This window comes from Primulina eburnea, chromosome 16 (assembly GCF_022965805.1).
Source record: "Primulina eburnea isolate SZY01 chromosome 16, ASM2296580v1, whole genome shotgun sequence".
Classification (NCBI taxonomy): Eukaryota; Viridiplantae; Streptophyta; class Magnoliopsida; order Lamiales; family Gesneriaceae; genus Primulina; species Primulina eburnea.
The window spans coordinates 1,119,462-1,258,922 of NC_133116.1; the positions used below are offsets into that span (position 1 = coordinate 1,119,462).

Genomic DNA, 139,461 nt, shown 5'->3' on the forward strand with positions numbered 1-139,461 from the left:
TGTGGTAGGGCAGGAATATTATTAGGGCAGCGGCAGCGATATATCTTATTATTTTTATTTTATTTTTATGTAAGGAAAAGAGAAGCTGCAGAGGCTCTCGAACGTATATACGTCGTAGGCTCATGATTGAAATTCTGACAAGCGCCATTAATATATTTATGGGAAACACATAAGGTTTTTTAGCCTCTGTCTGTCCCATTTATATTTTCGCTTCGAATAAAAAATTTACTTACAGTAAAATAGTATCTCAAGTGGTTTGTTGGTAATAATTAAATAAAGGTATCCATCCATCTTTCATTGTACTGTCCAGTTGGCCAACAACCTTTCCCATGTATTCGTTTGTTTCAATCCACTCTCCGTTTACAAGAATGGGGGATTGTGTACAAAAAAATTAACAGGGTGTTTTCAAAATTTTTTTGGTTCTGAAATATTATTTCAGCGTCTACGAAAGCATGGATTATTATTATTATAATTGTTGTATTTTTATGGTTGAAATATTTCATTATTTTATAAATAAAAAACAAAATTCCATTTTTATGGTTGAAATATTTCATTATTTTATAAATAAAAAACAAAATTCCATTATGTTTATAAATTAAATAGATGTTATAATATAAAAATATCTTGAATAGGTTTGCAGCAGGTGATTATTTATTAGCCAGCATATTTTAATATATCTGTTTGTAATTGATAGAAGCTTTGAAATGTTTGAGCAGAGATTTGGAACGTTCAATCTGCGCATCATTAGCTCCTAGAAGTTAGCAGAGTACCCACCGTTTAAATCATGAGTCGTTTTATCCTACGAGAAAAAAGTTTCACACATTAATTATGTTTACACACGCGCTTTTTCATTAATTATGTTTACACACGCTTTTTCAAACCTTATAATTCCACTCTTAACTCAACAGCATATTAAAATCTCCCATATTGGTTTGCACAACCCACATCACGCCAGGAAAAAAAAATTACATGCATATTCAAAAATATTTATTTGGAGATATGATTATATTTTCTTGCATGATATACCGTCCCGTCATCATGCAGGTGCTAAAATAATATTTTTCATTGGTCGAGCAAGATGTTATTATATGAATTTTGTGTAACAAGTTTTAGTGGTAAATAATTTTTGTATGTGTTTGATGTTTATAGATTATATTTAAAGAAATTTTTAAAAATATTTATTCTATAATCGTTTATATGTTATTAGGAATAAGATCATTTAAAAGTTAAATTTTTTTTTTTTGTAATCTTATACAAATATTTTTTATTATAAAAAATATACCATGGTCCAAAAACAGATACTTTCCTTGTATATTATAATATAGAAGAGAATATTTGAATTGATATCTTGATTTGTTAATTAATAGCGATATCGGTTGACTATCGTCCTATGGAAGATACGCCATGTCCACCCACTAATGGCGTATACATTGATAATTTTTACCTTTTTTTCCTGAAGTCTTGTTTAGTATTTTTATTTATGTTGGGAACAGAAAAATAAAAATTGTCTGACAAATTAAATAATTTTTAACATAGACATAATAACCCTAACTTCAACCAAAAAAATGATATACATACATAATTTTGGAAATCACATTTTCAAATAAATTAATCACGAGGGGCCAGAAAAATCATTTTATTTTGATGCGCAAGAGTATCATGAAAAATACATACTTGAAGATTTGCGAATAAAATTAACCTATTGTCAATTTTTTTTTCTCAATTTCAAAATAATATGCTTGTTTTGATAGTGAGTTCTCTCTTTTATATATAATTGAAAATTATTGTAAAATTATAAGTTATTCAGCATTATTAAATTATCAATTTTACTCTAAGTTCAAACCCCACTTGAGTCTTCATATGAACATCCTCCTATTTGTACTATGTATACAGGAATAAAAAAACTTGCAAGACTCAACGTAAGTCAAACATTGAGCTTGTATTGAACAAGCTTCTGGACATGATTTGCACTCGAGTTCACATTCAAAACCCAAAAATTCGACTCTGGGTGTGGGGATAGAATCATCCAAATGAGTTGTGCACATTCGATCTCAACAAATAGACTGGTTGGATCAACAATTTTCTAACATGTCCAAATGACGGATCGACCGTCCTACCAAATAAACAAGTTGAATTGATAATTTTTCAACCTGTCCACGGGCCGACCCCTCTGCTGGATGTTTCAAGATTAATCTTTTTAATGAATATTAATGCAACTAAACAATTTTGCAAGTGCAAATATCGATAATAAGCAAAGTCTCTTTACATATAATATGCTTAGATTTCCAAAATTAACAGTAAGATGCCTCCAAACAAGTCAAAATTTAATAGTACTTTAGTGTGCCATAAGATTCTAAAATGGCACACCAAATTATTGCATCTACATAGTTATGAACTCTGTTAGAGCTACTTCTACAGTTTCTGCACAACACAAGGTCGTGATCTCTCAATGTCTCATCCCACGTAGAATCCAGGACTTTGAACTCGACCACCAGGAATTCAATGTTTTCTGATTAAAATATCAACCTCCAAAAGCATAGTTTGTAATTCTAGATCGATTTAATCTAGAAACCAGGTTGGCTTCCTGCATGTCGTGATCTCCTGGGCCTTTGAGAAGCTAACATTGAGAAACGACATGGAGATCCCGTCTGTGATGATGAACTAGAGCTTTGATCAATGAATGGCATTGGAGAAATTTGGTTGTGTTGAACACGAGAACCGGTTATTTTCCTCTGGTTGTGCAATAATATTGATTCCGCCATCACACGTTGTTTTGTGGCATCATCTACGTATAGAAGATCATCAATTTTTCCCATTAAGTTGAAGGCTAAGCTCTCCATTACCCTAGAATAGCTTTCAAGGATTGACTGTCCGACATCCTGGATTGAAAAGAAACCGAGCATTTGGTCATAGGGTTGCAGGTAGCTATTGCAAACCCCACTTAGCACCAGTATGAACAATTTGTGATCTTAACTTTAAATTCGTAACCATCATGAATTTACAATATTATAGTGGGAATATACAAACCGTACGTACCTTGTTATACTGAATCTTGTTCATGTCCAAAACAGTTTGAGGAAGGCCAGGAAAGTGTGACTTTAAGTTCTTGAGAAGAGCATCTGCTCGATGTGCATAGGTTATACTCTTTTCTGTACCATCAACAAGTCCCTTTACAGTGCTACCCCATAACAAGCCCGTTTTTGAACGATTCGGTTTTTTCTTCTGACGTTTCGATCTCCAAAAGTGTATAGCACTCTCAATCCTGTTCATTATTTCCAGAGTACTGTATTCGGATGAAAGGTCCAGGTAATCAAGAAGACAGTCAGGAGAGAACTGATCGGCGGTTATAAAGCGGTAGAGAATCTCTCCTAAACAAGCCTTCTCACTCTGAAATAACGGAAATATTATGTTATACACAAGAAACAGCATCAATGGACTGGATGAAAGAATGAACACAACCTGTTTTTTGAATCAAGAGGTAAGAACTTTCACACACATAAAAAGGCTGTTCTCTAGTATGGCCGATGATGCCCAACAGTATAAAAGAAAAGGAAGGTTTATTTTCTATGCTCCATTTCCTTGCCTCCTCATTTTCTTTGGAGAAACATTCCCAGATAAATGAAATATTACAAACACATACATAATTCTACAGGAAGAACTAGCAACTATATTTCAAAGGAAAATGTTTGTCACATTTTTACAACCAGCAATCACTAAGGCTAGCATGTTAACCCAGGTGTCTATTCGGAAATGTTGAAGGAACTTATTTTAGCTTCTTTTCTCTAATAATTTTTTTTGTGGCGCCAAAGCAACAGAAAATAACAATCATATAAATGGGAAGTTCTTCAGCTAACATGGTAATGCAATGGATCTCAGTATAAGAAAGACAAGAATGAAAAACTCTAAAAGTCCATGAAAGAATTATTCATTTTCCATATTAGAAATTTAATTATCGAATAAAACTCACCTTAGGCAAGCACTCCAAGTAAGCTTGAGGCACTTCCATATCTGAAAGCACGCTACTATTAATTCCCAGAGCAGCTTTAAAAATTTGCTGTGTGCATTCCTTACGGTGTTGGAGCAGCCTTCTTGACCCCTCCGACAACCCTTTAGCTGGAACCTTCGGGAATGGCAACCACCACTTTTCTTCAAGGGCAATAGAAGGTCTCTGTGAAGATGCTGGACTTGGATATGCTTCAGCATGTTCCCCATCAGCGACAACTATCCCTCGATCAACATAGTAAAATTCGTTGTCATGAAACCCATCCAAAATGTCGATAAGCATTACATCTAGCTTCTTTAGCGCTGGAAGATTCACATACAAGTCTGATCGTTGTTGAGTCACCATAACCTCAAAGCTCCCAGCGCCAGGAAATTCTTGAACTGATGGGATGAGCTCTACAATAGAATAACTCACATGTAAAAGCCACTCCATTTCACGTCGCCACATTGATTTTTTCTGCGGCGATAACGGCTCCAACTTCCAGAGCTCTCCGAAAACACTAGCTGTTAATCTTTAGTGTGAGTTATTTGACCTCATAAACAAGGACCCAAACAAAATTAAAAGAGCCTGCGAAGAACACAAACCAGCAAGATTAGTTATTGCGTTGGAGATTGCCAGAGCACTGCTAACACCCTTCCCTCCACCTGACATATCCTCTCCTAGCAACAGCTTAGCAAATCTTTCCTTCATTAATTCAGCCTCTGTCATCATAAGCAACGTCCAAAATAAATGCATGCACCATAAAATTGTATAAAAAACTAAAGGAAAAATAAATCATTGCTCCGTGCTAATTCCGCATATTGGCAAATGCAAGACCTCCAAGTTTGACTGATCCCTTAGCTGAATGACTAACCCATTTGACTTTCCTTTCCAATGGCAAAATGAACTCGTGGCTAATAATTTTACCAAAGAACAAAAAACTACAAACGCCGTAGCACCAAGATAGTTCTACAGCATTCCCTCAAAAAAAGCAGAAGAAAATAATTTTACGCCAATGAGTTGCAAATGCAAGCAAAATTGAAATTATTGTCTTGCCTTGCCATTTTTGGAGGTGGATTATACAATATGCCATATATACGTGGTCCTTTCACCTTCCTCTATCAAAGAAATATAACCCTATGTAAAGTAAGGAAATTCGGTGTGTATAAATCCGTTTATGAATGTCATGCTTAGTTCTTTTAAATTGAACAATATTTACTTAAGAAAGGTCGTAGCTATTTGAATCAGAACGAACTTTACAACATGCACAGAAAGTAGAAACACATCCATCAAGATTGAATTTGCCGGGGATTTCGTTAACTTCACCGTCGAAGAAGACAACATAAACTAGATTTAATCAAAGTCTAACAAGTAACAATCGATATATAATCTGCATGACTCAGAAAAGTCCTCGTTTATGAATGACAAACCAAATTTTGATCAAAATTTACTTTTCAACTTCCCCGGATATATATATATATATATATATATATATATATATATATATATATATATATATATATATATATATATATATAAACTCACCCGACAAATCAGGCTGCTCGATTTTACTCCTCTCAGGTTTCTCCGGCGAGATGATGACGTGTCTGCCTCCAACAACGGGTAACATGATCGGAGGCGGCGGCAAACAATTCGAATTCGGAGCCAGATACAGAGGAGACGACGTCGTTGAGATGGAAGCCAACTGATTACGCGAAGAAAACGTACACGCGCTCGAGGTCGAACTCTCCGACTCGCTGACGTCAGCGCTCAAGCTATAACTGCCTTCGAACCGGCGAGATTGCAAATCCTCGAACTCATCCTCCGACTGCGAAGCTTCATTCTTCTCCATCCCTTTTGCCAAAATCACTGCTTCAACGCACAATCGAAACTTAACAAAGTGGCATGACGGAAACTGGGAAGCAACAGTATGTGCTATGATTGAAAGTGAAGTCTTGAGGAAAAGTGAGAAAATAAAGAGAAAGCAGCATGACAATAAAGGTGTGGTCTGTGGAGTGTCTTATGGCTCATTGAAAGACGTGTTTGTGTGTTCGTTCGGCTGCTATAATTTGATGGGCGGAGACCCCACCGTCACATGGTGGTGCCCGCCTTTGTTCTGCGCAGCGCCGACACCTTTCTTGCATGCTGGAAACCTGGGTATTTTTTTATATTAATTTAAAATTATATATAATTTCAAAATTAATCTTACTATATCCTGCCAGATTACTCTAAATTTTAATGCAATATAAAATTAATTAGTATAATGATACAAATGATATTTTTCAATATGGTATAATTTTTTTGAACTTTTAAAAATTATATCAATCATCTATTCATGTACAATAATAAATTTTATTTGTTGATATACAAAAGTATTATATTTGACTTTATAAAATAAAATCTATTTTTATATAATTAGAAAATATATAAATCTTAATTAATAAGTTTTAGTGCAATATATATAATTTAAATAATATAATCATATAAATGATATTTTTTATTAGGATATAAATTTTAGTACAATATATAATTTAACTGCAAAACACCACCAGAAAAATTAATTTTGATATTATATATATATTTTAAATTAATAAAAAAAACCTTGGAAACCTGAGGAAAATTATTATTAATAAATTATTTACGTATGATGAAAGGTTAATTATAGCGATGTCCATCCCTCTATAAATTAATTAATATGATGAAAATAAAATAATATTTGCATGCTTAATGCGTAGAATGAATCATGTTGTCTGTTGTACACAGTATTTAATTAAACAATTTCTTTATAAATTCAACCATTAAATTTTTTTCAATAAGTTGGGTCTCAATTAATGTGGATTGCCTCCCATTTATGATTGCTTGCTATTTATTTAATATAACTTATTAAAAATATCCATACTTTGTTATAACTTACCGCGATTAGTCAAACCCAAATATTATATTTTTTAATAAATTGAAGACTTATATTATAAAATTGATCAATAAAACGATCTCATTTGAATTTTAATATTTGATAAATACATTTATTTTTTATTTTGGTTTTGATGAGAAAATGGTCTTTATTCAATCATTTGTGAGGCTTTTTTTTAAGTTTTAGTTTTTTTCGGTCATAGTGTTGACATAACATCATATTTAAGTAATATTTAACTTTTTGTCAACAACGTCTTAACATTTGTGCGAAAAAGGAATGTTGGTGAAAACAAAACTAGTTGAATAAATACTAAATTTTGATCAATAACTAGATGATCAAAACTAAAATAATCCAATTTACCTAACAATGTAATTAAAATGGCACTTTGGAGGATTATTGAATGGTATCAAATTTCAAAAAAAAATTAAAAAATATATATTTAGTTTTTTCTTGAAATCAAATTTAAGATTTGTTCTACATATTGAATTAGAGTGGGTCTAATGTGAGACCGTCTCACGGATCCTAATCTGTGAGACCGGTCAACCCTACCGATATTAACAATAAAAAGTAATACTTTTTCACGGATGACCCAAATAAAGATCTGTCTCACAAAATACGACCTGTGAGACCGTCTCACACAAGTTTTTGTCATTGAATTATTGATTAAAAAAAGAATTTGTACGACAATTAAGTCATTCATCCTCGTCTAAATTGCCGAGTCCCAAGAGGAAAGACGTTGGGTGCAAAGTAAATGAGGGCTGACCATTTAAATAAATTGGTTCATGAATTTTGATCCCTCGCTTTCAGATTTTTTTTTACTGCAAATGCTACAAATTATTGTAGTTGTTACGTTGGTGAATTGCTATCAATAATGATGTAAAGATTACTGGAACACCAATATTTATATATGACGACAATAATACATTCTATTATTTGACTGCTACATATCTTTATGATTCTAATATAATGTCTGCCCCAGAAATAAACTAGCCTCTCTCTTTGTAGGGGACAAAAATGAGGGGTTTTTTTTCTTCCATGATCATAATAATAATCTGATGATTATGATAGTCAGTACTCTAGCTTTTATATTTCAAATGATAAATTATAAATAAATTGAAACTATAATTTCAAAATAATAATGCTAAAAGTACATTAATGTATCGTTATATTGATATTTACGATTATTATATCGTAATATTTTTATTCAATATATTGTGAATTTTTTTTAAAAAATTCTTTTTCTTTCTTTTTACTAAATTCGAATTAAAAAAAATTCTTTTTAAAAGAAAAATTAAATTCCATAAATATTAGTTTTGTAATGATAATGAGTTATCTTCAATTTTGGGATCATGTCCTCATGAGCTTTCTCATGCATCATTACTCATAACTCAATTGCTACTCACATTCTAAGAATTTATGTACTTAAGTCAGGAGGTCTGAGTTTGAGTATTGAGAAGGAGAAATAAACTTTTAATTTATTGTAACGACCATGAGTTATCCTTAATATGAGGTCTCATGTTCTTTCGTCTTTCCACAATACTTGAACTTATAAGGTACTTAAGTCTGGAGGTCATGTGTTAGATTATCGAAGAAGAAAGAAAGAAATCACTTCTAGGAGTGTGATAAAGCTATGAGTAATGACACTTGAGAAAAACTACGAGGATATGAGGCCCCAGATTGAGAATAATTCATGGTCAGTGTGTTATACTCCCAAAATAGAAGGTGGCATAAATTGACGTAATTTGATATTTCATTATACATTATTTCATTTTTTAAAATAATCTTTATCTCAATTATATTTTTATATTTCACTTGAAATATGAAAGAACATTTTTTTTTCCTAAAACTTAGATGAATTGGTCGTGATGTGAAAAAATGCCTATGAATGAATAATGAGATTTGTAAGAATTCTATAACATGTTGAATATTTTTAATTGTTGAACTTGAAATTACAGATCTGATATTTTATTAATATATATGTATATGTGTGTGTTTGTTTTTTCCCCCTACACAATGACATCAAATCTTCTTGACAAACATAACCTAAGATCATTTTGATTTCGAGCTTTTAAGCATCAAGCATCTAGCATCTAGCTCCCTGAAATAAAACCTTCTTGTTTTAGAAAAATTGATAATATAGCTACGGAGGGAACTTTAGAGAGAAGATTTCACATGGAAAAAATAATTTCCCATACTGACGGATCTGGTTCATAACAGGAGATCTTATAGCACTTATCAACGAGGCTCTATCAATTGGTATCATACAGAAAAAATCAATTCTAAATACTAATATTACTAGATTTGATCTTCATAAACAAACTAATTGGGATTTGCGATCTCTCGTAAGATTAGTTAAGGATCATGTGGTATTATATCTTTTTTTATCTATCATATAGGAATAATGTCAGATCATGGTCTTCGGTCTGACTTTACTCCAAAAACTAACTAATGGGAGGATATTTCAAGTTCGTATATAACTTTTATTAACTTAATCAAGCCGATATGAGATATCTAACACGCTCATCTCGCCCATGAATGAACAATTGGACCATGCATTTTATAAGCCATTAAAAGATGACCCATAAGAACAAACCAATACATAATAGTGGGTTTGCTCTCTAATATCATGTTAAAATCACGAACTTGAGTAACTTTACATCAAAAGTTAGCTCAAGAGGAAGTATCGTTCAAGAATTTATTGGAGCCAACATGAGACATCTAACACACTTCTCACATCCATAAATAAAAAATTAGAGCGTGGAGTAGTTTATAACACATTAGTATATGGCCCATAAGGGTAATCCAACAAGTGTTAGATGTCTCACATCGGATGCATTAAGTTATCGAGAGTTGTATATATGTAATTGAATAATCATCACATTTGGGCTAGCTTTTGGGGTGAAAATTTGATATTAGATTAAGACCGAGAACTTGAGACTAAATCAACATCCAAAAACTAGTTCAATAGAAGAAGATTGTTCAAGTTCATATATACAACTCTCAAAACTTTAATTAAGTCAATATGAGACATCTAATATAATAAAAAGATTTAACACAATTAAAAAATTTGATTTTGCTTATAATCTTGCATGTTAACCCGAACATATATAGAATGACTTACACTACGTACACTACATCTAAAATCCTATTCCGAGTGCGACATAGCTCTTGGATTCTCTTGTTGGAAGTGAGCTCCACATGATACAATTAGGACCAGGGACGGAGCCACTTCAAAGGCTGGGGTGGGCTCTAGCCCAGGCTAGATTTTTGGGCCTAATAAAAAATATGCATGGATTAGCGACGGTTTTACTAAATCCGTCGCTAAATTTTTTGAATTTATTAAAAATTTTAGCCCATAGCCCACACTAAAAAAACGGATGAATTAGCGACGGTTTTAATAAATCCGTCGCGAAAATTACGACGGTTTAGTTCTAACCGTCGCTATAGAGTACAAACCGTCGCCGAGCTCGGCGACGGTTTAATCAAAAACGTCGCCGATTTAGATCGGCGACGATGTTTGGAAGAGTCGTCGCTATTCAGCCCAGTCTGAACTTATTTCCTGGCTACGTCCCTGATTAGGACTACGATGCAACTGGAGTTAGTGTAATTAGCCACATATGTGAGATATTTACTCGGTGGATTGGACCGAGGAGAGGTCACAACAGGTGGATTTCTAGCTGCACAACATTCATTTTTTAAAGGTGCCGACGCATGAACTACAAGATTAATGCTCCAATTATTATGTAAAAAAACGTAGCTTTCTAATTCGTTAATGGGTTTGCATGCTCGTATTCTTCACCTAAAATCATTATTATTGCTTGTATATATATTATAAAAATAAATAAAATTTTTACGGCCGGGGTTCATAATTAATATGCAATTCCTATACATTACATGAGTTAAATGATGAGATTAACCACTTTGGTTAGTTTTAAGACAACTAAAACATTTGTTGATTTGATCAAAAATCATTTTTTTTAAATATTAATCTTCAAGACATGAATCAACTTCATTTTCAAGCTTTCAGTGTATGAAGATGTTGTATTGGCGAAATTGAAAAAACAGTAGACTTTAAAGAAGAGCAGTCCGTTGCATGCCTCCTCTTTCCCCTTATCATCAGCACTCTTGGCAATGTATCCAGGGATTTTCTCTTTAATCTTAATCAAGAACCCTTTCTTCTCCTTGCCCTCAACAGTGGCGCACCCAACAACCTCCAGTTTTGGTGGTGGCGCCGTCGCTTCCTCGGTCTTCTTGCCGCCGGGAAGCTTCTCCTTTATCTTGTCCAAGAAGCTCTTCTTCTGCTCCGGTTCAGAAGCGGGGATATGATCATCATACTTCTCAATATGTACATTAGTTGGTCCCTCACCTTCTGCATTGTTCTCTCCAGATAATTTTTCTTTAATCTTTTCCTTTAAACCCTTCTTCTTTTTCTTCTTTTCTCCTCCTTCCACCGCTTCTTCCTCGGAACTTGACTGCATATTATGAGTGATCAAGAATATACAAATACTTCATAAATATACCATTATTAATGAAGAATTGACGTACGAATGAAATGAAAACCAGTATATATATAAACACTAGTATAGGAGGCACAATCAGAAATTTATAACTTACGGAACTGCTAGAGCTGCTGGTTCGGTGGAGCTTCTCAAATAGCCCAGCATACTTTGTTTCCTCCTCCTTTGGCTCTTCCTTTTTCTCCTCGCAAACCTGAACTTTTTCTTCGAAATGAGAGGCTATCACCTCCTCTTCACCCTGCTTCTCCTCCTTTTTCTTACCCAGAAAATCAAACAACCCACGATCGCCGACCTCCACGGCTGCACTCTCCCCTACATTCACTGCGGCGGGAGTGGCGGGTATATCACTTGGCTCATCGTTCTTCCTCTCGAGGTGGTGGTAATCGGCCATTTTTTCAATATCAATTTTCACTCAAGTGGAAAATAATCGTTGGGACTTAAACAAGATGCAAAAGAAGATTTAGTTCAGTGATTTTGAATGTGAAACACGGTGGGATTTATAGAGGATTTACGACGCGGAATTGACGCGATTAAGATTAATTCGTAACGTTTGTACGACGTGTCAGCTTCTTGCTTTGATCCGAGTTGATTTTTTTTGGAAAATGTTATTTATTACAAATAAATGCATTATCTTTCTTACTGTTTTATAAAATGTGGAATATTTTCATTAATGATATATACATCATGCATATCTGCAATTTTTATGATACGATACACCTCTAGATTGTATTCTTGCAAATTATATTTCGAATTTAATTTGATAAAATTCAAAAATAATATTTATTTCATGTTAAATTCATTATTTTCCATTTTATATTATTGTCATACACGATTAATACAAATATCCAATATGTGACGTCATAGAGCATATAAATTGGAAGATCCGTCTGGAACAACAGAATCTCATGTTCATTTATCCATCCAAATCACACATCTGAGGCTCTTCCCTTCTATAAGTAGATCAAAAGCTTTGTTGATGTCTTCAAAACTAACCTCATGAGTCACGAACTTGTCGAGTTCCAATTCCTATATGCAGGTAAAACACGACTCAAAAATCATCCGAATATATTATTATATCATATCGCGTTGCAAAAAGTCGAGACAACAACGTGTGCACATGATGATAATAACTACCTTGTCCATGTAACGTTTGATGAGAATTGGGATGTCGGATTTCGGTTTGACGCCTCCAAATAAGGATCCCTGTACTGTTTTTCCAAGAACGACGACTTCATTTGAGCTGAACGAGATTCGTGCACCTGGCTTGTCGACTCCGACAACAATTGTCTTCCCCCATCCCTGAAATTAAAATTTGAGGGTCAGTTAGATGCAGTACAATATGATGTTGGACAGAATTTATAAACACAGCATAAATAATAGCATAATCAACGCACATATACATTCATACATATATGCAAGTGTGTAAATGTATACAAAGCTACACATATTTATGACTGTATAGCAGTTGCACCCTCCCCTTTCGTATTTCTTATCCAAGTTGAGTGGTGTCAGTAAATCATATGTATGATGCAGGAGAGTGATCGAATGAGTAAGAAAATCAGTATAAACTAGCATCTGTAACGACGATTGGATCGAGTCATTAAAAAGGAAATAGAAGTTGTTTTAGGTAAAAGAAAACCATTCGGCAACAAGCAAAGGCTTCCTCAACCAAGGATGCCTTCCCAACACATTCGAAGCAGTAGTCCGCTCCTCCACCGGTCATCTCGTTAACTATCTGAAAAAATACAAAAAAAAAAAAAAAAGAACTCAATACTTGCAGATATTGTAGCTCATCCTCACTTGACAAAGCAAAAGCAACAATTTGTTTTAGAATTTTTAACGAGTGGTTTTGTACCATTTCTATCTTAAGAAAGAAATGTACAAGACTAAGGAAGCATGCAATGCAAAAAAACATCAAGGTTGTTTCTTTCCTCGAAATAGATCCTATCAGAGTCTCTGAACACAAGAATATACACTCGAGTTAAGTAAACTACCTGGCTTACAGGCTTGTCACCGCCACTACTTGAGTCGACAAAATCAGTCACACCAAATGATTTAGCTGTATGGTTGGTTTGGTTTGTTAGAATTTACGCACGACTCATAGTTTAGAAGTATATTGAAGATAATGAACTCACCTATTTCAAATTTTTGGGGGTTCACATCTATGCCTATTATTCTCCCCGCGCCACATAATCTTGATCCCTCAGCAACCTTAGGAATAACTCAAAGTCTCAAAATATCCCGACTCGATCAAAAAGCAACAGAAAAGAACCAAGGGCAGGAAACTCTCTTACGGCTAATCCTATTGATCCCAGTCCAAAGATGGCAACTGTTGATCCTGCTTCAACATTTGCTGATCTCCAGGCAGCTCCTACACCTTTAAAATACATAAAAAAATAAAATTTTAAACTTCTTGACCAAAGATATGCTATTTACAACCACCTTAGAGTATGACATCTGCTTTGTACTACATGTTAATATATTATAGATGGTGATAGGAACACAAACTCAAACCTGCCTAGGCGCAATCATGGCGACATATCGACTACCACACATATGTTAGTAGGGGCTGTTTTTACCTGATTTTCCTCATCTCATAGTCAATGTGTTTGGCTAAGTCGAAATTCAACATACCTGTTGACACGCCACAACTAAGAAGGCAAGCCCGGTCTGGAGGAACTGTCGGATCGACTTTAGTGATATTAGCAACATGCACAACTGTGTACTCGATAAAACTAGACACAAATAAGAAATGATATAATGTTTCTCCATTAAGATTAGTAAATCTGCTAGAACCGTCGTGCATCCATGGAGAGATCTTGAAAGGATACGTAGAGCAAAGATTACTTTTATTTGATTTGCAATCCGCACATTCAGCACATTCTGATATAAATATCGGGATGACCATATCACCTTCAACAAAGCCATTCACTCTCTCGCCCACACTCTCAACTACACTGTCAATGCATAGAAGTCAAACACTCATGTTAAAAACATTTACAAACAGCTTAATTTCTTTTTCTTTTTTTTTTTTTGAAAAAACAATTCATCTCCAGCTGCATCGATCTACCCCATTTTCAGGAGTAACAAACAAAATTTATGATCTCTAGACAAGTATTATCTTCATTCAGACCTCATATGACATATAGTTGGATTTATCTGCTCATCCATTCTTACGATTGCTCTGAAAATGCATTAAATTAGTTCATAAATTTATGTTTGCCTCCCGGAAGAACATTAAACGAACCCCAGCAAAAAAATATTTTCATTCCGTTTAAAATGTCCACATTATGAAATGAAATAAAATATAAGAGGGAGACTGATGAAAATTACCCAATAGCTTCATGTCCCAGTATTCTTGGATAACAAGCAGGATGATCCTTCACAACGGTAAACGAATAATGACCAAAAAAACCACAAGATTCAATTCAACAACTATCGAAGACACAAACTTAACAACGATTTCTTTCATATTGAACATAAACTAAGTTCCATGATCCGAAAACAAGTCGTACACTTACTTCCAATTTCCAGAAAGTGACGTCGCTGAAACAGAGAGAAGTGCAGATGATTTTAATTCGAACTTCTCCAAATTTTGGAGGTAGCCACGACCACTTCCTCTATCACCAGAGGCTCCCCTGGCTTCCTGGCCAGCGCCCCTGCACCCACAAGTTTTACACACTCTAAAACACATCTTGTGTGCGTGCGAGTATAAATAAATCCCATAAATGATAAGCGAAAAATAAAATGGCTAATAAATCTTTGTGACAGAATGCGCATGGCATACCTCTGCATCTGATGGGTTTCCCGGCATTTTCACCCAACCGAGCATTGGTGATGCTTTCCATTTCTTGATGATGCTCCAGTTTCTGCAGCAGTCGTTATATTTATTTATCATATATTAGGATTGGGTGATCTTCATCTTTTTGTGGTTGGATTGGGCAGGCAATACACATCCCAAGGGGGGTCCTGAATCATATAATTTATTTTTTCATTTATGAGACAAGTACCTCGTATCAAATCATCCAGCAACGATATATTTGGAATGTGAATTTTTTATTTTAACAAAGTGAAAATGCAGTCGATATTTATCGTTACAGAATAAATTTTCAGGATAATTTGATATTTTACGAATCATGTTAATCAGAAAAATTACATTTTTTAGAACACTTAAAAAATATTGATAAAAAATCGAACTGTGATCATTTATTAAATATTTACATGTTACACTAACTCGTACATATGCGGAAGAAGATTGTAAAGTTTTTGATCATATCAGTCGAATTCGAATTTGTTGAATAGTAATTTCTTCAAATTATAAATTGAAACCATACTATTCAGCAACAAAAAGTATTTATATAAAACCAAAAAACAAAATTTGTACAAGAACGTGCAAATGGTTGAGTATCTAAGTGGCATGGTGAACCAAAAAATAGCTCTGAAATAATGAGTGACCAATTAAGTTTGAACGTTGACAGCCGGAAAGCGTTCATGTTACTTATGGGATAATATACACACACACTATATATATATATACACACACACTTATTTCCTCGGGTTCTCTATGATACTTGTTGTTGGTAAATGAGATTCTACCTACGTGAACACTATCCTCACTTCATTTTAACGGTTAAGATCTTGCCACACATACAATTTCAAAAAAAAATGGGTCTTATATATGAATGAGCAAATCTTGATCATACATCCTATCATGATGACAATGCTCACAATATTGGTAAGATAAAATAAATCCTTGTTGAGATAGTTAACAAATCATCATTTATTGCCCGAAGGTTTACTATTTTTTTTAATCTTATTATAGAGGGTGGAAGGACTCGTCGTTACGATGAAAAAACAAGATGAAATCATTAAGATGAAATCATTAGAGTTAAAGTTCGATCTCAAAAGCTTACTATTTCAACCAATTCGTTGGTTCATTAGAGTTAAAGCTCGATCTCAAAAGCTTACTATTTCAACCAATTCGTTGGTAGGCCGATTTCCTATCGTCCCCGGGTAATCTATAAGTTTATAACTATTTATCAATAAAATCAACAATAAAAAATATAGTTATAGATTTGTAGGAGTCAACCACCCACTTTTTAATTCCGCGAGTAATGTCCCGAAACAAGTCAAGGCCCGGGTCTATCTGAAGTGATTAAATGAAGTATGAGTCTAGAGAGCCTTGATGGGGACCCTACAAGGCTTCGTACAGCTTCTTAAATTAATATAGTTTTTTTTTAAAAAAAAATAGAGTTGGATAATATAATTTTGTATTGGACTGACATTATATTTCTTATTAATTTAGTGGTGCAAAATGTTCACTGTGTGCCGGTGCAAAATCTATCTAATTTCTATATTTCGAAACTACTAATATTTTCTTTATCAACAAAAGTCTAATTGTTTCTTATTTTTGTAGAATATTGAAAATCAGATTCAGCTTTAAAATGTTAGCACCCATGATCAATTTTCATTTTGGAGGTTGTCAAGATAATGAACATATTCTCAAAGTCCATATATACAATTTTCGAAAACTACGTCCAGTGTATATGAGATATCTAACACATGAGCGTAAGTTTTATTTGACGTAAGTGGGTGGCTTATAAGACATGACTCTGATACAATGTTAAGGTTTTAGACTCCAGCTTAACTTCATCTCAAAAAAGAGCTCAAAAGAAAGCATTGTCCAAGTCTATATACAATTCATAAGAACTTAATATAGTCGATGTGAGAAATCTAACACATCAATCAATAAACAACTGGAGTTATAAGATTTTTTTATTGTAATGACCATATGCTTTTTCCGGTCTTGAGCTCTCTCTGGAGCACTCTCTCTTACGAACTTTCTTAAAGAATATCTCCATCCATGAAAAATGTGTTACTTTCTTCTTTTCAGAACTCAACCTAAGACGTTCATGATAAGTATTTAGATTCATGGAATTTGATCTAACTCAACCAAAATGTTAACTTAATAAGAAATGATTATTTTGTTCATATATACAACTTTCAAAATTTTAATTGAGAGAAAATATCTAACAAAAACGATTAATTAGACGTGCAATTTTGTTAAAATATTTTTAAAAAAAAAATCATGTGAAACAAAAATTATCTTATATCATTGCATACTATAAAATCAAATTATCTTAATATTTAGTTTGATTTTTATTTAATTACTTACATTTGATATCATAGATACTAACGTTGTAAAACTGCAGAATATTCAACGTCAAATAATTAATTTCTCTGAAACTTTTGGTGCCTAATACCAAACCACAATAAATGAGACGACATTAGGTTTGGGTCTAACGTGTTTATATGATGTGGATATGTGAATCAAACACGGGTCTCGAGGTCGGGTAAGTGTCAATTTTGGGTCCAAATACCTCTATATGTATCCGACCCGTTAAGGTTTTAATAGTACTATATATAATAGTAAAGAATTTGTGTGTCTTTATATTTGTAAAACGAGAAATGATACAAAGGAGAAATATATTTTTAATCATGCTTTATGAATTAATATAGCAAACTATATTACTTAACAAATTTATCTCATTTTTTATCCTTACTTTTAGATAAAGATTAAAACTTTTAAAATATGTTGACATATCCTACAATGTTCGGCTGTTCGCTGGGAAAATTATAAGGTCAATGTACTTCGTATAACTTTAGATAATATATTTGTATATGAATAATACATTATAGTATTTCAATAGAACACAGAACTTTATTTTATTTTTTAAAATAAGCTCTGTGATTGTTTGTTTAAACGTTATAAATTTTTTTTTTTATCATATTCAATATTAAACATGGTTTTTTTTAAAAAATATTAATTTATTTTACACCTTGTACAAAAAATACATAATAGTTTGTAATTTTTTCGTAAAACTTTACAAAAAAAAATTATTACTATGATAATTTCTTAAATTAAATTGTTGTAACGAATTAAATTATTATTTGTTGCATAATAACAACAAATATACGACTAGTTAGTGTTATTTGTAAAACAGAAGAATTATATATAAAAAACAATGTCAAAATATAATATTGATACCATCTAACATGTAATTTTTTAATAATACTATTTCTATTTAAAAAATGATACACTTGTTTTTGATTTTTGTATTTTTTTATAAATAATATTGTTCTTACTATTATTATTTTTTCTCAAAAAAGAAGGGCTGTTTTTTTTTTAAAATATATTTTAGGAACCGGGGTTAAAAATCCCGGTCACTGTTATTTTCGGAGAAAGGCCGGGACTAGCAACCCGGGCTCTTTAAATAAACCGCAACTACCATAATTATATTTTCTTGCCCATTTTTAATTTTCACGATCGTCGGTTCAGGGACGCCGCCGCGATACTCAGCTTCATCGCCGATTAGGTTCTTTTTCTTGAAATGAAAATATGGAATCAACTGTGAAGAATTTATGATTGATTTGGTGTAGAGAGGAGCTGAAGTGTTCAAGCCGAGGTCTTCGGTTTGTGGCAAGTGGATAGAGGATGATAACACGATCGAATTTGGTGGAGCAGTTGAGAGAGTATCAGATTCGATCAAAACATGATTGGGCTTCAGCTTCTTTTTTCTCATCTACCTCCAATCTCGGATCTTCGAGGTTTTCCATTACCCTTTTTATTGGTTTGTTTGAAGTTTATGATTGATTCAATTGGGTAATACTGCTTTACTTGATTCGAGAATTCGGAAATCATGTTAGAGATTGGTTGATTCGTGAAATGCTGAGAAAAAAAGCTTGCGTTTTTAAATCGTTTTTCATGGTTTTTAGTTTATTCTTATAGACGGATTATCAAACATGCTGATTAAGTAATCCATTAATGAGCTGGTACGTTTTTCGGGCCAAAATGTTATTATCTTGTTAAGAAGAGCACTGAAGAAGAACTTTAATCATGTATTCTTGACTTCCCACGAAAATACTTCGTATTGGAAGTGTACAGCATAGGAAAATGGGGAAACAACTGGCAACTGGGTATTGTTTGTTGAATTCATTCACATGTCAAATGATGTTAAAGTTGACACGTGAACCTATGCTCTCCTAGGAACACAATCAGAGCCTAATAATAATCTAAATCTCCTCAATTACAGTACATTTCTTTGTAGGCACTTTTTTCTCAAATTACTCAGTGATTCAGTATTAGAGTTGCATGAGAGAACTGTTGCCTTATGTTACCATTGGCTATGAGTCTAAAGCACAGGGATTATCTCAAAATGAAATTTAATTTGCAAATGTGTAAATACAATAAAATTTAGTTAATGGCTGTAAGTCTTTTCACATTCATGAACTTGCCGGCTACAGAGTCTGTAATTAAATTTGAAAGCAACATGTATTCTCAGATCTCAAGTAATGTGTGTATTACTTTCAGTTTATATCATGTAGTTTCTTGGGAAAAAAGTGACATTCGGTGTGTGGAAGTAGAATTTTATTTTCTATTTCAGATATGTGAAAATGGCTTTGCTTGTCTCGTGATGAAATATGATTGTGTTCATTCTATTGGTTTGTGCATTTGATTTGAGTTGTTCGCCCGAGTTTTTGTCGGTTTCTTTTCTACGTATTCTTTAGCTCCCTTATATCTCTTTTCTGCTCAGTCATTAATCAATTTATTTACTTTTTGATCCAAATAAGCTATTTGCTTTCATTATGGCTTTTGATGTGATATTTTTACATTTTTTGTATTACAGGGTTGATGTAGCATCCTTTGTCATATGGGAACTTGTGATTCTAGCATTCCTTGTTTTCTCCGCAGTTGCATTATATTTTATGCACTTGATGCGGGCCATTATTTTGTTATGTATCACCCTGCTCTTGCTTCTATGCATGAAAATTACAAAGCAAGTGAGACTGGCTCGAAAGAAGAGGCGAAGGATGCTTCTTCCATTATCTATGTAGTAAGTTGTGAGAATTCTTGAACCATTTATTTACTTTTCCTCAATTTCCTACGTATATTCAATTAAATCTTACTGATTAGCGAACGTAGTTGGTGTGTAAATTCAATTCAAGTATCTGGTTTCCTCAATTATTCCATGTTTTTGATCTACTGTTAGTTCTCTTATGCACGCTTTTGCTCTTCTATTATATAAAAGTGCACCTTGGTAGGGACTGTTATCTGGTAATTCAGCAGACTCATAATTTTCTTCACCCCTATTCGAAAAACGTTGGAGATCTTGGATTTTCATCACATTCGTCTCCATTTCTCAAGATCCGTTTTCTAGCCGAATATGCATCCTTCAGGCTTCAGGCAAGAATCTTATCACTCAAGAAGTTCTATCACTTAAATGACCAACTCCAATATTATTGCAGATTTTTTTACTGTGGTTTAAAGAAATGGACTTCAATTCCTTGTGTTGCTATAGTCCATATCGCTCCAAAGACTAGCAAAACACTCAACAACATTCCAAGAGATCCAAGCGACCAGTTTAGGCACCACATTCCAGTATACTTTTGAGGTTTCTTTATCCTGATCCACATCAAGCAGGGGTATGCTAGAGTGAGTGGTAGCGCAATGCCTCCCAGTAAACCAGCCAGATCTTTCAGGAACGGTAGCGCGACTGAGATGAAAAAAGCAAGGCAGCCAAAGAAAATACGCAGCCCGGTTCTAAGCCACCACGGGCATGGTCCATTCTTGTTGCTGGTGTATCTAAACTCAAGATTGTCAAAAACTGGCATTGCGTATATCTGAAATGAAGTCAGGCTGTTGATTACCACGAACAGACTTGTTAATCCCAGTATTGCCCTGGATATATCATTTCTATGGTATTTGTCTAATGCACTCAACATGCCTCCATTTGCCGGTATCTGGGAAAAGACAATACAGTCAAAACGACAAAGGGTAAAAGACGGATTACTGAGAAAGTAAGAATTAGCCCCAATTTTTATAGATATTTTTTATTCGCTTGGTTCTCCTTTTTTTTTTCCCCTTTTTTTTGGCTTACCAAATTTCCATACGCCCAATAACCCCCTATTGCCATTGGAAACAAGCAGCATGCAATGATCAAGTATGAAAACTTCACCCCTTTCCACATTGGCACTTGCGACGGGCTCTTTAGATTCGAAGGCATTGTACCCTGAATACATGACACAACTGAATGAATTACATTTCAAAATGACACTGATTTTCAGGTTTTAGAGCAGTTCCTTCATGGACGTCTCCATCGGATCGTCTTGGGTCATATTGTGTATGATATTCGCTACTAACTCAACGGTGCAACCAACCAAATAATCCCATGGTAGCTACACCGAGTGCATGATTTTGAAAACGGTAAATTTAGTAGTTCGAAGTCAACATAAAAGTGAAATAATAAAGTATAAAATATCACCACCAGAAATATGCCAAACTACTAATTTCTTAAATGATGAACTTGTTTCTGGCTGACCACAAAACAAATTAGCCAGTGTGATCAGTGACGGAATTAGAATCGGTACCTGAATTTCTAAGACAAGATTATGTCCCCTGAAAGCAAAGGCGATGATCCCAAGTGCATTCAAAACGCTGCAAATTTTCGACATTTCCGATTGCATCTCCATGGGTTCATACGATACTCCCAAGGGCTTTGTTTTCGAGATAGACATAGTCCATGTCAAAGTGCAATACGTTACAGCAGTGATCGCACCAATCAGAGAAACCCCAGCGATGGAGTTCAGATTTGGAAGCTGCGCTAAAATCACGGCTATGCACACAAAAATAAGGTACCACTCGAACGTTGAGAGTGAATTGGCGTTGCAAGTTGTACCGCATACAGTGTGGAAAAAGATTTTCAGTGTGTCACCTCCGATCATTATTAGGCTAACACAGGTGCCACCAGCTAGGTACAGAGTTGGGAATAGGGCTAGAAATTTTCCCAGCTTTTCCCCTGGAAATTTCAAGAGGAATCTGTTACTTCATACTGCTAAAAAAATTTGGACTGCACACGATCAAAAGTAAAACAAAGACATAGGGAAGACATGATGCGTGGGGGGAGGGGTGCAAACGAGTTGAGCTGTTTGTAACATGGTCACAGTTCGATATGAACTTGGTTTTGATCAAGGTCATATCTAGTTTGAGTATCTTTTTGGTCGAATTCACGAGTTACTGTCTCAGCGTCTGTATATATAAATTTTAAAAATTAATTTATAAAATCAAAGACTCCCACTCTAAAATTACTAGACTTCAAGCTTTTCAACATTTCCACTCGATATGGAATGGTAAGATTTTGATTCCACAACGAGGACTATTTAAGTTTCGAAATTTCTAATAAATATAAGCTTTGATTTTTTTAATAAACTAAGAGGATTTATCGAGCTGTTTTATATACAGGGAACATAGTTAAGATGAATCTATCCATTTTTTTACGACAAATACATTCAAAAAACTCTGACGATGGGATTCGAAGTGAAGCTTCACCTGGATGAAACATATTAAAGTTAAATGCAGTACATATAAATGTATACATACATATACACTTACCAAAAGCCGCCATTGATAACCCGAGGTATCGGCTGTAGCGCGTCCCAGGAACTGATTCATGTAGTTGAATCAGCAACCATAACGTGTACAATTGCCAGATAAAACACAAACACAGGCTCACAATTCCCCACACCCTGAAAACAATTAAAAACCAAACTCCTAATCAGATGAAACCATCCCAAATACATTACATGCATGGTTCCTACAAAACTAAACGAAGGACTTACATACCAACCAAGAGCAGTAAAGGCAAGAGGCAATACAAGGGACTGGAATCCGATTCCGGAGCTAAGCGTATGAAATGCCGCGTAACAGGCGTTCCCATTTCGGGATTCAGTGATTGGAAGCCATGAATCCTGGGGATCAAGCTTGGTGATATGCCCCACTTCCGCTAAGCATGTTTGCATGCCGGATATAGCCTTTTTCACCGGGCTGGCTAAAGGAGTCATCATTCGGGCCACGGCAACAAACGGGCTTTCAGGTGTCTCGGGATTGGAATGAAGACTTTGTGATGGAGCATTTGGGAAAATTATTGGCGACGTGCTGGATTGTGATCGCGAGTTCTTGTTTTCCACGAGCTGGCTCATTATATTGTAAGTTGGAACAAGATTAATTTGGGAAAATGGAACTAATTTGTTGAAGTTTATATAGGAGAAACATATCACATCCACTTTATATATATATATATATATATATATATATATATATATATATTTTGTAACAAATTCGTTTTTGATATTTAATTGAAAATTGGAAGTGATATGAAATTAATCATTGTCCGGTGCATGTCTTGGTTAAATTAAAGTATAAATTGATCGGTACTCTTTGACTAACCCCACTTTGGCTGCTGTGTTTTTTTTAACGATAAAGCTTGAAAAGTAAAATTAAAGAGTAATTAGGCATCTACGTCGTTTTATTTATTTATTTTTTCCAATAGTTGTGAGATTTCATCAATTTTCGAAACAATCTACTTCAATATTAGGGTTTATCCACTCATTAAATTGAAACTTCTAGTATTATCACAAATGGTTGAAACACACATCTAACAACCAATACAACACTGGTGAAGTAAGGTAATTGAATCCAAAACTCTTCAAACGATATTGACAAGAAACGGTCGAGTGATTTGATAGAATCCCTTGATAATATTTGAAGATATGATGATTGTTATTTGAGGAGTAGACCATTGAGCGGTATATATTTGGCGAAGATTAAAAGTACTTAGAAAGATTTTCAGAGAATGATCATGTAAAATTTTATAGTTTTTCTCTTTCTCTCATCTTGCCATTCTCTATATATAGTGCTTCTTGCATCTTTTCATTCAACATATAGCTTAATAACTGAGCATTAATGCAATAGTGTTATCGTCGTCTTCTTTTTCTCTTCTTTTTCTGATTTATTGTACACTTTAATTAATAAACAGATACTGACAGCAAAAAATAACTAGCTCTGCGTGTAGACTTTTAAAAAAACTATCTGATATACTGATATTCTATTTTGTCGTGCATGATCATTCTACTAACTTTTCTGATAAAGTAGGTGAGATTCTTGTAAGTTGTGCGACTTGTATTTGAAGATAATTTTACTCGATCGTTTATTAATGTTTTTGTTAAGATTTGAACTTGGACCTAACTCAACTCCAAAAGCTAGCTCAAGGGAGGAGGATTGTTCAAGCCCATATATACAATTCTCAGGTTATTGAACCAACCGATGTGGGACAATTAACACACCGCTCTCACGCCCAGGAATGAACATCTGGAGCGTGGAGTTTACAAATGACCTAATTTTGGGCAGACAAATGACCCAATTTTGGGCAGGGTGGCCTAATTATAGACAGTCCAACACATAACGGTGGAACCCGGGCTCTGATACCATGTTAAGATTGAAACTTAGACCTAACTTAATCCCAAAAGCTAGCTCAAGGGAGGAGGATTGTCCAAGCCCATATATACAACTCCTAAGTTATTAACCAACCGATGTAAGACAATTAACAGTTCTCATATAAAAGAAGCAGTAGTTCATATGCCACAAACTAGTGCACAAGAGTAGTAGAATATGTAAATATGTTGCTGAATGAAGCGGTGGAATAATTTAACATTACATAACCGGTTAAATTGATTCTTATAAAGTAGTCTAATACTTATAATACACAGTAGTCAGTAAACAACAATTAGATCTAATATAATAAGTTATCATTTGTTATGAGAAAAAATCTCAAGTAAATAATATACATTATACTAAGTCCAAACAAATTTCCTTGTAATTAGAATGCTTCTTCACTTTTGTTTCCTCGTACGTAGATCAAAATTAAGATCTCCAAATATTAACAGTGCACTGTGTATAAATTAAATACGTACACTTAACGAATTGGTACAAACTTCTTTTCACGATGAAAATAAAAACGAGCTAGGAGATGTCGACTTATGTTTGCTTTGCTTCGAAATTAAATTGCAAGGAAATTTCTAGGATTTTTTCCACGACGACTTTAGAAGAAAAGTGAAGTCTAGGGAAAATTTCAATTTTATAAAGTTATATATTTTTTTTTCTATTTTTCTTCTCAATGCTGTAAAAATTGAGTTTTAGTTATGTATATTTCAATATTTGACAATTTTATATTTTTTGATTTTGATCTTTAGATATGTATTTTTTAATATTTGACCATTTTAGCTTTTTTTTTTTTAATCAGAAGTACCAGTATTTTTTTACAAAAAACTAATATTTTTTCATGGATCAGATCCGGTTAGAGATTTGTCTTACATAATCGACTCGTGAGATAATCTCATACGAATTTTTGTGTAGTAAAATCTGAAATAACTATATATATTATTCAAGGGCATTGAGGCCATAAGGTGAAAGAAGAATCATATTATTATATATTATTGGAGGGTCGTTAAAACAAGAAACGACCGTAATTTTTTATTTTTCTTTGAAACTACAAATTTCAAAATTTTAAAATATATTAAATTATCCATATATTAATTTCTTTTGGTACTATATAAGATTTGGATCATCTACTCTGGCTGAAAACATAATATTTGGTATTGTACACTTTTTACATGAGATGAGCATTTGATCATCGACAAAAACTTGTGTGAGACGGTCTCACGGGTCGTATTTGTGAGATAGATCTTTTATTTTGGTCACCCATTAAATATTACTTTCTATTAAAAAGTATTATTTTTTATGCTAAAATATTACTTTTTATTGTGAATATGAATAGGGTTGACCTGTCTCACAGATTATGATCCATGAGACGGTCTCACATGAGACTCACTCGTTGATCATCTGATTGATCTCACACAGTATCAGATAAATTTGAAAAAATATCATATGAAACGAGATGATTAGCAAATCATCTCGTGTAAAAAGTGCACAACACTATATCATGTGTTTTCAGCCGCAGATGATCCAAATCCCACTATATACGTTCAACATTTGGGTTTGCAATCCTGAGACCATGCATGTGTTTTCAAAATAACAAGGTTGATGCAAGAACTACAATGAAATTTCTCGTGTCAACTTTTTATGATACACATCTATTAAAGGTAAAGTGGAAACTCCGATACTTTTGAAAAAGGCATGAGACAGACCACGACCGAGTAAACAAAGGTATCTATTTTCTTGTTTTGTGTTTGAAAGGATGAATTTGATTTAAATAAATTGTTTGATTTTTTTTAATGTAATATTTCAAATATATCGTAACTATTGCGTTTCTCTGAATCATAAAGTTGAAGAGTATGTCTTTTGTGAGACGGTCTCACGAATCTTTATATGTAAGACGTGTCAATCCTACCGATATTTACAATAAAAAGCACTACTCTTAGCATAAAAAGTAATAATTTTTTTATATATGACTCAAATAAGAAATCTGTTTCACAAAATACGATCCGTAAAACCGCCTCACACAAGTTTTTGCTAAAATTGAATATGAAACTCACCCTAAATAAGTTCATTCAAACATTTAAAATAAATATAAAATTATGATTTCAAATAATTTAACCCAAATGTAGAATTAGAGCAGTTGATTAATACATTTATTTCAAAATGAACTTTAGAATGTGAGATGTATATATTATGTTTCAAGTTTGAATGGATCTTAAAATTCTATGGATTAATATAATTTGGAAGCAAAAAAAAAAGCTTGTGTTCTTTTATTTGTAAAAATGCATGTACATATATATTTATTTCTTTGTTATTATTAAAAATCTTACTTTTCATTTGAAGATCGGGGTGGATAAAAATTTGTAGATGTTATGAAAATATTAATTAACTAATATATTATTAGGTCTAGATCTTCTATTTCTAATAAATTAATAATTTTATGTTGAGCTCCATTTAATTCGAAATGGAATCCATTTTTGGCGAAAGCTCTCCCACTTACATTTTTTTTAATGAACGTAACAATTTTTGGGTATGCAGCAGGTAAACTAATTAATCGGCTAATATAATAGCTTGTAAACCACAATAGTCATATTATACTGGACAATACATGTATAACAAGTTCGTAAGAAAGAGTGTTGGCTGAGAGAATCAAACTTCTGACAATTAATCAAACACATACATACTCTATCAACTCGGACAATTTTCATGACTCCCACTTATATGATATGCATGCCTATAAGCTATAGATCTATCTGGAAAAAAAAAGACTATTATATTATCATTTTGGTAAAATTTGTTTGTTTGTATAAAGCACTCTTTGGTGGCGTAGCTTTTTCTTTGCTTTAGTGAATCATTTGAATGGTAGTTGAAAACATATAAGATGGCTTAATAAGAAAGAAAATTAGACTATCTTCGTACAAGTATTTTAAAAATATTTTTAATGTTTTATAAATAAAAAACTTAAAATATGTGTTTGAATAAGATTTTTATAATTTTTTTATGAAAATATTTCTCTAATAATAATTTGTTAAGAATATATAACATAGAGATATTTATGTTTTTAAAATAAAAACGTGGATCAAACAGATAATAAATCGCAAAAAATAAAAAATGAGCAAAAAAGAAAATTACAATTAAAAGTTTTTATATAATAATTGTCCAATCACTTTTGTTGAGCGCAATAATTGTCTTTACTGGGTAAAACGATTGAACTATGACGCTTGTGTTGTTTAAAAGATTTAAGTTGCACATTTACCACTAACTATAGTTTTTGATATAGTGGCAAGTTCTCGGTCCTACAACTTTCTTAATTATTTTCAACTATAGAAACATTTTTAATAATTGACCAAACATGTATTTATTCTTTAAAAAACTTTTAAAACCTTTTATAAATTTCTTTTTGTAAAAAACATTTTACAAATACTTGTCCAAATAGAACCTAGATTGTTTTGAAGCCATCTTGTTCATACCATTTTTTTCCTCCAAAATATCCCTTCCCAATAGAGCCATTACTCGTGAAATAAAACAAAGTATAATAAATTATAACTTCAAATATTAAATTAAATAAGAAATACACTAATATCATTATATTCATATAATTTTTTTATATATTAATCTAAAACTATATTTTAGATGAAATTTAATTCATGTGCACCTGTCATGTGCGAATGTGGACTAATGCTAAAAATAACTCTGAAATTGCCATAGGCACCTCGGCCATTTTGGAATCCATGTCACCCACCCACACATTTGAATTTTTATTATCACTACTTAAAAATTGAAGGCAAATTAATAATCAAGTATTAATTTAATTTTTAATATATATTATACAACCGATGTCTTTCATAGTACATATAATTGAATTCATTAATGCTAACAATACTAGTAAGATGAAAATATTTCTATTGATACGAGACTTTTTGCGTAAAATTCAAAGTAAATATACGAATGTTTAATCGAAAAATAAACAAAATCGTATAATCCTAGTGGTATAAATTTAATTACAAAACAATGGGAGAAAATGAAATAACATATAAGTATGACGAAAACTTATGTGAGACGATCTCACGGATCGTATTTGTGAGACAGACCTCTTATTTAGATCACCTATGAAAAATTATTACTTATTATGCTAAGAGTATTACTTTTTATTGTGAATATGAGTAGGGTTGACCCGTCTCACAAATTATGATCCGTGAAACGGTCTCTCACATGAGACACACTCAATAACATACAAGTATTGGTGCGTGGGACCATTCAGCTTCCCTCAAGAGAATAGAGTAGGTCTCATGGGAGACCGTCTCACGGATCATAATCTGTGAGACGGGTCAACCCTACCCATATTCACAATAAAAAGTAATACTTTTAGCATAAAAAGTAATACTTATGCATGGGTGACCCAAATAGGAGATCCGTCTCACAGATACGACCCGTGAGACCGTCTCACACAAGTTTTTGTCAAGAGAATATACGTAAACACGGATTTATCATATTCTCTTCTACCGTTGAAGTGCATAGGATATATCCAACTCTGCCCTAAACCCAAACAATTATTGGAGAAAATGTAGACTTTTGTTTGTATATCAATCAATCTTATACACACACATATATGGGATAATTAAACTTTATTATAAATATCAGTTAGTTTTCATCCATAAATTCATTATCCAAAATAAGACGTGCCAGAAAGAAAACAAAAAAAAAAACCTTGACTCCTCGACCTAGCCTACATGCTTTAAAAATAAGGAAAGTTGATGAAAAATCCTCAATCAAAATATTTTTTTGGGTTCACTCCCTACCTATAAAATTGTGGTACTATGTCATACAAAATGTGGTACACTTCATGTGGAAATGTGATACTAAAAAAGTACCCAAGGATTGAACACAAAAAAAATTGACGACTTAGGACTGAAAGCTAATTTTTCCTTGAAAATACCGAACTAGTTTTTTTAGAATTATCACTGTATGGAGGCTGCCAGGATACTTATTTATTTATTTTTAAATAAATTTTTTTATTTTTATTTAAAATTGTTAAGTTATCAATTCCACGTCAATCGAAAATTATTTCAAGTATTATATTAAGTGAAAAAACAATTTATTTTTGTGATACGTGATGTATATTATATATAAATTATCAGAAACCAAGAAATCAATTTTTTTTATCAGTTATGAAAAAAAATTAAAAAAATTGAATAAATAAATAATAATATATAGGTTGTAAAATGAATTTATTATATAATGTTAGATATATTTTGAAACGGGTTTTTTCTTTGGATTTTTACGTATGGCATACGATACAAGATGCCAACCCACTTCACACGTTAATAATAATGAGGAGGGCAACAGGGACGGTTGGCCGGCCAATAATAATTTCCATTCCAACACTGTTACTACTTCACAGTTCGAGCTCCCTCTCGAATGGCGACTAAGGGGAAGGTGGCTCAACTGCTAGCTTTGTCCATGTGCATAACTCTCCTGTGCGTCCATGCCGGGCAGCGAGAGCTCAGATTTGACGGTGAAAGGGGAGAGTTCAGGATTCTGCAGGTGGCGGACATGCACTACGCCGACGGGAAGATCACTCCTTGCGAGGATGTGTTTCCATCGCAGATGCCTTCCTGCTCGGATCTCAACACTACTTATTTCATCCGCCGTTTGATTTTAGCAGAGAAGCCTCACCTCATTGTTTTCACAGGTTCGAATGACTCTTATCATTCCTTCTCATTCAGGAACGGGACGGAGCCATAAAAACAAAATCGGGTACGAGAAAAATATATTAAAAATTTCAGGGGGTTAGAACAAATTTGAGAACCTAATAACTAGTCGATCTCTTCACCGAAATTATGGAGCATGGTTGATTAATTGATTTCTTTGTTGTAAATACTTGTGTTGGAGTACTGTCGTCAAAATTCCGTATGGTTAAATCAGAAAACTTGCGGTATGATCAATAATACGAGCAAATAGTTGTGGTGAGAAAATCGGATAACTATCTTCGTAGACGTATAGGGTTTGGGATGAAGTCTCACAAGTCTTGTTTAGCTCGTTTACTTGTTTACCTGCCTAAATATAAACTGTACATGCATGTGCATTTATTTATATACGTTTTTACGCCCGCAAGGGTTAAGAATTGCCGCTGTGAAGTCACTCCTGACGGCGAAATTCTCATCAATGCATTATTATTTCCTTGTTCATCGCATCTTTTGTGATGACTTATGGGATGTTGATACAGGAGATAATATTTTTGGGTTCGATGCTACGGATGCAGCATCGTCCATGGATGCAGCCTTTGCTCCAGCCATATCGTCCAACATACCATGGGCCGCTGTTCTTGGAAATCATGACCAAGAATCTACATTATCAAGGGAGGGTGTGATGAAATATATCACAGGCTTGAAAAACACTTTGTCTCAGTTTAATCCTTCTGAAGTTGATGTAATTGATGGATATGGGAATTATAATTTGGAGGTTCATGGAGTTGAAGGTTCTAGTTTAGCGAATAAATCAGTTCTTAATCTATACTTCTTGGATAGTGGAGATTACTCGAATGTTCCGTCCATTCCTGGCTACGATTGGATCAAGCCTTCTCAGCAGCTTTGGTTTGAGCGTACTTCACTTAAACTTCAGGTACTGGAGAAGAGCTGATTCAGCTATAGGTACTCTGCTACAATTGTTGTCAATGTTTGTAATGCACTCAGAATATTCAACAAGTGTATGAAAACCATTCCGAGTACGGCGTGGGCAATGTGTCTAGTCCTATTGGGTCTTTGTTAATCTTCATGTTTAATGAGTGCGTGAAAGCCATTCTGGGCATGGCGTGGGCAATGTGTAGAGTCCTATTGGGTCTTTGTTAGTCTTCATAATATAATCTCAATTCCTTGCTTGAAACTTTCACGATTTTGCTGCTATTCTTTTATCTGACATCAAACAACCGGCTTTGTTATTGCAGAGGAGTTACATGAAAAAGCCAGAGCCTCAAAAGGGTCCTGCTCCAGGGCTTGTGTACTTTCACATCCCGCTGCCCGAATATGCAAGCTTTGATTCATCTAACTATACTGGGGTGAAACAAGAAGGAATTAGTTCTGCTTCTATGAACTCTGGCTTTTTCACAACCATGGCGTCAGCAGGGGATGTGAAGGCCGTTTTCACAGGTCACGATCATCTTAATGATTTTTGTGGTGAGTTGGCTGGCATACATTTATGCTATGCTGGAGGATTCGGCTATCATGCTTATGGGAAGGCTGGATGGTCTAGGAGAGCAAGAATAGTGGTTTCTTCTTTAGAGAAAACAGAGAATGGATCATGGGGAGGAGTCAAGTCTATTAAAACATGGAAGCTTTTAGATGATGAGATTCTTACTGCTATCGATGGTCAGGTGATATGGAGCAAGAGCTCCAATGGTAAGCCTATGATGCATTGACTGTTATTTCTTCAAAGAATGATCATACAATGATCAATGGGCGGGGAGAATGTTATAGATCAGCCTGTTTATATTACTCGGAAAAGCTAGGTGTAGATGTTAAAACGATTCAAAGAGCTGTGTAAGAATTGTTGCTGTTTGATCATATCGAATATGAAGAGGCAGACACTCGTGATTGTATCATTAACGTGGAAATCTATTATGTAGGATCTTGTATCGAATATATTTTTACTGGAGACCAAGATTTTGGTTTGATCCCTTAGAATGAGAGATTGAAGAGTAAGTTTCATGACTCATTTTACTTCTTTTTTTCGCTTTTCCTAGTAAATGACTGATAAACAAGTCCAGAATCTTGGATTTAAATTGTAAAAATGTGTCTTTTTTTAATTGATTTTACCTGGCATCTTTGTAGCTACAAAAAGTAAGAGTCAGTTTTTTATTATCAAATACAGATTCCCCGTATTCCTTCTGCGACATAGTGATTCAAGTTCGTGTTGTTAAAAGATTCGAGTGAAAATGTTAAAATGGACATTTTTAATTGATTAGATATTCCATATCTTCTTTAAGTATGCACTTTCGACAATGCCTGATTATAATTTTGGCTAACAAAAATGCACTAAGTTTTGAATCTTTTATATTGTGAATAATTTATATATATATATATATATATATATATATGGTCCTAAAGAATAATTTTCGTTTCTTTCGTCTTATTTTTGAAATTATTTAAACAATTTCTTTTCCTTTTTCAAAGGTGATCATCGGTCAAATTTTATTTTTGTCTTTTTCTTTATTTTTTTATAATCTTTTTCATATCGAAAGGGCATAGTAACTATTTGTGTGTGTATATATATGTATCTATATATTTGTATATATGTATGTATTGAAAAAATATTTAATATTAACTTAAATACATTTAAATTATTTAAACAAAGAGATACCAAATGAAATGAGAGAAGGGGTTTTGGATTTTTATAAATGGGGGTAATTAAGTAATTTGTAGTATATTTTATCATTAGATTAAAACTATCACACCTTTTACTAAGGATGTTTTATCCTTCTAAAAATGTATTTATCAAGGGCTCATGATATTATCATGGGCTTTTTAAAAACGTACCAAACGTGGGATAAAGCGGATTATTTATCAATATTACAGTATAATCTGTATCAATATAGACACAACCATATAGATTATAGAGTATGTATAACTGACTGAAATTTGAGGCAAAATGGGACTACTAGTTGTTGAGGATGTTAAGAAGTGAAAATCTAGTTCCGACCACACTTCTAAATAAATCTTGTCATCCCACTTCGATTTCCTGTATTATCAGTTCCGATTACTTCAACTGATTCAGGACATTCTGCCCAGCAGTAATGCCCATACTTTTCCCTGATTTGTTGATGTCAACATTACACAAGCCCTCATCCTCTTTTTGTGGCTTAGTTTGAGAATGTAAGCGGTTTGTCTGATTGAACTTTGGAAGAAACGACCAGTTTCTCTTCTTGTAGCTACCCTTTTCCCCTGACACAAGTATCAGTACGGATCTTAGGACCAAGAAACCGAATGCTTCCGTTACTTTAAGGTTTGTGGCGATAGCTTTAAAATCATCGCCTTTATCTAGAAGTGCTGCCGAATTCTGCTTGAAGCTCTTCAAATTCTTGATGTAGTTATAGACCATTTTGTTAATCTTATTTCTTGAAACCATGTAAGGATTGATTCCCTCTGTTGTTGCAGTTTCTCTTCTATTTCTCCTGATCCACGATTCAAGTTCTTGAACAGATTCTATCACACTTCTTCTCTCGCAAATCCACAAAGATCGACGAGTGCAAGATACTCATCAAGCAATTCAATGGCCCACTTTCCACATTTTTCATAGGAAAGACCTTGCTGGATTGAAGGAAGCTTCATCATATTATTGATGGCTTCATTCAAATCTCTGAGGCTTGCCAAGTTTGCACAAACGGAAGGGGATAATACTGATGTAGCTTCCTAACCCTTTAACCCTGTGAAAACAATCTTTGACATCGATTATAGTGGGATGGAATTTAGATGGAAAACTGTTGGATCTAACGTGCGTATTCACCATCTCTATGTGAAGCTTTTTGGTCGAGCCTAAAAATTTTAGTCTCTGAACAACATGCCGAGGATCGAAGCGATCTATTTGGCACCTCAGATATATATAGCAAGACATACCTCTGGGAATCGAAACAAAAAAGGTATATGTTGAAAGATGAATCTCGATAATAGGGAACTCTGCTACATTAACATGTGCTGTTATTGAAGCACAAGGAATCTTGACAGCTAATAGGTTGATATAATATTGATGTTAGTGTTGGTAATGATCTCCAGGAAACATAGGGAATATTGCATGGAGTGTACACGAGGAAAAAAACAAGCATTTTAGGTTCTGTATTAAAGCAAGATGCACGGTGGCTTATTTAAAAAAGAACATGCGTTGCTTCCTTTAATCATAGATGTATTATAAGGAAAAAGAAATTACAATTCTCAATTTTGATCATTATAAAACTGGTAAGTTGCCATCTATGATATATTAAACACTTGTTAAGAACAAGGGGAATCTTGACAACCTCACCCAGCATGGAAATGATCACACTCTTCATCGGCATGCTGTTGCACGTTTCAGGACTTCGTAGACCTATCAACAGGATAAATTTGATGAGATGCAACTATTTTATATTTCGGCGATGAATTTTATAAGTACTTTTAACGCATTTCGTTTATTTTTAAATTGTCAGTAATATTTCGATACATGCGATTCTTGTGCACATTGTTAAGGGAAAAATACGAGAGGAGAAGAGACGAGGAATATAATTTAGAAAATTTCAACAGCGTCAATATTTAAGCCTGTATTTTCAAGTAAAAGTAAAATTATATGTAATTCAATTTTTTCCCCTCAAAATTTATTCCAGTATGTTTAATGTACGTTTGGAATCTTTTTGACTTTTGTGGCACAAACTCCTTGCAGGGAAAGGATAAGTAACTTAGAGAACAGAGCTGAGGTTTAAAATTTCATCAACTGAATTCTATTGGTGAGAGAGCATTGAGTTTTCAGATTTATTATTTACAAAAGTATACAGATTTATCTTGCGGTCAAAAACCGGCTAATGGCTCAGAGCATTAAGAAGAGAAACTCTGGTTTTCACTAAACTCCTAAAGAAAGATTCTAATCCCTCTTCAAGATCCTGTATTGTCACTTCTGATGATTTCAGTTTCGTCAACAGATTTTGCTTTGTAATTTTGTCCATCCCTTTTTGCAGCATGCTGACATTCAATGCATACAACATATCTCCACCATCCATTTCTTGCTCCATCTCATCACGTACACGGTTAGTTTGGGCGAGCTTCGAAAGCAATAACCAACTTCTTTGCTTTGATCTTCTCTTTGCCCCGGACATGAGTATCAGCGACAGATTTCAAAACAGACGAAGAAATAGCCTCCGTTTCTTTTAACACTGTCACGATGGCTTTAAGATCTTCTGCATTTTCTAGGAGTGGTGTTAAGTTCTTGTTGAAGCACTTCATGTTCTTGATGTTGTTATTGATCATTTGGTTAATCTTCTTTCTTGAGGCCACGTAAGAATTGACGTCCATTGCTACGGCTGTTTCACCTCTGTTTCTTCTGATGGAGGATTCGAGATCTTGAACGGATTCCTTGGTTAAGGAGACAACATCTCTCGAAAATCCACAAAGATCCACGAGCCCAAGTGATCCTTCAAGAATCTCTTCAATCCAAGTCCCACATTGGTCATGGGAGATGGCTTGTTGTATTGAAGGAACCTGAATCAGATTCTTGATTCCTTCGTGCAAATTAATGAGGCAAGCTAAGTTCGAACAAATGGATTTTGCCGAGGTGATTTCTGAGCCCCTTAACCAGTATAAATGATCTTGAATCTCATCCATTACTGGATGAGATTTAGATGGTAAACTGTTTGATCTAGAATGGAAATTAGACATCTTTTTGCTGAAACTGAAAATTGATATGTGAGGATGTACTTTTCGTTTTGGCTCTTTGCTAGAAATTCAGAATAGAGATGGAATGGTTGAATCTCTCTCTTAGGCACCAGCTATATATAAGGACTAAAGGAAAGAAAACAAAAGGAATCTGTTCCACCAACAATGTCTCAAAACTTCTGGAATTTGAATTAAACTTTATGTTGTTCGAGTTCCGTGTTCCCGTGTATTAAACACTCGAAGATGCAGAAAATCAATTGTACATATCTTGTGTATATTATATACATTGATCTTGCGTTAAAAATGTTATTTTAGTCATCATCGGGGAGCAGAATCATCAGGTATGCAATAAAAAATTTGTACACTTGCACAACAAGTATAGAGCATATTAAACAAACAATAATTCAGAGATCAGATCTTAAAATTGTCCCTTTTATTGATTGATCTATGATCAAGAACAATAGGAATCTTGACAGCCTTGTTCATGAAATGATGAATTTAAATTGTCTTTTATAAGAGAATTCATACTCTTTTGAGAGTAATTATGGTCAGCTGAGATTAGATTTTGCATTTTAAGAGTTCCATGATTTGAACAAAATGCAGGAAACTGTAACACAAGGAACCAAGTAGTGAATCTTGCAAATATGGAGATTTGCTAATTCTCTTAAGTCTGAAACCTCATGCCACCATACGCTTGTTTGAGGAAATAATGCATAATGATTCTATAAGAATTTTTTACTTTGTCTTGATCAACTGAAGATAAATACTTGTACATTTTATCACAAAAACTGCCCTTTGTAGGGTCTGTGTGATCCAACAAAAATAGCCTCCATTTCTTTCAACACTGTCATGATGGCTTTAAAATCTTTGGCTTTTTTCTAGGAGTGGTGTCAAGTTCTGGTTGCAGCTCTTCATATTCTTGATGTTCATATAGATCATTTGGTTAATCTTCTTTCTTGAGGCCACGTAAGAATTGATGTCCTTTACTGTGGATGTTTCACCTTTGTTTCTTCTGATGGAGGATTCGATATGTTGAGATATTCCTTGGTTAAGCAGACATCATCTCGCGAAAATTTACAAAGATCCACGAGCCTAAGTGATCCTTCAAGAATTAGGACTAAAAAATTTGTACACATGCACAAGTAGCATAATAATAATATAATAAATTATTAGTAATTCAGGGAGCATATCTTAAAAATGACCCATTGGCATTTCCTGATTGATCTATGATTAAGAACAATAGGAATCTCGACAGCCTAGTTCTTGAATGATCATGCTGTTGCATTAATAAATTGTGGCATTAAAAAATTCAAAATACACTACCAAATTGTGAAGGAATACGTGGATTTTTCATAATTTTGGAATTAAAAAATTATTAGCTTATTAAAATTTGCATTTTAGAGTTCAATAATATGAACACATTGCTGGAATCTGAAATATTCAGAACCAAAAATGAACTTAACTTTTTCTAAACTGAATATTTTTTGATTTCTAATCTGCCAAAACTCCTAATCTCATGGCTTCATAAGCTTATGTAAGTAATTTTGGGTTCATAATCTCTAAAAATTTTACACTGTCTTGATCAACTGAATACCAATCAATAGCACTTCTACATTTTACGTCATGAACTTCCTTTTGTTGGGTTAGTGACGAGTAAAAAGGTTTTGCTTGTGGTCTAAACATGCCAATTGTTGAGTTGAAGTATTGCTCATAAAGATTTAATATCATTGAATATAGAGATTTTTTATTGATAATAAATTTAGCACACATTTATGCTTTATCATTAACTTAAAAAGTCACTGAAAGAATTGAAAGTTCTCCTATTCTTGATACGGGACAAGAAAGATGAAACATCCATGACGCATGTTATATGATAAAATATGTAGACCCTTTTTCCTGTAATTTACATACAAAGGGATTAAATTTTTGTTATTTCAATATTTCTTCACAGAAATTATTCAAGTTTTTCAATTGATTCAATTAAAGATCTCAGTCGTACAATATCTAATTGGTCATTTTCTTGGGGTAAAATCAACGTCAACTGGTTAAATTTCGCATTCTATGGTTTCAGTGATACGATTAAAAATGAAAAAAAAGAGTTGCCTTGTTGGACTGCCAAAGGGAAGTTGAAGCAGGAACAGAAACAAGATACTTTGACTAAATTGATGAGTAAACTGTGGATTTATCTGTAATAATCTTTAATTCATTTACATGTGTAATCAAAACCTCAAAATTTAGGGCAAGTTCAAGTGATTAATGATCACTGAGAACATTAAGCAGAGAAACTCTTGTTTTCACTAAACTCCTATACAAAGCTTCCAGTCCCACTTCAAGTTCATGGATTGTCATTTCTGATCCTTTCAACTTCTTCATGATGTTTTGAAGCGTTGCATTATCAATGCCTTTGATGGGCTCGTAGAAGTGCTCGTTAAACAAGTCATTGTAACTACATTCTTGATCTGCTTCAGAATATATGCGGCTTGTTTGAGTGAACTTTGAAAGCAAGGACCAATTTCTATGCTTTGATCTTGCTTTTGAACCAGAAAGGAGTGACAATACCGAATTTAGGACTGATGAAGAAATAGCCTCAATTTCTCTAAATATTATAACCATTGTTTTAAGACCAACGTTTTCTTGTACAAGTGTTGTTGAATTCTGCTTGCACCTTTTCGAGTTCATGATGCACTTCTTGTTGACCATTTTGTAAATCTTTTTTCTTGAGGCCACATAAGAATTGATGTCATCTGATGTGGCTGTTTGACCTCTATTTCTCCTAATGGAGGATTTTAGATCTTGAATGGATTCCTTGGATATAGAGGCAACATCTCTTGAAAATCCGCAAAGATCGACCAGAGCGAGCGATCCTTCAAGAATCTCATCAATCCAACTCCCACATTGGTCATGCCAGAGGGCTTGCTGGAATGAAGGCGTCTGGATCAGATTCTTGAGGGATTTGTGCAAACTAACGAGGCCAGCCAAGTTTGAACTCATAGATTTGCCTGTTGTTGATGTGGCTTCTGATCCCTTTAACTGGCATAACTGATCTTGAATCTCATTCATTACTGGAATGCATTCAGATGGTAAACTGTTTGATCTAGAATGGAAATTAGCCATCTTTTCTTGTAAAACAAATAGATCTTACTGTTTTATTCTTTACCAGAAAAGATATTTTGGGCTTCAATGCATCTTTCTTCCATACATAAGCTATATATAAGAAGATAACCAAACAAAAAACAAAAGGAATCAACTACACCTGCAATGACTCACCTGCTTAAATTTTAAAGTAAGGATAATAGTAGTCCACAAGCTCCATGTCCCCCGGATCTTGTACACCTTAATGGGAAAAAAACTCAAATCATATATCATTGCTGCATCAAAACTTTGACACCTAAGCAAGAGGAATCTTGACGAAAAGGAAGCTTGTTCAACAATACTGATTATGCATAGTGCTGGGGTGTTACTGATCTTCAGACAATGATAAATATAATAAGGCGCACACGAGTACTATCATATATGTTGGGCAGAGAAAATGTCCAAAAACAAAATCATATTTTGTTAAATTATTGCCACGCATTCAGGTTTCAGATCATGGAATCTTCACAGTTTAGAACTAAGAATGCTAGTTTAATATGCACACTGTTGTATTAATATATTATTTTGCATTATTGGTTGTTAATCCACGGGCATTGTCCAAGATATGAATCATTTCACGCTTACAAAATAGACATTGAGACATAACTATGATTGGACAAGAGGAGTCATATCCTAAAATATTTGGAAAATGAAACGTGAACGGCTTTTAACACGACATTAAGTGAGAAGTTCTTAAAATTTCGGATTTGCAAAACTCTAAGAGAGAGAGCTCAATAATGGCAAAACCATAATTTTACATAAAAGAATACTTTTTCACGGGTCGGATCGGATATTCGTCTCACAAAATAGACTCGTGAGACAATTTCATAAGAGTTTTGTGTTTTTATTTCGTAGTGGTTTCTTGATTAAATAAAATCGAAAAGAATTGAGTTGCAACCAACTGCATATATATTTCTTGTAGCCTCTCTTTTGGCTCAAGAAGCTTGTGGTATTGCAGAAATTACTTGGGCATTGATTTCAACCAACCTCAGTGACTCTCCTTTGGCCCAAGTGGTGTATGTATACCCCTTTATTTTTTATTTTTATTATATTAAATTATTCTTTTATTTGGATTTTTCATATGACCTAAAAAGATATTTTATTTTTAGGAATAAAGTTAAGCAACAATATTTTCTAGAAAATACAACCTACTAGACAGCATACAAATCAAACGAATAATGTGTGGATAATCATTCAAACACGTAGAACCAACCAAGCAACACTTCAATTCATGGCTTTCATTGAATCAAAAGTCCATTTGTGATTCTCCCATTCTCACTTCCTGGTGAAGTTTTCAAATTGCTTCCACTCTTAATAAATATCCTTTTCCCACTTCCCCTAACCCCTATAAACTTCGAAAAATTTGTAGGGAAAACGAACCATTTCACAAATTTTCCTCATGGCTTCAACCTCGGCGAATCCTTTACTTTCCTCTAATTTCTTTGGCACCAAAATCGTGGTTCCCCGCACTCCCAAAACAGTACCAAGAAAATTTGTAGTGCCGCAATCATTTTTTAGCAACAAGAATTCTGATAAATCGAATAATAGCATCCCAAATCATGCTACTTTAGCTGCGTTACTTTTTTCTTCAATTACTCCACAAGCGTTCGCATTAGACTAATGCTCCTCCTCCTGCCCCTGCAGGTGATTGAAATTGAGGCGCAAAATCCTGGCCCAACTTCACCCTTTGGTCAAAATCTAATCTTGAATGCTCCAAGTCCTCAGGCCAACCCTTCGTCTGACCTCCCCGAGGGTTCCCAATGGCGTTACAGCGAATTCTTGAATGCAGTGAAGAAGGGTAAGGTTGAGAGAGTAAGGTTTAGTAAAGACGGAAGTGCCCTTCAGCTGACGGCTGTCGATGGTCGTAGGGCAACTGTTATAGTACCAAATGACCCGGACTTGATTGACATTTTAGCTATGAATGGTGTTGATATTACTGTTTCCGAAGGTGACTCTGGGAATGGGCTGTTTAGTTTTATTGGGAATTTGTTGTTTCCAGTTCTTGCTTTTGCTGGTCTGTTCTTTTTGTTTAGGCGCGCCCAGGGCGGTCCTGGTGGACCTGGAGGGCTAGGCGGGCCTATGGATTTTGGGCGGTCTAAGTCCAAGTTCCAGGAGGTGCCTGAGACCGGGGTCGCATTTGCTGATGTTGCAGGGGCTGATCAAGCGAAATTGGAGTTGCAAGAAGTGGTTGATTTCCTGAAAAACCCTGATAAGTACACTGCATTGGGTGCTAAAATACCTAAAGGCTGCCTTTTGGTCGGTCCACCTGGTACAGGAAAAACACTTTTGGCCTAGAGCAGTGGCTGGTGAGGCCGGGGTTCCGTTCTTCTCTTGTGCTGCTTCAGAATTTGTGGAGCTGTTTGTGGGTGTTGGAGCTTCAAGAGTGAGGGATTTATTCGAGAAAGCAAAGTCGAAGGCACCTTGCATTGTTTTCATTGATGAGATTGATGCCGTTGGAAGGCAGAGAGGGGCAGGGCTTGGTGGTGGGAATGATGAGAGGGAGCAGACTATTAATCAGCTCTTGACTGAAATGGACGGATTCTCTGGTAATTCTGGTGTTATAGTGTTGGGAGCAACTAACAGACCGGATGTTCTTGATGCAGCATTGTTGAGGCCCGGTAGGTTTGATAGACAGGTCACAGTCGACAGGCCTGATGTTGCTGGTAGAGTCAAGATTCTTCAGGTAGGGAACTCGTCTACATTCTCTTTCCGTAGTTTCTCATTGAAGTTGACGGTCGTATGGATATAAAATGGCATCCATGAAGTTTAAAAAAGTAGTAAATAACTCCTTTATATATCTGACCCAAGAATGAAGGACTGTCGTTTTGTTTAGGCTTATACAGTAACTTACGGTTTATTCCAAGAGAGCACCGTTAGGTGTAATCACTCCTATCCAACCATGAATTTTCGGTGATATGCTAGAAACCATATTATGAATCGAAATAAACATATCCCCTGCTGTGCTGTTTAAAAAGGTTTTCTTTTGTACTGTTTTAACCAAAGTTCAACCGAGTTTCTCTCCATAGACCCATACTGCTCAAAATTGTTACTGGAACTTCTCAAGTTAAAAGATAATTAGCTATGCAATAAAGATTTTATGTGAGGTATGAGTATAGTACATTTCTGTTCCATAACTGACATATGGAATGTCTTTCGTATCAGGTGCATTCCAGAGGAAAGGCTCTTGCAAAGGATGTTGATTTTGACAAGGTTGCCCGGAGAACACCAGGTTTCACCGGTGCAGATTTGCAAAACTTGATGAATGAAGCAGCCATCCTCGCAGCAAGGCGTGACCTTAAGGAAATAAGTAAAGATGAGATATCTGATGCTCTGGAGAGGATAATTGCTGGGCCAGAGAAGAAAAATGCAGTTGTTTCTGAAGAAAAGAAGAGGCTTGTTGCTTATCACGGTGCTGAACCATTTCAAACCATCAAACAGTTTATTTTTTATTATTTTAACTTTGTACTTTTGCCTAAATTCGATATTAAATTTTGTTGTAGAGGCTGGTCATGCTTTAGTTGGTGCCCTGATGCCCGAGTATGACCCTGTTGCCAAAATTTCCATTATTCCTCGTGGCCAAGCTGGTGGACTTACCTTCTTTGCTCCAAGTGAAGAGAGGCTCGAGTCTGGATTATACAGTCGAAGCTACCTAGAAAATCAGATGGCTGTTGCTCTCGGCGGAAGGTTGGTTTAACAATTTTAGAATCTTGGAATCCATGATTATATAAATGAGTAAATAAAACATGATTTATTTATTTTTTGAGGAAAATATATTATATATATGATACATTAAAAGATCATCTACCGTTAGTAGTACCTTTTTTCCGGCTTATTTGGACAAATTTGTCAAAAATTAGGCACTAGGGACCCATAAATAACCACCAAGTCCACCTTAATTAGAAGGGGATCGAGCATTGGAGATTTCGAACTTGTGACCTCTTAACTTTGGTAACATTTGAGAAATTCATGCTTCCCGAGAAGCTGAGCTCATATGAGGTGTCAAATAAGTGTGCTACATTTAACACTTCCAATAAGTAATGACATACTGAAAACGCAAGGACATCATGCTTATGCTTACTTTGTTCATGCAGAGTAGCTGAGGAGGTTATTTTCGGAGAGGATAATGTAACCACTGGCGCATCCAATGACTTCATGCAAGTTTCACGGGTTGCAAGGCAGATGGTCGAGAGATTCGGGTTCAGTAAAAAGATTGGACAAGTGGCCATAGGTGGTGGTGGTGGAAACCCCTTTCTTGGCCAACAGGTACTGACGTTCTTGCAATTTGTACAGCCATGGTCGATCTTTTTACTAGTAGAATTTTTCCTTTACATATATGCTACATATACGTGCAGATGTCGACACAGAAAGACTACTCCATGGCTACTGCTGACGTGGTTGATGCAGAAGTGAGAGAGCTGGTGGAGAAAGCATATTCAAGGGCCAAGCAGATTATGACCAAACATGTAGACATTCTGCACAAGCTTGCTCAGCTGCTGATAGAGAAAGAAACCGTTGATGGAGAAGAGTTCATGAGCCTCTTCATTGACGGGAAAGCTGAACTGTACTTGGCGTGATCTGATTGTGTAAAGAATATTTATGGAAAAATTGATGTATATTCAGGTCTAAATACCAGTTGTACACACACATGCTGAACGTATTAGAGTGAATAGTTAACACTGAAATCTCGACATTATTCAATTTTGAACAAAGATACCCCCCAACTTCATCATCTTTCTCCATTAGTTACTTCAATATATTATACGTATTTACAATTCTTTTACTCGCCTTCCTAATTTGATCGTTGTGTGCGTTTTATCTGGACGACTCCTGGTTATTTTCTAATGTTCTTTCTCAGCACGATCCTTGTATCGTTGATATGTAAAAGGCTTGAAAATTTGAAGTTCAGACATTGAGAGTCGACGGTTTCTTCCCTAAATTAAGGGCAAAAACTACCCCGTTTAACTGCCGTATTGTCTATGCTTAATTTAGAATTTTACATCAATTTATTTACCTCTTATCGAATTGTTTTCCCAGGACCATTCCACTCAGAGAATAAAGCTTTATGTTTTGGAGCCAAAAACAGGCTGACCAATGGACCACGTTCACTACCTAGTTATTTGTGTGTTGCTAAATTTTAAGTTCTATTGATATATATTGCATGTTAGTTTTAAAATATAATTATTATCATGATTGTTTTGCATGGAGGATCAACAATTTGGGCAACAGTTAATGATTTTATGTATGTGATCAATTCACATACAAGCGGTGAGATATGAATTTTTTTTATTAGTAACTTTTTTTTTCCCAAATATATTTACATAATGTCGACATGAAAGAGCAGAAGTATGTGAGAGAGACCCTGTTTCACCTGTCAGTGTGCATCTTCCTTAATTTTTTGTGAAAAGACAACCTTTTTCCTCTGGAACTGACTTGATTATGGTGTTATTTTGTTTAAAACAAGTAGTAGTAGAGTCCCATTTCGCTGTTTCTGAGTGTGTGTCGCTGAAAACAGACATGGAAATGGTGCGCAGAGGATGTATCCTTGGAAACAACACCACTTGTTCGATTATGTGGAGTGCTTATTTATGTATTAGCAGATATTGTCCCCTATTATTGTTAGCGCAGCACTCGAGGATGCTGCTCGTCTCAATGAATATCAGGTTCAAACTCGAGCATCTCCTTCTTCTTCTTGTTTTTCCTTTTTGAACTCGAACATTAGTTAGAAAATTTTCTCTTTTTTGCTCTTAAATATAAAATATTTTGCCTATGCTTTAGATGCTGCTTGAGCTTTATATCTTTGAGTCGGGCAGAGTGAGGCAGCATTTACCATTAATTGACAACATAATGGAAACATCCGCGAGCTAAAAAAATTTACCAAAGCCAAATACAAAAGAGTAAAAGAAGTTTTATATACATTTTTTCAAGCATCAACCACAAATAAAACTTTGCAAAGCACGTAACATTACCGCAAAGAGATGCACAATTTGATTTAGTTATTTGGTGCTATTGTGTGAGAACATTGAGTAATGAAACCCTAGAATTGATCAAACTTCTGAAAACCCTCTCGCCTGACCCTTCAATATCTACTATACAATCTTCCATTTCATGCATTTTCTTGCTCACATTCTTCATATCTTCCTCTTTTTTCTTCCTTAAGCCCGACAAATCATCCAAATTTATTTCTTCCAGTTCTCTGATGCCCTCTTCACTCTTCCCTTTCTTCTTGAAGCTGAGCCCAATGGAAGATGGTTTTCGGAATGTGGAAGAGTTCGAAATCCCGCCAAAAACCGTGGCTGAAATTACTATGGTGGCTTTGATTACATCGTTTATGACTTCGATTAGCTCCGCTTCTTCATCATGCGATGACCCCACCGGCATTATCGGTTTTCTTATCGAATGAAAATTACAAACAAGATTGCTGATTTCTTTACCGATTCTGTTTAGATTTTTGGAATGCACGACGATTTTGCTGTCGTCTCTTCTTCTCACCGCGATTTGAGCTGCGGAATACTCCTCTTTTAACCTCAGGACCAGCGTCTGGAACATGCTGTAGACTTCGACGAATCGGAGCAAGTGTTCCAGCAGCTTCTCCATCAAGTCGGGGTAGTGCCCACCGCCGCGGAGGGATTCTCGAGTCTGTGGTAGCTGTAAAAGATCGTCCATCGAATCGTGGACCATTTTCATCCGGATCAAGCCGTCGCAGAGCCAAGCAGAGGTTCTTAGTCCGGATTCTGAAGTAGCCCAGTCGTTCAAGTCATCGATTTTGTCTCGGAGCTGGAAAATTATCGGGTGTGATGGGCATGGGAGACTGGCGGATCTGGCATGAAGTGTTTTCTTGGGTTTTGACGAATTGTGCGAGGTGTGGTTCTGAAACGAGAGGGATCTGCGGAAATTAGTCACCATTTTTGGTGCCATGAAGGTGTTAGTGTAATTGATGATGTATTGCGAGGTTGATGAATGAAGTATGAAAGTGTGCAGAGTATATAAATGCAGGAGCGGGGAGCTGGCGACCGCGTATAATGACGAGTGAGGTAAAGGAGAAGACGAGCGCACGAGGGGGTGGGATCCGCGCATGGCTGTCGGCCGGGTGGCATTGCATGTCGTCCATAAAAGTCAGGTAAGTTTAACTGTCGCTTTCATAATGATCTGAATGTGGTCTTAAGAGAATTGAGAAGATCATTTTTTTATTAAATATATAAATTTATTATGGAATCATTTTTTTTAAGAAGATGGAGTAATTATATTAATTTTAAAACAACATCATGTATATGCGGTGTAATAAATAATATTTGCTACACGACAAGAAATGCATTTTTATTAATAGAATATCGATTTATTAATTTTATGTGGGAATGCAACTTCGTGTTTGAATTGTCACTGAACGAGTGGTCCATTATTGGTACGTACGTGTATGAAATTGGATATTGATTGAATCCAATAATTGGCTGAGCACGATATTGATAAGTGCAGCTGGCTTCACACCGCATTCTTTCCTCACAAATAGAATATATTTATCATTATTGCTAAAGATTTTGTGAGGTGGATTATCTTTGTATTAGATCAAGTTGTGTCTTCGTAGTCTTTAGTGGCATCTTAATTATTTAAAAATATCTTGATGATAGATAGTGTGTGCTTTGTAACGGTGTAGAGGAATCGGTTCATCACCTATATTTCATCTGCCCTATAGCACGATCGATCTGGAATGGTCTACGTGACTGTTCTTAATGCGTTTCGAGGCGTCTACTGTGGCAACTCGACGCTGAATAGGATGAGATGTGCAGTTCTCACAGCAACTGTGTATCACGTGTGGAACATCAGAAATGAAGTTATGTAATTCGACAATGCAAAGTCCAACATTGAAGATATAATCAAGGCGATCAAGATACATGTCTTCCGTTGCATCCTGAGATCTATCGATTTTTTACAGCCCTTGACTCGTAGTGGTCTTTTATGATGTAAATTAAGTTCGGGTAATCATGGTGATTGGCTTTTGTTTTAGGCTTTTAGGCATGTGTTAGGTATGCATGACTAAGATTGTGATAGGCTCATTCAGCCCGTACCTGGCCTGCACTGTGTGTATTATTATCTTTTTTTGGGTTATTATATAATCTTTTGGGGGAGAATGGATGATGTTTAATTAATTTAAATTTTCTTTTGATATCTTAAAGTTTAAAATAATTATAAATTCAACAAATTTAATAATATTTAAATATAATTTTTACTTTGACTTGATATTATAAATAGTTTAATTATTATCGATCATATTTTAATTATTATTATATTAATTTTAACCGTAATATTATAATTGTTATTGATCATTATTTAATATTCAAATTTGTATTACTATTTTAATTATCACAATAAATGTATATTTATGTTATTATGAAATTTTAATTATTTTCTATAATATTAATCGATTTTTAATTGTTTTCGGAAATTGAAATTAATGAAAATTTAATAATTAATATAATATTTTAATTTATTTATAATTTTTGAAATAAATTAATTCTAGAATTTATTTATTCAATTATTTTAAAATATATTGTTAATTAATATATGATGAGAGGATTTTAGTAATCATAATATAATTAACAAAAATAATCAATAAGTTAAAATCATGTCAAACATTATATAATTTATCATATTGTATTATTTATTCTTATTTTTATTATTATAATCACTCTTATTATATATCATTTACTTATCTTATCACACGAATCAAACGGTGTCTTAGAGTACGGGAAGACTGATTATTGTATTGTTTAGTCGAGTACTACTTTTTTGGTGTTGTTAGTCACATTATGTTGTTATTCACACTCTCTTTTTTTTGTTATTTATACTTTATTTGTTAATAAATTTTACTTGCTAAATAAAGTGGAGACTACATAAATTAAATGAAATGCAAATAAGGGTTGTTGCCTTATTTTATAAATCATTTTTAGGGACTGGGGATCGTAACCTCGGCCCTTGCCCATCTTTAAATTTCTTAACCAACCGACATTCTTGACCTCGACTTTTAAGCGCTAGGTATTGGTAACTCTATTTCAGGAAAAAAATATAGTTTTGGTCCCGTAAAGTTGATATATTTTGGATTTTAATTATGTTGTTCAGAATTTGGTTTTCATTCACTATTATTGATTTTGTTTTTGTCCGAAACTACTAAATCTACATAATATTGTTTATTTGAAAACGATGATTTTTTATGAGACTCATTTGACAAAAAATAAAATATATATTAAACGCATTAAAATCTGCCTAAAAGAGAAAGGAATATATTTTTTCTCTCATTTCGGAGTATTAGGGATCGTTTTGTTTTGTTTCTTTCTTTTTTCCTTAGATTAAATTCAATGTGCATAATATAAACTTTTATTTTTCCCAGATCTATCATATAAGAGAACAACAATTTCAAATATGCTATGTTCATGGATGTACTGGTTTTGGGTTTTAAAAAAAAAAAGACCAAAACTTAAAACAAAATTCAAGTTAGTAGATGAACTAAAATATAATTAAAACCCAAAACATCTCAAGGTACAGAACTAAAATTATAATTTCTCTGTTATTTCATAATACTAGTAAGAAACATGTGCATTGTACATGAATAACATACTTGATATAATATAAAATTTTAAAATAACTCTAAAGTTACTTGCATTCATTGATAGGAAAAAAATAAGTAATGATAAAATTTCAAATGCTCTATTTTTTTTTTTTTAGTCCTAACAGTAGCTAGAGTTATTATGCTTATACAGTAAGTTTTCTTTCGATAAACTATTACGTTTTGAACTGTACTTTTTGTTTAAATAGTGTTCCAAAAACATGCAGTCTTAAGAAATTTAAAATTATAAGGTTGCGTTTGGTTCGGGTGATTAGCCTGTATTGATTATTTTATCCTACCTAGTCAGCTGTTTGGTTCGCGTGATTATTAAACCAACTCAATCCCTCCTATGAATGATTATGTTATATTAGGTAGGTTAAAATAATACCTCCTCACCCCCTAGGATTATTTATCCCACTCTTAATACCTCCTATTTTTCTAATTTTACCCTTCTCCTAAATTCAAACTCACCACCACTTCCCGCCACCGACCGCCACCTCCACGACCGCCGCCGGCCGACCACGGCCGAGCACGGCAGACCGGCGACGAACTGCCGATTGCCGGCAGAACACCGGCCGACAGCCGGTTAGCGACGGTTTGCAAAAAATCCGTCGCAAATAGCGACGGTTTTATTATAAACCGTCGCAAAATGTCAAATTTTTAGTAATTAAAATAATTCAAAACAAGATCGCCGACAGTTTCTCAGGAAAACCGTCGCTATTAGCGACGGTTTTTCAAAATCCGTCGGTAATTCTCGGCAGCCGTCTCCGGCCGACTCACCCACCGATCTTTTTCGGGGGAAGGACAATTTCGTCTGTTCATCAAAAAATTCAAAATTATCCTACACTTAAAAATCTTACCAAACATAATATTATTTTACACCATATATTACAATCCTACCACAATCATTTTCTTTATCATTTACGTACTAATCATTAGTTTATCCTATCCTTCAAACCAAACGCAGCCTAAGTCTATACATGACTGACTAACCTAAATTTTCTTTAAATAGCGTATCATATATTGCAAAATTATTACAAACATAAATAAAATATACTATAATAATGAAATTAGATCGAAAGACCAAAAATATACAAAAACACGTGAATTGATCATCCCAAAACGTGAAGGATCGAACGATCATAAAAGGTAACATTTATAAATTTAGGAAATGACTTGTAGAATATACTAAATTTATAATTTGACATTAAATATCTATTACATTGCAATCTCTACTTAAATATCCTAGAAATAAATAGTAACATCTGAGCGTGGAATAATAGTTGCTCGCCACGTTTTTCTTTCTTTCTTTTTTAATGAAAATTAAATTTCATTAAATGAAGTAAAAAAATAGTATTGGTACGCGTGTGGATGGCAACATAATAAAAAGTGGTTGCCGACTAACAAGCAATTCCAATAACGAACCAGCTTAGCAATGGAAAAAGAAAAAGAGAAAACGCAGCAAGAGAAGGATGAAGCGGAGGGTGGGAAGAGGCAGCACCAGCCACCTACTATTTCACCGTTGCAGCCACTCACTGAAAACGCATACGGCGGCGGATTGTATGGAACCGAGGAGGGTCAATCGAAAGATCCGACGAAGGCACCAGCCAGCGCCACACAGAGCGCGGATGGGCCGGATGGGGCCACCACTCAGCCCAAGCATAAGCCGCCTCCATCCACCGGTGATAAGGACCTCGATATAACCGGACAATCTTACATTCAGTGATTCAAATGTTCTTAGTATCATCGTATATTGATTTGTTTGCTATGATGATGTTGAAAATTACATATAATACGTGGAATTTAACATGCCAAGAAATCATGAATCCTGGAGCTATGGAGATAATGTAATAATATGTAGTTGGATCCTTGTATAAATTAAGATTTGATGAAGAATAATTAGAACTTTGATCTGGGAATCTGTTTATGTTGAGCTTCGTGCTTCTCAAATTCCTACATAGCATTAGGAAAATACCCTTTTTGACCGATCCAAAGATCCCAATGTATTTGGGGATATATCGGGATTGCGGGTCCATCTCTGACGGATTTATAATTTCTGTCGTTAAATGTTGAATTGGACAGCCCTCTGATCCCGGTTTTTATTAATTCCATTTTATCCAACACACATTCTAATTCAACAAATCCAATATAGTGTCAATTTTTCAACCAACAATATACATAATAAAATCACATCGAATTAAATTAAACACCTTCACTCCACATATTAACATTCAAAACATATTAATCCATCCATATCCAAAAATATCAATACATCCCCCTGCTTACTTACAAAATTAGTAGCCACATTTCCAAAAAGAGTAGCTACATTTCCAAATGTTCAATGACCAAAATATGGAGACACAATGGCTTCAATACTTACAAAAAAGCCTATTAACCATGACATATCTAAGGTGACTATGGTTGTGTGCTATCATCATCATAAGATGTGGCTTGGGGGTCAATAAGTGCATGCTCCATCAAGTAACGAACCTGCTGCCTCAAGCTAGTCAATTCCCTTGTAAGTTCCTCTACTTTAGAAGTCGCAGCGGCAGCTTCAGCTTTAGCGGCAGCCACATCCATAGAGTTAGCACGTGTGTGTGTTGCACGTCCCGACATAGCTTCAGGATACAACACCTCAGCCTGCGAGCCAACACCATACAGTGTGGAATTTGAAACCACTGACAAAATATCCACTATATGATTTAATTTTACGTAATGGACCGAATGCAATATTTTCTAGACATTTGTCTGGTAGATTTGTTCCCGGTTGTTGTACCTATGCATTTAAAAAGTTAGAAGCCAAAAATATTTTCAAATGGAACACTTAATATTTTACAATTGAAATGAAGAAATATATATGTATTACGTATTGTTCCAACCATAAGGCAAATTCCGTTTGTAGCCTTAAATCCAGCTCACGTGAGTTAATGGATTGATTATTCAACTGCAACTCAGACTCAAAAATACTGCAATTAATCAAACATTCGTCAACATATGTAATGGTTATAAACCTCAACAAAAAAATATCAATGAACTTAATTTTCACCTGACATATGGTTTCACCTCTTCACAATTGAGCAGTATGTATGTTCGTGCTGCATGGTACTCTGTGTCATCCAATCGTCTGAACCTAGAAGCACCCATTGGTCGACCATTGAAATTAAATATAGAAATATTGGAAACGTCTCCAGCTTGTGAATTATCCCCTTCATCATTACGTGATTGTTTCCTCAAACGGGTCTTCACACTTGCGCTAAAGTAATGAGTACAAAAATATGATGCCTCTTCAACTAAATATGCATTAGAAATTGATCCTTACACTCTTGCTTTGTTACGAACATTGTTTTTCAATCTTCGTAGAAATCGCTCAAAAGGATACATCCATCGATATTGAACAGGGCCAGCAATTCTAGCTTCATAAGCTAAGTGCACAGGAAGATGCTCCATACAATCGAAAAAACTTGGAGGGAATATTCTTTCTAGTTTGCAAAGTATCACAGGAATATCATTCTCCATACGAACCATGTCAGAATATCTTATGCTTCTTGCTGTAATGTTTTTGAAGAAAAAACTTAACTCTGTTAGAGCTTGCCAGACATTATTTGGAAGTAATTCCTTGAAAGCAATTGGGATTAATCTTTGCATGAACACATGACAATCGTGACTTTTCATTCCAAACATCTTCAATTTAGCCATATCAACACATCTTGACATCTTAGATGCATATCCATCCGAGAACTTTAAATTTCTCAACCAGTTACACAATACTACTTTGCTATGCTTATCCAATGTGTAGCAAGCTTTAGGATATATGTTAGATATGTCATCTCGATGTAATTCTGGCCTGTTCCAACCTACGGTACATCCAAGATCTTGTATCATTCATGGTTTAATTAAAATACCTAACACAATTGCAAGATAATTATTAACAATATTTACATAATATATACATTTGTAAAATAGTCAAATAATATTAAAAAAAAAGAGAGAGAAGATATTAAGTCAACAATTCTTTAGTAGTCAAAGATATTCCCTCATTTACTAGTCAACAAATAACCATTTTTAATATAATCATCCCTCCTAAAAATAAGAATTAAAAATGTATATTGTTAGTATAAATCGTCCCTTCTGCTTTGCTCTGCCAGCAGCATTAAACCACCAAATAACTAATTAAATTGAAATTAGAAACTTCCAGATAAGAAAATAAATAAGTTCCCGCGAGAAACATAAAACAAAATCCATATTCAAGTTTCTATCCCTCACCAGTATTTCATTTAATCCTACATTTTAGTTTACCACGAGTCCAGAATGCTTTATCAATTATTGACGTATCTTGTGCAAGAAAATTTTCTCAGTTAGTTATTTCCGACCGAAAAAATTGCCGATGGAACTCGGTGAACAAATTTGATTGGTCAAAATGAGTTTGAGAGACCTTTCGATCATTAAATTTTGAGATATGGTCTATTCCTGAATCACAAAAGAGAACATATTGAATCATAAGGAATAAAATGACCAAATTTATTTGGATGAACAAATAATATTATATACATTTGGAAATGTGAACAAAGGAGTTGATGCCAAGTAAATGTGGTGGCAAAATAGGCAAAGATGAAGAGGTATAAACAAGAAAAGGAGCTGACGTCCCAGACCAAATATTTTGGTTATAAGCAAAAAGTGACATTTATTATATTTTAGCATGAATGATCAGGTGAGGAAGAATGAACCTAAATCCAAATAAAGCTCACAAATTCATCCCTGGGCTGATCCAAACAGCTAAAACTAAATGAGTTTACCTAGATATATTAACAAACATCATCACTGCATATATATATATACATACATGTACCCTAAGGAAAGTTCAAATACTTGTTTTTTTACTTCAATTGAGACATTTTTACTAAGTTCTTTCCTGCGTACCCAAAGTAGGGTGAATTTCACCGAATGTGACATGGTCATATATATGGAAGCTATCGGTAATCGGATTCTTAAAACATAGAGTCAGTCTCTCGTAAAACATGATTGATTCTGATAATAACAAGGAGTTTACCGGAACTTCAAACCACAAGTAGTTTACCGGATTTCGTCGGAGTTCACCGGAACTTGCCGAAAGACTTTAAATCTCGACCGAAACTAAGCTGGAAATACAAGGGAACTGAAATGGCTTCAAATACTACCTCAAAAAACAGCAAAACTACTCAGTTACAAGCACAAGCTCACCTAATGCGACCCAAGAAGCACAAGAACAGGAAGCTCACGCACGGCTCGCTAACAGGGCTCGATCTGCTCTTTTCTTTCCGTTCCAGCCTCTACAACCGTTTTCCAGAACTCAGCTACCTTCTACTGTGGTTGCTGCTCCGATTCCGGTAACTACACGATCCGTTTCTGTGAGGAAAGAAGGGCGACGGGTTTGGGGAAAGAAAGGGGTTACGGCTGTTTAGGGGAAGAAGGGCTACTGGTGAAATTTGTTTTATGTCCTTAATAAATGATATATATAAATTTTTAACTTTAATTAACGACAACTTAAAACTTTCTGTCGTTAATTAACGACTAAACAATTATTTGTCGGTAACTTAACGACAATTTTTAAAAATCCGTAGTTAGTTGTGACAGAAAAATAAATTATGTCGTTATATTTAATTTATGACAGATTTTTTATTTGCGTCGTTAATTAATGACAACATATTTAATTTTCGTCGTTAAACACAATTTTTCTTGTGGTGAATTCGGCTATTTGGATCAACATATGGCAATTCCCTTTAATGGATTAATTGATGTCCATCAATTCCATGCATCCACCTGTAACGCATGCAGCAGTTCGTGTTTCCTAAATGTTTTTAAAAGCGCGAAACATGTCGTGGGATCCCTTTTTGAGGGCTTGAAGTATTGTTTGAAAGCGTGAAACATGTATTTGTGCCCATCATTTTTATCGCCATATGTTTGAAAGCGTGAAAAATGTATTTAAAATCATCAAAATGCACCTTTATGTAAGTATTTGTGTTGAGCCCATATTCTGCACAAACCCAAATCATTTGAAGTCCGCTAGTAATGAAAGCCTTGAAAAACATGAAAAGCTCAATAGACAAGTTCATGAAAGGATATGTTGATATCAAGAACTTTATTACAATGTTTTTGGTACATGCCTTTTTCTGAATTTATATCCTTAAACGAAATTTATTCATTTTCTCACCCAAACACCTACAAAAACTACACAAATATGTGAAAGTAAATACCTTGATTAAATAAATCTTATAATTAGTTATTTGGTAACAGTGTTTTAAAAGCATTATAATATATTAAGATAGATTTTCAAAGATATGACTACAATAAAATTTTAAACAATAAATTACAACCAATTGATAATAATTAATCAATTGCAGAATAGAAAATTTATTGTTGAAGTTTCTCTGTATGAAATTTGAAAAAGCGGACGTAAGAAGATGAAACATCTAAAAATTTTCTTTTTCTAACTTGATATTAAAACAATTTATGTATTTTTAGAATAAATTAATTTCCGTATTTACACTTATAGACTATTCGTAATATGCTGGGTTTTTACTATATATTAGTGTTTTTTTTCATACATGTTGTGTGCATATTTTAACTATTTTTTTACCGATTATATTATTTTAAATTAATTTAATTATAAGAAATTAAAAAATAAAGAGTTTTTTAAGAATATAAATTAAATTGTTTAACCCTCCATCAAAATTAGTTAATCTAAAATCCCATCTTAATTAATAGCACACAAAAATATAAATAAATTTTGTGAAACAAATTTTTTATTTGAGTAATTCATAAAAAATAATATTTTTTATTTTAAAAAATTAAATTTTATTATAAATATATACCGAGTTCACCGGGAAATAAAGATACCAAGCGACACTCTTAATTGTAACAGTAATTTGTGTGTGTATTTATTTATTTATGTATAATATAATATATATATTGGCTTTATCCATTTGGTTATCAATAGAAATATATTTATTCCAGACGTTTCATTTCCATTGCTATCTCAATTTCACTCACATCTCTCTCACTGCAAAAATAATCAATTAAATAAGAAATCCTGTGCTTTTTGAATCTTAATTCCGTGATTTTCGACTATAATATTCACACAAAATTGCTTTGAACTTAATCCTTAAGATTTCTGGTGTGCTATCGGAGATGCAGTTTTCTACCTGCGGGATTGTCATTGGAGATAGCTCTCGGATCTGTATGTCTCTCGCTTCTGCACAATACTATCCACTTATGTGCTATAAACAGTATCTGCGGCGTTTTAGTGTGTGCGACTTGATTTTATTTAGTTGTTACCACTCTTTCGCGAGATCTTTGATCATATTGTTGGCTATTGTTGGGAAAATGTTGCTGATTTAGTGTATGCGTTTATTTAATTTTTTTTTTCTATCCAGTGATTGTGCTATTCGCTTGAAGGATTTTATATTATATATACGAATTCTAGCGAATATGATTAATTCGACTCTTTGTAGGTGAAATCATCTTGTTGGTTTTCACCTTTTCAATTCCTTTTACCAGTTTGACGTCTGTTGATCTTAACGTGGAATAACTTGTTAAAAATCATAAAAATATAACCTTGTAATGAATTAGTATTGTAGCATCAGTGATCTGTACGTATTTTGAAGTAATGTGGATTGCTGAGTAAGATTCGGTTCTTTCTTTACTTGGATAAGCGCCTTGTTTAGCGTGCTTAAAAATGGAAATCTCGTCGTGATTTATGTCTTTCCGTTATTTTTTGCCTCACAGAGCAACCAGTAGTAATTCCATCTTAATCAGGAAGTTGATGCTTTATAGAATTAGGTCTGAAGCTGGTGATGTTTTATCTATCTTCAGATTATCAGTCCTATATTGCTAAATATGTGAGTCTGTTGTGTGTCGCTCATAGCAGGTGAGTAATTGTGCTCGGACTCAGATAAAGCTTAAAGAAAGGAATTGGGTTGGTGCTTGGATGAGAAGAACTAATGTTATTTGCAGTAGAAGGAGGAGGATTTTTCTCTTCTTCAGCTTCTGGATACTGTAAGGGATTGACACTTCTATTATTGGGTCAAAAAAACGAAGCGAAACCCATGAGAGTAACTCCGTGGAATCAATACCAGTTGGTGGACCAAGAGACGGTTCCTGATCTCCAGCTGGCTTCTGGTAAGGATAGAATTGCACGTGGATGCGCCTCATTTGGATGTTTTGGTCGTGCTGCAACTGGACTTCAGAACTCATCTCCTCTGAAAGTTGGACCTAACCAAAACCAAGAAGTCTTGTCAGAACCTACAGTTTTTGTTGAGAGTAAAAATGAAAGGAACTTGGTTGATCTGATTGACGATAATCTTAGTGCTAGGAAAATATTTAGTTTAAAAAGCAGTTTGAAGAAATCGACAGATAGTTCTGTATCTCTAGTGGCTTCCGCTGGTGTAGGTTGCACCGATAGAAGTGAACCTGAAGCATCATCTGAAATGAATTATTCTGCTGCTAGTCAAATGGGGAGGAGGAAAGTGCAGTGGATGGATGCAACTGGGGGAGAGCTTGTTGAGGTTCGGGAATTTGAGATGAGGTACAAGAACTTCATATGCTAATTTTTCCATCAAAATACTGCTATGTTTCTTGAACCCGTTCATATGCTTTTATGATTTTTTGCTAGTATGTATTGGTGTCATAAACTGTATTTCCTTAGCTTTTGGTTTCGTTAAAGTAGGTGGAACTTACACCGTATGGCTGATAGCCTGAATGATTGGTTAAGATTTATAGTTTCCACCTTTTGGGAGAGATGAGAAGTGACTATGTCATCAATTTAAATGCGGAATTAAAACTTCTAAATTGATTTCTTAAATATCGAAAAGCGTATCTATAATTTGATTGGCCCTGTTTCCTGGTGCATATGGCACAAATATCCTCTGTTACACATCATGTTAAGTTTCAAGCCACACCTTTGAATTCTTGGCGACTGGGACGACTTTAAATAAGAACTTGAACTTTCTGGTCAGTCAGGTTTCTGAAGCCCAAAGTTTTCAGAATCTGATTCAAGGTCAGCAAGGATGAAAAATTTAGGGATTTAAGTCGCGGTATTAGTTGTCTGAGGAATGTGAATGTGCCATCATGCTGACGTCTTAGGTTTTTTGATAAATCAAATAAAGTAAACTGCATGTACCATGGCCCTTGGCATGGCACCATAGACTTGCCAATTTAGATAATCTAGTGAAGTTTACTCACATAAGAATGTTCATTGCACTTCTAATGCCCTTTTTGAGGAATTTTGTGTTGGTCCTTACTGATTAGGAAAAGGCGAATGTTATAAATCTGTACATGATGTGGAATCTCATGGACATACTAGCGTGGAACATAGAGATCTATAGGTCTGTCTAGATAAGAAATTTTACTAATTTGGTTTAGTTGGATTGTTTTGTTTAAGCCCCTGTGTTCGTCCGAGGGACTCGAGTTCTGTGTTGAGAGGGTTGTATGAGATATCTCCGCATCTTTCTTTTACGTGGTTTTGATTTTCCTGTTTTATACTTGAGGGTCCTTTTAGTTTGGTTGAAGAGATTAAACTGATAAATAATATCATGATTATTAAAATATTTGAGTATGATGTAAAATAGTATTAAGTAAATAATAATTGGTTTGTTTGATTAATAGGGATAAAATGATAAATTACATTTTTATCCATTTTAGCAATTGCATGAATAAAATTTTGTATAGTAATGCCTTTTCCAATTAATTATTGGTAAATTTTTTACTTTTATTTGCGTTTTAGCCTCACTTTGGAAAGACTATACTTGGGAGTTCCAAATTGTCTTTAAAAAAAATAATATCGATGGGGTTGGTAGATATTTGTTATATCGATATCGTGGATTCGGACCAACGGCTCGGTTTATGCCACTACACCATTGGTTCCAAATTCTTCTTATATGAACCATGATAAATAGAAAACAAGTTTGTGACATATATTTGAATACCAAAATCACACTTTAGTATCTATTCCTTAAGTGGAAATTGATTGATTTTGGTAAAACGCATTTAGAAGCCGGGATAAAGTATCTCTCCAAACATTTTGGGAGAGCACTGACTTCTCAACTGATAAGGTGTTTTGTGTTATTTCAGTGACGATGAATTGGATGAATTCAATGACGGAAATGAAAAGACTTGTTCGTGTACGATAATGTAGCTACTGATTTTTACCCGGGCCTTTCATCAACCTTGTTTCTATGAAGGAGGCAACCAGTGAGATGTTGCATTAAATCCCATGTACGAAAGACCAGTTCATCTTTGCTTAAATTATCTGAATTTTCGACGCATGTCAATATACCAGCCGAGGACGGACAGTAGATCTATCATTTTCATATTATTATTGCTTTGGTTCAAATTTTTTTGCGCCGGGTATATTTTTTCCATGCCGTGTTCATGTTTGTTGTAAAGCTGGTCTGTCTCTTCGTCTTATGGGGTGTTATTTTGATTTATTTCTCTGGTATTTCTTCGACTTGGGAAACGAATGAGAAACAATTTTTTTTGTTTTTTTTGTTGGTATCGTGTAGTGAAGATACAGTAGAATTTCATTGAAACCAGTATAAAAGTCATATTGATGTTGATGTGGAGGTGAGTTCTGGCATGGAGATCTACATATTTTCCAGGATCCTCTTGGACTGTAAATCCATTCCAAGAGGATCCTGGAAAATATGTAGATCTCCATGCCAGAACTCACTGTAAATCATGATAAGTGGACATTAATATATCGAGTTCATTGTTATAATTTTTAATTATTATTTAGATAAAGATAATGTAATTATCTTAACTATGTGATTTTTGGAGTAATATGTTAAAATTTGAATTTTTAAAGTGAATTAGATAGTGTAGATACGAGTACATTATAAGGAAAAAATTATTTATTTAAATTAACAGAGTATTTTAGTACAAATTAATTGTTGTCACAAAATCGGATCACTAAACACTTGAACATTTATATATAGGATAATATCGATTTGGGTTTTATTTTTCTATGTTTCGTGGAAATAATTTAAGAAATGATTTCAGAAGATGAAAAAGTGATGTTGGGCATTTCACATTATTTAGATTGAACAGTGCATATCAAAGTATATGATAATATTTTAAGGGAGTGTGGTTAACTCTCCAAAAATTACTAACGTTATACTTCACCTTTTTATTCCATAATTTAGAAAACGAAATTTTATACTTGATTTTTCCTTCTGTGTATATATATCTAATATATAATTTTATTCTTAACTTTCTCTTTAAAAAAATCTATTGCATTTTATTTATTAAAATATTTTTAATTTAATATGATATGATAAAAGTGTGCTTAAATTTTGACACGTTATGATTATAGGAAAAAAAATAGCTTCCTCATATTTATTTTTATAAATATCATAACTAAATACATAATATTTATGTATTATATTATGCACAATGTGTGTGTCAAGTGATTAGTATATATAAGAAAGTCTTTTGCCCGTAAAATCAATACTTTTGTCATAAAAATTAACATTTTTTCACGAGTCGAGTAGATCGATGATTTATTTCATCGACTCACAAAATTGACCTGTGAGATTATTTCATAAGATTTAGAACTTATGCCTAATTTTTTAAACTTATAAAACATTTAAAATGTGGGTCTTTTAAAAAATAAATTATAATTTTTTCCACACATATATTGTTTTATAATAAAATTGAAACTATCTTAATTTTATTCTTGTGACATGAGTTGCATAATATAGTATCAGTCAAATAAAAAAAATCCAGTTGAATAAGTGATGGTGGATAAAAAAATATTAAAACAAAAAAAAAAATTAAATTATTGAATAAAAACCGAACTTTTATAACTAAAATTACAATTTTCTACTCAATAAATAAACACTCCATCTAATAAAGTCGTCAATAATTTACGATAGAATCGCTGAATCGGCATCTTCTACTCAAGGGCGAGAAAATCATCGCACGAAACAAAAACAACTCTCCCACACTTTCGTCCCCATTCACCTGAGACTTCTTCTATGAAGCTGAAGGCCTCAGCTTTCAAACTTAAATACGGACAATGAAAGTCAACCATCGTACGAGCTGCAGAGACACCAAGCAGTGCTGAACCATCTCATCCCTGCAAATTAATTAATATACGTCCATTTCTTGTAAATCATCAGCAAATTTAATATATATATATATATATATATATATATATATATATATATATATATATATATATATATGTATATATGTATGTATGTATATAACCATTAAGAGCAAGTGTGAGTACGTTGATGAAACAGTCATGAAAATGGACAAGAAGATTCCCGGGAAGTAGGTGTTTCTTCATCGAGAATTTCTCCGCCAGCCGTTTTCTGATAATGGTTTCCACCCGAGGACATGCATGAAGATTTGTAGAAGTCCCTTGAGAGTCCCTCGACTACAGGTTGAGAGTACCCCTTTGGAGCTTCTGTGTAATGGAAATGTGTGCACAGAAGAAGGAAATTAGAGAAGAGAAGCCAACAAATGGGAGAAATTAACCATGTTCTGATTTTGTTGATTCGCAGACTAAGGTCTCAATGCAAAATTGTTAAATATACGTAAATAATTTGTTTTATTTTATCAACCACATCAAAAACCGAAGTTAAACCTTGTAATATTTAATTATTCAAGTAACTAATTACAAACTCATATGTGAAGTGAATCTTATTAAGATCAGCAAGTGAAAATGAACTGAAACTATTGAAAGGTATATTTTCCTGCGTAAATACGTTTCAGTACGTAGTAATCGTAAAATATGAAATCTGGCGTTAGAAATTAGGACTGAATATATTTACCATTAGTTTTCCACATGGTGTTTAATAGTTTTAATTATTATATACGCAAGAGTTTTCAAATCAGTCCTTTTTCTGTCATTAATTTGGAAGGTTAAGTGCCCTGTCATGAGCTGGTGAAAATTGTATTTTGTGTTTAATTCATTGGAGCCATTAGATTAGAAACAATTCTCAACTGTGACACCACTCACGGGGAAAATATCTCACAAATTCTAACACACATTAGATTCTGTCATGCATTGGGATTTTTTTTCAACCGGGCACCACTTCGCAGGGAAGAGAGTATTAATTCAACTTCAGTATTTTTTTAAATAAAATAAAGAACTTCATATAAATACCATTTATTTTTCACAAATTTTTTTAATCACAATAAATACTTAACATAATTTATAGATAACAAAACGATGACTAAACATCTTGATTTATTTGTGTTCATAAAATTAAAATGTGGTCGATATATATTTTTTAGGTCGTCTTTGAGCAAAGAAATGCTAATAAAAGTAATGCACTTTTGTTTAATATATTATTGTAGGATGAATGAGAATGATTATTTTCAAATCAAAGAAATAAATAGTTTAATATAGGCAACAATTTGTGTGAGACGGTTTCATTTGTGAGACAGATATATTATATAGGTCATCCATGAAAAAATATTATTTTTATGCTAAGAGTATTATTTTTTATTGTGAATATCGATAGGGTTGACCGATCTCACAGATAAAGATTCGTAAGACCGTCTCACAAGAGACCTACTCTTTAATATGTATAAATGCTACAAGATAAAATATTTAAATGTAATAAAAACATTTAGATTTAAACAAAGTATTGAATTAGTCGATCCTTAAAAAAGGAAATAAACAAAGTTCATAGCTAGTTTAAATAAAAATACGATAACCCAACTTTTTATTAGGAAAAGTGTGCGCGAACACACACGTAGGTACTTATTGGCATGGGGTCAAATAAAAAACTCATGCAAATCCTTAAAATGCCGAGAGCGAACTCTCCTTTGTCTCTTCCACAATAGAAGAGAGCCACAGATTGTTCGAATTGTTCGCCGAGCAATTCCCACGAATCTCCCCTTCTTTCCCTGTCAGTACGCTCAGCTGCGACATCTTTATCATCGCAATCACAAATTTCTCGAAAAACAATGTCTGATTCACCGCGAAGCTGGTGACAATCCCCCGAGTCCTGGAATCCGTGTACAAGTCCTGGTCTGAAGTGAACAGTCCCTGACGATTCATCAGATCGACGTAGTATTTGTTGTCAAATGTATCCGGCGATCGTATGTCCAGTACGGTTGTGTTGTCTGTGTTTGCGGCGGGGCAAGTTGTTTTGAGGTTTCGGGCGAATGTCTGGTCCATGGTAGGATCTTGGGAAGGATAGAGGCGGCTCGTGAAGGAGGTGCAGTGGCCGATTCCGATTGTGTGGCCGCCAGAGAGGGCGACCACGTCCGTGGCGGTGAAGTTCTTGGTGGCGAGAGAGGTGAGGAGGGCGGTGGTGTTGCTTGACGGCGGAGGAAGGTTGGCTAGGGTTGCGTTTATTGTTGCGAAGTTTAGGCCGTCGCGTCTGCCTAATGGAATGTCGTAATCAGGGCCACCAGCCTGTAAGTAGCATTTTAAACTAGTGTAATGAAAATTAATGAAAGCATTAACTACTCCATTAACTACCAGAAGAAAAATATATTATATGATATTGGACATTATGTTTTATTATTAATACTAAGTAATTTTTATATTAATATAGTAGTGTGCAAACCACGTTAATAGGGATAATCACAATAGGTAGACTGTGTAATTGACTCTTCTTAAAAATTATTAGTAAAGATAATTGAACTCATTACCTATATTGAACAAACACTCGTTTATTTTATCAACTTACTCTCTGATGATAACAATTTTGATTGAAAATACAACACGTTTAAAACTGTATAATAACATTTTAAAAGTCAAGAGCCGCGACACTAGCCCAAATCTCACTCTTGGTCCACTTCTTGATGTCGTGTTGAATGCTCTTGTTTATATGTTCGTTATTGTATATTAATTTTCCAAAATATATATTAGATGACAGAGAATAAAGCCTTCTAAAAAAATTAAAACCTTAGAATTCCACACAATGTATTATTGTGTCCATATAAATTATGATATTTGATATAGTCAACTTTGCTAAAATTTCTCAATTGTTTTTCCTTTTCACAATATATATATATATACTTTTTTATAATAAAAAATATATATTCTACCATGACTTTATTGCTGGTAACATGTCCATATATTTGCTTAAGGATGTTTTTTTTAAAAGATTAAAATAAAATCATAAAAAGAATTTGATGAATGTACATTTAAATCTAGTGAGTCTAATAAAGCTTACGAGCTCAATCAAAATAGCAAAATCTTCAAGAAATTAATAAGATTACTCCATATAATCCACCAACAAGCTAATGAAATTAAACTGAGTCATTTCTTGAACTACTTTTTTTTCTAGTTTTACATATCCTTTTTTTCCATTTGTCTATGGGAGCTAGCATGTATAATTTATGGTCGTATTCTTGCTATTAAATGAATGAAGAAAATATGGCAACATATACATGTAATATTCCTTCCGTGTTTCTAAGGTTTGTTATTACTCACAAGATAAACAGAATCCCGAGCTGCAAGAGCAACAATATCAGCACAAGAAACAATTCCACCGCACTCCTTCTGCACTCGTCGTCGGAGATCCTCGATTATCTTAAAGGCCTCAGCCCTCAAACTCAAGTTGGGAGGTGCAGACTGTTCGCTGGGGCCGCTGGCGGATCCATCTAGCAGCACTGAACCATCACATCCCTGCGCCAATATTCACTCCATATTTCAAATGCACATATAATCAACCCACACACAGATTCTTATAAATTTCAAAATTTTAATTTCCAACATCTTTATATGGATAAGCTTTAAGATACATATATATATATATAACCTGGACAAAGCAATCATGGAAATGGAGACGAAGCAATCCAGCGGCTTGGCCAACATCCTTCTTGAACACCTTCTTGAGCTGTTTTCTGACAATGGATTCCAAGGTTGGACATGAAGAATCGTAGAAATTCCATGAAAGTCCATCAACTATAGGTTGAGATCCTGATTGAGCACTGGTAGAACGAAAACTTGTGGACAGAAGAAGATAATTAGATAGCAAGAAAAGCAAAGAAGTCCAAGAAACCATGTTTTTATTAGTTGATTTAGTGTACGTGTTTCCGAAACTTAGGTTATTTGTAGCCATAATAAATCAATAAATAAATGACAACGAATGAGCTAGCCCGCCACCAATCACCAAATTGACCACGTTGCTCTCTCTTCCCTGTGCCGCGCTGAATTTGGTGACGAGCGAACATATAATTTAATCATATGATATATTAACACCCATAATGAATTAATTAACTTTTTTTTATGTCATATGATATATTATATAAATGAGGATTTGCAATATTTTCTTATAATTAATTAAACTGGCATCATTCAAAGTGTCACATATATATGAGAAATTGAGGTCAAATCGGACAACTCAAGCGATTTGGAGCTCACCACCCCGAATCAATTTACACGTATGACAGACACCAAGCATCATATTCCCCCATATATAGATAGTGCACTCAAAGAAATTTTGATAAAATGATCCGTCAAGTTGCCATGAAATTTTGGAATTTTTATTTGAGGATGACAACCACCCGTTGGTGAATATATTCCACTTATTTCTTTTAGAAAGCCACGATGGTGTTTGGTTTTTCTCCTTTGTTTTCAAACTCTCATTTTTTCCCCTTCCACGGAAAACTTTTTCTTGATAATTTGTTAGGCTATCATGATTAGGGGCGTTTCTTTTGAATTGATACAGATGGAACTAAAATCATTAATTACATATAAAAATATGCTTTTAGTTTTAACAATAAGTTTATAAATTTATGAAATTGATGTTTGATGTAATTTCCCATATTTTACATGTTCTCGGAAATTGATCCGAACAATGTTGGCCAGTTGTAATTTTGGCTAGAAGCTATTGTTTTATAATTTAATGAATTCATTATTGATAGCCGTTTCTTTAATTTATGCCTGAAGCTAAGATACGTCCACATGGAAGATTTTTTTTTCGTTTATTTATTCGTTTTTTTCTAAAACGAAAACTCCAGTTGTTTTACTATTCAATGTTATGAGAAAGATATCCGATATGAACTCATTCATGAAAGATATTATTTTCAATTATAAATATAAATTGATCGACCTGTTTCACTAATCTATATTTGTGATATCTTTTCACAAGAAACATACTCTATTTCTAAAACAAATAATATCTATTTAGAAGTTATAATAAAAATCATTAGGAAATAAAAACATATGTATATTTGAGGGTAAATGCCAAGAACACTTTTTGGTTTCGAAATTATATGACTAAAAACTAAAATGGATGTTAGTAGTCAATTTAAAGTACTATTTTCAAAGTTAAACGCGTAAATATTTTTATGTAAAATATTAAAATAAACTACATCGTTGAATTAATAATGCAATATGTATTTTAAAAGATATATGAAGAGAGAGCGTTGGGTGCAATAATTATCTTAGGTGAATAGAGCAATCGAATCGTGAATCTTGTGTTGTTGTACGGTTTAAAATATTTGAGTTTCACAGTTACCATTAGCTAGAACTTTTGATAAAGCGGTAAACGATTGGTCATACAATTGATATCATAATCAATGTCACGGGTTCGATTCTCATTTAATGTAAGGAGTACAATTATTAGGAGGGGGATTGTTGAGTGCAATAATTGTCTCAACTTAGTAGAACAATTGAAATATGACGCTTGTGTTGCTGTACAGTCTAAAAATTTTGAGTTGCACCGTTACTACCAGCTATAACATTTGATAAAACGAGAAGTGTTATGTCCAACTAGTATAATTTTAATCAAATACGAGGGTAGGGTAGAAGAGGTCATTTAGAAGCTAAATTCATAAATTAGGGGGCAAAAGTCCAATCAACAAGTTATTAAGTCGTGGTAATTTCCTAACTATGGCTCGTAGAGAACACGTATCTCCATAAATTGATTTTTAATTGGTTTCAAAGAAATAGACTTCTAGGCCTTGAAATTGATGGTAATTTAATTTTAATAAGATTGAGTAACTTTCGGTAGAATAATTTGACTGAGATTGAGTGACTTTCGGTAGAATGCATGGGAATAGACAGTGACCTAAAAATCAAGTATATAATATTAAGTTAAATATTTAAAGTTTTTGAGAAATAAAAATTACATGCCCTGCCTTCTCAATCTACCGAAGCTACGGGCTAAAACTCGCATGACACGATCGCTAGCATGCACGCACGCGCGCGTGCACACACACACACACACACACACAGATATATATATATATATATATATATATATATATATATATATATATATATATATATATATATATATATATATATATAATTTGATGTCAATCTCAAGATCAAAAGAGTGAAATCATCCGTTGATGTTCATACAGATGAAACAATTAACAGAGGATAGATATACAATCGAATGTCAAACGAACGAACTGGCTTCGATGCGGAGACGATTCTGGATTATTCAACAGGAACATTAATAAAAGAAAAATAAGCTGAATGGAGAACATGAGTTTGCAAATTCTTGCAAAACCCATAATCGGCTATGTTCCAACAAGAAATCTCCAAACATAATAAAAGAACCCAAGTAATCTGGATCAAGATCCTCTACTGTGGGGAACCCCACAGTAGATTATTTGAGCGTCCTTTTTTAGTTCTGTTGTCGTAATGATATATTGTCTCATCATCTTCGATTTCTTGTGGAGTTCATTTTCTTTATTGTTATAGAAGATACCCATTTTCCGCGCGAGAGAGGTGTATACTTTGCATGAGAGTTCTCTGTGTCTTGTTCTTGTACACTACCACTTGGGAGAAGCTTTCGTGTCCCTTTTCTGGTGCCACTGTTCCAATGTTTTACTAGTTTTTCAACAGCCTCCACAACCATTGTCGTCAAAATGTCATTGGCGTTGCACCACGTCCTTTTGCATAAAACCATGTGTCATATGCCTTGAAGGGTGTGTCCCATCACTTATCATAGAAAGGTATGTCCTCTAGATATATCCCTTGGCTTATGAGGCTCATTCTTTAAATAGTCAATGCATTCATTGGTCTTCTTCTTTTTCCTGCATTTGCATTCTTTTCTTTCAAACTCGAAAGCATCGGCATATCTTTGTTCGCTGACATCCAAAACTTGTAGTGCTGCAATTTCTGGTTTAGAGTTGTTGTATTTTGGGGACGATTGTCGTTTCGTATAGCACGTGAATACGGGCAAATTCGTCATGCGGAAAAAAGATTTTCCTTGCCTCCATTCGTATTGTTCTATGTTCCAAAATTAATCGGGAAACATATATATTACAACACCAAACGTGCAACATAAGGGAAACACCTAAAACGGCTACCAAATCGGAACCAAACCAGATTCAAAAAAAGGAAAGGCAGGAAAACAATCACATATAACCAGGTGAAAAGCTAAGCATATCCACAATTATTACAATATAACCATTAAATAACAATCAAATCCAAACCATAAACACCGCAATGATGCAAGCATTCTTGAATGCTGAAATGCACTGATTATCATCCATATTTCCATGGCAAACAACGCAAATTCCACATGCATGTGATTACTTTCTTGGGAAAAATAAACAAAGGGAAGAACAAAATATCAAAAGTCCACTTCCACGACTACAATGCTTTCGAATCCAAACACTTGTGAGCCCAAGAATGTAACCACATAACAAAGGTATAACCTGGAAAGAAAACCAGAAATAGCAGGCCTTTCATATTCACATAACAATCATCTTGCTGGAAAAAAGAACAAACATAAACACGCATGAAAATCAAATAAAGGACAATTTAGTAAACAACTAATAAAACTATTTTTCAAAATATTTGAACTTATTTATTGTCTATTTTTCTTTACACTCGATAGTTTCTGTCATGGCATTGTTGGAACTAATATATCATATTCACTACGCGGGGTGCTTCGATGCTACGAGTAATGCGGCCCCCCCTAATCCAAGAGACACAAAGGAATTACATATATTTTTCACATCAGCTTAGCATACATGGCATTGTGTGAAAATAAAATATGTGATTTTTGTGTAGTCTGTGGATTTATACTTAGAGCACTACTCGTATGACAGCATGAACAAAGTCTACTTCCATAAAACTATATCAGTGTATATGATATATATATATACACAAACGTTTACAAATTCAAACAGACATCTTGATGAAAAGATCTTAATTGTTTTCATGGATTTTTTTTCGTAATAACCCCGTCTACTTAAACCGAAGGTAGATTATTTAATGAATGTAATAAAGATTAATTTACTATACTATGTATATAACACCCGCATTAATTGAATTACAAGTGCCGCTATATATAACAATCGATTTCACCTCAAACAATAGCACCACCAAATTCTTGCAGGAAAACTAAAATGGTTTCCTCGACAAAGGTACTCATTTGCCTTGTTGTTCTTTCTTTCTCCACCTTTTCGCTTTCACAAACCAATGGCCAAAAAACGAAGCCGAACAAAGATTCCATACCTGCATCCACGCTTCCAAAATCGTTTATATTGAAGGACATTGATTTAGAGTTGGGCTTTGAATCAGAATCAGACTACGACCCAATTTTACCCTTGGATTCAAAATGGTCCATGGCACCTAGCTCTGGACCAGCCTCGGCTCCACATTCGCCCCCTCGTCCAAAAGCATCCATGTCTCCATCGCAAAGCTCTGAAACAGAACCACCAACAGAACCAGATGATGGTCTTACACCAAGTTCTAAACCAAAATCATCCATGTCACCATCACCGAGTTCTGAACCAGACTATGAAACAGAACCGCCTATAGAATCAGACGACGGTCCTGCACCAAGCTCAAAACCAAAACCATCCATGTCACCATCACCAAGCTTCGGACCAGATTCTGAAACAGAACCGCCCACAGAACCAGACTGATGGTCTTGCACCAAGCTCTAAACCAAAACCATCCATATCACCTATCACCCAACTCTGAACCAGACTCTGAAACAGAATCGCCCACAGAACCAGATGATGGTCTTGCGCCGAGCTCTAAACCAAAACCATCCATGTCACCATCACCAAGCTTTGCACCAAATTCTGAAACAGAATCAGACGACGGTTTTGCACCAAGCTCTGAATCAAAACCATCCATATCACCATCACCCAGCTCTGAACCAGACTCTGAAACAGAACAGTCCACAGAACCAGATGATGGTCCTGCACCAAGCTCTAAACCAAAACAATCCATGTCACCATCACCAAGCTCTGAACCAGAATCTGAAACAGAACCACCTACAGAACCAGATGATAGTCCTGCACCAAGCTCTGAACCAAAACCATCCATATCACCATCACCAAGCTTCTGAAACAGAACTGCCCACAGAACCAGACGATGGTCCTGCACCAAGCTCTAAAGCAAAACCAACCCCTGAACCAAGTTATGCACCGACTAAATCAGACGACGATCCAAATTCAACCACAAGACCAAGCCCTGAACCAAAACCCACCATAAAACCAGTCCCCAACCCAGAACAAGGCTCAGAATCACCCTCCATACCAACAACAAAACCCACATTTCCATACCAAACAGTCAACAATTTTTGTCTTTACAAACGACTGAGTGTGAATCGGATCTTCTGCCTCAAGGTGCTCAAGAACCCTAAAGCTGCCAATGCAACTGCAGATGACTACACTCCCCTATTGCAAGTAGCTACACAGGCAACAACGCGCCATGTTATCAAAACCTTAAAATACCTCAAAACACTGTATAAAGAAAAGACAATGGATCCGACTCTGAAACCATCCATAAGAGAATGTGTGATAGCTTATCAAGAAATAGCAGAATACATCAAACTTGTGTTAGCAGATGCCGGCCAAGAGTCGGCCATTGCAGGATTAGACGGTGAAGTGATCTTACAAGACATAAACCGTTGCACTAAGGCCATGCCAAAGGAAAAAACCTACTGAGGTTGGTGTAAGGAATCAGATTGCTAAGAATTATGCTCACCTCCTGATTGACATTGCTGATAATCCCTGAACATGGAATAGGTGACATGATAATGAGAATTCATGGTCAAGTTTATGGGCTTAGAGTAATATCCCATAGAATAACCGATGTTTATGATTTACATTAGTGAGATGCACGCTCACTTTAAGAGTTTATTCATTTTCTTTGTATGTGAATTGGTCTCCTTAATCGTCCTAAAGAACTCTAGTTGCAAACCACCACGGCCTTCTTGAATTGCGTTTATTTTAACCCCCATTTCCAGATTTTTCCAACAAAATTCAAAACTTAAATACAACACACACTCTCATAATCGTATGGGTAAATAACATGGATACTGAAGGAGGTTAAATTACACCTGCCTCCCAAGGTTTTCCGAATTGAAAAACTGAGGGAAAAAAAGATTTATCGGTGGAGTGACATATATAAGGTTACAATCCCTGCTACAACAGGTGTAGCCGCAATGACAATGGGATGTACGGTGAAAACATAAAAAGATCGAGAAGTTTCAGAGAGTCGTGGAAATATTTAATAGTAGGAGTCCACAAATGAACAAAACTAAAGAAGTAATTGGTGTAATTTACCCTTAACTGTTCTAAACTTGTCCTTCTATTGCTCAACAAAACCCCGCACAAAAGAATACAATGTCTGGGTAGTGAAAAAGCACTTCAGATGATGCACAGACCGTTGTGCAAAGAGGAATATCAATGTTCTTTTTTTGTATCCTTTTTTACCTTGAAAAGTAAAGAACATAATCAGACACCACCACATGCAAGAAAATTACTACATTGGAGATCCCTTAAATTAGTAGGGCCGCTGCCATAGATTTGATGAAATCGAGGCATTAGTTTGACTGCTTCACAAAGGTCATTTACACCCACTCCAGCCTGCCGTGGTGTTCCACGAGATGCTGAATCTTACCATTTGGTAAGAGTTCTTGTTTCTTAACTTTTGCATTCTTAGTGCTACACTTCACTGTAAATCTTGGCAATGGCCTACTTTGCTCTTCTGTGCTACTTGAAATATCTGGCGAGTTCTCAACAAGAAACTCATCAGCGACATCTCCATCTTCATCTATTCTTAGGCGCCTTGCATACCAATTCAAGCCCTGAGCAATTAGGATTACAAACCAACATAAGGCGCACATGTTAAACAAGTCACTAACCATATGCATAATCATTCCAAATGAAAAAATAAATAAATTAGACGCAACTAGACAAGGTAAATAATTTGTGTGTCCATATAAATAAGATTACATATAAATAAGAATATTTGGATACGAACTTTGGCCACACTCCTCTAAGCAGCAGTATATTCTATTAAAAGACTTGCTGTAGGATACAGGACAATATAGGTAGCTTTTCACATCAATGGAAATTTTATTCAGTAAAAAGTAAAAACAAAAGAACAATAAATATAAAATCTCGACTGACCAATATAACCATGTTACTGCTTTTGGGCACATTTTGAAGACCGCTATGCAGATTAAGTCATTTCTGACAGTGCATTCTGGTGGCACCCCAGATTTTCTAGCTAAAATGGTCGAAAGGCTTGCTATCATACATTTCTGAGGTATTCCAGGTGTGTGAAATACATATGAATAACTTACGTTTTAAGCAGAATGAGAAAGATGCACAAAGCAAGTCTTGATTCACCAGACTAGGCTGCTCAAGTGATGCCCATTTTGTGAAGCACCATAAAATACATAATATACAGCATTTCGGAGATTGCATTTCAAATTATTTCTTAACTAAGGATTTGAAACCCATTATGATAATTTGAATTCGTAGATAAAGGATTTCTAATATTAGAAGATTATTCATATAAGTAGTACATATTTCTACTACATATTTAATATATTTTACCCTGAAAATTTGTTCATCCAAATGCAGCCGTAGTCCCTTCCCACTCTTCATCCTTTGAGATATTACCCTTCCCTCCCATTCATACAAGCAAAGAACATCAACTTCACTAGAAACAAATCTTTGGGCACTATTATCTACCAAATATGGCCTTTTTTAAGATTCTGAGAATGGTAATTACCTTTGTTCCACGTATCTTATGTGACATTACAAATTAAAAATTAACATTAGCATGCAGCCTGTCATGTTTAATACTCACTGGTAGAGGAAAATTAACCTCTAGATAAATTCAATGATATAATACAAACAAGAGCAACTGAAACTACATGTTTGCTATTGCTACCGAGTAATCGAAGGTAACATACAAAAATGTATTACCGCGAAAATAATACAGCATGCTAGCTGTGAGCATATAGTAAGCATTGGCCTATGGGAAAGCATTCCTTTAAATCAACCCATTTTTCAAGCTGTCCTACATCATCACTTTAATCTTGATAGTTGAAAAAGAGATGTTATTTTTTAAGCAATACAAATCCACGTATTTCTAAAGTGACCATTACATATGAAAGTCAACATTTCAGAAACTAAACTGCAAAACAGATGCTACTGTTTAGCTTCTATCTGAACCGCACAACAAAACTAAGGATGGTAATTTCCTCCGAACCTGTTGGAAGATCCGATACCCGACCCGAATAGAAGAGGGTATGGAAGGATTTTTAGACCCGATTAAATAATTGGGTAATCGAGTATGGGGATTTTCGGGTTTGGGTATGGAGGTGGGTTTGATATAACCCGACCCATATCCGACCCGAATACCCATTTAAATTAATATATATAAATATATGTATATATAGTAATTATATTTATTTATATTAAAGATTCATCTTCTCAAATCCAAGTAAATCGGTACTTTTTCTTTTCTCCTTCCTTTTCACTTTCACTTTTACCTTTCAAGGTTTTACCACTCTTTTATTTTTCATTCAATTTCTCATCTTCTCCACTGGTAAGTTTATTCCATGTTTGACTTCAAAAATTGAAAAATATTATATTTCTTGATTATGGTTCATTGTATTCATTTTTTGTTTGCATATTTCCCAATTCATTTTAGGGTTTTTTTAACCAATTAATTTTGAGAGTTTGGAATGTACGTGACTTTGTTTTTTTTATTGGTTTTCGTTTTGTTTTTTTTTTTTAACTTGGGTTATTTTTAATCTTTTGTTATTTTTTCTATAAAGTTTATTTTGGAAATTTTTATCATTAATAATTTTTCTTATTGTCCATTTAAATAATTTTTTAAATATTCATAATTTCATTGAAACAATTTAAATTTGAAAAAATTCAACTGTATATGACAATAGGATATTTGGGTAAGGTATGAGTATCCGATAATCCGATTGGTATGGGGATGGAGATGAAATCAATACCCAATGGGTATGAGGATAAATTTAATAAATGAGTATGGGGATGGATGTATGAAATTCGACCAATACCCTACCCATTGACATCCCTAAACAAAACTTTCACACAACAAAGTGGTTCACAGAAGAATACATAGTGTTTCCTAGTAATTTCAATCCTACTCTTATTTGTTATTTAAAACTGAAAAATAAATCAAGATCTCCTTAAATGAGAACCTTTTTCCTTTGGCCTACACATGCAAAGAAAATAGTGGTTCGAGCCTTTGTCTTAAGATTCAAGAGAAAAATGATTTCCCATGTATATATGTGTGTGTGTGTGTGTGTGTGTGTGCGTGTGTGTGTCATATAAAGGACCTAAACCCTCTTTCCATAATTACCTACAATCTGCAACTGCCAATAATTTAAAGTCGTCAGCATTGCTGAAGATTAAGAAAATGACTCTATTTTGTGGAATTGTCAAATAAATGAGAAATAAACCAAAACATTTTTCAGAAATCAAAAGACAATTTAAGTCATATGTGTTATTTATTAACCAAAAAGACAAGCCTTGCTGGAACTGTACCAAGTAAAAAAGGAATAGATATCGGCAAGGTAAAACTTTTCAAATCAACCTACTCTGCAGGTGATCATGTATCTCTAGAACATCACATTTTGCAACATAAAACTAGCATAAGCCGATGGATTCTCAGCATCCTAAACAATTAGAGTCCAGAAACCATCATATGTCACGAATCAAATCAAACAATGTGCACATTGTCTTAAAAACTTAAGAATTAATACACAGGAAAATCAGACCTGTAAGAGCAGAATTATACTCAAATCTCAGATAATAAAAATACGGTATACAATCCCAGCAATTCAACTTGGACGAACTTTGAAAAAACACATTATCACAAAACAAAACAAAAAAGCATCATAAAATGTAATATGTCTTCTAACAATCAGACAAACCTGAAGTCCACCGTCTCCTTCGGGGCAGGGTACAAGAAGGGGAGGCAGCGGAGCCCGCTCCACCGGGACCTGAACTGCTACACTGAAGCCTTTACGGGGAAGACGATGAGCTGGAGCGGCAAATTCAGCATCCATCGGTGAAGATCCCGAAGCAATGCTTGCGCCGGCAACGGGCTCGTGATGTTGTTGTTCCTCGTCTTTCCCAAAACCAAGCATCCATGTTAATTTTCTGAAAACCTTCATCCTCCCGATTAGGTATAGAAAACACACATTTACAAACAACCCAGAAATTTGGCCGCTCAAATTGACTGAGAGATTAGGATTATAGAAATTGAGGAGAACAAAACCACAGCAGGTTTCGTGTGAGAATTGGGAACAAATACAATCACCAAAAAGTTTTTACATTATAATTTCGGATTATTTATTTATTACGACTAATCGTATATATATATTATGCTTTGGGTTATATTTAATTCTTTCCCTTTACCAGACTGGATAAACCTATACAATTAACTAAATATGAGGCCCAATATGAAACCCATCCCCTCCTAAAACTACTATCACGTGGGCTGGGCTTAAATGAAATAACAAAAAAACAATCGAAGTTAAAGCCCGATTACATATACACATTGCAACAGTGTCCCTGGGTAGGATAATTGTGGTTGGTCATTTGGAAGTGCTTTACAAGAAGTTAAAAGTAAAAGACTACTCCATCGTGACTTACTATCTTAAAATTTGGGTACACAAATTATATAGATCAATGCCAAAATGCTCTGAGTTCTAAAAAAGTTTAGAGGTGCAATATCGAAAGGGAATGAGTTCATGCAAGTGTTCGGAGTAGTTGCATTCAAGACCGTTTCTCGTCTTGAATCGACTATGTAAAGACCAATGTTCTTTACCCGGGTTACTCATAAATTTGCTGACCAATCTAACAGCATAAACCAAGTCTGGCCTTGTACAAATCATGGAATACATCAAGCTGCCTGCCTACATCACTAGCATAGGGGATGGAATCCATGTAAGCCTTTTCATCATCTGTTTGAGGTGACTGATTTTGAGGAGAGCTTAAAGCGGTAAGCTTTGTGGCCTTGAACTTGTTTACAGTTTTTCATATCAAACCTTTCGGTTACCTTCTGCAGATAACCCTTTTGGGATAAAAACAGTTGCCTTCGTTTTCTTTTCCTCTGTATCTCCATTCCCGAAATTTGTTGATCTGGACCAGGATCTTTCATTTCAAATATTTTTCCTAGTTCTTCCTTGAGTGAGTTTATTTTATATTTATCCCTGCATGTTAATAACATATCATTTTCATACAAGAGTAAGAATATCCTTGCACCTTGGCAGAATTCTTGTGTAAACGCACCAAACATACTCGCTTCTTTTGGATCCGTGTGTCAAACATAAAGTCATCAAATTTTTAGTACCATTACCTTGGTGCTTGTTTGAGTTGATACAAAGATTTATTCAATTTACACACTAATGGTAAATCAGATTCAACCTCAAGCTTTTCATGCTGGCTCAAATGGATTTCTTCTTCAAGATCTCCATGTAGATAGACTGTCTTCACATTTAATTGTTCCAGCTCAAGGTCTCCTCTTGCGACCACTGATAACACTGTACGTATGGAGCTTCATGTGTTTCACTACAGGTGAGTAGATTTCAAGAAAATCCATTACCTCTATCTGTGACAAGTCCTTAGCTACTAGCCTAGTTTTGAACCTTTGGCTTCTCTACACCAGGTATTCCTACTTTCTTCTTGAATATCCACTTAAATCCTCCTAGGGCTTTGGCAACCTTCTGTTGTACAAGGATGGCGGACATCCTCCGTCTCCGTATCGAGAAATCTCCCTTGCCGACAAACCTTTCAGCTTTGATCTTGGCTGCCATTATTCACCGGATTAACAAAGCAACCGAGGTTCTGATACCAATTGTAGTGAATAACAGCGTATTTGTTCAAGATTTATCGCAGACAATGACGACTCAATTTCGAGTTCAAGATATAACCAAGAAGATACACAGTAATTCAAGACTCGCAATTTACATGGTTCGGCTCAATGAAAGCCTATTATTGATCTCAAGAATGTAGAGTACAATTACACAACTCAGAACACATTTCCCTAGTTTGAATTCTCTCAAACAAACTCTACCAAATATGTGTGTGATCAGTGCACTCTATCTTGGCAGAAGACCAATTTCTCGAGTCTATAACTTCTCTCGACACTTGCTCTCAATTTTTGTTTTCTGCCTTTGCCCTTGTTTTTCAAGTATACAAGTTTCTCTATATACCCTATGGACAGCAACTGCCAACCAATTGAGTTTCTAGGTTAGTCCACTTGAGCATATCTCTTCTTGACCGTTAAGTCTGTTACAGACTTGAACTTCATGATCCGATGAAGTGTATGACATATCTTATCACACCATCAAAATCAATATATTACAAGGAATAAAACAATCTGCTCCACTTTGTACAATGTTTCTGTTAAGCAAATATGTAGGTTCTTTTTTAACAAAAAATGCAGAATTCAACGGTTTTGATTAAGGATAGTAATCTACATTTTTCTTATTTTATTTTGTATATGAAGAAAAAAAGTCAAACCAAGTGATATGTCACATAAATTCGATATCCAATCTAATTATAATTATTTCAATACCTTCATTCTATTTTGATCCATTTAGCATCCGCATTGACGGATATCTTAAATCATTTCAAAATTATAATAAATTAGTACCAAATGCAACAATATTTTAAAGATCGTCCCAAAATAGATAGCCACTATCTTATTTTGTGCATACAATTTGTTATTGTAATTTTTTTTTATTTTTGCTATATAATCTCATATTGTAGAGTCCAATCAAAATCATTTCAAAATTATAATAAATCTCATATTTTTGCTTAATATTGGCGATAAAGAAGCCGTGTCGATTTGATTCAAGGGAGAGAGACGGAAACTGATCAAAATTGTTCCATGTACATGGAAGAATATATAACTTAAAAAAATTATTAAACTACGGGGTTTTGATCGTCTTTTTGCCATTATTATTAATTCAAATGATTGACAAATAGTGATTATTAACAATATATTTAAAATCATAAATATTATATTTTTTAAAAAAACGATTATGTATGTATGAGATTGTGGTGTTAAACGTAAAGTTTACATCATCGTTACGATACAAATTAATTTTTTTTTAATAATAGTCTCATTTTATATTTATATTATATTATATTATATTATATTATATAGTGAAGTGTGGGGTGACAAAAGCAAAATCTACTTTGACACGTAAACCTCGAACTTAATTACTCGTGCATGCGCATTGTTGTCAAACGAACTTTGGTTTGGTATTTTACGTAATCTAAATTTGTATTTATAATTAAATCCAAGATTGCAAGATAAATCCAAGAAAACGAACACAAACCTAGAATAAACGAAATTCGGAAATTAATAATATAAATGTATGTACGTGTGTATACATAATGACGACAATCCAAGAATAAAATTAAGGTATGAAATCGGAGGCATAAACATTGCTCTTCCCTCAAAACTCATGTTTCAATATAATGGTGCTTCAATATGCACCTGCTACTAATAATCTGTACCAATAATCTGTACCCTACGTGTGTATATTATATATGTACACCAACTTACTGGTAAACTTATCATAAAATAACACAAACTTTTGTTAGAAGGTCAATGTGGTCAATTTTATGAGATGTATATCTTATTTGAGTCATCCATAAAAAAATTAATTTTTATGTCAAAAGTATTACTTATTATTATAAATATGATTATAGTTGACACGTCTTAATTAGATCGTCTTCCAAGAGACAGCTACTAATAAAATAATTAGAAAGTTGAGAACTCATTTCCTGAAACTCTGAACTTGAAATGAACTTGTTCATTTAGGAAGCCAATTCAATTAAAAATAGATGAAATATTTTAATTATAGACTTCATTATTATTATTTGGAATGGAAATAGACTTTATTATGTTAAATTTTAAAGAGAAATATATGTTTATTGTGAAGCCAAAACACGAAACTGGCCGATAATGGTTTATGAATGACTATTTATTATTATTGTTAATAATAAAATTTTCTAAATGTACTTTGTACCTAAAGGTTGTCAAAGCGTATATTACAAATTTAGAAACATGGCTTCCACCTAAAAAATAAAAATAAAGATAAAAATAAAATCTGCAGAATGAAAAAAATGAAAATACTTAATTCGATATGTCATGTGTGTATATCAACCAGTCGCTACGTACAACGTGGAAGAAAAACAAAATTATTGTGTGTGCATATAATCTCCAAATAAAAATAAAACAAATAAAATCAAGAAGATGGTGGAGGATACTGCCCGGAGGTCCACGGCGGCGCTGGAAAATTCGAGCTGGTCCCTTGGTTCTGCTGAGTATGTCCTTCATGAGGCTGGAAACTTATCGTTTCGCCACTAAAAAATTGCAGAGGATATGAAGAAGAAGTTGAAGAAGAAGATGCAATGGATGAGGATGAGGAAATAAATGGAGGCTGCGACGAAAATGTAAAAGTATCTGTTGGGATTATGTTCAATGAGTTCGACAAATACCAATCAGCAACGGTTGCATTATTCATCATGTGTCCAAACAAAGTTGTTGGTTGCTGTGGCTGAAAACCACTGCCGCTCTGAAGCAACTGCGAGTATTCCCAATATTCTCTATCGGTCGTTTGGAAAGATTCCGTCGGTGGTCGTGGGGGAGGAGCCGCAGCGGCGGATGGCTGAGTAGGGGCGGATATAGTCGTTTGTGTGAGTTGGGGTGGTGGCAAGATTCTGACGTTTTCTGGGAAGTTGAGTTTGGCTCGATTGCCTCTAAAGCGAAGCGCTGCCTCGTCGTAGGCTCTGGCGGCGGATTCCGCCGTGTCGAAGGTGCCGAGCCAGACTCTGGCGGCCTTGTGGGGGTCTCGTATTTCTGCTGCCCATTTGCCCCACGGTCTTTGCCGAACACCTCTGTATCTTCTTCTTCTTTCTCCTGTTTCTTCCTGTACTGGTTGTGTAGATGACTCTGGTCGCGAAGTTTGTTCACCGGCGGCAGCGGTGGATGTCGCGGCATTTGAGCTTGCTTCAGTTTCTGGTAAAACATTCATGATAAACAAATGGTATACTTCAATTAAAGTTTAGGGCCTTCTTAATTTATTAAAATAATAGAAGTTTTAAATAAAAGGTTTCAGATAAACTTTTAATTAATGCTATTTTTTATTATTATTATTAAAAGAAAACGAAAGATCGAGGAGCGATCTGATCTTTATCTTAAATTAATATATTATCCGGAATAAAATTTTAGGCATCTCTAGATGCAGACGGCCTCCTTAGATGCCAACCAAACATACGGAACAAGGTAAAATTAACTTAAAGTAGAGACAAGAGAATGATTCAAAACAACACTTGTCAAGAACATACTATGTCAAACATTAGAATAATCGAAGTTGATAAAAAAAAAACAACAAACAAACATGATCACGACATGAAATTATTGAAATAGTACTTATCTTTCCAAGGAAAATAAATATATTTTATTTTCGGACTTTAGGAACGTCAAATCGATTAGAACAAGATGAAATACACTAGAAAAGTGTTATATTAACAAAACAGAAAAATCACTAATTCATTTAAGACAAACAGAGCAGCTGAATGCTAGGTAAACTAACCAGGCTTAATGGAGGAAGACAAGTCCGTAAAGCCTGGATAAACCTCTGGTGCCGACATCTGCGTCTCGTTTTCTTCTTGATTACGCCTCCTTTTCTGCCCAGCCCACGACCCAGAGCTCGAAGAAGAGTAAACAGGGGAGGCAGTTCGGGTTCCCACGGCGGAGGGAGCAGCAAAAGACGACGTAATGGTGCTCGTCATTTGGTCTGGTCTAAAGAACCACTGGCCGCCTTGCCGCTGCCCTGACACCACGTGTGTTAGTGCACTTACCATCGCTGACATATCTCGCGACTCGTCGTACAATGAATGCAGCGGCGGCGGCGGCGGTGGCGCCACTATCGCTGGTAATAGATAATCTGGTTGTTCATGCTGTTGCATGGGAAAGTATGGCGCTGATGTGGCGGCGGTTGAGGTGGTTGAGGCGGTGGTATTTTGTGTATTGCTCGTTGCCTGAAATCGGGCATACTCGTTGCTATCTCGTCGGTTCGCCACCTTTAACAAGCACATGTACCCAAGTCTACTCCAAAAAAAAAACTAAAATCGAAAAAACAAAATCCAAATTTTTTCTGATGAAATTACAGAGAGACTCTTTCGGTATTTTCTCCAAGAAATTATTCACCAGTAGCCCACAAATTATCAATCCCAAATTCAACTTTGGGCTGCTAAGACCCTTTCTTCCTGAACATTTCGGAGTACAAATTTGACAACGACCAGCTACATATATAACAAGGAAAAAAAGAATAAATTCAAGCAGTCAGGTTTAGCCGCCAATGGAACAGTGAAGACATTAATCAAAACCTCTGCACAAACGTGCGTAAACACAAAACGAATGCATGCGTGGGGAAATCCGAACAATATGCTTTCATTCGAAGATAATAGAAGTTGCCGACTTGAAGAAAGCTCTATATGTTCACACTTGATTCTTGAATCATCTGACTGGATTCATTGATTTAAAATTAGTGGAACCTGGTTCAAGGTCGGTTTTTGACGTAAGTGTGTGAAAGTGAACAAGTGGAAACCATATTTGCATTGAGTTCTATGCGTCATCCATCCATGATATAACATTAATATGTTTTCTTCTTTGATTGGCTCTTTACGTAACCGACATAGTTTTTGTACATTTTGATAGTCTACAATTATACTATCCATTATTTCATGGATATATCTTTGACATGTACGGCACTTAGTTATTCCAGCTTGTCTAAAATGTTTTCCGTGGGTTATTTATTATACACTTGTATTAAAATATAAAATAGTAGTAAAAATAAATATTTTGAAATTTACATCAGCTGATCCACCCAAGGGCTAGTGGTGCAGTCAAATCAAATTTAAAAGGCTCAAAATTTGTTTTGGGGTTAGACGAAGAAAAAAACATATGAAAAAGTGGGGAAAGCTTGTATAAATAAATAAATAAAAGACCCTGCATGCACTTTTGTGCAACTTGGGAGTTGACATATTTAATTTGTGTAGTTGTGAGATGGACCATTCTCGAATCTGAAATATAAAATCGAGTAACTTCGGACAGTTAATTAATAAGGCATTTGTCGCTTTTTTTCTAATTAAATTTCTTATTTCTGGTATGAACTTAATATTAACGTGATGAGAGAGAACCAGTCAGCTTTGTACAACCAGCCCCAAGGAAATATAGAATGATTACTTTTTTTTTTTTTTATTTCTCTAATATAGTCTTGCATTGATAATTTCACATGTGGTTCAAAAGCTTTCTTTCCTTTATTTATTATTTTATACTATTATCATTTATTGTAGTAAGGCACGTAAATACAAACGGCCCTTTCCATTATATTATTATTATTATTATTATTATTATTATTATTATTATTATTATTATTATTATTATTATTATTATTTCACGCATGCAAATATATTATATATGATGTGGTCAAATCACGTCTCTTTTCTCACTATTTTGACTTTTCGGACCAACAAGAAAAGGTTCAAGTACTCAACAAACTAGTATAAAATAATCATGAAAAATCCTAAAATATCAAACTTTAAATAGTTGTGTTTATTTTGTGGGAATATAATTTCCAAATTATTTTTTAGAAAAAAAAAATAATCAGTTAATTGGGTAGAAGTTATCCATTACACGTAGTTGACTAATAACATGATTCGGTGGAATTTGTCGTGATTGTGTGTGTTTCGTATGGAAAACGATGAGGATCGATGAGATTTGTGGGGTTGGTTAAATGTCAGGTTAGGACCCTGCCTCTATTTGCTTTGAACCACACGTGGTGTGGTGGACTAGATATGTTACGTAAAGACTTGTTTTAATGGTGGAGTCACAAATTAATTAATTTCGAGATTATGAAATTAATATTTTAATGGAGAGTTTGATTCTTATATATTAACAAAAAATTATATATTTGTTAGACTTTGATTATAAAAATTTAATAAACTAAAAGGAGTGATTGAAGTAGGTATTACCTACCATTATTTATTTAGGCATGGTCAATAAATTAACTATAATCAAACTTTTTTGAGACCGAAAAGTTGGCTTCAATTGTATCGCACGATATTACAATTTCCCATATAATTTATAAATGAAAAAATTATAAATTAATTTTATGAAACACAATTACCTGAACTTCTAGGAAATAGAGCATGTGGACACACAGAAAATTCGATGATATGCAAAGAAAGATTCTCGGGAAAAAAGGAGAAAAAAAGGGTTAAGGTGTGACTCAGGCATGGGGATATATGAAGTGCTGCAAATTAAGCTATTTAGCATTTTCTTGACTTCAATTTATTTTATATATATATATATATATAGCTATTTAGCATTTTCTTGACTTCAATATATATAATATATATATATATATATATATATATATATATATATATATATATATATGTTTTATTTGGGAATATGCATAATTTTAAAATGCTTACATATAAAATATATCAATAATTAAAATGCTCAAAATCAAACGTGATATATATTAAAAAGAATGGAAATGTACAAATGATCACAATTTGTACATATTTTAATTTATTTAATTCTTCTATTTATTCCAAAACAATGTATGAATTCATGTCTAAAAGGAATCTTATGTGGCTTTAAACACACAGAGTGTCAGCCTCCAGTAGTTATTACACATTTAAGTATAATAATTACATACTAATCATATTTTGATTATAACAAATGACCATGTGATAATTAAGTATCCATAGTTGAAAAGTTTGATGGAAAGTCCTCAAATTCAGTGATTTTGACACCTATCCCCCCGACCTTTTGAGAAATAATTGGATTCGATGAATGAAAATCATGGGACCATAGAATTACTTACAGCTAAAAGACTACACTAATTAATCCTACGTACACTTGTCAACATAAGGCACACATTTAGCATGTGTATGTTGGTCTCGCTCAGTTCACTTTTTATTTTATCGGTGTTATCGTTTGCTTTGCAAGGATTCAGGTGTAAAAAAACAAACGATATCGAGCTAAGAGCATCTTTGTTTCTCGATAAATCAAAAATAAGATGGTGGATCTAAAAATTCACAACAGATCGTGTGGGGACTCGGGCTCTAACTCAATTCTTTTGGGATTTAATTGGATCTTTGTTCGAAAATGTGGGTCAAAAATTTGCTTTTAACATTAATTCTAATGTATAGATAAAGCATAACATATCGTTAACTGAAATAAATAACATAATGTACATACATATCTGTCTAGTACAATCATACACTAGTGTTCGAATCTCAAATACAAACATAAGTAGTACAAGTTTCATAAAGAAACACTAGTAATCTGCAATGCCCGAGATCTCCACGCTATCATCATCTCTCATCTAGCTCGTGACCCCGATCCTGCCCCACCTGTTGTCATGCACACATACAGACACGACAACAGCTGGATAACTCCGGTGAGAACATATCCCAGTATAAAACATGGATGCATGCAATGTCATAATCATGTACAATGCATAACATAAATCAAGTAACATGAATATACATCTAAACATGTAGTAGAATACAAATCTGTATTCTACAATTCACATCTTGACTCGACTCTTTTCTAATCTAGGGTCCCGGTGTGAATAAGACGGTCTGTCACCTACCCAACCACTCGGGGTAACGGTACGTCTTATTCCTAGACTTCGGTCAACTCTGTATCGAGGGTCTACACATAGAGCAAATCTACTACTATGCGACGATACACCGAAACGTCTAGTTTTGGCAAGTCTGCCAATCTCTCCTATCTCAGGACTCGAATATAAACCAATAAACAAGGCATTACATAATCAATGTAATAACAATCTAGTATGTGATTTAGGGAAACTCGTATCAAATCTGAATCGAGTTGTGCAATCCCATGACCACATGAATTATACCTTTCGTGTCGAATAGTCGGTGTCGTAGTCGAAGTCTCGAGTTCACAATAGCCAATACAAATCTGAAATGGCATAACCAATGTGCACTTCAGTCATATACATCTCAAGCAAATCAATATACAAAGCTGAACTCGGTTTCAATAAAATTCGACGGCGTAACGACGTAGTTCTTCGATACCGGTAACACCACCATAACATGCTCAATCATAATCAACTCATAAACTCATCAACCTCAATACATAAGCTGAAATCTGTACCATCTTAGCGTAATACATGCTGGAAACTAACAATCGTAGCAAATAACATCCGTTTCTTGATGCGGTTACGAATATACCATGCTCAATACCTCAAGAATACAATATAACTAACATATTACAATTTTTCCAACATCTATAATTCGAAACATGTTGGAATTGCATAAAACTTACTTCACCTTGTATCCGTCGATGTAAGGAGTACAAATCTTACCTCGGAACACAAATCGAATAGCTAAATCTCGCACAATCACCACTCCAAGATCAAAAGAAATGGAAGCTCTCTCCTTGAAGTTCCCTCGGCCTCAGCATTCTGAAATGGAGGAGGTGAAGACACATAATCATATATGCATGACAAGAAACAAGTGGTTTATTTTTCACTTGACACGCAAGACCGCGGGTGCGGTACACTAGCAGCGCGGGTGCGCTAAGCTCTCGGCAACCCTATCATTTTCGGAAATTCACGCACCGCGGGTGCGGCGCTTGCACCGCCGCGGGTGGGGTCTCAGCACCGCGGGTGCGGTCGTGCGCGCACCGCGGGTGCGGTGTTACTTCGAAAAATCTCCCAATTTTCTATCACCTACACCGCGGGGGCGGTAGTCTTAGCACTGCGGGTGCGGTGTGGCTTCGGCTCTGCTGCTCAAAATCTCATAATTGTGCATTCTTATCTCTATAATTCCAACATCAATAATATCGATAATTCTCGAGCCTTACATTTCTCCCCCTCTTAGACAAGAGTTCGTCCTCGAACTCATAAGCAAGTAATCATGCAATTATATACAAAACTGTAAAGTCACAATGGGAAGAAAGACTCACATCATAAGAATAACTCGGGATGTCTCTGTCTCATTTCAGACTCTGTCTCCCAAGTCGCTTCCTCGATGCCATGACGACTCCACTGCACTTTCACAAGTGGAATGGTCTTGGTTCTAAGCTTCTTTTCCTTCCGATCCAAAATCTGTATCGGTTGCTCGACGTAGCTCAAAGTCTGATCTAACTCGGCTTCGTCTGGTTGAATGACATGAGAATCATCCGGCATGTATCTGCGCAACATCGATACATGAAAAACATCATGTATACCGGACAGTGAAGGAGGAAGAGCAAGTCGGTAAGCTCGATCGCCAATCTTCTCAAGGATCTCATACGGACCGACGTATCTAGGAGACAACTTTCCTCGCTTGCCAAATCTGACAACGCCTCTGAAAGGTGAAATCTTCAAAAATACTTTGTCTCCCTGTTCGAATACTAACGGTCTACGTCTAATATTGGCGTATTTCGCTTGCCTATCCTGTGCCGTTTTCATTCGTTTCTGAATGATCTTCACTTTTTCTGTCATCTCACGAATCATATCAGGCCCCAATTCTGGTACCTCAGAAATATCATCCCAGTACAACGGAGATCTGCACTTCTTTCCGTATAAAGCTTCGAACGGTGCCATCTCAATGCTAGTCTGATAGCTGTTGTTGTATGAAAACTCACACAACGGCAATGAATCTTGCCAACTAGTACCAAAATCTAGTACTACAGCTCTCAGCATATCTTCTAAAGTCTGGATAGTCCGCTCTGACTGTCCGTCCGTCTGGGGATGATAAGCAGTGCTCAGGTGTAAAGTCGTACCCAAAGCCTGCTGCAAGCTGTGCCAAAAGTGAGAAGTGAATCGTGGATCACGATCTGATACGATCGACTTCGGCACACCATGCAATCTGACGACCTCTCTGACATACAACGCTGCCATCTGATCATGTCGATAAGTCATCCTGTACGGAATAAAGCACGCTGATTTGGTCAGTCTGTCTATCAAAACCCAAATCGCGTCACAGCCCCGCGAAGATCGAGGTAACTTCGTCACGAAATCCATGGAAATGTGGTCCCATTTCCATTCAGGAACAGACAAACTCTGAAGTAGACCTCCGGGCTTCTTTCTCTCTGCCTTCACCTGTTGGCAATTCAGACATCTAGACACAAATTCTGCAATGTCTGTCTTCATCTGTTTCCACCAGAATTGTGTCTTCAAGTCATTGTACATCTTCCTGCCTCCAGGATGAATGCTGAACCGACTACAATGTGCCTCCGACATGATCTGTCGTCTCAAATCTGAAACATCTGGCACCACTAGACGGTTATGCACATACAGAACAGAATCTCTAACCTGATATTCTGATATATGACCAGCTCTGACCATATCAATCGATCTCTGCACACTCGGATCAGTTCTTTGTGCTTCTTTGATCCTCGAAATCAAGTCTGGCTCAATCTGAATCGCAGCAAGTCGCAACGGTCTACTCTCTGTATTAAATGTCAATCCAGACAAGCAACAATCTTCTACTAAACTCGATACACCTATAGTCGACAAGGACAAAGAACATACCTTTCGACTCAAGGCGTCTGCCGCTGCATTCGACTTTCCTGGATGGTACTTGATCTCGCAATCAAAATCTTTCAGCAGATCAAGCCATCGTCGCTGCCTCATGTTCAACTCTGACTGAGAAAAGAGATACTTCAAGCTCTTATGATCGGAATAGATCTCAAATTTCTCGCCATATAGGTAATGACGCCAGATCTTAAGTGCAAACACAATCGCCGCCAATTCAAGGTCATGAATCGGATAACGGGTCTCGTGCGGCTTCAGCTGTCTAGAGGCGTATGCTATCACGTGCCCTCGCTGCATAAGAACACATCCAAGCCCTCTGTGAGATGCATCACAATATACAACGAACTCACATGTACCTGATGGAATTGTCAAGACAGGCGCACTAGTCAGCCTCTTCTTCAGCTCAACAAAACCGCTCTCACACTCTTCTGACCACACAAATGGCATGTTCTTCTGTGTCAACTGGGTAATCGGCTTCGCTATACTGGAGAAATCTCGGATAAAACGTCGATAATACCCGGCTAGACCCATGAAACTGCGTATCTCAGGCACAGAAGTCGGTCTCGGCCAACTGATCACAGCCTCAACTTTACTCGGATCTACCGCAATACCCTCTCCAGATATAATGTGCCCCAAGAAAACAACCTGTCGCAACCAGAATTCGCATTTGGACAGTTTGGCATACAACTGCTCCTGTCGCAAAGTCTTCAGCACGATTCTCAGATGATCTGCATGCTCAGTCAAACTCTTCGAATACACCAAAATGTCGTCAATAAACACAATCACAAAATCATCTAAATATCTCTGAAAAATGCGGTTCATCAAACTCATAAACACCGCAGGTGCATTCGTCAAACCGAAAGGCATAACAACAAACTCGTAATGTCCATACCTGGTTCGAAATGCCGTCTTCGGAATATCAACGTCTCTAACTCGGAGCTGATGATACCCTGATCTCAAATCGATTTTCGAATATACAGAAGATCCCTGTAACTGGTCAAATAAGTCGTCGATGCGAGGCAAAGGATACTTGTTCTTCACTGTTGCCTTATTCAGCTGCCTATAATCAATACACAGTCGCATCGAACCATCTTTCTTTCGAACGAAAAGCACCGGAGCACCCCAAGGAGATACACTAGGTCTGATATATCCCTTGTACAAAAGATCTTCCAACTGTGCTTTCAACTCTTTCAGTTCTATCGGTGCCATCCTATATGGAGCTCTCGAAATAGGAACAGAACCGGGCATAAGATCTATGCTGAAATCAACCTCTCGAACCGGAGGCAACCCTGGAATCTCATCAGGAAAAACATCTGCAAACTCGCAAACCACTGGCAGATCTGCCAATGCTGGGCTCGTCTTCAGTAGATCTACTGAATATACGAGAAAGCCCTCTGCTCCTCTCTGAAGCAATCTACTCATAGTCAGAGCAGATACTAAGGGAATCCGAGATCTGGAACCCTTGCCGTAGAATTTCCACTCGTCTGTCCTTTCGGGTCTGAATCTGACAATCTTGTGGAAACAATCTACCGTGGCCCTGTACTTGGTTAACATATCTATGCCAACTATACAGTCAAAATCAGCTAAACCAAGTACTACACAATCAAGATCAATCTCATGCCCCTCAAACTGAAGCATACAGTGTCTAACAGTAGTCACAGATATCAAACCACTTCCCAACGGAGAAGCTATAGACACTACTGTCGACAACGACTCAACAGGCAATGAATGTCTCAATGCAAAATGTTCAGAGATAAATGTATGCGATGCCCCTGTGTCTATCAACACATATGCAGGATAACCACAAAGGAAACAATTACCTGCAATGACGTCATCTGGCGCCTCCTGCGCCTGCTCCTCTGTCAAGGCAAAGACACGTGCCTGCTGTCGAGGAGGCTGACTCACCGTCTGACTACCTGTAGTAGCCCGAATTCCAAATTGGGTAATTAACGGAGTATTGGTGATTAAGAAGGTTTAATGTGTAATTTTGACCGAGTCATGATCGGACGGACCGAAGATGGTTCGGAAGCACCGAAGAGTTCGTAAGGTCCGAAGTGAGTTCGGTGGATCCGATCATTAGGTGTCAAGAGTTGATCGACACGTGGGAGTTCGGACGTTCCGAAGTGTAGGTTCGGTGGATCCGATCATGAGGTGTCAAGAGCAGCTGGACACGTGCATGTTCGGACGGTCCGAAGTGTATGATCGGAGGATCCGATCATGAGCTGTCAAGAGCCGATGGACACGTAAGAGTTCGGACGTTCCGAAGAGGGTTCGGACGATCCGAACATGGCCTATAAATAGTGGTCGGATTTCCTCATTTGGACTCGCCAATTCAGAGAGTTCCATAGCATTTCAGTCGTTTCTGACAGGTTCTAGTCGTGTTCCGAGATTTGGGCACTAGCGGGGAGCTGCTGGTCTTGTAGCAGAGCTGTGCTCTAGTTGGGAGCTAGCGGCATCAGCGGGCTAGCGACGGACGAAGGTTTGGAATTTTATCAGTATTTATCTCAGGATTATCTAGTTAAGTCTGGTAGATAAGTTTAGTGATGGTTTTCACTTGATGAATAGGCTTGGATTAGACCTGTTGTCTGGTGGTTCCAGTGGATTAGGATTGCTGTGATAGAGGTACGAAAGTACTATCCGAGATATCCTGGTTGAGTATACATTCATATATGTGTTGCATGAGTATGTGGTGCATTGTTATATGTCATATGATGCATGCTATTATGTCACGGTTATTACTGCACGTTGCATTTCATGTTGAGCCGTATTCTCCTTCGAGATAGCCTTTACTGTTGAGCTGTATCTCTTTCGAGATAAGCTATATCTTGGGACCGCTCAGCCCTGTCTTGTGGACGCATGGACACCGAGAGTACACAGTGGCCGACGGGTCGGGAGGGCTTCGGTGGTCCGGGACATTTTAGGTCCACGTCTGTCTTGTAGTGGATGCAGTGACCCAGAGGTTGGACCGCGCGGCACTATCCACTTGGCGCCTCTAGACTGAGCATTGTTGAGATCCTTTTGTGACTCCTGTTTCTTGACTACCCCGGTATCATGATCATAGCATGTGCATTTCATATAGGTCTGTATACTCATACTTTTGTACTGGGCGTTCTTATCGCTCACGTCCTCGGTTTTGTTTATTCTTGGACACCCCATTCCCACGGGGCAGGCCTCAGGTTGGACAGCTCAGGAGGAGCAGGAGGAGGACGTTGAGTAGCTGGTTGGTTTAGTTTATCGGTATTGTTTTGATTCGATATGGTTGTATTGGATATTTTATTTTGAGTTATTCTAGACTTCGATTGGGTTGTATAATTATAGTTGTCGACTTTTTCCGCTGTTATCTCTGATTATTGTTGATTAGGTTAATTGCATGCTTAGTTTTTGATTAGTAGGTGATTCTGGAACGGGTCACTACACTACCTCCTGGCCTCTGCTGTGTCTGTGTGGAGGGTGGCTGAAAGGAGTGTACAGAGGATGCCTGTCTCTCCATCTGTGGCGCTGGTGCTGATGATCCTGTGCTCTGGAATCGTTGTGCACCTCTCTGGGGACAAACTCTGGCGAAATGTCCCTGTTGCCTACAGATGTTACAGCGTCCCAGAACTCCTTGACACTGCTCCGTAGCATGTCGCCCTCCGCATGAACCACAGTATGCACCACTATACTCTGACCCCTGACCTCTCTGTCGAGATCCACTCGAACTCGATGAACTACTCCCAGATTTCTTAAACTGTTTGCCCTTAGCCTTCAGAAAATCCTTCTTACCACTACCACTAGCTCCGCTGTCAAAACGAGGAGGAGGTGATGGAAACTGTACGGTCATGGACTGTGGCGGTCTCTGCCCCTGAACACCGTAGGAAGCTCCTCGCTGCCTAATCAAGCCAGCCTCGGCTCCCTTCGCTCGGTTCAGTGCCTCTGAAAAAGTACTAGGCCGGCCCGTGTTCACCAAAGTAAAGACATCGGGATTCAGCCCGTTGATGAACTGATCGGCCACTGCCTCGTCGTTTCCGGCCACATGCGGTGCAAATCGTAGCAATGCAGAAAATTTAGCAACATACTCCTCGATGTTCCACTGTCCCTGCTTCAGATTCGCAAATTCAGCTCCCTTATCTTTCCGGTACGAAACGGGAAAGAAGCGCTGATAGAACTCATCTTTGAAGACTTTCCACGTGATATCAATGCCTCGGTGCTCCAAGGCTCTCTTCGTAGTCAACCACCAGCTCTTTGCAACCTCTTGCATCTGATGCCCTATCAGCTTCACACGTCGCTCGTCAGTATAGGCCAAAGACTCAAACAACATCTCGATATCATCGAGCCAGCTCTCGCACTCTACTGCACTCTCTGTGCCCTTCAGGGTAGGCGGATGAAAAGACTGGAATCTCTTCAATAAGGTCTCCATCGGCGTAGCGGTAACATCCATCTGTGCACCGGACGTGCTACCCTGCTCTGGCTGTGGTACTCGTCTAGGCGGCATTAATCTGATCATAAAACTGATTAGTACTCAACCAATATCATCTGTCTCAGCCCTCCTCTGATCATATACCTCTGATCGAGAATCGGTTCTGATTCAGGCTTGAAATGCTGTAAATCAATTCAGATAATACAACACATACAATAATAGGGAAAGCAATAAAGCATGCTAGCATCTCAAAAGCAAGGAAGATGACTCGATCTACCCCGCTCATTCTATTCTATCTCAGTCTACAGAATCTACTGCTCTGATACCACCTGTTGTGGGGACCCGGGCTCTAACTCAATTCTTTTGGGATTTAATTGGATCTTTGTTCGAAAATGTGGGTCAAAAATTTGCTTTTAACATTAATTCTAATGTATAGATAAAGCATAACATATCGTTAACTGAAATAAACAACATAATGTACATACATATCTGTCTAGTACAATCATACACTAGTGTTCGAATCTCAAATACAAACATAAGTAGTACAAGTTTCATAAAGAAACACTAGTAATCTGCAATGCCCGAGATCTCCACGCTATCATCATCTCTCATCTAGCTCGTGACCCCGATCCTGCCCCACCTGTTGCCATGCACACATACAGACACGACAACAGCCGGATAACTCCGGTGAGAACATATCCCAGTATAAAACATGGATGCATGCAATGTCATAATCATGTACAATGCATAACATAAATCAAGTAACATGAATATACATCTAAACATGTAGTAGAATACAAATCTGTATTCTACAATTCACATCTTGACTCGACTCTTTTCTAATCTAGGGATCCCGGTGTGAATAAGACGGTCTGTCACCTACCCAACCACTCGGGGTAACGGTACGTCTTATTCCTAGACTTCGGTCAACTCTGTATCGAGGGTCTACACATAGAGCAAATCTACTACTATGCGACGATACACCGAAACGTCTAGTTTTGGCAAGTCTGCCAATCTCTCCTATCTCAGGACTCGAATATAAACCAATAAACAAGGCATTACATAATCAATGTAATAACAATCTAGTATGTGATTTAGGGAAACTCGTATCAAATCTGAATCGAGTTGTGCAATCCCATGACCACATGAATTATACCTTTCGTGTCGAATAGTCGGTGTCGTAGTCGAAGTCTCGAGTTCACAATAGCCAATACAAATCTGAAATGGCATAACCAATGTGCACTTCAGTCATATACATCTCAAGCAAATCAATATACAAAGCTGAACTCGGTTTCAATAAAATTCGACGGCGTAACGACGTAGTTCTTCGATACCGGTAACACCACCATAACATGCTCAATCATAATCAACTCATAAACTCATCAACCTCAATACATAAGCTGAAATCTGTACCATCTTAGCGTAATACATGCTGGAAACTAACAATCGTAGCAAATAACATCCGTTTCTTGATGCGGTTACGAATATACCATGCTCAATACCTCAAGAATACAATATAACTAACATATTACAATTTTTCCAACATCTATAATTCGAAACATGTTGGAATTGCATAAAACTTACTTCACCTTGTATCCGTCGATGTAAGGAGTACAAATCTTACCTCGGAACACAAATCGAATAGCTAAATCTCGCACAATCACCACTCCAAGATCAAAAGAAATGGAAGCTCTCTCCTTGAAGTTCCCTCGGCCTCAGCATTCTGAAATGGAGGAGGTGAAGACACATAATCATATATGCATGACAAGAAACAAGTGGTTTATTTTTCACTTGACACGCAAGACCGCGGGTGCGGTACACTAGCAGCGCGGGTGCGCTAAGCTCTCGGCAACCTTATCATTTTCGGAAATTCACGCACCGCGGGTGCGGCGCTTGCACCGCCGCGGGTGGGGTCTCAGCACCGCGGGTGCGGTCGTGCGCGCACCGCGGGTGCGGTGTTACTTCGAAAAATCTCCCAATTTTCTATCACCTACACCGCGGGGGCGGTAGTCTTAGCACTGCGGGTGCGGTGTGGCTTCGGCCCTGCTGCTCAAAATCTCATAATTGTGCATTCTTATCTCTATAATTCCAACATCAATAATATCGATAATTCTCGAGCCTTACAGATCGTGTCCTTCAAGTCGAACGTTCCTCGATAATAGTAGATCAATCTCTACAAAGTTTTTCTGACTTCTATGAAAATGAAAAATGTTGCCATAGATCGTAAGACATAGAGGGGGACGTTTTACTTTATTGCGCAAAGATCCAGTTCCAGGAAACCATTGAAATGGAGTTTGAACCTAAATTGGAACCGTAAGACTAAGTAATGATTATGATATCCAGGCTAGTGGGGACAATTTTCATTCGAAATTAGGAGTGTCGAGGGTTATAAAATTCATCCGGGAAAAGCCATCTTGTTTTGTCAAGTAGAGCCACCTGTTTTCACGAAAAAATATGATTTCATTTGATTTTTCGTATTTACTATGAAAACTCTGGGTGTGCGAATCCGTCCCTATCGTGAAGTGCAAAGGATTTGCCTTGACCAACTCATGTTTCTTGAGCCGCTTAGGCTTGGCGGGAGTGAAAAATTGGTGTGTGGAAAGAAATATAACACATGCGTATCGGGAAACCAAGATATTTCCCAGGTTTACGGCCAGACACAATTCAATTTTTAAAAATCGAACTAATTTCTGTTTATTTGAAATGATCGAAATTTTCACCAAAAACAAATAGAAATAATTAGGATGACCGATTTAATTAAGAAATTGATCAACTACATTTGTATGAAACATGTTTTCAGATTATATTTAACTTCATACAAAATAAAATATTACACAACAACGAACACCAGAAATAAAGTTCCATAAAAATTGACAAAATCATCGAGTTCAGATATTGGATAAATCGATACCAAGAAAACAGAACACCGCAAAGACAAGAACGAAACAACAACAAAAAATACTATAATATAGAATATAACTTATTAACCAAACTTTATGTTCATTTGCAGCTACAGAGAACATAACACATCCAAAGAATTAAAGAAAAACATCGAAAAAAGAGTGGTCCGTAGCTTCTTTTTATCTACAATCCTGTCACCCCAGGGTATCATCAAACTCCCTTCTGTAACCAATGGTCATTAGCAACACATATGCTTACAGGGATATCAAGATCTTTTAACCTCATTTCCTTTGCAGGTCTTTCTACTTATAGACTTAAATCCAACTAATAAAATTTATTCTTTGTATCTAATCACAATTCAACCCACAAACCTCTAAAACGATTCCACCTCTAGACAAAAATGGGTTGATACGAACCCACAACAATGTCAAAATAGAAGCAAGAAGAATCGACCAAACCACGATTATAGTGGGAATTCTATCTTGTTTCCCCATGAAACCTTTGAGGAAGGGGTATAAATGGACGATCACCCACAATGCAAAGAAAAGTCTGCCAAATAGAGGTCCCCACGATTCATAGCCATTGTTGATGGCGTCTGAGATCCCAACTATGACCCCGATAATGTTTATGATCATCAGAGTCATTGGAGGGATTAGCAACGATGTCCACTTGAAGAGGTAAAGCTCCGAAAATGCTCCATCATCGGCTGCTTTGGATGTAACAGTGAAGTTCGTGCTTACACCAGCCAAAACCTTGAGCAGACCTTGTATTAGAGCGAAAAAGTGAGATGAAACACCACCAATCACCCAAAACTGCTCGTTTCTCCACAAGTCGTCGATTCCAACACCACCCCACTGCATCTCCAAGACACTCGTTGCAGCAATTGATATAAAAAGGCCCATGAAAATTATACTCGCATAGTTACTGATCTGTATATTATAACATAAAAGAAAAGAGTCAGCAAAACGATGATCAAACTAACTAAAAAGTAAATATTTTCCAGCAGAGATTCTTCACCTCTGGGACAATGAATTTTCCGGTAAGAAGGCAAACAGCTGGCAGGGTGCAATAAACGATCAACGGAAGTGATGTCAATGGATATACCACCGAGTTTATGTAAGAAAATCTTTCCAATGGCTTCAGACCACACCCATATCCATACCAAAGAGGGCAATGCCTGCTAAAGAAAATTTCAACAGATCCTAGAGCCCACCGAAGAACCTGGTGTAAACGATCCGATAGATTGATAGGGGCAGACCCTTTGAACGCAGGTCGATGTGGTATGCAGTACACAGATCTCCAGCCATGGCAATGCATCTTAAAACCAGTCAAGATGTCCTCAGTAACCGAACCATAAATCCATCCGACCTGATAGTGAAGAACATGAGTATTAAGGCCAAAAATCACTATAAGATCTTTGGGAAAAAAGAATCTACATGGACACAGCATACCTCTTTCCCCCAGTCTGTTTTATCCTCGTAGCCGCAACTAATAACATGAATAGCTTCTTTCAAGAGGGAAGCTGATGAGGTTCCAGGTGGAACACCACCTTCTTCTAGAAGTGTTGAAAAAATGAAAACCGGAGATTGTCCAAATTTTTTCTCGAATTTAATCTGGGGCATGAAGGTTGGTTTTTCGCTTTCAATTACTGCCACATGAGAGAAAGGTAAACTATTAATACCAATAGTTCAATACATAAAAACCAGGGAAATTCGTTTAATTCTTTTCTAAATGTAATGTCATCAGTAGTGTTCAAATTCTCTTAGAATATTTATAAAATTTATCGATTTGAAATTTACTCTTACCTTCTATTCCTTCCTCAATATTTTCAAGAGCATGAACCTGTGTTGAAGCTTCCCTGCTCTTAGTCTTTTTCTTATTATTCTTTGATTTCCCTTTCTTGCTCTTCTTTCTAGATCCACAGCAGAAGCAACACCATTTGGGCCAACAATTGCAAGTTTTCCCCGAAGGTTTTGCCTTCTTGGGAGCATCATATCCATAGAGGGCTTGCCTCCTAAATACACATCCAGTTCCGACGTAAATTGGACCTTGGATCCCATCCAGTCCTTTCATATTTATCTGTTAGTAATTGAGATAAAATAAGCCTTTTACAGGAGACAACATAGAACCACACATGCATAACACTCATAATTTGTAATAGAAAACCCTTAAAAACCATACATACATCAAAAAAGACAACATTGCGATTTGAATATCTATCGTGCCGATCAATTCCATCAAATCTTTGAGGAAATTGCACATAACATATCTTCTTTCCAGCTTGAGGATCCATCATGAAACACATAGCTTCCCTGAGAGCTTTGCTGTTATTTATGTAGTGGTCACAATCAACATTCAGTAGGTACGGAGCATTTGAGATGACAGCAGACACCCGTATCTGGAATTAAAAAAAACATAATAAGATAGCTGAAGATGCAAAAAATTACTCTGGAAAACATAAATAAATCCATAATGGCAGCAAGAGAGAAGAAGACAGTTACCAAAGCATTCATAGCACCGGCTTTTTTGTGATGCTCAAAACCAGGCCTCTTCTCACGTGAAACATATATGAGACGAGGCAATTCATTTCCTTCAATATCTTGAACACCATTTTGACCCAAGAACACCTGTTGAGATAAATCAAAATATAATGACAAATTCTTCTAGACAGTTACCATTCCCGTCAATTTAGGAAGCATAAAATCAGAGTAAGCTCACTATACCTGGATCATTCCAGGGTGGTCCCTGACATTATTTCCCGGCCACAGTGTTCCATCCTGCATGGTCCAACCATCCTCAGGAACCTTCTGTGCAGTGGCCACCAATCCATTTATTCGAACTTTGAACTCTTCATACTCTCTCTGAATGATAACAGTTACAGAAAGAAAGTTTCAGTCATCAAATTTCAAACCCAAAAATGAAAAATCTCTATGGAAAAACCATCAAATTCTTTTGGTAGTTTATAAACAGGGCATGGTCATCTTAAATGAAAACACTAGTTCTTCACCTATTTTTCTTTTGCATAAACCCAAAGGTTGTGTAAAGTGTAAACCTCAAACAGCAAATAGAAGAAATAATATTAAGTCAATGACGAGAAATTATTTCTGAAACAGATAATAAGGGAAAAGTTAAAACACCTTCATTGCCCGGCGTTCCCTAACAAATGTTGGTTCTACCTTGTCTTTCAAATAGTCAACCTTTTGAGCAAAATACCATTCAGGAGCCCGAGGTTCTATGCTAAACCTTTTGCAGAATGGGACCCATTTCCTGGCAAACTCGCATGTCTCAGATAGAGCTTCAAAAGTAAGCATTGCAGCACCATCATCTGAGACATAGCAAGCAACCTTGTCTACAGGATAATCGACGGCAAGAATAGAAAGAACTGTGTTTGCCGTAATGAGTGGCGGCTCTTTCATGGGGTCCACTGTACTCACAAATATGTCCACAGGCATTAGCTCAGAGGGTTTTCCTTCTTTCTCATACCTGGAATGGTGGAGTCATCTGTTTTATGCGATACAGTAAAAAAAATGGGCATAAAAATTTAAAGATTAAAAAAAGTGGAAATATTTACCTCAGTGAGAGTCTATCAAGGTACGTTTCTCGCAAAATTGGAGACCACTTCGGAAACTGATCAAACAACCATGAGACAGCGAACCATATCTCACATATAATTGACGTTAGCCACAAGCCATATGCGTCATTGACAGGATGAAGAATTCTGTAGTGAAAAAACAACCCAAGAATTGCCATTCGAAGTAAAATGATCATTCTGTAGGGGTTTATCTTGCTTGAAGGTATTGGTAGCTTCCTCGAAAGAGGTTGTCTGCCTTCATCCATCCTGTAAATTACAATAGAAAACATCAAGATATGAGGCAAATGAACTGGAGCAAAAGAGGTAAAAGTGAAAGAAATCACATTAGTTTTATAGTTTGATCACTTTAATACTTGCATATAACTAAATTTATTGGTTCATATATGCATCAACACTATCTATAAATGTTTTCATGAATCAACGGCTGTCAAACTTCTCTTAACCATAATACAGCCGCCTTGCCCCTACAGTTACTCCTACATCTTTAAGAGTTGCAGAAAATATAGACAAGAAGAAACTACTACTACATTCGCATGCCTCAAATATAACGGAAGATAAAAATAAGTGAAAAGAATGAACACAAAGAAGCATGTGCAGGTCCTTTTACAAAAGAAAACTGAAATGGAGATACAATATATCGAAGATTTATAGCATGAAAAATAATTTTTTTATAGACCCTAAAGGCAAAGTTCAACAAAAATACGATTTGTTGGCTTGCCCTAACACATCAAACTTATCTTATTATGTTGATACCATGAAATCCGACTTGCGACGCCTAGTCCCCGCCTAGGTGGTGTAGGCGTTGGTCTGACGTCTAACTAGTGTCTAGCGAATTTTAGAACCTTGATTTGATACAATAATACAACTTTCTAAAGAATTTGGTACATGCAATCAAGATAAGATTAATTTCACTAGCACCAAAGAGTGAAGCTGCTGTTGCAAAAGCAAGAGTTGGATCGCAGATAGATAATATGAAATCTAAACGGATTTGGAAATAATAATTAAAACAACTACTATGTGAAATAGGAAACCGAAGGAGTGGACCTACTTAGGTAAATCAGGATCATCCAGCTCATCCCCCAATTTATCTCCTTGATGTTTAACAACCTGGAGCCTATCATTCTGTTTTTTCTTCCATTCATCCATTCTTTCCTTCCAAGCAACAGTACCATATCCATATACAGCTAAGTCTTTCTTCGGATCCATTGGACGTGGTGGCACTGCAATATTGTTGAAAAAATGAAGTTCAATGCCTAGGAAACTAGTTGAACATCGAGGACCAACAGAAAACAATTACCAGTCATGGAAGAATCGGAAAATGGAAGAGGATGGACTCGCTTTCCACGACCCATGAACGGAGGGATAATGAGAGCATGCTTGTCCGCAGAAATTGTATCATCCTTCATTAGGAACCATTATCATGAAACATTCTTATCAGAACAACAGTAAAATAAAAATAAAAAAATTTAACACATAATCAAGATTCAAATTTCAGTCCAAATTCACTGTCGGGAACCCACATCAATTAGACAAGAGACCCACCTCTTGACCATAAGTAAGGAGAGGGATATCTGCGTTAGCGGCTGAGGGATCCAATTCTGATGAAGCAGTGTAGATAACAGAAGCACCACGACCAACATTAAGCCGAGCAGCAAGTTCAGCCTCAGCGATCTGATGAGGATCTCGTCTTTCATTGCTGTTATAATCAAATTCATTTTCCAAATCATCAAATTCTTCTTCTTCTTCGTCACCATCGACTCTAGGACTCCCTAAAGATCAATTGTCTCATATTAATGACACCGTTAGTAAAAGAAGCAAAGTTGAAGCATAGACATCCGAGATAATGAGAAGATGAAAAACTACCTTTTATTCGCTTGTATCTGGTTTTGCACTGAGGACAAGTTTGATTACCCTCTCGTCTTTCATATTCATAACAAGGTCTGCAAACAGGGAATGCGCACTCGTTACAGGCGACAAATGGCTCCCCGTCTACACCAAACTCAATCTCATCTCCACAAATCTGACAAATCTGCTCAGTCAACTCTTTCACAGAAGTCACCTGACATTTCAAACATTAATGTAAGAATTGGCAACAGATCGAGATTTCTGTGATGACAAATAAAGATCGAAGCAAGACAATGCAACTGCATTACGACCACAACAGATTCAAAAGCAAATTCAAGATAAACTGCAATGAAGCAAGTGAGAACAATTTGGACTGGCCGCGAAATCTGGAAAAGTTTACAAGAACTAAGCAAGAAAGTCAATCTCTTATCACAGACGCTGCATCCAGAATTACACGGAAATAAATAATACGGAAAAATGTTGCAGAGCATTTGAAATTGCTTTGTTTTATCAAACTGCAAAAAATAAAAACAGCATAACGAAAATTCCTTCCAACTTACCAGTAAATTTGAGAAACCTACACAAAAAATCTCATACCAAAATGGAACGCAACGTTAAAAGCGAAAATGAACCACCGCGGTGCGACTGAACGCTTTGGATAATGCTACCAAATTGAGAAAAACTGAATAAATAAAAGAAAGTGAATTCTTTAAGGCGCTGACCCTTCCAATCTCATCGGCATTGATGAGTACGAACTCATTCCTGTTGTGTGAACCCGCCACAAGCCTCCCTTTCGTATCCATTCCAGAAAAATAGAGCTTAAAAAACTCTTTCTGTTCCAGTGACGCACCGTCGCAATCTTTACAGAAAGAGTGTAGAAAAAACCGATTATTTATCCTTCACTCAAGACCCATCAGCATACACCAGAGAAAAGACGACACCCAGGTCCTCAGTCTTCTGATTTATTTCCCCTCTCTCACTGACCACAAACCCTTCGCATTAAACAACCAACAAACGGTGATGCATGAACGGACAATACAAGAAAGCAAAAATACAATCACATTTGGTGAATGGAAATGTGGGATTCCATTGAAGAGGGATTTCGGTGGATTTCTTCCGGTTCTTTCCTTGAGAGAAGCCCCCTGTTTTCTAAAAGGGTTTCTTCCCTCTCTCTCCTCTTTTATTTTTCAATCTTTCGGTGATGTATGAGCTGTGAGGGGCTCTACGGTGTGGATCAAAATACACCCTGACAGAAGAAGGAAGAAATCGACCAAAAACCCAAAAATTACTCTTGTAAGATCTATTGTTTTCCTTCCTTTAGTCTAAATAAAAAAGAAAAAAAACAAAAGAAGATTTAGAAAATAGAAAGTGAAAAAGAAAAAAAAAAACTTAAGTCTATAGTGATACGATGTCACAAATATATCATATTTAAAATAAAAATAATATTTTTCATAAAAAAAATAATAATTTTTCACTCGAAACATAATTTTTGTTATAAAGAAAATATAAACACTGAGAACTGAAACTCGAAGTTTGAAATCGAGTTGTAAAAAGACCGTGACTTAGATTTATCCCTACATTATATCAATTATTATTAATTTTCAATATATTTAAAGATTTCCAATTAAGTTAACGCAATATATAAATTTTGTATACAATATAATAAATGTTAGAATCAAAGTAAAATACTCTCTGTATAGTATAGATCTATACCTTTATTACTTATGGATGAATAAATGTTTAAAGTGGATTCTGCGAAGTCAAAAATTTAATAAATTGAAATTACCCATTTACTAGGTAATATTTTTTGTCTTTTAAAAAGTAATAAACATATAAAAATAAACCTGTTACGTTTCTAAATAAAATAAAAACAAAAAAGTTATACAAAATTAAAAAAATTTATTTTTCATAAATAAATACATCAAGAACAAAAAATGAAAAAACGAAAACATAATTTGCTTCCAAAATCCAAACGGGATGGGATGTTTGTTTGCTTGTTTCTGTTTATTCTACTTTCCTTGTGGTCACGGTTTTAGTGTGGATGGATTAATTCGGTGTAAGTTGTCAACTCAAATCTACAAACTACACTAACCTAACTTCACATACTGCCATATTCCCTTCCGATCACCGATTTTGACTTTTGATTTTTTTGTCATTGGTGTTGAGCTGGCAATAAAATATATTTATTATTATTTTATACACATTTTTTGCCCCTTTGTCTCTCTCTCTTTTCTTGTAAAGTAGCATTGGATTACAAAAAATTCTAAGTATATTTGAGAAATTCCGGTAACATATATAAAGGCAAATCATATTTTAAAAAAAAATGATTTGTGTGTATAAAAAAACATACAAGAAGTGAACAAGCTGTATACAATTGGAAATATGTCTCTTGTGAGATGGGCTCACGAATCTTTATTTGTGAGACGGACCAATCCTACCGATATTCACAATAAAAAGTAATACTCTTAACAGAAAAATTAATACTTTTTCATGAATGACCCAGATAAAAGATATCACAAAATACGACTCGTGATACCGTTTTACACAAATTTTGTCTACATGTTGGAAAAGCTCACTACATAGTAAAGCAAATAAATCAGGCAAAAACTTGTGTGAGACGGTCTCACGGGTCGTATTTTGTGAGACGGATCTTTATTTGGATAATCCATGAAAAAGTATTACTTTCTATGCCTAAGAGTATTACTTTTTATTGTGAATATGGGTAGGGTTGACCCGTCTCACAGATTGTGATCCGTGAGACGGTCTCACATGAGACCTACTCAATAAATCAAACTTGGAACATACATGGTACATAAATTATTGTAACAAGTACTAAACTAAACGTGTCTGTTTATTTTCAAACTTTTCTATAACCGTATAAAAAAATATAAAATTGCTCGTTTTTGTCCAATAATTTATTATTTATGATTTATGTTGTAGTGTTTAAATTTAGAAAACTAAAAGAAAGTTGGGGAGAGGGGCTTTTGGCCCACCACGTTGGAAGGGACAGAGAAGTAAACTTGGCTCAGTAAATTGCTTTAAATATGAGTCATACAGTAAGACTAAGCGGTAAGTCCCCCACCATATGCCGAATGACAGTCCTTTCGTTGGGTTTGACATGATTTAGGACACTGTTCCTGACATGGCTTCGTCTCTACATATTGAGAGACCGTACAATCCACATTGAGATAGGGGAAAACTCAATACTGGTATAAGTGGACCGATCTTCTCACATTTATTTATTTAGAATTTTATCTATAATTATTTTCCAAAAATTCAAATTTCCGTCTTCACATGACTTTGTGCGAAAATAAAATGATAATTTCTCTATGTTAACTCGAATATATTCCTCTTACTTCCAAACAAAAGAAATAGGAAATAGCAGAAGAGGCCAATGAAAAATCTGTAATTTCTCTCTGTTAAATCGAATATATTCTGATATATGAAGCATAACTATTTTTAGTTGAATGAGTTTGTGTACCTCCAATAAAGAGTTTGCTGTGATTTGGTTGGTATGAAAATTATGTTCTCGTGTGATCTTTATATAATATCAATGATGATCGATTCTCCCTAGACAACTAAGAGAGACATCTGAATTTTATTCCTAAAAACTGTCACTTGTTGGTCCTCATGGTTTCGTATCACTCTTTCTATGGCTAAGTTGTTTAGATTTTCATTATAAGCTAGATCAACATTCAACCTTGGCTCATTAACATATGTTGTCGTCCATTTCTTCGATGAATTCCCTGAACATCAGGTAATATCAATTAAAGAAATACTATGGTTTGCACATAAAATAGAAATATTTGAACACGAAGCATGTGTAAATGAATGAATCCACATGCTCTGCGGGGAATTTTCGTAGTAAAAAAACAAAGTGGACCATTCTTCAATGCTTCTTCACGCATATTTTTTTGTATTCAGAGTGTGTATTTCTCAAGATTGCGATACCCCGCACATAATTTGTCAACATTTTATATCATATTATTATTATTATATCTTGATATCGGGGACAGTTAGACATAGTTAATGGGAGGAAACTCTCCCTTTTCTGCTTTGTAAAGTTGTAAACAATTATCCTCCAAGTAAAACTATGTCTAACTATCTAAAACTTGGATTTAAATTATGATGTCCTACTCTCTAATTCCCAAAAATAAAAATAAAAAGGTAGCCTCTCTTAAATTAGATAAGGTCCAAATAAATTTGGTAGAAGATTTAGCTGTCCAATTACAACGTCAGTGATTCCAATTAAATTAATACCAATGTTTTCAAAAGAAAGAAGAAGAAGCGGCCTCATGTTAATTACATCAGAGTCCACGGCATTCTTCTAACGTACGTTAGAAAATTGATGTTGATGTGTAATTTTGGTCAAATGAATCTTAATTATGTCTCTCGTCTTATAGTCAACGACCTTCTTTCCTAACACATTTATATATTATTAAATTGAAATTAAAGTTTTTAAAATAAATAAATAGTTTCATGTTTTAGAGACCGTTATTCTTGGAAACAAGAATTAAATAGCCAAAAATAAGACAAGTTTGATCAGCAATGTGCAGTCTAATGAACAAAACATAAATTAGCAACTTTCTATTAATTTTTTTTAACTATTTAATTATTATTTGAAAATCGAAAAATTTAATATATCATGTTAGATTTTTGTATAATTTTTGGTTATTCTTTTATTTTCTTTTTCACGTTATTTTTTTCCTTTTTTTCCCACACTCCTCCAACGAATATTTAAATTTTGACATGAGAATTTTATTATATCAGGAGTTATTATCTGGAGAATAAGAGAGTATATAATATGAAAGTGGTGTGGAAAATGTTGTTACGAAAAAGTATCGTGACGCTTATTTTATGAAAGCAAAAACTTATATGGGACGAATTTTTTATTTGGATCATCCATAAAAAAATATTAATTTTTATGGTAAGAGAAATAATTTTTATTGTGAATATCAATAAGGTTGATCCGTCTCACAGATAAAGATTCGTGAGACCGTTTTACGAGAGACCTAATCTTTTACGTAAATATTAAGTAATGTTTCACTATATAATCGGCCATTAAAAAATATTAATAGCAGCTTTTCCAACGTTCTTTAATCATGAAAAGTTTTTTAAAAAAGGGTTAATGATTGTGATCGTGATTTTTGTGAAATTTCATTAGAATAAAATACAAATTGAAATCCCAATTGCTAATGCTATACAGCATCTGACGCCAAACGTACATCCACGTAATCAGTGGGTCAACACGGGTTTGGATACTGTAGCTAACGCGCTTGCTTCATCATCGTTTTCTTTGAAAGAAACCATGAAAAATAAAAACCTTAAATAATATAATATTTTAATGTTTGTATTGAAATGCTGCCAAGGATCACCCATTATGCAATAATCTGATTTTTTTTAAAAAAACGATTTTGGAAGAAGAGTGGGTTTCATGTGAGAACGTCTCACGGATCCTAATCTGTGAGACGGGTTAACCCTGTCGATATAAAACGTTCTTTATAATGTGATGCTTTGAAACGTATTTTTACGAAAAGTAAAAAATCGTGGTTTTAAGGATTTTCTTAAAAGAAAAAACTTTATTTTCCCTGCTATTTCTAAGCATTAACAAATGTTTTTTTAAAAACGATACATTACTGTATCGAATCAGGATGTTTTGTAAAATATTTTAAAGTACAAGAAGATAAAAGTTTAGTTATTATTACAATAAATTTGTGATAAAAAAAAAGAAAATATTTACATGTTATAAGCACATTTGATTAAATAAACATGTGCTGGAATATTTCACCGCCTCCGCCGACACACATCGACGGTTTTAAATAAGCCACGTTTACAGATGGGCCACCATTACAGCTACTTAACAAACAATCCCAGTTGGCCAGGCACTTTCATGAGCTGTAACACATTTACAAGCCTCCGGTTTTATATTCTCGTTAAATAAAACCAATATCACAATTAGCGAAAAATCACGCTCGAGCATTCAAATTCAGGAATTGAGTTTTATTAGATGCATCGGCCACATGTTCCACCTTTTCAGTTCGTGGAAATTAAGGTGGATTAATGACGATTACTACATTAACACAAATACAGTGAGTCATGTTACCATAAAGGTGATACTAAATCTGAATCTAAATATCTAAAACTGATTTGGTCGTGTGATGTGATAAAAATATGTAGGCCTCAAATAGTCAAATTAAAATTGAATTTTGGTCGTATATAAATACATTAACACTTCCTGATATCCATATCTTTCTGAGATTTGGCACATATTTTTTCTGATTTTATCATGCAAAATCCAACTGAATGTAGAATGTGAATAGAAACAATCTCCAATTTTTTATTTTGAAAATATACTTATTTGACATTCAAACTAGGAATCCTAGTGTAGTTAGATACAACGGGAGTGAATAAAAAAATTCAACAGGAAAATTAGTAGTGAGAGCATGAAATCGTATATACATATTCACATTAATAGTCCATCAATTTCAGGTACCAAACTTTTGGTTTGCTCATATTTATATTTATAGTTGAAAAATGTACTTATTACTCACCAAAATGTCACAACTCTTGGCCCAATGAAAAGTCAGCACTATTATCTATGGGCTTAACCTATCTATACAGAAGGCCAAAGTTCTTCAACTCGAACTCGTTCCACGACAGATACAACATTTCAATCTTCCACAAATCGAATTCCTTAAAAAAAGGCAAAATGGTGAGTCCCAAGATTCCACTCCTAGTAACACTCTTATGGCTAGTCCTAACTGTGTCCGCGACATCAAGAACGCCACATATCAGGCGAGCGGAAGATAACGGAGATACTGCAAAACATCAAGGGGGCACGATGGAATGTTAAAGTCGTGCTCGAATGAAATTTTATTGTTTTTTTCTGGATGGAGGGTTTCATTTGGGACTGGATTGTTGTCGGGCCATCTGGATAATCACTCATGAGTGCTGGCCTTCCATGCTCAGTTCATGTTAGAAATTTCAAGTAAATTTGAAGTTCTCCGTGCTTCAAAAGTTTCAAAATATGTTGAACAGAATTTGCCAACATTGAAGTCTTCATAAAAATCTTGGAAGAAATTTATCGTGATTAGAACACACATTTTCAAGCACCGTCGATTGTTAAATATCTCCTATTAGAAGGGAGAATTTTGGGGAGAGGAGTGGAGAGGGAAACTCGATCAAGTGGCAAAAAGAAAATTTGGGTTTTGAAGACACAAGAAGTATTTCCTTTTATTTGAGTACAGACACCATAACAATGATTGGTCAAGAGGCTCTCTCTCGTTCACGCAGACGCAGGGGTGCAAATCATGGGCCCGATTTGCAGTGGAAAAAGACTTGACTTGTGTGCAAGCGTACAGCGCGACCTGAGTGCGTCGAATGTCGAACCGACCGATCAAGGCAAAATTTCCCACCAAAGTTCACCTGGCCTCCAGCTGGGCTGACTTTTGGCCTTTCAGATGGCTAACCGCGACTGTCCATGAGTGCCTATATATAAGGGCAGCCTCAAGTCCTTCCAACACACTCTCCTGCATTATGATATTTTCGAAGCTGTGCTTGTTTTGTTGTCTCGGCTGCTGCTCCTTTGTCGTTGGTCTGTCTCGTGATAAAGTTCAGGTACATTTCAGTTCGTCGCAGTGGTACCTCGTGCTAGGATACTGCTGGTTGTTCCGTTGTATCCTGGGAAACACACGTCCAACTCATCCTCGAAGCACATCCCGGAGGGGACGAAATCTATTTTAAGGACACTGTATTTTATACAGACCTCGGTTTGCTTTATTTTAAGCATTGTCCTATTGTTTTGTTCACGATACTAACTCGCTGGATTTTAGTATACATTTATGTTTGTCCATATACATCTTATAACAATTTATATACGTTGGGAAAAAAGAAGACGGAAGGAATTAACGAGCAATTGGAGGAAAAAAAAGCGGTCAGTGAAACTTATTTTGATAAATAAAAAATACATAAAAAATAATCAATCATTTAAAATTATAATAAATATCATATAATTTATCATCTCATTTAATTTATCTATGTATTTCAATTCTTTATCTATCTTTCAATTATAAAAAGAACTAAATGATTTGTTAATCACAATGAATAACTTTATTTTTTTTATATAAAGAAAGTCTTAGAGTATCTAACTTGATCATTTCAATGAATGAACAAAATACTTTTTTTTTAAACGGCATGCGCAACATATTAATGTTCTTACAAATCACCAAGAAGAATACAAAGTCAACAAGAAGAGCTTGATAAAAAAAAGCCCATTCGGTTCAACTCAACCCTGACATGGTACTCCAATTGCACTATAAAACAATATCCATAGCACTCAAAGGTTGTTATATCTAAACAAGTAAAGTAACTATTGTATTCTTTTTCCATCATAAAATAAGTACATCCGAAGTTCAAAACACATTATGCTCATACAATAGCAGTCAAGATTTTGAGCCGATGTATGCAATGATCAATACTCCAAAGACAAGAGTCAAGCCTTACCACATTCAAAGTGAGTATCATCCACAAATTTAGGTGGCTTGCACCATCTATGTTGCTCTCTCAATTTCTTAGATCACTTCAATCCTGCCTGGAGAGTCATATATAATCAGGAGTAGTAATTCCTTTCTTTTTTGTGTGTGGGGGATGGGAGACAAATGAACTCACATCTTCTGCTAGTGCTTAACTTGTAGTGAAGTTTCAATGCGTTCAATGAGCTTGTCGGCAGTCATCGCACCCTCCTGAATATTGATTTCTATATATTAAAGGATATTATTTGACTATAAACAGTCCTCAAAAGTTGACCGTTGACACCACATATCAAATCACGATGAACTTTTATGAATGAAGAATATAGGTGTTAATCCACACACATATCAAACCAGATAATGCAAATTGTCATGTTGGATCCAAGTAATTCTAAAAGCCAAGGATTAAAAGAAATTTTTCTTGCCATTTCCCACAATCTTGCACTAGTCTTCTCTGGCTTAGACGATAATATAATAAGATAGAGCTGAATTCGAGCAAATATTTGCAGAATTCCAAGGGGTAACTAAAGTGATACTTACAAAGCGATCAACAGGTTTTCCATTCGCAAACAGAATGAAAGTTGGCAACGCCTCTATACTGTACTGGTTTGCAAGGCTGGGATATTTCTCCGAGTCAATTTTCACCACTAGAATCTTACCGTCCATTTTGGAGCTGACTTGCTCTAGAACAGGAACCATCAACTGGCAAGGACCACACCTAAAAATTTCAAACACAGAATCAGGGCAATACTCATCACATAGAACTTCTGAAGTTGAAACCAACAAAGAGACATACCAAGTAGCATAAAAGTCTACGAGTACTGGTTTGTCAGATTTTTCCAACAACTCATCAAAAGAAGAAAATGTCTGCTTCTTTGATGCAACCTGATGCAATAACATTGACGCTATTAGCTCCAACATATGACAAAATCTAAAAGTCTTGATCCTCAAGAATCAACTATTTAAGAAAGAGCTTTTATTTCTTGGTTACTTCTGCTATTATTATTTATTTTTAATTTTGAAAAATCTGCCATCAAAATGCTTCCATGGTAGAAAATTCTGACCTTATAATACAATCTTTCTAGTTGTGGAACAGGGAACCACAAGATGCAGTGTTTTTGTTCCTTGTTTCTTCATGACCTTGTAGCCCGAGTTTCACTTCCATACAATTCAGTTTCACATGTTACTAATTCTACAGCATATTTAACCATATTTACAACTCCAACCAGAATTATACCCAAGAGAATCCTCATCAATTCTTGAAAAGAAATATGGAGAAAGTTCCATCTTTTGCGTTTGGAAATCTTTTCTTTCACTAATATTACAGGACATAAAAATGGAATATAACTCCACAAAGTCAAACAACACACCAGTTCAGTTGTGGAAAAAGAAAATAACTACACTAACTACAAAAGAAAAGAACTAAACTGAAAATCATCCACATAACAAGCCCAATGTCGCCGTGTACAATTACCAATCCATCGTCGTAAAATAAAAAACAAATCACAACGAACCTTCAAATAAATTTCTAACGCAAACCACAACAAAAGTTGCAGGAAAAAAGCCAAAGTCGCTCCTTTTCATTAACCAAATCACATTTACCAGCGTAAGAGTTCGGCGGCTTGGCTTAGATTTGAGGGACTGACTCTGGAGTTGAAAGGTGCGAAGCTCCGTTGCGAACTGAAGAGAGGACAAGTTCCGAAGCCTAGAAACTGTCGACGTTGAAGACGACGATGTTTTAACGACACTTCTGGGGACTGCCGGCGCCACAGAAATGGCCATTTTACTTGGGATGCGAAAAGATCGATTATTTTGGAGATAATTTGATACTGTAATATTAGTGGCAACGAAGACTCTGAAAAAGACGGGTGAAATTGAAAACATCATCGACACGATATATCAATAACACTACGTAAATTTAAATTTTATTCATTTATTTTGCGGAAACTTAAATTACAAGCTATTCTAATTAATTAATGTCACAATTTTTGTTTCTTGATGTGATAATTCCAACATAAATGGAATAGATGTAATCTGATTTGGAAAATTTCTTGATTTTTCACGAGTCATCTCTTATTTATTGAAATTTCTAGCAACTACAACTCTTACACACATGAATGTCAATTGCAAAAATGAGAAAATTTGATTAGAAAAGTACATGCGAGCATCAATGTTAATTGCAAAGATGATAAATTTCACAAGTCATCTTTTATTTACGTGCAACAAGCAAGCTTATGCATACAGGAAATCAAGTCATTCTTATTCTCATATTTATTCAGGAGATCAAGAAGAGAGTGATCGTAATATGCAAGCTATGGTGTTAGCATATTGACTTTCTTATTTATTGAAATTTCTTGCAACTACAACTCTTACACGCATGAACGTCAATTGCAAAAATGGGAAAATTTGATTAGAAAAGTACATGCATGCAGTGACGGAGCCAGAAATCCGATTCTAATCGGACTAAAATTTTAAACTCTAAAATCTTTTAATATTTTAAATTGATCTGCCCATACTAATATCAAATTTATTCAAAATTATACAAAAATTTATTATACCACTGTGAAGAATACAGTGGCTCCGCCCTTGCATGCATGCATGAATGTCAATTGCAAAAATGATAAATTTCTTCATTTATCACGAGTCATCTCTTATTTACGTGTAACAAGCAAGTTTATGCATACAAGAAATCAAGTCAGTCTTATTTTCGTATTTATTTAGGAGATCAAGAAGAGAGTGATCGTAGTATGCAAGCTATGGTGTTAGCATATTGGCTTTCTTATTTATTGAAATTTATTGCAATTTACAACTCTTACACGCATGAACGTCAATAGCAAAAATGGGAAAATTTGATTAGAAAAGTACATGCGAGCTTGAACGCAAAAATTCTTAAGCAAATCCGTCAAACTAATTAACAAATAAGCATAACAAACAAGAAAAATGAAATGAATAACTAGAAAGAGATGACTATTAGAGTATATGAATAACGCAAGAAATTCATGAAATGCCGCCACACGGTAGGCAACACAGCCTTCCAATCTGAGTGAAAATCCATTGTAGCGGATTCGGAGTTTCATCTTTTTCCGAAGGAGGTGGTGTTGGCAATGGAAGCTCAGGCGGTAAATGGCGATGAAACGCATCGACTGCAACTCCAACACCATCTTCGTTCTGGATATGTACTGCTAATTCCATCACTCGGGATTTTACCTGGAGTTGATTTTCGAGCATTAAAAGAGAGATATTGCTTCCACAATATGTTTAAAGCAACCCTCACGTCTTACGAGCTCATGGCCAATATGTTTAATCACATGTGTATTGCAAAGAACAACGGTTGCAGTTTAGACTGTTCTACACTGTGACAATGTATTACCGTGCGCTTGCTGCTACATTCTAAAAGTTACTGATGGTAATTATGAGTAGCTATTCAACCGTGTATGGCTGAGAAACTCACGTGCACAATGAGATTCAATCTTTTACGCTGCACTCATGCTATAATGTTTTCATAAGGTATCGATTAAGTTGATATGTACCTCTGGTTGGAGCATGAATCTTATAGCTTCTGAAAGGGATTCAACATTAAGCTGTGAAATAGGAATTGGTGCAGGTCCCAATCCTTTCTGAGAGACTCTTTCTCCCCAGAAAAACTGGTCTCCAAAGAACGGAACTATGGTCGTAGGACACTGCATCCACAAACTCCTTTATGTTATCTAATGATTCAGTAAATTTCAAACATTTCTTTCGATTAGTCGGAGGCACATCAGTATCATGGTAATGGAATATAGAGTGTGGGTAGTTTACTTGAGGGCATATGCAGAATCATTTATTCCAAATATGGCTTTCAAAAGTTCTATAATATTTAACTAAACAAAACTTATTCGGACATTTTAATTTCTGGCTTACCCCTGCTCGTAGTCCAGTGGCTGTGGTTCCAGCTCCGCCATGATGAACCTCCGAAATGCAATTTTATTCTTCATTAGTTCAGCGTGATATAATAAACAGAGTTCTTCCTATGAAAAAAAACTATATCTAAACATTTTTCTAAATTTGACAACGATAATCTATTGATGTTTAAAACGACTCTTTCACACTCCCATATCAAAAAAGAAGAAGATATAAACCCAAATGAAGCTTCAAATCTGTGCTAACCACAGCTGAACACTGAGGAAACAACCAGTCATGAGGGCAGTCCACAAGAAGGAAAACATTGTCCGGGATATTTTCATCTGCAATAGAAAGAAAGTGTAAATAAGAACAACCGTGGGCACGCGTATGTTATGTCGTAATGGTTATATTATATAATTGTGCAGATTTTATATTCTCAAGTTATGCTCAAATACAAGGTGGGATGATTACACACCAATAATTCGTAACAAATTTCCAACCCATATATCAAATGTATACTGACGCTGTGAACATGTGACATCACTAGAGTAGCAACAAAATGCAAAATGATGTCATATAACAGAAGATAGAAACTTACGAGTACCAAGGTTGCCCCACCCTCGATCAATTATTCCTCTCTGCCCTGTATTCTTCAATGCCTCCAAGATAATATCCGTTGTTTTCTTCGAATCCTCGAGAGGCTAATCAAACAATCAAAATTAACGTATGATACAGAAAAGGATCCCATCACAGAATATGAAAAATCAATTCACAGAATTACTCAATCACAAGATACCAACACAGAACAAATGAAAAGAGAGTTCCCATTTGACCATCATACCATGCTTCCAAAGCCAATATAAATTGGTTCATCGCCTTTTTTTATCCACCGAAGAAATTCTTCAGTTGGTTCATATTTTGTTCCAAGATTCAGAAAACAGTAGCCAACAACATCAACCAGGGGACCCCAGTCTGCAATTTAGTAAAAGAAATATAAATTGTGATGGATCGTCATTATTAAAATATAAATATATCTAGAACACACAAGCTCTACCATGAACCCGAACTATGAAAAGTTGAACAGGAATATTTTTCAAATGAAAACGGCGGAATATCTGGAATTTGAAAATTTCAAAGATATCAATCATATTAATCGATATAAAATGAAAAGACCAAAGACTGATAAAATAATAACAGCGGAGGAACATGCTTACCATTTGGCTTGGGGACGACATTGGGACTCCACATGTAGCCTGTTGGAAGATGAGAAATTGAACCACGGTATGTGCTGAAGTATGCGAGAGGGGCGAGCTTCAGCTTATTTTTCCTAAAGTCATTAACATAGCTTCTTATGCCCCACCATATCAGTAAATCCACAAGAATATATGATAGCTGGATCAATCAAGAAATACGAGGTCTACGTTTATCATTAAATTCAGTAAATTTATACAAATTAAAGAAGAGCATCTCATGAAGTTTAAGCATACCCAGTATCCTGCACTCTGCGGTACTCTTGCCAATGGGTGAGGGAATGCATATGTTGGCCTGAAAATAAAGTACACATGTAAGAATTTCTTTCCTTTTATTTTTTATAAGTAAGATTAAATTACTTAAAAAAGATAGGCAGGAATATAGATCAGACAAAATAATTTAAATTTACGTCCAAGGCATTGTGAAGAAGATGTGCAGGGGAACACCAAGAGCCTCAGCCACATGTGCATGTCCTGATAACCAAAAAATCTAATATATTTAAGATGAACTAAGAAGAAAACTTGTGGCTTTTGGATGTATATTTATCAAATAAGTTTTTAACGGATGGAAAGTTCCCAAACGCTTTTGGTTTAAAAACTAACCATATGCAGGTGGGTTTGCTATAATTGCCTGAGCTCTGAATGGCTCGCCCGTCACTGGATCTGGTTCTGTGCATGCTGGAAGGAGAGATTCAATGATGGCCTTTATTTGTTTTCGTTGCATAGTAATTTCTCCTGGGCCAGATGGAATAAGACCTTTATTTCTTGCCATATCTGTGCATGCATTCAAAAATTTAGTCGAGATAAGTTCAGACTGAAGCAATTAATAACAGGTAAAAAAATAAAGAAATTGGCAAACGCATTACGAGTGTTAGAAGGTTATAAGTACAAAGTTCAGAAATATGAAACATAGTTTTAATATTAAACTATAGTTATGGACTAAGTACAAAAACCACAAGTATCAAGAGCTACTAGTGCGAAAATAAATAATCAGAAATAAAGATATCTTAGATTAAATTCCAAGAATATTCACATGAATACACAAGCATGTCGAGGACCTCTTACATCCAGCCAAAACACGAGGATCACCACCCAACGGGTAAAAACCAACCCCAGCTAACTTAACAAATCCATTGAAGTTGGAATGAGTTGCCAACCTAACACGATGGCCATATTCCTGTTGTTACATATGAATTTGGTTAAATAATTTGGAACGAAATCTTAAGAAAGTTCTTCATGAAAAGTACACTATATATTATTGTGCAAACACCAATTAAACATCACAGATTTGAGCAATTACAATATTTGAAGACTTACCTGAAGTCTCCTAGCAATAGCTAGAAAAGGCTGAACATCTCCTCTTGTCCCAACAATAAGCAGGGCGATGTTTAATTTTGGAATAGGTTTGTCATAACCAGTCATGATATAATCAGTAGTAGGAGGAATTGCCTCATCTGGCTGGAGCTCTAGCAACTCAGAAGCTTCATGAACACCCTTAGTGAGGTCAACCTCCACAGTCCCATCGCCTTGTATCTTCACTAAGTTCACTATTAGTTTTTTCTGGGTGCAAAAAGGGAAAAAACATTATTTTATCAGAAGTTGACATCATATTTTAGTATACCCTTTAAATCTAGACAAGAAAAAGGATCGGTTGAAGAATAAGGTGCGCATCACAATATTTAGCAGAAATCATCCCACATGCTACAAATAAGTCAGGTTTGCTACATAACTCGGAAAAGAGTTGGTATGGATCATTTTCACGGACCCAAGGAATGGCTAAAGAGACATCAAACTACAATGAATGAAAACACATATTAGGGGAAAACACGATCAACATTTTTTAAAACAACCAGCCAGATAACACTTGCAGATAATAGTCACAAACACAGAGCTATTGAATTGCATAGCAAAGGATATCCTTTTTGAGTGTGTCCTTTCAGTTATGAGTCATTCTTCAAAACTACTGAGATCTAATATATGGATAGCACAAAAGGAAAAGACAGGCTAGCAGGCATACATTCAACCACAAAGAAATCTGGCCTAAGAGATTTCGTGTGCAAAATATTAAATTTCATAGGACATGTTGCATCTCACAATAAAGTAAAAGAACATGTAAAATGGAAAGAGCAATGCAGCTGGAATCCCAACTTAAACGGAAGCGTGAGGTGATTCATGTGTCCATGAATATTATATATGCCTAGGGCAAAATATTGAGTACCAAATGTAAGTGCCCTTGCAGTGACCTTGTAGTTTCTACATGGGACACGCAACACAAAAGGAGCGTGAACAAGTTTAACAGTATATATCATTGTAAATAGTAGAGGGAAAAGATCGGAGGTGTAAATGATACCATCAAACATGAAAACACAGATACACGAAAAATAACAGATAATAAAGCCACAAAATTCAACAAAGCAATAGAATTCCATTGATTTTCATGTCACCTTCTCATGTTCAGATAGTCTATCCAATTTTAGATCAGGCCTTGGAGTACCCCTTCTCTCAATCATAGACTTTGAAATTGCAGCCTCTTGGCTGTCAAGAAGAAGAGTTCTCTGCACCGGTGCTGTGATGCAGTAATCCAAACCTTAAGACAATGAGGAAAATGCACAATCAGACACATGCAAATCTCAAACAGAAAGCCTCCCTCTACCTTAACATCGACTTCACAGTGGACACAAAAAAATAAATAACCATGTAAGTACTGGAAATACATAAGAAATAAAACTGACGGAAAAGCAAAACAGGCCATCAACGACTGCGTTAAATGCCAGTTATGAGCTTATAATCAATTTTCAAATGATGCTACAACTCGACAACTAAATCAGGTATGAAAAACTAACTGGATAAGTTACCAACAATTATGAATGCTAACCTCTTCGCGCCCGAGGCAGTGAACTGATACTAAAATCTTTTGACGGTGAAACCTCCACAACAGATGATGACTCCGACAAACTTTTCCTCCGCTGGTTCTGTTTGGGTGTTGTGTATAAATCATGTTGTTCATTTAAAGAGTTATCATCTGATGGAAACACTGCAATTTTCCTCTGATATGCTAATTCTGGATCAATGCTAGACAATTCATTGGGATAGATTCTCGTTACTTCCATTGGACTATCCTCTGTGACTGTCACTGTCCCTGTCTCTGTCCCTGTCCCTGTCCCTGTCCCTGTCCCTGTCAATACCCCAAGATTGAGCTCTTTGTCTGGGAACTTATTGATATGAACCGGAGTATCATAACCATAAACTCTGCCCACACCCATCGAAATCTTCAGGTTGTTTTCAGCCTTTTCTCAATGCCATTATCATTCATTCATCTGATTCACTCCAAATTAAATTCAACTGCTACAGAAACTGCTCTAAGCCCTCTAGTACCACTCTCGACATCCAACAACTAACAGCAAAGCAAAAAATCTTTCTTCAACAAATTGCTCAGCTTCACACTCTGTATAAAATTCCTTAGGATCATAAAAAGATGAAAGAAACAACAAAACTCTTGCACTCCCGTGATTCCATAACACTTCGAATAGCAGTATTTATAATTTTATCCTGGAACTTCCAAAGTCTTCAGCTGAAAATGAAAAATAGCAAGAGAAAAGTTCACGATTTAGCACACCGAAAAAAGCGATTGAAGATTTCAAAAGACTCCAAACTTTAAAACTTTATCACACATTAAGAAAACTAACTAAAACCAACAAGTCCACCACCAAACAGTCAATACCACGCACTGATGCGCTGTGAACAGTTGTACTCAGAAAACCGACAAGGTTTACACCATACCTACCATCAATAACAAGGCCAGACATATGCAGCAGATGTAGCGAACAGATCACAACATTGATGCCCAATTATGTGATAGAAGTTTAGAAATAAACTCTGCAGTAAAATTCAAGAAAATGGGCAACAAGTAATAACAAAAACATAAAAGTGCGAAATATTTTACAAACTAAGAAAGATCCACTTTTTACTACTATCCAAGTTCCTTCATTTTTAACAGAAAGATGAAAACTTTTTGATTGAGGTTGAGTGGCGAGTAAACCTTTACGAAATGTGACAGAAGAAGATTCCAGCCGCCTTGGGTTGCTAGGAAATCAAGTGATCATTTACGTTGTGGTAAAGAAATCCAGAGCAAGTTCATATTTATCTCCCTGCCTTAAAGAAATCAAAAACTGTAGAAATTGATTGACTGGGAACACAATAATTTTTATTTTTTTAATGTTTTTGAACAATAAAGAGTACAGCGAAGGTTTAGTAAAGATCCTGGCTTCTGATGGTGGATGGATGATACGGGCAGTTGATCGGGGTCAAATGTTAGATACCGGCCGAGACATAATTGAAAATTAATATTTTATAAACAAATTCTATTTAAGTCGTTAAAAAAATAATATTTTTTAAATATAAAAACTGAAATATCTTGGGAAATGAAATATTCTTTAAATAAAGTTTTTATTCTCGATGAACTTTGGTCATTCATTTTAAATAATGGGGATATTGTCGATAAAACTTCTAGTAAATTGGAAAAATAAAATTACAATGACAAGATCGGAAAAAATCAACGATCTTATTATTCGATATCAATCAAACTCCAACAATTACAAAAATAACTTTTTGACCATAAACATCCAATATTGCAGCACAAATCTTGTGAAATAAATTAAAAGTGAACCTATAAATTATAATTGGGTCGTGTATTATTTTACACTTCAACTCAAAGCATTCGGTATTAGATAAAAATGAAATGAGATCCCTCTCACATTCGAGTATAGTCCATGGGCCTCGAAGTATCCTAAATGGGCCAGAATTTTATTTAGAAAGCATATGTCTACTTTTGGGCCTTCCTAATCCTGGATAGATTACCATCCAGCCTCATTCTATATATCCTTCACTGATACTAACGTCCATTTTAATGGGAATTGTCATTCTCATATTAATGAGCTATATTTCAAAATAATAATATTATCAAACAAATAATTGTAATTTATGTGTATAAAAAAAGGATAATAATTTTAATAATTAAAATAATAACTTAATGATCGTGTAATAAAAATTATATAATAAAATGAAATATGTACTAAATAATAAATATGGGCATTGAAGGCATTTCACATAAGTTCAGTATATGGAGCCCAAAAGCCTATAGAATTCTTGAAAAAAGTGGCACTATTACACTTGCAAGAGGTGATCAATTGTTTTTTCTTGAAATTGACATTCTTTCTAAAAAAACTATAAAACTAATAAATCGAAAATCTGTACCACTTGCATTTAGATACACCCAAAACATACCCATACTTCTCCTGCCGTAACGCCACCAAAATTGGTCCTGTTTTCTCAGCTTCGAAGTACAGTGATCACTGTACATTGTTCGAGAGAATCAACAAGAATTTAGGATATGTTGATAATTGATATCTACTGGAGTTCTTGTTTATCATGAGCTTTTCTCCGTTCTTAGCCGATATGCGCTGTTTCAAGAAAGTTATTGCAAGAATCTTAAACTGAAAAGACGAACTTTTTGAAGAGAACTTTTTTAGAGAATGGATTTAGATGAGTTTCGTTCTTTGGTAGTGGATTCAGGTCTGGATGTTTGGACGTGGATTGATATGGCAATCTCTTTAGCATCTGCTGATCATGAAAAGGAGTTGATGAATCGAAGAGACGGAATCATTCAGAAACTTTATGCACCACTGTTTTCTAGGTGCCAGAATTGTGATAACCAATTTTTCAGAGGGCCGCAGTGCAATGTTACAGAACCCGTAAACAATGAAACTCAAGAAGAAAAAATGGAGTCAAAGAATGAAGTAGAAGAAGAAGAGGATGATATTCAACTGAGAGAGATTCTTGAAATCAAGAATCTTTTAGATTCTTCCACCCAGGTTTAATACCTGATACGTTCCCATTTATTTTTATTTTAAAAAAAATTAACTCAAATGTGCTTTAAATTTATTATGTTCTACATTTGTGACTAAATTTTTAGTCCGAGGGAAGTTTGGCTGCCCTGCTTCAGAGGCTAGCGGCAAAGAATATCACATTCAAAGAACTTAAGGTGAATTAGTTACTATGTAAATGATGTTTAACCTTTTAATAGTTTGATATTTGTTATTGGATTATTAAAATTATATTTACATATTTTTAAGGAAACTGACATTGGAAGACAAGTCACTCGACTGAGAAAACATTCATCTGATGAAGTTCGTAGGTTGGTGAAAGTCCTTGTCAGGTATGTGAAAAGAAACGTAGTTTTTCAATTCTTGAAATCAGTTCAAGAAATTGCTCCATATTCTAATTTAAATCGTGGTTCTTATTCCAGGAAATGGAAGGACACTGTTGATGAATGGGTGAGATTGAATGTAACAGAGGAAGAAATCACTCAATTCAGCGGTAAAAATCAAGAAACTCGTAATTCACATTTTCTTGAATATTAAATATGAAATGAATAGGAATCAAATCATATATCATACTACTGCAACGGCGAGTTTTTGTAACAGATGATAAGAAGTCACCACCCCGTCAAGCTCAACTCAAGAACAGCATTCAAAATGCAGAAATGGTTCCTCACGAAGAAGCACAAAATGGTTCTGTTTCTTATTGTTCGACTCCACCTTATAAGGTAGTCAGAATCATCATTTTTTTCCGTAAAACATTTCCAAAAAAAAGTTGATTTTATACATTAAAAGTGGATTATTTGGTTCGGTTGCTGTGAAATAGGAAAAAGTGAAGGATAACCAAATTGAATCAGATAAATTGTATGCATCATCTGCCAAGCGCCTTCATGGAAATCAAGAAGAAACTCGAACTGGTACTGTTTTTTTTGTACTTCGTGAAAACCAACTGTTCGTTTATCACTAGTTTTAACTTTAATCTCCCTATTCAAGGTAATATGGTATCACTACCAGAAAATAATACTATTTAATCAATACACATTTTGTAATATATTAAAATAATAATTCGTCAGCCGGCTTAAAATACATATACTACATCTTATAAAGTTTGAGCTGAACGACTCAACAGTGAGTCTAACTCCATGTTTGATTGCTGATACATTATGTTTTTTATATATATATGAAGTCAGAAGACAAAGAACAGAGCAAACGATGAACTTTGACAGCATGCCAAAAGTCAAGAAAGTCGCTATTGCCAACAATGGAGGCACCAGCACTCTACCTGTAAAATACTACTGATTCACAGCACAAATTTGTCATTATTTACCCTGGCAGTGATAAATCTTCTAATCACCCTACATTTAGAGTCATTAATCGGGTTCAATCTCTTTGAATTCTAGATTTTGTTTTTTCATTTACTGTTTGATATTTTGAGCATGTTATGAAGCGCACAGTAGTTGAAAAAGTGGCAGAAGAATGCATTAAGCTTCGCATGTGACTTCAATAAAGCTAGAATAATAATGATAGTAATGAGATTAAAGATTATAATATTTAGAGATGGTCGAGGGAGGAGTCCATGTGATATTGTTTGGTGGAGTTGCGAGTGGGCAGATGCACCTCTTTCAATAGTGGACAAATAGTCGCAGGCAGCACAGTCGTATAGTCTTTTCACCATATAATGTTACTCTTAACTATGTTCACTTGGTCTATTCAAATTGATAGTATACTCACCTAGTATGTACCCAAATTTAAATTGAGAAAATATCGCATTTATGACCTTTTTTCTTCTAATTATTTATATATGTTTATATTTCATTTTCTTTACAAATACCGTGTCGAATTCTTGCTGGTATATATAACTGGAAAGTAACCAACTTTCTTTCTACATCAGACTTGGTCTCTGTGAGTGCGAAGCTAATTTTTGACCCTAACGGGAGAGAGGGATACATTATGGAAATTTGACGTAGTTGTTTGTGGTCAAAGGATGGCAGTGATCCGGACAACACTAATATGGACAACATATGCCTCAACTTCCTTTAAGAATCTAGTTTGGCAACAAGACAAATTAACTTGAGTCGTGTTTTAGTGGAATCCCCTTTGTTTAGGAGTTTGGGCTGAATTTTGACCATAATCATTGTGTCCGCCCCGAAACTTCGGGATTGACACCGGCGTTGTTTAGGCAATCACACATCGAAACAAACAAGCCTTTTCGTAGCAAAGTTAAACCGAAACGGGATTATATATCATAATGTCATGAAATAACATTGTCTTTCTAATACAAATCCAACGAATAGTAATTGCGTAATCGTATTACATTATTTAATCGAAATTCGAAATAAAAGCCTATTAATAATCTGGCAAATCACCAACCCCAAAAATTGATCCGTCTCTTCGTCCTCAACCTGCTCTTCGTAAGGGGGATGAGTATTTTAGGAATACTCAGTAAATTGGGGACTTTGAACACAACATGACTAATTTAATAACATTTTCGAAACATATCATAAACGTACAACATGCTTTTCATAATCGTAACGTAAATTTCATAACATAATAACACTGCGATTTTTCACCTTTCAACGGTTTACTGACGTCAGTCCCTAAGTTTTGATCCTCTAAGGGGTCGAGGCCATAAAACAGTTCTATCCCACTGTTAAGGGCCATATGTTGGAATTCCACCCATTTTCAGAGAATCCTCACAGTGTCAAACAAAAACGTACCAACTTTCATAAAAACGTATAGACAAAACGACGGTACTCGACCGCATTTTTAAACCAAAAACCGAAAATTCATATGCATAAAACCGAAATTTAAAACAGCCCACTTACAGTGTTTGAATGCTAGAAAAACAAAGATGCTTGGCTTCGGGATGGATCGCTCCTTGTTCTTCACCCGACGGCACTACGGCTTGATTTTTCTTGGAAGATTTTCGGCAGAGTTTGGCTAGGAAATGCTGCTGAATTTCGAGACTTTCAGCAAGGGGTTTTTCGAAAATATAGTGTAGGGAATGCTATGCTTTGATGTGGTATTTATAGGGGAGAAGAGGGGTCTAAACATGGAACTTAAATCATACCAAAGTTTGCTCCAAATCTCTCCATATTTGACTTCAAATCCTTGCCCAAAATTCAAAAATTCTACTACCTATATTGTGAGATTTCTTGATCTCATGGCCCTTGATTTGGCTTGAACATATGGTAGCTTGATCCAACGGTTTCGGTGCGAAGTTGAGATGATTTCCTTCCAAATAACCAAGCAACTAATCCTTACAAAATATTGGCATTTAATCTAAGGGAATTTTCGAAATTCCTATGTAATATTATACCTTAATTCTTTAATTTGTGAAGGATATCCCAATCTCACAATTTCCTTATTGTATTTATTGCATGGCAACAATATCGGTCTCACACATTGCCCTTTCACATTTTGGTAATCAATTGGGTAATATAGTTGAATGAATACAAAAATGGGAAAATAATCATGTCAAATAAATGGTTTTTTGAAGCTCTCAGCTAAACGAAAGAGTAAGTATCTTGTGGGATAGTTTTACGAATCTTTATTTGTGAGATATGTAACTCTACCGATATTCACAATAAAAAATAATACTCTTAGCATAAAAAGTGATAATTTTTCATAGATGATCCAAATAACAGACATGTCTCATAAAATACGACCCGTGAGACCGTCTCACACAAGTTTTTATTTAGACAGAAATGGCGGTTGAAAAAAAAAATGCTAATTTTTATTTGCAATTTTCTGAAATTTGTTTGGTCCAGTTCGCCATCGAGTCCGGATGATTGAAAAAATGTCTCTCGGTTAAATATACATCATTTTGCTTTAATTTAATTTATAATAGATAAATTTAAATACAAAAATGAAAGAACAAATAACTAACAGATTATATAAAAGTTGACATTAGAGTCGGATATTGTCTACAGGAATTTAAAATTTTATAAATTTGTAAGACCGATTCAAATTAATTTGGATAAAAGTTTTACGACAAGGTCCAAAAGATTATTTGAGAATTTGTAGTGGGCTGGACAATCGGCCCACTTTGTGCATTCAGGGATTTGGACATGGTAGACTAAGCATTTTAAGTTTCGTGCTTTTGGTAAAGCTAAAACCCAACTCCAATTATCTACGGAGATTGCTTTTAAATTTTAATTTTTATCTAAAATGCCATACTAACAAATCTAATGCACACTTTTATCTTTTCTTTTCTTTTTTTAAAGAGAAAGATTACCCGAATATTGATCCTAATTAACTTCTTTAAATCAATTTAGTATTTTTGACAAGTAGTTTTATGATTATTTATTTTTAAGTTTTTCTAAAACTAGTCTCCAAAAAAATTCTCAACACATTTGTTTTACATGCGTGATGCATATAAATTTATTGTGATATTCTTTAATTTATTTTAGGCTTTGTTCATATTCATGAAACTAAAGCTGATTTTTTTTAAAGTTGGGGGAATGGTTTGTTATATTCTTCTTTATCTTCTAAATATAGCACATCAATCTATTCTATGGCAAAAACTTGTGTGAGACGGTCTCACGGGTCGTATTTATGAGACAGATCTCTTATTTGGGTCACCTATGAAAAAATATTATTTTTTATGCTAAGAGTATTACTTTTTATTGTGAATATGGGTAGGGTTGAACCGTCTCACGGATTATGACCCGTGAGACGGTCTCACGTGAGACTCATTCCTATTCTATTATATATTTATTTCATATATAAAACTATGAATAAATATATTTGTTTAGAATTGTGAATTTATAAGTTTGTCATGTTATTATTCAATATTAATATAATTTAGTTATGACATAAACGTAAATTATACTTGTCATTATGTCTCACTAATTATACGATAACTAATATATTTATCATTAAAACATGTGCTTAATTTATCTACTTCTTATCTTTTTTCCTTTTAAGTGTACATGAAAAATGATATCTATGCTTTCATATTTCAACTTAGAAAATAGTATATATATATGTAATAATTGAACCAATTATTGTAGATTTGATGAATATATATGAAATGAAGAGATTGTAATATAAGTTATCAATAATCGATTGATTCTTCCAGGAACTATGAGTAATACTTACAAAATCATGAGACGATACTACTAAGCGTCTTATCATGATTCGACGAGTACATTGAGAAATTAATTATGACATTCTTACTATCAACGAGTTAATTTGATGAATATCAATTAATAATGTAATACATGTCTGGATTATGCATGCGTGATGGATCATTGATATGATACGATCATATATGCATATGGATTATGAACGGCTGGTTAGATGTGCATGGCAAGAGATGGATGAACTATTTGCGGCCCAATATCACTAACTGTGAAGATGACATTATCATCAGAAAGCATATGCTCCTTGGAAACCGGCAGTCCCTCATTGCTGGTCGTCTTCCAGATCGAACGGATAACGAGATCAAGAATTATTGGAACTCCCGTCTTAGTAAAAGATTGAAGTTCACTAACTATTAAAGCTCACAAGTCAAACCCATTTTAAGTTTCCAAGTTCACTTTTTTGTCTCGTCTTCTAGTATATGTTTTGATCCATATTTCTTCTTTCTTCTTGGCGTTTACTATTTATCTTTGTGTGATCGCCCACGTACAAAGCTGGGTTTTTAGGCCTTCAAGACACGATCAGAAACTGTACATTTTATACGTGTTCTTTTGCTTCATGTCTTTTTTGTACGAAATGCACTTTGAATCTTGGGTTTCTAAACACCCGAGAAGCAAACATTATATCAAAATTGGAATATTCAGAGGATTTTTAATTTTCCGTCAAAATGTGGTAAAAGAAAGCATTGATTCTGTTGCCAAACACATACTCGAGATTTATAGTCGCAAGTCGCAACACTAATGATTTAAGAATGATAATCTCCATCACCATTGGCATGAAAAGGTACTTGAATTTTGTTCTTTTATTATTACACGCTCTCCAATGTCCTTGTCAAGCATTTATAGACTTTACTGCAAAAAGCTATACAAGCCGGACAGCGCTCTAAATCCCGCAGAAACACATTTCTTTCAAGTTTCTTTGTTAAATTCATCAACTTAAAATTTCAGTGTTCACCGTAGTAATTAAGTACTATTTTTTTCAAGGGAAAGAAACCCATAGAATTTCATGGGATTTTCCTCCATTCTGATCTTCGTCTTCTCTTTTGTCACTCTACTGTATCAAATCTCAGAGTCTGCCACAGTAGTGGTAACTGGTAGTTTGGACTGGAAAAATCCAGAGGTTCAAGTTGGAGACTCTGTCAGTAAGTTTTTCTTGATTTTTCTCACGCAAGCTGGTTTTTTTTACTTTTGCTAGTGGATATTTTCCTGAGCAAGATGCAGTAAAAGTGAGAATTGAGTTTTAATTGTTTTTGTTTTGCCAGTTTTTCAGAACAAATATGAGTACAAGCTCTACATTTTCCAGAACCAGAAAGCGTTTGGTGCCTGTAACTTTACCCAAGCTACATTCTTGAAGCAGCCCAATTCTACATCTTACACAGTAAGATTACACCTTCTTCTTTGCGTATCCACGTTCATTTTCTTGTTTTAATCTTTAGAATTCAACTTCGAGTTGTTGAAGTATAATAAGGGCTGGAATTATGATTTGGAATTTTTATACTTTTAACCTATGGGAAACTTGATTGCCGCCGATGTTTGTATTAGCAGAGAAGTGACAAATTATGTTGTTTACATGTCAAAAGATAATGTAACAATCAGGCTTGGATTCAAAATTTACTAGAACTAAATTATTTTCGCGTAGTAACGCGTGTATTTTTTTAAATAATTACATGTCAGATTTTTTTTATTCGAGCGGCGAATGTTCCCTTTAAAAGATCAAACATTGTCTGAATATTCTGGCATTTTCAATCCTCTGACAATATAAGAAAAAGTGGCATTCGGATAATAAATAGACATTGTAGTGTAAATAATTTTGCATCGTCTAAACTTCGTTTAAAAATTAAATCTGCATATTGAAATGTAACCATTTGTGAACAACTCTGCAAATTGAAGTGGCACACCTCTCGCCCCGGCTTCTTCTACTTCTCCTACTACAATGGCTCAAACAAATTATGCCAACAAGGTCAAAAGTTGGCTGTGAAGGTCTCATTGCCACCACCTCAAAATCACGCCACCTCCCCCGAGCTGCCACCAGAAATGGCAGCTCCCCCGCCTAGTTCTGGTGGTGTTGTGGCATCGTCTCCAGCATTTCCTTGGCCATTTCAGCCCCGAGAGGCCACATCTCCGGGCCCTGCACCCGGTTCATCTATGACTGCCATTAGCCCAATGGGGCCAGAGGAAGGCATCCCATTTATCAACAGCAATCCTGCGGTGCCTCTGCCTACGGGTGAAGTTGACTCTGCTACTATTCGTCCTTGGTCTACATCTGGTGATTCACGACCTGAACAGGTACTCTTAAACTGTTAGCCTTTTGTATTTTTGAAATCATGGTGAGTTTTTTGTTTGATTCTAAAAATTATGTCGGCGAGTCTCCCAACCTCTAATGTGGGATTACTGGATAAAACTTAGGAAAAGTTGATTATGCAGCAATGTAATTTAGCATAGATGTTAAGATTGATTATTGACTACTGACCAGAAATACCACTTTGTAGCTTTCATTGCCTTTGCCTTTTAGAGTATCAAAGGAGGGTGGTTTAGTATCTTTGCTCTTTTTTAAATTAAAACAATGACTATCTTTGCTCTGTTTTATTAAGACATTCCTATTTTGCTATTGTTCAGGAAAATCTGGTTATCCAGCATGGACATTGATGGAAATTTTTGTAATACACATACTGAGTTTTTTGTGCTTCGATTTTCTGTGTTGAATTAGATCAATGACTTGTGCAATTTGGTAGGTGATGACACTGTTTTTTATTGGATTGAATAATTTGTTTTGTGGCAATGCAGGTTGTGGGATTTTGCAGCTTTCATCGAGCTTTGAATTACATAGTTCTGATGCTGCTGATAGGCTAGAGAAAATGAAACAGTGAAGTTCATCAATCCAGAATGACTTCCAAGGGCGGTGATAAAACCATGTGTTAGATAACTTTACTATGGAATGTAGTTGTCATCTTTATTGGATGGAATTGACCCTTTCAAATGAAGTTTACTTGTTTATCCTCTGTTATATTTGTCGCCTCTCAATATGATACTGCAACACCTGAAACTGCATATTATGCACCTGTCTTTACAGAAAACAGATATGAGCACAAATTTACAGTCCCTAAGCAAACTTAACATGTCATCAATGGCAAGCAAACACGATCCATGATAATTTATTTCTGCAATTATCAATCTTTCCTCTTGCTAGTTTGGTACTTACCTCTGATAATATGGATAACAAATACTACAAATGACAGAAGTATTGCCGATCCTGCTGCAACAATGGGTGTACAAGTTTTGCACCTTTTACTCCTCTGTTTTGGCTTTATCTCCTCTCCTCTTCCAGCCTCGGTTTCTTGAACCTCTTCTTCTTGAGTGTGTCTTTCACTTTCTTCATATTGAATTTGATCATTTTCATTTTGAGCTTCATTTTTCACCTGCATTGTACCCAAAGATTCAGCATGATGAAGTTCAGGCTCAATTCTTTCTCGTGCATCATCCTCTGTGGACTCATTTACCAATTCTTGTTTCTGCGTTTCAGTTTCCACATATGGAACTTTACAATGTTTTGATGGTGAACTCTTTGTTTTCTTAGTAAATTCTTTCCCATGAAAGCCGTTTTCATGTACTTCATCTTGCAGACGATCTCCTCCTCCTCCTGACCCCAGAACCAATTCAGATTCTTTTTTAGGCATCTCTTCTCGAGTCACTTCCTTTTCTCCACTATCTTCTCGCTGCCCAGATTTTGTAATTTCATTTTTTTCTTGATCTGAAGTCTCGTTTTTGGTAACTTTTTCATCCCAAATCTGCAAATTCCCAGGCCCCTCACTGGCCAGCTTAGCTACTTCTTTAACTTCCTCAACAGCTATCCCCTGAATTCCCTTCACTTTCTTTGGGATGGAGATGGTTAAAGTTGATTCATCGTCATTATATTTGGCTTTAATCTTGTCCAAATTCACAGTAGCAGGAATTTTGAAAGCTTTCTTGAATGCCTTTGTCTCAGTATCCTTCTTATAGACTTTCCAACCCACCATCACTCTCTCTTTTACCTGCCTTTCACCGCTTACTGAGATGAAAGTCCCGGCCTCATTTATGTCAATCTTTATGTCCCCTCTTTTGTAACCTGAAATTTTTTAAAATTCAGTTCATTACAGCGGTGCAGGTAATTGAGTTTGTTCAAATAGTATTTGATATCATTCATCTCGAGTTGATATTCATATGTTTGAAAACGTTTTGTTAGAGCCCGGACCATAACTGTTTTTTGTGTGGATTGCTGTAAATTTAGTTTTTCAAAAAAAAAAAAAACATTTTACTTTTTAAAAGTGAAAATTTTCCCAAAAATGATATTTAGTTAAAATTGATGATATTGCAAGTTTGCCACTTCTTGAATCTCGCTTAATATGGGCTCCTGAAACTTTTAGAAATAAAGAAACAATAGTAGTGAACAAAATGATGGAAGAACCGCTGAGATGAACAGTGAGCATGAACATGGCTTCTGTTTCTCGGGACAAGAACAGGGGACCAGCACGGTCTTTAGAGATTTGAAAGTCGGAGGTGAATTCATCAGCAACTCCAGTAAGTTTGAGCCCTAATTCCAGCCCCATTTTTTGAAATCGCAGTAGTTGGGGAAAAGGGAATGTCTTTTGGCAGGAGAAGATAGCAAGTGTACATACGTATAGAAGCAAGCAAAGAACCCATGCTTTGCTTTGATGAATGTGCCAATGGAACAGAGGAAAAGCCAGTTGCTTTGATTATTTGCTTCCATAAGTTTTGCCCTGGCGGTAAGTTAAGACAATATCATGCATTTGAGATGCTAGATCCTTATTTTCAAGTATCTATATTTTTAAATTTGAAAGAGTTCAAATATTACCCACAATGACCATAGATTAAATTTATTGTGCATCTTTACATATTAATTTTCTATCTTGCGTTGGACCCTTTTCAATTTTGTCCAAATACTTGTCATGAAGAAACTTGTACAAGAACTTTGATAAATATACTCGAAAAAAAATTATTATTATTTTTATTCAGAGAACGCTTGAACTGTCTTGCCGGCCCAATTCGAATGCTTGTTAGGTGGGCTTCCATTTTCCGGATGAGAATTTAAAAGCTGGAAATGGAGTTGATGGCCGCCCCTTAAGCTATACCAGAGTAAAATGCAGTGTTGATTCGAGCCCACAAAAAACAACTTTTAGCAATTAAAGCGCTGTATTGTCGTTACACCTAGGCCAATCTTGGCCTCTCAAAGTTTGTTCAGTAATTAGGTCTCCCACATGCCAGCCATGTTTCTTCTAGAACCCAGAAGGTTGTTGCATTTAGCTCTCAAATCTTAATATCTTTGATTCTTTGTCCTTTCCATTGTCATTTCGAGCTGGCATACTGATGCAAGTGGTGGTTTATCTCATCCAGAAAAGTACGATAATAGAATTAAGACAAAGGGGAGAACCATCACGCTAAGTATTCAAATTCAAAAACTGAGATTAAAATATGTCAAACTCTGTATAGGCATAAGTTGTGACGTTATTGGACTCACCCAACACCTGTCAAAGACGTCAAACGTGCAGGCAAACAAGCATAAGAGCTCTTTTTTTATATGGCTAAATATAAATTATCATTTCAAGAACACCCACTAATTTAATGATATAAAAAATAATTGGGTTTCAGAAAATGCCCACAGCGGGCTATTAGTTAAATGGTAGAGCATGCCTTTGATAATTGTTTTGTTGTGACTCTCAGCCACATGGATAGTTAAATGTGCTCAGCAACCCTTTACCCTGATGTGTGGATCATCTAAGGCACATGCTTTAGCATGCGTGCTCCTTTTCAAATAGTGGTTTGAAACCAAACCTGTCATAAGGACATATGTGATGATTCTGGTGAGATCCAATATTGATCCAATTTTGGATTCACTCGTGGAATCCAAGCGAAAGCGCACAGCTCGTCTCTTCTAAAAATCCATACATCTCTTGTTACATAAGTCTCCCATTAAATAATTCAGATTTGTCCAAATTTAGAGTACCATTTAGTGTTTCAGAGCATATTATCGACATGTGGCGGGCAAAAGTGAAGTCTTGCTTCATCATGCATGATGATCGAACTAGATGCAAATAAAATGTAACATAAACATTACACATAAGATGGCCACACACCAGATAGAGCAAATTCACAGAATAATATAATTTCATTACACAAAAGCAAAGATCAAGAACAAAGCATCATGAACACCATAAAGTTCAATCATTTTACCGAATTTTTTTACATAATGGTATTTTGTTGATATCATAACATTTCCAACACTTCTTGTTCTAGGCAAGTCAATTCCATCTCTCGAGATTCATAAAACACTTTCAAGACCAATTTACAACAGGCACTGTCATGACCTTTAAAGATAACATCAAGTAGGAGTATTTGCTCGACCGATTGAGTCGAGGCCCTCGGTCCTGCTTCGTACTATCCTATGGAACACTTCTCTAACTTGGCGTTCCAATGGATCCAGTCCATCCTTTACAGCTTCATAAACTAATCCTAATTCTTGAACCCTTTGCTTCAGTTCTCCTTCCTTTTCCTCTGTCAGTGGGAACTGAATTGAATCAATCAATTCATTCATGTGCCGGGTGCATATCTCAATATCATGAATCTCCTTCATCAACCCACAAGCATTTCTTCTGTCCCGTTTCTTAGAATCCTCCAAGATTCTATCATGAAGGGAAATAATTGGAGCAGCCCAAATGAACTGCCTTGGCACCACAAAATGTGTCTGAAGGCCACGGTCCTGACAGGGGATTGCTGCCACTAGCGCCCACATCACAAATAGAAGCACATAGTTGATAGTGAAAACAGCCACATTTAGTCCATTGGTGGATGCAATCTCATTTGTTCGTGGAGCCACCAAATTGTTGCTAATTGCTTGGAGCTGCCTAGCAGCAGACCAAGACCTTGAAACGCTCCACGAGAGTGACCTGAAATGAACAAAAGGCCTCTCCCTCTGTACATTATTGCGACCAAAAGATCTGTTTCTATGTGCGACAGCCGTGTTTGATTCTTTTTCATCAAGCATCCCAATCGCCAAATCAATTAGCGCCTTCTTCGCACGGCGAAACTGACCTTCTCCAATGCTCCTTTGGTTACCTAGCGCACACAAAACAATCTCCAGCTGTTTCTGCCACTGCTTGATCTGCTCAATCCCGTCACGGAGAGCATTACAAACATCCAAAGCCTTTATGCTCCTCTCAAAGAACTCTGAAATGTATTTGTCCATTGGAGGCCTATTCAAACAGACCTTGTTGTTGAAGACGATCACTCTGAATTCCTCTTGACAGCAGAGGAATGCGTCTAAAAGTTTTCGAATCCATGGGATCGAGAGCAGCTGATCGGAATCTGCTGCCGCTAAATCTTGGAATCTTTCGGCTACTTGTCTCTGGAAGGCTAGAAATTCGGTTTCTTGACCAGTGGCTTCGTGTGGAGACTCCATGGAGTGGACCTGATAACGGCGTATGCTTAAAATGGAAAACCCAAAGGATGAAGATAACGACGAGGATGACTCTGGAAAGTCTGTCGCCGGCATCTCTCAGATTACATATAACCGAAAGACTGAATCTTTCAATAAAAATGTTGAAAAAGCACGCAGTAGGAATTTAGACTCAATATGCCCAGTTACAGTAAAAAAGATAAAAACTTTTGATTTTTGGTCAAAACGTTAATACAATTTGCTCAAGTCATAAATTATGGGGGAAAAAGAAACACAACCTCAGCTGACGATAGGAAACACGAATATAGGGAGTGTCTTGAACTCTCACAGGCCCACGACCGAATAGGCGGAAAATTTTGGGAATAAATTAAGCCAAACCCAGAAGAAGCCAAATTGAAAACATCACCAAAAATACCTAAAAATTGATAGAAATGTAAAACGATGACATTAAAATTTCAAGAAATCTTCACCACAAAAACCACCCAGTTTGAACGAACGCACGCCAAAAAAATCAACATCCCAGTACAGTCAATGATAAGAGAAGTGGGTTATAGGATCAAAATAATCCAATAACAATGAAGGAGAAGGAAAGAGAAATTTCGAAAGAGGATATTTTGAAACCCTAATGAAAAGGAGTGGCTTATATGGGGTGAAGATTGAACCGTGCATTGAATGCTTGTTGGCAAAGGAAGAGAATATTCATTTCTCTTGATGAATAGGTCTCATCTCCTAATTTTACTCTAAATTTAAACAAACATAATAAATCCAAACACTAATTTGAAAAACTTTAGCAATATACCAAAAATTGATATAAAAAAAAAATTTATAACACTATCAAAATATAATATCAATAAAACATAAAAAATAAATAAATATTCAAAATACCTATGCAATGAATCTATATTTATATTATACCCAAAATTACAATATATACAAACTATGTGTCAAAAAATGTTATTTATTTTGGAGGTTATTTAGACTATGCATTTGACTTTTTTTATTATGAATAAAAAAAAAAGGTATTGGCAATGACTTGTGTCCATGACTGCCCTTGCACGTCAAATACTGCTGTTGACATTCAATCTTAGTTATTATTATTTTGCATAATAGTTTGAATAATAACGAATAATCAATGAAAGTATATTTAATTAATTAACTCATAATAAAATGCCTATATCTAATCATAGGCTGCTGTACCTCAGTTGCATGCTCACCAAACTAAAGGAAAGCACATTAGCTGTCATTTAAAAGTGAGCCCGTATCAAATTTGACAACCACGGCAAGATGGCACTCGATCTTTACCTTTGCTTTATTTAATCAATTTTCTGACTTTGAAATGTTCAAGTTCGACCGGTCCATCATCATGACCAATTTCAACCACCTGACGATTCACCATACCAGAAAGCAACACATTTGTTAGTAACAAACCCAGAAATTTTCACTATAATATGATAAAGATCTTTAATACAATCCAATGTATTAAAGATCCTTTGGGACTGTTTGGGATACTCTTGCTCTTGCAACATTGATTCTTTTGTAAAACTTGAGATGAAGCATAGGGGCAGCTACTTAGAGATGCTTTCTCCAGTGTCGAGGACATCATTCTAGGACACTTCAGCAACAAATATGCTACCTGAATCGGGTGCATGCTAAAACGTCCCTATGGGAACTCTGCAGTAGAAATGGACAATAATCAGAATTCAAGAAACTAAAAACAGCCCCTTTTAAATTGTTCTACTCTGCTTGCGTAGTCATTTTCCACTGCACCACAAGTAGTAACTATAACGAATTTCTGCATATGCTGACACATTTGGGATATCAGATATGATAGCTTATGCACGTTTATTTAAAAGAGAATCAGGTCACGGTGATGAAGGAAAAAAAACCTTGCCAATCCAAGCCAGTTCGAATCTCCCCTAAATGAAAATGATTTCTTGCTCTCTCCATAGTCCACAGAACACTTACAAAGTAAGTTGAAATCAATCTGTTATCAAAGATCATTACAGGGTAATCTTTGGAAAATTCTGTCGCCTTCACAAAACACATCTATCGCACAATTTTCATTTTAAGTGTGACCAATAGTACATAGTGAAGGAGCGACTACCAAAAATATGATGTCAAAATTTGAGGTCCATTCTATCACAAAAGTACTAACCCATAATTAACCCCTTGCACATATATATGATCAGGATCAACTGATGGAAAAGCAAGTCCAGTAATCTGCAGAATACGAGGGGACAAGCAAATGCCAGTCAATCAAATTTTAGCCAAAACAGTTTCATATAGAATGTTTAAAATACTTGTATAAAATAACAAGTCTTTTATGTCCAATGTCACTATTACAAGATACGAAGCAAAGTGCAATGGTTACAGAGACTCCATATATGCAACGACTATGGAGGTGTGAAAAAAAAAATGCACGAGGGACAGATAACCTCGTATTTTGAGCAGTTCAGCCACCTGGCCACAGCTGACCATCTGCACTCAGTTTAGGACAAAATGGCTCACCGTTAATCCAAGCATTGGCACATTATAATATTCATTTCATGGGACAATTCTTAGTTCAGGTATTTGACAATCCCACAAACCTGAGAGGATCATAAACAGTCACATTATGATCCGCTCCACCAGTAGCAATGTAACCAGATGAAGATGTATTGACTGCACATAACATATCCCCAACGGATCCCACTATTCTATGCACACAGCCTCCGTTCTGTTGTATTCACAAGTCCAATATACTAATCTGTAGCAGGGAATGAGATGAAACAATGCATTAACACCAAACATGGAACAGTCATTTGAGATCTACTCAACAAGTTTGACGCAGTAAATTAAAGAATCCATTCAGCTCAATATATGCAACTGTTCATACTTTATAGACTCTGGTTCAATAATCCAAACTTGACCTCCCTTCTAACAATAAATTATATGTCTGTATATAGAGGATATAAAGAAACAAATCAATGATACTCTTTTCAGAAACTTGAATCCCCGGTTACTTACAGGAGGTAGGAATCAACTTAAGTATGCTTGCACTTAAATTCAAGAAAAACTGGCAAATTCATGTAATGTATTCATTAATGCTTATCTAACAAGACAAAGACAATCCTAGACCAACTCCAACTTTAATTTTTTGTCATAAACTCAAAGCTCGTAACTATCTCACATTTAAGCACATAAAGGTGCATACTCGGATTTTGTATATTCGTGACTCGTGAGCTTGGGGCAATGTAAACCCAGCAAGAAGTCTTGTCCTCGTTCACCTGAATCCAAACAATTACCACCCACATGAATATTAAAATTAAGGACATACACCGCTAAGGAATAATAAAGCAAGATCTTCCTTCTGGATTTATTGGTGTGGTGCGCGTGTTTTCGTAACAGAAGGACGAGGTAGACACGCTATCTTGCTGTAACACTATTTCGAAAGGTTGGTTTTTTGTGAAACGGTAAACACTGTAACTTTGTTAGCGTATCATAGGCTAAATTGGTCTTGGATTGGAGATGACCTTAGCCTCCAACATTCTTTGCTGTGCGGTGTTGATTTACTTTGGGTTATTTACTTCCCTCTTAGGCGTCTTGCACATTGCACTAACCACTATAAAAAAAAATTTAGGGACAAAAGATAATTAGAATAAGAGAAGACGCGAATCTCTTTATTAATTAAAGTTGGCCTGATGAAAGAACCTCTTTCATATATATATATGTGGACGAAGCTGAAGAGCCTCACCACATTCCATCAATTGTTCATGAATACTTCTTGAATATATCTCAATTCTCAACCAAAGTGGCATTTCAACGGATCGAAAACATAAAAGATTAATTCATTTTTTTATTAAGGAAAGGATGGAGATTCTCGCTTCCATTTCGTCCACTCCTGCTCTAGGAGAGGCTTCCTTCTTAGACGTCTTGCACGTTCCACTAACAGATATAAAAAACTTCAGGGACTATAGATAATTAAAATAAGAGATAAGACACCTATCTCTTTAATTCTTATTTTAAAATTGGCAAGAATATCTATTAGCTCACCAGATGCAATTTTTTTTTTGCAAAAAACTCCAAATATTTTTTCCCCAAGGAAAAATCTCTTTTCTATTACTTGCACTCGTGGATACATTTTTTTTTTGGGGGATACAAATGGAATATCAAAATGGCTATGGAAGTCCTCCATTAAAAAAAAAAAAATCAATCGATAAGCAAGAGTTTCACTTCACTACTCTCATATGTCTTGTTCTTGAATCAGGAACCAACCATGCTACGGTAAACTATTAAAACAGTATTTGGGCGTCAAAATATTTAACATCGACCTACAGCCGCACTGGCCAGGACTAAACACATGCAGAGCCGGCAAGGCTCGATCACACAACTATCAATTCAAAACATCGTAAAGGTAATAGGACAGCTACACGAGGCATCTCCCCGGTAAATGTATGACTCCATATAATATACATATATATCTGGGAACTCTCAACCCTGACTCGACGACTGGGCACCTCTACCTGACGCTCCCCCAGACGCGTCAAATCCTCCTGGATAACCTGCTATGGCATCAAAAACAACCACAGCATAAAAAGAAACGAGGGGTCAGGCCCCAGTACGACGAACCAGTAAAATTATGACAATTATAACTGACGTGAAATAAAATCAAGTAACATGTCATAATATGCAATGCAATGCGTGTCGGTAACAATGAAATAACGGATACCAAAACGGAGTCCAATAAAACGCATCAGCAACAGAAACAGTGGCCACCCGTGCCAGGACTGCAGCAACGTAATAGCATGCCGCCGCTCATCCATGCACGTAGCATCGAGGGTCCGGTAGCGACCCGGTCAGTCCTCGAGCAGTCATCAGGAGAGTGCTAATCCTATCACTCGTTCCATCGATAAGATGTCAGGAGTGATCTATCCTATCACTCGCATCCAAAGATGACGCAACATCTCAACAGATCAGCAATGATAGCAATCAACGGAGTCAAGGCTCGAAATGCTATGTATCAACTCAAATAAATGCATGAGTGCAATCACGTATTCACAGAGGCACATAAAGCACGCAACAACTCATTACAATATACTTAACGTCATTCCACATCGCTATAGACGTCATAAGAAAACGGTTCATACGTACCTCAACTGACTTTAATTTACCACAAAATATCTTAAATATTTCTCGAAACTCCAATCCTGTGGCAAAATTATTTATTGCACATCAATTCCTATCTTAGTGAAATAATCAAGGAATTTATCGTAATTAATTCCAAAATTCACACTAAATTTCCAGAACTTATAATTTCAATTCACAACATCTTAACAGTGTCCGACTAGTGCATGCATAGCTCAAGAGTCGAAATATCCCAATTTATAAATCTGAAATTCGAAATTCAGCAACTAAATTCTGAAAAAGTCGATAAATACCTCGAATCGACTCAATAATTCACCTACAATCAATAATATAACATATATCAATTGTTGGAATTAGAATTATTCAAAATACCCAAATTCAAAACCCTAAATCCCGAAATATACCGCTGAAATTTCGAAACGTGCTCAAAACTTCGAGTTCAAGCTTCAAATAGCATAACCAAAGCTTTCTTCCCAATTCTCCGGCGAAAACAGGCGGCGGTCTCCGACGGGTTTCCGAGAACCGTGAGTTTTCTGCGAAATTTCGGTATCAATGGATAGCTCTCGTCGAGAGGATTCCGAATATGTATTTACTGTAATTTTTCGGCGACCGGAGCGGCTAAAATCGAAGGATGAAATTTCGAAATATGTTGAAGAAATAGAAGAGCTCGGCGGATGCAGTCGGGGAGAGAGAAAGGAATTTCGTAATTATCATTTCTTTTTCTTTTATTTATTTATTTAACTTATTTACTTAAGACAAATGGGCTGGGCTTTGGGGAAACTTTGGGCTGGGCTCTCACATCGATCGTACTCTATCGAAACAGCTATTCAAGAATATGAAGAGCATTGTTCATATAATAATAATTATCAATTATACGTATTAGTCAACTTCTTAATCTGTATATTAAAGGATAATTCATAATTCATGATTCTTTTCTTGATAATATGCATGCACATTACGTCTTATTCTTAAATGGCTGCTAAATTCAATAATTGATACTCATCATTTGAATAATAATTATAACATTTCCATTTTACGTACACTGATTCCGATAATAATATTGGAGGGTCTATTTGCCAATATTCTCGAAAAGTAGATGGTCTATTTTAATTTTCCCTTTAATTTTAGAATGTGCATGCATGGCTTTTATCCATAATACTAAATCTGGGTTAATCATAAAAAATTTAAAATTTTCTGATCAAGTAAAGAACTACTTGAGCGACTTGCAAGGTATTTTCATTTAGATGGTAAAGAGTAATTCTTAAAATATAATTTTAGGAAGTTCATTGAATCTATAAATTAACTATATATAAAGATTGAAGTCCGACTTTGTTAAACAAATTAGTTTTTACGAAAATAATCTATTCATTTAGATAAGTAATATTTTTAATATAATTTACTCATAATTACAATATCTAACATACTCTAAAAATTCACATATTATCTATACAAATAACATATCTAATATAATATCATAATTTATATATATTGGACTCTTCGTTACACCCTCGCAAGGTACCACTACCAGCTTCATACGGGGTACGTACGTAGTAACTAAATGGGATTTATTGTTTGACGGTATGTGTTTTCCTTGTTTAAAGACTTTATGGGGAGTATACTGCTGCATGCCCCACAGTCGGCCTGCCATCGGGTCCACGTTCTCACCTAACCAGGCAACATTGCACCTCTTTTTCCTCAGATTGGATATTTCCATGTTACCCCCTTTCTATTTCATTCCTCTGAACCACCTTCCCTAAGACCCGTTCAAACCTAGCTCAAATTTAACCTCTAACTCTTCATTATTTACTTATCAAG

At 35.4% G+C, this 139,461-nt stretch overlaps 22 protein-coding genes and 2 long non-coding RNA genes across 40 annotated transcripts; 7 read left to right on the forward strand and 17 right to left on the reverse strand.

Moving 5' to 3' along the window:
- Positions 1-2,245: 2,245 nt before the first annotated feature.
- LOC140817139 (rop guanine nucleotide exchange factor 1-like) lies at positions 2,246-6,026 on the reverse strand. Its single transcript, XM_073176746.1, has 5 exons — positions 5,528-6,026; positions 4,588-4,704; positions 3,968-4,506; positions 3,037-3,387; positions 2,246-2,879 (listed from the first exon to the last, which is right to left on the reverse strand). The coding sequence occupies exons 1-5, from the start codon at positions 5,832-5,834 to the stop codon at positions 2,565-2,567; spliced, it is 1,629 nt and encodes a 542-aa protein (XP_073032847.1). The 5' UTR covers positions 5,835-6,026; the 3' UTR covers positions 2,246-2,564.
- A 4,829-nt stretch (positions 6,027-10,855) lies between these two features.
- LOC140816507 (uncharacterized) lies at positions 10,856-11,980 on the reverse strand. Its single transcript, XM_073175832.1, has 2 exons — positions 11,508-11,980; positions 10,856-11,365 (listed from the first exon to the last, which is right to left on the reverse strand). The coding sequence occupies exons 1-2, from the start codon at positions 11,799-11,801 to the stop codon at positions 10,871-10,873; spliced, it is 789 nt and encodes a 262-aa protein (XP_073031933.1). The 5' UTR covers positions 11,802-11,980; the 3' UTR covers positions 10,856-10,870.
- A 229-nt stretch (positions 11,981-12,209) lies between these two features.
- On the reverse strand, positions 12,210-15,380 carry LOC140816506 (alcohol dehydrogenase-like 7). Its single transcript, XM_073175831.1, is given in 11 exon segments — positions 12,210-12,436; positions 12,545-12,709; positions 13,050-13,145; positions 13,405-13,469; positions 13,546-13,621; positions 13,705-13,787; positions 14,045-14,367; positions 14,744-14,790; positions 14,932-15,012; positions 15,014-15,069; positions 15,198-15,380. Coding segments are annotated over 11 exon segments (1,170 nt in total). The 5' UTR covers positions 15,259-15,380; the 3' UTR covers positions 12,210-12,319.
- Positions 15,381-18,704: 3,324 nt separating this feature from the next.
- On the forward strand, positions 18,705-20,415 carry LOC140816686 (uncharacterized). Its single transcript, XM_073176084.1, has 2 exons — positions 18,705-19,018; positions 20,098-20,415. Exons 1-2 carry the CDS (start codon positions 18,906-18,908, stop codon positions 20,303-20,305), a joined length of 321 nt encoding a protein of 106 aa, XP_073032185.1. The 5' UTR covers positions 18,705-18,905; the 3' UTR covers positions 20,306-20,415.
- A 263-nt stretch (positions 20,416-20,678) lies between these two features.
- On the reverse strand, positions 20,679-23,468 carry LOC140816685 (lysine histidine transporter-like 8). The gene is made up of 5 exons (XM_073176083.1): positions 23,091-23,468; positions 22,860-22,993; positions 21,839-22,266; positions 21,349-21,480; positions 20,679-21,211 (listed from the first exon to the last, which is right to left on the reverse strand). The coding sequence occupies exons 1-5, from the start codon at positions 23,444-23,446 to the stop codon at positions 20,723-20,725; spliced, it is 1,539 nt and encodes a 512-aa protein (XP_073032184.1). The 5' UTR covers positions 23,447-23,468; the 3' UTR covers positions 20,679-20,722.
- A 6,602-nt stretch (positions 23,469-30,070) lies between these two features.
- LOC140816338 (probable inactive purple acid phosphatase 29) lies at positions 30,071-32,437 on the forward strand. The gene is made up of 3 exons (XM_073175545.1): positions 30,071-30,432; positions 30,967-31,361; positions 31,684-32,437. The coding sequence occupies exons 1-3, from the start codon at positions 30,159-30,161 to the stop codon at positions 32,152-32,154; spliced, it is 1,140 nt and encodes a 379-aa protein (XP_073031646.1). The 5' UTR covers positions 30,071-30,158; the 3' UTR covers positions 32,155-32,437.
- Positions 32,438-35,216: 2,779 nt separating this feature from the next.
- On the reverse strand, positions 35,217-36,526 carry LOC140817252 (uncharacterized). Its single transcript, XM_073176890.1, has 2 exons — positions 35,505-36,526; positions 35,217-35,437 (listed from the first exon to the last, which is right to left on the reverse strand). The coding sequence occupies exons 1-2, from the start codon at positions 36,128-36,130 to the stop codon at positions 35,278-35,280; spliced, it is 786 nt and encodes a 261-aa protein (XP_073032991.1). The 5' UTR covers positions 36,131-36,526; the 3' UTR covers positions 35,217-35,277.
- A 975-nt stretch (positions 36,527-37,501) lies between these two features.
- LOC140817209 (uncharacterized) lies at positions 37,502-39,284 on the reverse strand. Its single transcript, XM_073176849.1, has one exon. It carries the CDS (start codon positions 39,239-39,241, stop codon positions 38,381-38,383), a length of 861 nt encoding a protein of 286 aa, XP_073032950.1. The 5' UTR covers positions 39,242-39,284; the 3' UTR covers positions 37,502-38,380.
- A 1,193-nt stretch (positions 39,285-40,477) lies between these two features.
- LOC140816163 (ATP-dependent zinc metalloprotease FTSH, chloroplastic) lies at positions 40,478-43,998 on the forward strand. Its single transcript, XM_073175242.1, is given in 8 exon segments — positions 40,478-40,877; positions 40,879-40,898; positions 40,900-41,551; positions 41,553-41,942; positions 42,422-42,668; positions 42,760-42,943; positions 43,351-43,522; positions 43,612-43,998. Coding segments are annotated over 8 exon segments (2,106 nt in total). The 5' UTR covers positions 40,478-40,658; the 3' UTR covers positions 43,834-43,998.
- A 1,264-nt stretch (positions 43,999-45,262) lies between these two features.
- Positions 45,263-46,162, reverse strand: LOC140817254 (uncharacterized). Its single transcript, XM_073176894.1, has one exon. It carries the CDS (start codon positions 46,160-46,162, stop codon positions 45,263-45,265), a length of 900 nt encoding a protein of 299 aa, XP_073032995.1.
- A 4,098-nt stretch (positions 46,163-50,260) lies between these two features.
- Positions 50,261-50,787, forward strand: LOC140816968 (uncharacterized). The gene has a single exon (XM_073176488.1). It carries the CDS (start codon positions 50,290-50,292, stop codon positions 50,578-50,580), a length of 291 nt encoding a protein of 96 aa, XP_073032589.1. The 5' UTR covers positions 50,261-50,289; the 3' UTR covers positions 50,581-50,787.
- Positions 50,788-51,106: 319 nt separating this feature from the next.
- Positions 51,107-54,292, reverse strand: LOC140816859 (uncharacterized). Of its 6 annotated transcripts, XR_012114667.1 has the most exons (5): positions 54,072-54,292; positions 53,929-53,989; positions 51,901-52,756; positions 51,721-51,820; positions 51,107-51,630 (listed from the first exon to the last, which is right to left on the reverse strand). It is a non-coding gene; the product is annotated as an uncharacterized lncRNA (long non-coding RNA). The 6 variants fall into 6 exon arrangements; XR_012114663.1 differs by having other exon boundaries at positions 51,107-51,820; positions 51,901-52,708; XR_012114661.1 differs by having other exon boundaries at positions 51,107-51,820.
- A 1,556-nt stretch (positions 54,293-55,848) lies between these two features.
- LOC140817160 (uncharacterized) lies at positions 55,849-59,441 on the forward strand. 3 transcript variants are annotated; one of them, XM_073176791.1, is made up of 4 exons: positions 55,850-56,067; positions 56,616-56,669; positions 56,758-57,414; positions 58,959-59,441. In XM_073176791.1, exons 3-4 carry the CDS (start codon positions 56,831-56,833, stop codon positions 59,020-59,022), a joined length of 648 nt encoding a protein of 215 aa, XP_073032892.1. In that variant the 5' UTR covers positions 55,850-56,067; positions 56,616-56,669; positions 56,758-56,830; the 3' UTR covers positions 59,023-59,441. The 3 variants fall into 3 exon arrangements, with proteins under 3 accessions (XP_073032890.1, XP_073032892.1, XP_073032891.1); XM_073176789.1 differs by lacking the exon at positions 56,616-56,669 and having other exon boundaries at positions 55,849-56,067; XM_073176790.1 differs by lacking the exon at positions 56,616-56,669 and having other exon boundaries at positions 56,755-57,414.
- A 3,015-nt stretch (positions 59,442-62,456) lies between these two features.
- On the reverse strand, positions 62,457-65,087 carry LOC140817017 (peroxidase 12). Its single transcript, XM_073176573.1, has 3 exons — positions 64,619-65,087; positions 64,291-64,485; positions 62,457-63,264 (listed from the first exon to the last, which is right to left on the reverse strand). The coding sequence occupies exons 1-3, from the start codon at positions 64,919-64,921 to the stop codon at positions 62,644-62,646; spliced, it is 1,119 nt and encodes a 372-aa protein (XP_073032674.1). The 5' UTR covers positions 64,922-65,087; the 3' UTR covers positions 62,457-62,643.
- A 6,427-nt stretch (positions 65,088-71,514) lies between these two features.
- Positions 71,515-75,401, reverse strand: LOC140816413 (uncharacterized). The gene is made up of 2 exons (XM_073175662.1): positions 74,999-75,401; positions 71,515-71,875 (listed from the first exon to the last, which is right to left on the reverse strand). Exons 1-2 carry the CDS (start codon positions 75,239-75,241, stop codon positions 71,639-71,641), a joined length of 480 nt encoding a protein of 159 aa, XP_073031763.1. The 5' UTR covers positions 75,242-75,401; the 3' UTR covers positions 71,515-71,638.
- Positions 75,402-79,203: 3,802 nt separating this feature from the next.
- LOC140816412 (uncharacterized) lies at positions 79,204-81,683 on the reverse strand. Its single transcript, XM_073175661.1, has 2 exons — positions 80,684-81,683; positions 79,204-80,106 (listed from the first exon to the last, which is right to left on the reverse strand). The coding sequence occupies exons 1-2, from the start codon at positions 81,186-81,188 to the stop codon at positions 79,334-79,336; spliced, it is 1,278 nt and encodes a 425-aa protein (XP_073031762.1). The 5' UTR covers positions 81,189-81,683; the 3' UTR covers positions 79,204-79,333.
- Positions 81,684-95,014: 13,331 nt separating this feature from the next.
- LOC140817571 (cellulose synthase A catalytic subunit 2 [UDP-forming]-like) lies at positions 95,015-101,652 on the reverse strand. Its single transcript, XM_073177326.1, has 14 exons — positions 101,118-101,652; positions 100,414-100,609; positions 100,093-100,319; positions 99,848-99,950; positions 99,599-99,770; positions 98,530-98,796; positions 98,096-98,441; positions 97,682-97,819; positions 97,460-97,585; positions 97,144-97,356; positions 96,764-97,037; positions 96,410-96,606; positions 95,976-96,326; positions 95,015-95,887 (listed from the first exon to the last, which is right to left on the reverse strand). The coding sequence occupies exons 1-14, from the start codon at positions 101,196-101,198 to the stop codon at positions 95,306-95,308; spliced, it is 3,273 nt and encodes a 1,090-aa protein (XP_073033427.1). The 5' UTR covers positions 101,199-101,652; the 3' UTR covers positions 95,015-95,305.
- A 4,500-nt stretch (positions 101,653-106,152) lies between these two features.
- On the reverse strand, positions 106,153-110,792 carry LOC140816947 (uncharacterized). Of its 5 annotated transcripts, none has more exons than XR_012114695.1 (6): positions 110,526-110,792; positions 109,720-109,808; positions 109,464-109,641; positions 109,063-109,136; positions 108,898-108,981; positions 106,153-106,290 (listed from the first exon to the last, which is right to left on the reverse strand). XR_012114695.1 is itself a non-coding variant. In XM_073176466.1 (5 exons), the coding sequence occupies exons 1-4, from the start codon at positions 110,703-110,705 to the stop codon at positions 109,071-109,073; spliced, it is 513 nt and encodes a 170-aa protein (XP_073032567.1). In that variant the 5' UTR covers positions 110,706-110,792; the 3' UTR covers positions 108,674-108,981; positions 109,063-109,070. The 5 variants fall into 5 exon arrangements, 2 of the variants coding, with proteins under 2 accessions (XP_073032567.1, XP_073032566.1); XR_012114694.1 differs by having other exon boundaries at positions 106,156-106,290; positions 108,898-108,985; positions 110,526-110,791; XR_012114693.1 differs by having other exon boundaries at positions 106,154-106,290; positions 108,898-109,136; positions 110,526-110,791.
- Positions 110,793-111,680: 888 nt separating this feature from the next.
- LOC140816256 (sterol 3-beta-glucosyltransferase UGT80B1-like) lies at positions 111,681-118,357 on the reverse strand. Of its 4 annotated transcripts, none has more exons than XM_073175384.1 (16): positions 118,095-118,354; positions 117,840-117,931; positions 116,931-117,626; positions 116,500-116,642; positions 115,373-115,615; positions 115,121-115,232; positions 114,659-114,829; positions 114,466-114,529; positions 114,293-114,350; positions 114,020-114,197; positions 113,647-113,777; positions 113,404-113,506; positions 113,070-113,146; positions 112,824-112,871; positions 112,454-112,603; positions 111,681-112,130 (listed from the first exon to the last, which is right to left on the reverse strand). In XM_073175384.1, the coding sequence occupies exons 3-16, from the start codon at positions 117,316-117,318 to the stop codon at positions 111,921-111,923; spliced, it is 2,076 nt and encodes a 691-aa protein (XP_073031485.1). In that variant the 5' UTR covers positions 117,319-117,626; positions 117,840-117,931; positions 118,095-118,354; the 3' UTR covers positions 111,681-111,920. The 4 variants fall into 4 exon arrangements, 3 of the variants coding, with proteins under 3 accessions (XP_073031485.1, XP_073031486.1, XP_073031483.1); XM_073175385.1 differs by having other exon boundaries at positions 117,836-117,931; XM_073175382.1 differs by lacking the exon at positions 117,840-117,931.
- A 961-nt stretch (positions 118,358-119,318) lies between these two features.
- On the forward strand, positions 119,319-121,688 carry LOC140816598 (probable mediator of RNA polymerase II transcription subunit 26c). Of its 2 annotated transcripts, none has more exons than XM_073175971.1 (7): positions 119,319-119,925; positions 120,027-120,095; positions 120,187-120,269; positions 120,360-120,430; positions 120,538-120,659; positions 120,758-120,848; positions 121,122-121,688. In XM_073175971.1, the coding sequence occupies exons 1-7, from the start codon at positions 119,587-119,589 to the stop codon at positions 121,145-121,147; spliced, it is 801 nt and encodes a 266-aa protein (XP_073032072.1). In that variant the 5' UTR covers positions 119,319-119,586; the 3' UTR covers positions 121,148-121,688. The 2 variants fall into 2 exon arrangements, with proteins under 2 accessions (XP_073032072.1, XP_073032071.1); XM_073175970.1 differs by having other exon boundaries at positions 121,118-121,686.
- A 4,230-nt stretch (positions 121,689-125,918) lies between these two features.
- Positions 125,919-128,085, forward strand: LOC140817424 (uncharacterized). Its single transcript, XM_073177093.1, has 4 exons — positions 125,919-126,217; positions 126,338-126,453; positions 126,966-127,361; positions 127,860-128,085. Exons 1-4 carry the CDS (start codon positions 126,082-126,084, stop codon positions 127,923-127,925), a joined length of 714 nt encoding a protein of 237 aa, XP_073033194.1. The 5' UTR covers positions 125,919-126,081; the 3' UTR covers positions 127,926-128,085.
- A 155-nt stretch (positions 128,086-128,240) lies between these two features.
- LOC140817423 (uncharacterized) lies at positions 128,241-130,063 on the reverse strand. Its single transcript, XM_073177092.1, has 2 exons — positions 129,517-130,063; positions 128,241-129,177 (listed from the first exon to the last, which is right to left on the reverse strand). Exons 1-2 carry the CDS (start codon positions 129,656-129,658, stop codon positions 128,243-128,245), a joined length of 1,077 nt encoding a protein of 358 aa, XP_073033193.1. The 5' UTR covers positions 129,659-130,063; the 3' UTR covers positions 128,241-128,242.
- A 1,211-nt stretch (positions 130,064-131,274) lies between these two features.
- Positions 131,275-133,213, reverse strand: LOC140816638 (protein BYPASS1-LIKE-like). The gene has a single exon (XM_073176024.1). The coding sequence runs from the start codon at positions 132,616-132,618 to the stop codon at positions 131,449-131,451; it is 1,170 nt and encodes a 389-aa protein (XP_073032125.1). The 5' UTR covers positions 132,619-133,213; the 3' UTR covers positions 131,275-131,448.
- Positions 133,214-136,836: 3,623 nt separating this feature from the next.
- LOC140816885 (uncharacterized) lies at positions 136,837-138,372 on the reverse strand. 2 transcript variants are annotated; one of them, XR_012114673.1, is made up of 4 exons: positions 138,051-138,372; positions 137,940-137,962; positions 137,653-137,708; positions 136,837-137,063 (listed from the first exon to the last, which is right to left on the reverse strand). It is a non-coding gene; the product is annotated as an uncharacterized lncRNA (long non-coding RNA). The 2 variants fall into 2 exon arrangements; XR_012114672.1 differs by having other exon boundaries at positions 136,837-137,708; positions 138,051-138,371.
- Positions 138,373-139,461: the final 1,089 nt, after the last annotated feature.

What these genes read in the sequence shown, in the direction of transcription:
- LOC140817139 (XM_073176746.1), bottom strand. Translation starts at nt 5,834, where the DNA reads ATGGAGAAGAATGAAGCTTCGCAGTCGGAGGATGAGTTCGAGGATTTG. An exon ending in CGAGCAGCCTGATTTGTCGG is followed by an intron (nt 4,705 to 5,527) that starts GTGAGTTTATAT and finishes TTATGATGACAG; the next exon opens with AGGCTGAATTAATGAAGGAA. An exon ending in ACAAGATTCAGTATAACAAG is followed by an intron (nt 2,880 to 3,036) that starts GTACGTACGGTT and finishes TTTTCAATCCAG; the next exon opens with GATGTCGGACAGTCAATCCT.
- LOC140816507 (XM_073175832.1), bottom strand. Translation starts at nt 11,801, where the DNA reads ATGGCCGATTACCACCACCTCGAGAGGAAGAACGATGAGCCAAGTGAT. An exon ending in CCAGCAGCTCTAGCAGTTCC is followed by an intron (nt 11,366 to 11,507) that starts GTAAGTTATAAA and finishes CATAATATGCAG; the next exon opens with TCAAGTTCCGAGGAAGAAGC.
- LOC140816686 (XM_073176084.1), top strand. Translation starts at nt 18,906, where the DNA reads ATGATAACACGATCGAATTTGGTGGAGCAGTTGAGAGAGTATCAGATT. An exon ending in TCCAATCTCGGATCTTCGAG is followed by an intron (nt 19,019 to 20,097) that starts GTTTTCCATTAC and finishes TTTGTATTACAG; the next exon opens with GGTTGATGTAGCATCCTTTG.
- LOC140816685 (XM_073176083.1), bottom strand. Translation starts at nt 23,446, where the DNA reads ATGAGCCAGCTCGTGGAAAACAAGAACTCGCGATCACAATCCAGCACG. An exon ending in GCCTTTACTGCTCTTGGTTG is followed by an intron (nt 22,994 to 23,090) that starts GTATGTAAGTCC and finishes AATTGTTTTCAG; the next exon opens with GGTGTGGGGAATTGTGAGCC. An exon ending in ATTGGGCGTATGGAAATTTG is followed by an intron (nt 21,212 to 21,348) that starts GTAAGCCAAAAA and finishes GTCTTTTCCCAG; the next exon opens with ATACCGGCAAATGGAGGCAT.
- LOC140816338 (XM_073175545.1), top strand. Translation starts at nt 30,159, where the DNA reads ATGGCGACTAAGGGGAAGGTGGCTCAACTGCTAGCTTTGTCCATGTGC. An exon ending in TCACCTCATTGTTTTCACAG is followed by an intron (nt 30,433 to 30,966) that starts GTTCGAATGACT and finishes ATGTTGATACAG; the next exon opens with GAGATAATATTTTTGGGTTC. An exon ending in GTACTTCACTTAAACTTCAG is followed by an intron (nt 31,362 to 31,683) that starts GTACTGGAGAAG and finishes TTGTTATTGCAG; the next exon opens with AGGAGTTACATGAAAAAGCC.
- LOC140817252 (XM_073176890.1), bottom strand. Translation starts at nt 36,130, where the DNA reads ATGTCTAATTTCCATTCTAGATCAAACAGTTTACCATCTAAATCTCAT. An exon ending in TTCGAAGCTCGCCCAAACTA is followed by an intron (nt 35,438 to 35,504) that starts ACCGTGTACGTG and finishes ATTGAATGTCAG; the next exon opens with CATGCTGCAAAAAGGGATGG.
- LOC140817209 (XM_073176849.1), bottom strand. Translation starts at nt 39,241, where the DNA reads ATGGCTAATTTCCATTCTAGATCAAACAGTTTACCATCTGAATGCATT.
- LOC140817254 (XM_073176894.1), bottom strand. Translation starts at nt 46,162, where the DNA reads ATGGTGACTAATTTCCGCAGATCCCTCTCGTTTCAGAACCACACCTCG.
- LOC140816968 (XM_073176488.1), top strand. Translation starts at nt 50,290, where the DNA reads ATGGAAAAAGAAAAAGAGAAAACGCAGCAAGAGAAGGATGAAGCGGAG.
- LOC140817160 (XM_073176789.1), top strand. Translation starts at nt 56,831, where the DNA reads ATGTTATTTGCAGTAGAAGGAGGAGGATTTTTCTCTTCTTCAGCTTCT. An exon ending in GTTCGGGAATTTGAGATGAG is followed by an intron (nt 57,415 to 58,958) that starts GTACAAGAACTT and finishes GTGTTATTTCAG; the next exon opens with TGACGATGAATTGGATGAAT.
- LOC140817017 (XM_073176573.1), bottom strand. Translation starts at nt 64,921, where the DNA reads ATGGCTACAAATAACCTAAGTTTCGGAAACACGTACACTAAATCAACT. An exon ending in TCCATGATTGCTTTGTCCAG is followed by an intron (nt 64,486 to 64,618) that starts GTTATATATATA and finishes ATATTGGCGCAG; the next exon opens with GGATGTGATGGTTCAGTGCT. An exon ending in CTCGGGATTCTGTTTATCTT is followed by an intron (nt 63,265 to 64,290) that starts GTGAGTAATAAC and finishes TGCTACTTACAG; the next exon opens with GCTGGTGGCCCTGATTACGA.
- LOC140816413 (XM_073175662.1), bottom strand. Translation starts at nt 75,241, where the DNA reads ATGAAGGTTTTCAGAAAATTAACATGGATGCTTGGTTTTGGGAAAGAC. An exon ending in AAGGAGACGGTGGACTTCAG is followed by an intron (nt 71,876 to 74,998) that starts GTTTGTCTGATT and finishes CTAATTGCTCAG; the next exon opens with GGCTTGAATTGGTATGCAAG.
- LOC140816412 (XM_073175661.1), bottom strand. Translation starts at nt 81,188, where the DNA reads ATGTGCTTGTTAAAGGTGGCGAACCGACGAGATAGCAACGAGTATGCC. An exon ending in GTCTTCCTCCATTAAGCCTG is followed by an intron (nt 80,107 to 80,683) that starts GTTAGTTTACCT and finishes ATGTTTTACCAG; the next exon opens with AAACTGAAGCAAGCTCAAAT.
- LOC140817571 (XM_073177326.1), bottom strand. Translation starts at nt 101,198, where the DNA reads ATGGATACGAAAGGGAGGCTTGTGGCGGGTTCACACAACAGGAATGAG. An exon ending in CAGATACAAGCGAATAAAAG is followed by an intron (nt 100,320 to 100,413) that starts GTAGTTTTTCAT and finishes ATTGATCTTTAG; the next exon opens with GGAGTCCTAGAGTCGATGGT. An exon ending in GGGAACGCCGGGCAATGAAG is followed by an intron (nt 97,820 to 98,095) that starts GTGTTTTAACTT and finishes GTTATCATTCAG; the next exon opens with AGAGAGTATGAAGAGTTCAA.
- LOC140816947 (XM_073176466.1), bottom strand. Translation starts at nt 110,705, where the DNA reads ATGGCCATTTCTGTGGCGCCGGCAGTCCCCAGAAGTGTCGTTAAAACA. An exon ending in GCCGCCGAACTCTTACGCTG is followed by an intron (nt 109,809 to 110,525) that starts GTAAATGTGATT and finishes TTATTGCATCAG; the next exon opens with GTTGCATCAAAGAAGCAGAC. An exon ending in GTAGACTTTTATGCTACTTG is followed by an intron (nt 109,642 to 109,719) that starts GTATGTCTCTTT and finishes TGAAATTTTTAG; the next exon opens with GTGTGGTCCTTGCCAGTTGA.
- LOC140816256 (XM_073175382.1), bottom strand. Translation starts at nt 117,318, where the DNA reads ATGGGTGTGGGCAGAGTTTATGGTTATGATACTCCGGTTCATATCAAT. An exon ending in TTCCTCAGTGTTCAGCTGTG is followed by an intron (nt 112,872 to 113,069) that starts GTTAGCACAGAT and finishes TGCATTTCGGAG; the next exon opens with GTTCATCATGGCGGAGCTGG. An exon ending in GATTCATGCTCCAACCAGAG is followed by an intron (nt 112,131 to 112,453) that starts GTACATATCAAC and finishes AATCAACTCCAG; the next exon opens with GTAAAATCCCGAGTGATGGA.
- LOC140816598 (XM_073175970.1), top strand. Translation starts at nt 119,587, where the DNA reads ATGGATTTAGATGAGTTTCGTTCTTTGGTAGTGGATTCAGGTCTGGAT. An exon ending in TCACATTCAAAGAACTTAAG is followed by an intron (nt 120,096 to 120,186) that starts GTGAATTAGTTA and finishes CATATTTTTAAG; the next exon opens with GAAACTGACATTGGAAGACA. An exon ending in TCAAGAAGAAACTCGAACTG is followed by an intron (nt 120,849 to 121,117) that starts GTACTGTTTTTT and finishes ATATATATGAAG; the next exon opens with TCAGAAGACAAAGAACAGAG.
- LOC140817424 (XM_073177093.1), top strand. Translation starts at nt 126,082, where the DNA reads ATGGGATTTTCCTCCATTCTGATCTTCGTCTTCTCTTTTGTCACTCTA. An exon ending in TCAAGTTGGAGACTCTGTCA is followed by an intron (nt 126,218 to 126,337) that starts GTAAGTTTTTCT and finishes TTGTTTTGCCAG; the next exon opens with TTTTTCAGAACAAATATGAG. An exon ending in CCAATTCTACATCTTACACA is followed by an intron (nt 126,454 to 126,965) that starts GTAAGATTACAC and finishes TGCAAATTGAAG; the next exon opens with TGGCACACCTCTCGCCCCGG.
- LOC140817423 (XM_073177092.1), bottom strand. Translation starts at nt 129,658, where the DNA reads ATGGGGCTGGAATTAGGGCTCAAACTTACTGGAGTTGCTGATGAATTC. An exon ending in GCTCACTGTTCATCTCAGCG is followed by an intron (nt 129,178 to 129,516) that starts GTTCTTCCATCA and finishes AAAAAATTTCAG; the next exon opens with GTTACAAAAGAGGGGACATA.
- LOC140816638 (XM_073176024.1), bottom strand. Translation starts at nt 132,618, where the DNA reads ATGCCGGCGACAGACTTTCCAGAGTCATCCTCGTCGTTATCTTCATCC.